Genomic DNA, 144,179 nt, shown 5'->3' with positions numbered 1-144,179 from the left:
ACAATTTACCTACTTCTTTCTGTAGTACTACAGAACACATTTCTCTCCCCTTTTTCCAGATGTACCTGATCAAAGATTCACATATGTATTTATCCATTAGTCCATCATGCTGCTAATTGCTTAGGACCTCGAAAAATGTTAATCTTTCAAATCCTTGTAGTGTCTTATAAAAATCATACCTCATACTGCGTCTACTAAGGGGCTAGTATCAATCTGTTATATTATTAATGCATTGTTTCATTTCAGTAAAGAAATCTGCTTTCTACTTTCCCCATATTATGCTTTCTCCCTTCCTAACAATTCAATGCCAGTGACATATCTACATGTAGAAATATTAGCAACACACTTTGCTACCACCTGCAGTACACTGTTTTTGCATTATGACTCTTATCTACTCTTTTTATTTCCTTCATAAAATCTGTTTTTTATTCTTTTTTAAATAACAGAATATAAAACCAAATTTTTTCCTTGCACAGAAGAGTTCTGTCTCCATCTCCAAATCAGATATTTTCTTACTTCTTTCAAGCAATAATCTTTCTTTTCTTGTTATCTCTTCAAATCTTTCTCTATTGTCTCACTACATTGTTCTATTAGCTCCTCATATTCCCTGTTCTAGACTTTTTTCCATACCGTCTAAATTAAAATTAGTTCCTTTTTAAATTCTCTTTGAATCTTAACCACTGTTGTGTCTGTTTAGCATAACCTACCCTCTATTTGCATAGTTATCCCATAATTGATATTTAGTTTCATTAAATAAATAATTTCCCTAGAAACAGACCACTTATTCTTTTATATCCTTTACCTGTTGTTAAGTATTCACCATTTTCACCATAACCTACCCAAAATATCACATGATCTGAGTAACAGGTCAAAATAACTAGTTTAAGATCTGATGTTGTCAATCTTCATTTATTCTTGACAGTTGAGAGCAGTGGGTTCTGGCTGTGCCATTAGGTGAAATGCCTGGATGCGCTTTTGTGACTTTACAGAGCCCTTCAAGTCTTCCTTCATCAATGCTCCATTTGACAGATCTTCCCTGTTCAGCCCTAAAGCAAAGGATACACTAGCCAGGTGTGAAAAGGATGGTAAGACCCTGTCTGCCATGGGCAGTCATTTTTCCATCCCTCAATGATCCTTCTCCAGGAATCAGAGGAGTGGGAAAATGTGGTTCAAGAAGTTCCAGGGACCTTTCTATGACACACATGGCACCGGCACCCCTCGAGGCAGAGGGGGGAGCACAGATGGAAGATGCTGACCTGGATATAGAGGTGGCCCATGAAACCAGGGGTCCAGAGATTCCTTCTCTGGACAGCCCTAACAGCGCTCCTGAAAGGAGGCCTGGTTGCTTACCTCTGAAAGCTGTCGCGGAAGACTTTCTCTGCACCTGTAAGCCTGGTGACTGATAACATCCGATTCTTGGGTGCAGAAAGTCACTGCAAGAGGCTAAGGTATCCCCTTTTATTGGCTTGAGTCAAAGGATAGGACTTTTCCTCCTGGAAGACCCATGTTAAAGCATGGTGTGGTAAATGAAATGAAAATCAATGTTTTGATCTGACATTTTTAGCAGTCGACAAAGTGACAAATCAACCAAAGTGATTAGAATCAAATATACATGCACACGCACACACACACACACACACACACACACACACACACACACAAACACACACACACACAAACACACACACACACATATATATATATATATATATATATATATATATATATATATATATATATATATATACATAAAACAATAAGAAAAGTAATGGAGTTCACGGTACCGTCAGATCACTGTTGCAGTAGCCATAATAGAATAGATGTAGAGTCCACCCTTTCGAAAAGGCCTCAGAGGTGGACAGTTCTCTGGTAGAATGAGCCTTGACACCCCAAGGAGAACTTTTGCATTGTAACACAGCCACATAGAAATGATTTGTTTAGACACTGGCTTTCACTTTTTTCTTACCACCATAGGAAAAAAATTTGGATGGATTTTCTAAAATCTCTTTAACTTTATCCAAGTAAAATCTTAACTGTTGGTGGGCATCCAATATGTGGAGAATTACTTCTTCTTTGTTCTTTGCATTAGGATAGAAAGCAGGAAGATGAATAGCCTGGTTGAGTGTAAATTCAGAAGCAACACTGGGCATAAAGGAAGGGTTGTTTGTAAGACTCATCCTGTCTTTAATGAAGAATAAAAAAGGTCCTATAATTCAGAAACCCACCTGGCAGACCATCACAGTCTTCCAAGTTATACATTTCAGAAAAGAACTGCCTGTAGGTTTAAACATAATCAGTCATCTTTTCCAGCACAAAAAGTTAGATCCAGAGGTGGTGCCATGTTTTAAGGGGATTTGGTATGTAATGCCCACTTTCAAAAATTGTTTAATTTGGGATGAAGAAGAAATTGGGGTCCAAAGACAAACAAGCTGAAATAGCCAAAAGGTGCACATTCATAGAAGGGTATACTAGGCATGAATTGCTTTGAACCAGTTGAGTCCTTGCATGGAACTGCATGGAATGGGTCTAGTTCTTCTAGGAGCAGGTTGTTCTTGCTTCCTTTAATACCTGTTACACCGCCTCAGAAAAAAAATACCAAACTTGAGATTGTGAATTTTTGGGTGGTTTAGGGATCCGCTGCCCTGTGAGAGCAAGTTCACAATGTGAGGTAGTGTTTGGTAATTGCCCCTGGCCAGATGCATGAATGTGTCTGTTTTCTAGGTCTTTTGCAAGGTGTCCTAGAATAGAACTGGTTTAGTTATCTATTGGGAGAGGAGGCAAACAGATGTAATTGAGGAGTTACCCATAAGTTGAGAATCATCTAGAAGACTTCTGCATATAGCTTCCACACAGTGAGGGGCTGTCCGGTTTCTGCTCAGAGTGTCTGCTATTGCATTCTGATCTGGTGGAATGCATGTTGCTTGTAGAGCTAGACTGTACTGAATTGCAAATTCTCAGGCAAGCATGGCTAGTCGTCAAAGTAGATAGGATCTCACTCCCCTTGTTTGTTTATATACCACATTACTATGGTGCTGTATGTTATCACTAACAGTGGTCCAGCCATTCACAGTTACTTAAAGGCTTTGAGAGCTTTTCTTAGAGCTTGTTTCTTTGAGATGTATGTGTTTGTGTCTGAAATGAAAGGTGCTGTATGTTATCACTAACAGTGGTCCAGCCATTCACAGTTACTTAAAGGCTTTGAGAGCTTTTCTTAGAGCTTGTTTCTTTGAGATGTATGTGTTTGTGTCTGAAATGAAATTCAGAATGCCCTGGACCTTGACACCTTGAGACACTGACCCCCATGTGAAGTCTGAAACATCTGAATTGACAGATTGAGAAGGAGAAATTGTCAGAAAATGAATCATCATCATCAGCCCTCTTTTTCCCATTTTTCTACACGGGGTTGGGGTATCATGTTAACTGGTCGCCAACTCTCTCAATTCAGTGCCACACTCCTGCCTTCTTCAACACTCATGCCTGACTGTCGCAGATCTTCTTTCACACAATCCATCCACCTCTTTGCTAGACATCTTTGCTTTCTCTTACCTTCTTGCTGTCTGTCCCAAATCTTCCTCACCACATTGTCTTCTGCTTTTCTACACATGTGCCGAAACCACCGTAATCTGTTCTCTTTGATCTTTTCTGCAATTGGAGCTACTTTGGCTTCTGCTCTTATGTCCTCATTTCTTCTTCTGTCCCAGTGTGCATCCTACCACCTTTCTCAGGCCCTTCATTTCCATCACCTCTAGCTTCTTCAACTGTTCTGCCTTTACTGCCCAGGTTTCTGTACCATACAGTAGTACTGGTTGCACCACTGTCTTGTACACCTTACATTTCAGCTTTTTTGGCATTCTTCTGTCCTAGACTACACTTAATACTCTATGCCAGTTGGCTGCAACCCCTCTGATTCTAGCTTTGACCTCTTCATTCAGACTATCCTTCTCCTCAACTACCCCTCCCAGATACTTGAAGCTGTTTACCTGATCTCTATTCTCAGCTTCTGCTGATTTCCCCTCTTGGCTGCCATTACCCACCTTCTTATCTGTGCTTAGTATCATCCCATGTGCCTTCAGATTTGCATTCCATTCTCCTATCCTTTGCTGAAGTTCTAGCTCAGAGTCTGCCTGTACTATCACATTGTCTGCATACACCAGCTTTGTTGATCCATCCCCTCCAACCTGTTTGCTAATGTAGTCCATCACCAGTATGAACAGCAGTGGGCTCAGAGCTGAACCCTGATGTACACCCACTCCCAATGGGAACCCCTCTGTGAGGCTGAACTCTATCCGTACTTGAGTCACTGGGTCCTTGTACATAGCCTGCACTAATTCTACCAATGTTTCTGGGACTTCAAACCACCACAGTACTGCCCAGATCAGCTTTCTTGGGACCTTGCAATATGCTTTCTCCAAGTCTAGGAATGTCCAGTTGGACTCTCTCCTCATCTCTAGCTTCTTATCAAGTATCTGTCTCAATGCAAACATTGGGTCAATTGTGCTACATTCTACTACTCTGCATATCCATTTATCAATCACCCTCTCCAGAACTTTCATGCAGTATGATAGGAATTTGATGCCTCTGTACTGCCCACAGTTGTGGATGACCCTTTGTTCTTGTACACTGGCACAAGTATGCTTCTTCTCTAGTCATCTGGGATACCCCTTTCTGGCCACACTGCTAATAGTACCCTCAGGAACCATTTCTCTCCTATCTCACCCAGCATCTTTATCATATCTGCTGTGACCTCATCTAAGCCTGCTGTTTTCCCAGACTTCATCGTCCTTTGTGCTGTTCTTACTTTTTCTAGGGTGGGCTCCTCTTCTTCTCTCATTGAAGGCTGTTTCTGTGGCAGTACAGCTTTTGTGGGGTTTTCTTCATTCAGAAGCTGCTGGAAATTCTCCTTCCATCTGCCTTTGATGTCCTCTGGACTGGTGAGCGGGTTGTTGCTGGCATCTCTTATGAAAGGTGTCTGACTATCTTCTTTATCTTTCTGTCTTTGCCTTGCAACCTGATATAGTTTCTTTAAAGAAATAAAAACTCCTACACACCACTGAAGGTGCCAATAGAAAAAAGACCAAAAGCAAGCAGAATCTTTGGTACACCACCATGGCAGCCAAGAATAACTTTTAAAAATGAACTGTTAAAACAATTTTATTAATGAAGTAGAATAAAATCAAAAAACATATAAATCCAATTTGATAAGCGCTTTCGGATTTTCAGCCTTCTTCAGATTGCATAATTGGGTTTATGTCATTAAATTTTTTTAAATAATAAATCACCAATCACTTTCTTAATTTCTGTAGACACCCATGCTCTAGAACCAATCATTCAAGGTTCGACTTCTTTCTCAGGGAGCCAATAATGATCTTAGTAAAACTCTGTCCAGTCCAGTTAATAATTAACTGATGGTTGTACGTATTCAGGACCTGCCTCCTGCCTTGACCAATCAGAGAGATCAGGAAAGTCATGCCTCTTCATATACGATAGATAATCTTCCTCTTGAACTTTACTATAGGTTTTAAAAAGAATCATATATTTATATCACTGAAGCATTTTGCTTGTATATTAATTCACATAAACATCCTTATTCTAAGTCCAGTTATTAAGAATAGCTAAGAAAATTTTCAATCCTTGACTCAAAGAACTAATAAAAGTCTTCATGAACCTCTAACTAGTTCAATCTATTTGTATCCAATGGCCGTTGTTATTCAAAGGCTGCTTTCTTTCTTAACCAATCGATTTCACCAATTAACCAGTGGTTATACATATTTAAGACATGCCTTCTTCCTTAACCAATCAGGGAGATCAGAAAAACGAGCCTCTGAGGGTATGGTGGATAATGTACCTCTTGATCTTTAGTATCGGGTTTATAAGGATCACATATTTATGCCACTGAAACATTTCACTTGCATACTATTCCACATAAATATCTTTTTTTCTAAGACCAATTGTTGGATTGATTAGACATTCAATCCATGGTTCGAAAAACTAATAGTAGTCTTAACTAGTTTGATCCATTGATATCCAATGGTCATTTCTGTTGAAAGGCTGCCTTCTTTCATAGCCAATCAATTTCACCTGTAGAGCCAAGCCTCTTATTTACAGCCAATAGTGTTTCTCCTATTCTTTAGTATGGGTTTTAGTGAGACAACATTATTTAGGCCTGGAAAATGGTTCGCTCGTATGTTCACAATCCAGTTAATATTACGTAACTCTGTCCAATTATGAACATCCCCTTCTCTTACTGTTGGAGCTACAGCTTCAATACCCTTGAATCTAAAGTAGTGAGTAGAAATTTTAGCCACATGTGCTGCCAAGGCATTATTCATATTCTTATTGTGTATGTCTCTAAGGTGCCTTAATATTCGATCTTTGAATCTTTGGTCAGTTTTTCTAACGTAAAATGCATTGCATTGGTGACAAGACTCTAAGTAAACAAGATGTTGGGTATTACAGTCCGCATACACATTAAAGTAATATGTCTTGTTAGTGCATGGATGGATAAATGCATTTGCACTATCAATGTGGTCATATGCTTTGCATTTTTGGCACTTAAAAGTGCCTTTCCTGATAGAACATGTGGGCTGAGAAAACCCGTTTTTATTGCAGGAGCCTTTTGATATTCTTCTTGTTCTTAAATATAAATCTAGGAGTCTCTCCTATTATGTTTTTTATTTTATCATCAGTTGTTAGAATGGGCCAAAATCTCTTTACAGTATTGCAAATTTGCTTATTGTCCATACAGTAAGTAAGAGCACATCTTAATTGTGGTTCCCCAGTTTTTAAAGTGGATTTATCTGTGTGTAGTGAATTATTCTGTTGTGAAAAATGTGGACGTCCTTTACCTTTTCTGACTTCCTTAAACTCAGTTCTCATAACTAGGTTGGTCTTTATATCCCCTTTCTTTTAAATTTTCATACAGTTTTGCCTGTTCACTTTTAAAGTCTTCTTTATCTGTACACAATCTTGAAATCCTTATTGTCTGATTCTCAAAAATGTTATTATAAATATTTCCTGGATGCATACTTTGTCTATGTAGATAGTGATTCTTCCAAGTAGATTTTCTATAGACACTGGTACTTATGTCTTTGCTTGGATGTATATGAATCTTAGCATCCAGGAAGTCAATCACTTCCTTGGGATAGTTCGCTTTGAATTCTAGGAAGTCAGTATTCTGGTGAATGCAATTTATGAAGACAGTTAGATGTTCAATATCCCCTTCCCATAAAATAAAAATGTCATCCACAAAACGACCATAGTATACTAGGTGTTTTCTCCATGGACTGACGTCACTTAGAATTTCCATATTTTCCCACTGGGCTAATGCCAAGTTTGAGTAATTATTCGCACATGTGGTGCCCATGGTAACTCCCCATGTTTGCAAATAGAAAATATCACCATATACAAATGCATTATTTTCCAGGAGAAGTTCCAATAAGGAACATACTGGATCAGGACTGACATTATTATGTCTCATAAATTGATCTATGGCTCGTAACCCATACTCATTAGGTATTACTGTAAAAAACATTAAAGTTGGTCAACTGGTAAGTTTTGGTATGTAAGTCACTTAGGAAACTTCATGTATCCTTTAACACAGTGTGTGCCATGGGTAAAATTCTTTTCAATTCATTTTCTATGTATACAGATAGTGGTTCAGTAATTCAAACTCTACCAGCTACAATGGGATGCAATGGAGGGTTGTGGTAATCCTTATGTATTTTGGGCAGACCGCTTATACTAGGAATCATAGGATGAGAGAGTGTAATAAATCACAGATATTCTTAGTTATGCATCCATCCATGAGTAATTTATATAGCAAGTTGCGAAATGCGTTGATTCTCATATCGACTTCTTTTCTATTCAATTTCTTATATGTATGTTCATCTTCAAGCATTCTCTGCATCTTATTTCTATACAAGTCCGCATCCATGACAACTATGCATCCACCCTTGTCAGCTGGTTTAATAACCAATTGATCCATTGACTTTAGTTGTTTTAATGCTTCATTTTCCTTAGGTGTAATATTATAAAAGCATCCTTTGTGATGGATATTGTACCTCCTCACCATTTCCACTTCATCTTCAAATAGTCTAGAGAATAGTTCAACTGCGGGATGGTTAACTGGTGTGAAACTACTAGGTTTCTTATACTGAGTTGTTCTGTGAATGTTATTTCCCCCAAGAATACATTTCAATGATATATTTCTACAGAAAAGCCTAATATCTGTCATAAATTCATTTAAGTCAGATGGTAAAGCAGGAATGAAACTTAGTCCTCATTCCAATAAAAAGATTTGTTCAGGGCTTAGATTAAAATGTGAAATATTTACCACTAAATTAGTGTCTTTGGCATTTATAGTGTCAGTTTTTTGCATTTGCATTCCTGATCCTGTGTTCTCACATTCTTGTGAAAGGTTTGCTTCACAAAAACCGTCAAAGGCCAATTTACCAGGTCATGGACAGTTCCGTCTTTAGGTCTAGTTGCTGTGGTCAGATTATTTTCTATTTTATTTTCATGAATGCTATTGCCAGAGATTGAAGCACTTGTACCAGCTTCAGCTAAATCAACAGTTGAAATGTCTGTTGAGATGGTATCTATTCTAGCTGGCGTTGGTATAAACTGCAAATTTGTAGCTAAATTCAGTTGTTTGTTCATCATAGCATTATCTTGTTCTAAATGCCAGCCATTTGATTCATTCCTAGGGTTCAAGTCTCTATTAGTATGGAACTTACTCCATCCTCTATTGCTAGTTTTATCTCTAGGCCATTCAAAAATATGGCCATTCTTAAAGTCCTGATAATCACGAGCCAATTTTTTTGTCTTTTGCTGCCTTAACTTGTTGTCATATGTGTTTAAATTAACTTGCAACACTTCCAACTTATTTAAATGGGCGTCCTGCAAAGGCATATGTTCCAGTTCAGATTGCTTTGTTGTAATAATAGTAGCTATATTTTCTTCCTCCGGTCGAAAATAGTCTATCAATAGGCTCATGAATTTGTAACTTGTTTCTAAATTTATTGCCTGCCATTTGACAAGCAAATCAGGGTAAACATTTCCATAGCTGGGTAAACATTTCACTCGCATTCCTCGTGGCACTATTTTATGATGGATGCAGGCTTCCAAGTGGAAACGCTGCCATTGCAGTCTTTTGAGTTTATAAGCAGCATTTTCCACTTCATGATAGATATTAAAAAAGTCAGTTTCACCAGTAAGGGTTGCATGCAAATTTGAATCTTCATTACTTAAATTTAGTTGTATTAGTGGATTAATTTGCTAACCTGCCAGGACAGTTATAGTATAGTTCCTCATTTTCTCTTTATTAAACAATTGAGCATAAGCCATGTGCAGTGTAAAAGGAAAGAAAGTCCAAAAAGAAATAAAAACACCTATACTCTGCTGAAGGTGCCAATAGAAAAAAGACCAAAAGCAAGCAGAATCTTCTTTACTTGGCTGCTGTGGCGGTGTACCAAAGATCCATCATAAAATAGTGCCACAAGGTATGCGAGTGAAATTTTTACCCAGCTATGGAAATGTTTACCCTGATTTGCTTGCCAAATGGTAAGTGATAGATTTAGAAACAAGTTACAAATACATGAGACTATTGCTAGACTAATTTCGACCAGAGGAAGAAAATATAGCTACTATTATTACAACGAAGCAAACTGAATTGGAACATATGCCTTTGCAGGATGCCATTTAAATAAGTTGGAACTGTTGCAAGTTAATTTAAATGCATATGACAACAAGTTAAGGCAACAAAAGACAAAAAATTTGGCCCGTGATTATCAGGACTTTAAGAATGGTCATATTTTTGAATGGCCTAGAGATTAAATTAGCAACAGAGGACAGAGTAAGTTCCATACAAATAGAGACTTGAACCCTAGGAATGAATCAACTGGACGGCATTTAGAACAGGATAATGCTATGGTGAACAAACAACTGAACTTAGCTACAAATTTGCACTTTATACCAACGCCAGCTAGAATAGATACCATCTCAACAGACATTTCAACTGTTGATTTTGCTGAAGCTGGTATGAGTGCTTCAATCTCTGGCCATAGCACTCATGAAAATAAAATAGAAAATAATCTGACCACAGCAACTAGCCCTAAAGACGGAGCTGTCCATGCCCCGGTAAATTGGCCATTGCCAGTTTTTGTGAAGCAAACCTTTCACAAGAATGTGAGAACACAGAGTCAGGAACGCAAACACAAAAAACTAGCAATATAAATGCCAAGGACACTAATTTAGTGGTAAATATTTCACATTTTAATCTAAGCCCTGAACAAATCTTTTTATTGGAATGAGCACTAAGTTTCATTCCTGCTTTACCATCTGACTTAAATGAATTTATGACAGATATTAGGCTTTTCTGTAGAAATATATCATTGAAATGTATTCTTGGGGAGATAACATTTGCAGAACAACTCAATATAAAAAACCTAGTAGTTTCACACCAGTTAACCATCCTGCTGTTGAACTATTCTTCAGACTATGTGAGGATGAAGTGGAAAGGGTGAGGAGGTACAATGACCATCACAAAGGATGCTTCTATAATATTACAGCTAAGGAGAAGGAAGCATTAAAACAACTAAAGTCAATGGATCAATTGGTTATTAAACCAACTGACAAGGGTGGATGCATAGTTGTCATGGATGCAGACTGGTATAGAAATAAGATGCAGAGAATGCTTGAAGATGAACATACATATAAGAAATTGAACAGAAAAGAAGTCGATATGAGAATAAATGCCTTTTGCAACTTCCTATATGAATTACTCATGGATGAATGTATAACTAAGGATCTCTATGATTTCTTTGATCTCTCTCATCCTATGATTCCTAGTATAAGCGGTCTTCCTAAAATACATAAGGATTACCACAACCCTCCATTGTGTCCCATTGTAGCTGGTAGAGATTGGATTACTGAACCACTATCTGTATACATAGAAAATTAATTGAAAAGAATTTTACCCATGGCACACACTGTGTTAAAGGATACAGGAAGTTTCCTAAGTGACTTACATACCAAAACTCTCCAGTTGACCAACTTTATTGATGTTATACTTGTGACTATGGACATCACCAGTCTTTTTACAGTAATACCTAATGAGTATGGGTTACGAGCCATAGATCAATTTATGAGATATAATAATGTCAGTTCTGATCCAATATGTTCCTTATTGGAACTTGTCCTGGAAAATAATGTCTTTGCATGTGGTGATATTTTCTATTTGCAAACATGGGGAGTTGCCATGGGCACACAATGTGTGAATAGTTACTCAAACTTGGCATTAGCACAATGGGAAAATATAGAAATTATAAGTGACGTCAATCCATGCAGAAAACACCTAGTATACTATTGTTATTTTGTGGACCACATTTTTATTTTATGGGACGGGGATATTGAACATCTAACCCTCTTCATAAATTACATTAACCAGAGTACTAACTTCCTAGAGTTCAAAGCAAACTATTCCAAGTAAGTGACTGACTTCATGGATGTTAAGTTTCATATACACCCAAAGGCATAAGTACCAATGTCTATAGGAAATCTACTTGGAAGAATCACTATCTACATAGACAAAGTATGGATCCAGGACATATTCATAATAACATTTTGAAAATCAGACAATAAGGATCTCAAGATTGTGTACAGATGAAAAAGACTTTAAAAGTGAACAGGCAAAATTGTATGAAAATTTAAAAGAAAGGGGTATAAAGACTTTAACCTAGTTATGAGAACTGAGTTTAAGGAAGTCAGAAAAGGTAAAGGATGACCACATTTCTCACAGCATGAGTAATTCACTACCCACAGATAAATCCCCTATAAAAACTGGTGAACCACAATTATGATGAGCACTTACTTACTGTATGGACAATAATCAAATTTGCAATATTGTAAAGAGATTTTGGCCCATTCTAACAACTGATGATAAAATAAAAAACAAAATAGGAGAGACTCCTAGATTTATATTTAAAAACAAGAAAAATATCAAAAGGCTCCTATGCAATAAGAATGGGTTTGCTCAGCCCACACGTTCTATCAGGAAAGGCACTTTTAAGTGCCGAAGATGCAAAGCATGTGACCACATTGATAGTGCAAATACATTTTTCCATCCATGCACTAACAAGACATATTACTTTAATGCAGGGGTGTCCAACCTTTTGGCTTGCTGGGGCCACATTGAGTGAACAGAAATGGTCCTGGGGCCGCATATAAAATATATCATATAGTTAACTCTTTTGTTGCTCCGGAAGACCACAGTCGATCTCCTGGCTGTACTGTAGGTGCATTTGAACAATGAATAAATGTAATAAATGCCTAATATTTCCCTTAAAATTCTAATTCTCATTCTAATTCTCTAATCTAACAGTTAACTCTAACATCTTAGTTAATATATATATATATATATATATATATATATATATATATTTTTTTTTTGTTTGTTTTTTTGTTTTTACAAATAAACAGATATTCACTACAGCACTAGCATTTCTCACTGGGAAAACCATTCCAGCAGTCCAACTACGTAAAATGTCAACATCAGCAGTCCTACAATACTATAATCCACAAAAATAAGCCAACACATTTGCAATAAAGTAAATAATTCACATTTCTGACTTAGTAAAACAATTCTGAATAAGCTACAAGAGAGAGTCTCACCCAAACAAATAACTGGTGCCAGAAACAGGGCCTCAAGTTAAATGCCAAAAAATGCATCATCATCCCCTTTGAAGAGAGTGATGTCCCACAAATTATCATATTAATAACAATGTTGTAAGCATGCAATAAGTTGTATGGTACTTGGGCTCCCAGGTTGATAGAAACCTGACTTTTGACCACCACGTTGTCTCCGTTGTAAGGAAAGATTTTTACATGGCCCAATTCATTAGTAAGGGTATCTCATCCAGGGACAAAGAGGTCATAACATCCATGTATTCTTCCTTTACAAGAGCCATTATTGAGTGCAATGCCCCTTTTGACATGTGCCTCAGCAAAACATGCGGCCAAAAGAAAGACTACAACCATTTCTGCCAAAAAAGGTCAAAGTACTAAGTTCACTTAGTTATCTAAACAGACTAAAAAGCTTCTTACTTTCCTCTGTCTCTCACTGGCCCCTATAAATGTCACCATTGACTTGCTTTCCAGGCTAAGAAAGATCCTGCCTTAAGAGACTTCCTCTACCTCAGAAATACTGGTTATACTTAAAATGCTCACTACAAAGACTACAGCCGTCACTGCAACATAAACAAGCCACTTTTTCTGGACAGGTTCTTGACACAAAAACCTTCAACTTCTGTAAAAAGCTCCTCTCATTATCAAACAATGTAGTTCAGCAACATGATGGCTGGATGGATAGCCATAAATGTAGTCCTGGGGTAAGTAGCCTTCATCAAACCAAATGGAAAATCCACATACTAACCTTTCCCAGCTGGATGGCTAAGATCTAATATCGGTTACTCAAGTCTAGTTGCCCAAGAATAGGGGCATGTTTAACTAAGAATTCCATTTGCAAAATTATATTCAGTATACTTATTAAATCTCTCTCTTACACACACACAGACAGACAGACACACACACACACACACACACACACACACACACACACACACACACACACACACACACACACAAACAAGCCCCTACTTGTAAAATAGGCAACCTCAGTAATCACATGACACCCACTCACTGAATGAAATTGTCTGGAAGTCAAAATATCTGAAAAAATAAATCATAATAGAGATGGATTCATCCATGTAATTTCCCACCACCAAAAGGACCATCAATAAATCAACAAACAACTGCTCGGCAAAAAGTAAATCAATAAGAAAACCATAAACTATAATGCTACATACTGGTGTAAACATATAACTTGTGTCAATCCCCAGGTTAATCCATACCAAAAGATTGTTTCAGAGCTTCAGCTATATACAAACAGCTTTATCCTAAAAACTTAACTCATTGATATTTGCCTTGCTGTAATTATAACTGTAAAAAAAAAATGTTTTTAAGTTTATTCTGTACCGCAATGATTCTCACTGTTACGAGATGTAATCTCTGCCATATTAGTACTAGTACTACATCCATAATTTGCTGTCTCTCTCTCTCATGTATTATATTTTGTGTTATTTTTGGAGCTTTTCTCCCCGGGCCTCTGCTGAAAATGGACCTGTGCCCAGTCGGACTTTCCCGGTAAACAAATGTAAAATAAATAAAAATAAACTTCCCTCCAATCTAAAGCCATTTGACATTCAGACATTTTAATTTGTGCAAAAGTTACTCACAGACTGACAGTTTACTGAGCTGTAATGCTGACCTTCGCTTTAGAAAAAAAACAAATTCCCAGACTTTGTCAATAGCTCAAAGTGTAGAGAGGATTATTTATTTATTTTTGGAAAACATCTTTAAAACTGTTAAATTGATTACACACCCAGAAACACAGAAAAGTTATTGTGATTATGTAAACCACAGACTGCTGCAAGAAATCAAAGTCACATTAGCACTCTATGCTTATGTCCGAACAGATGAATCATACCTGTCAATTCCAAAAGAAGTAAAGTAGCTTAATAAGAAGGTTATTTGCAAGGTTGCATGGCAGTTTATATTGGAAATAAGCAGAGATATTAAAAAGGCTCTGTTTTTCATAATTATGCTGAAAAGTCTTCCAAGGTAAATACAACTTCTGATTTAGTATGGAACCATACCTCTCAACCTTACAGCAAGAAATCTGGACAAAGCGAAAAATAAAAGTGGGACACAGGCCCAAAAATAGTTATGCATCATAGACACCATTGAAACAACTGTAGCTGCAAACATTACACATCACTTATAATCTTTCTATCCCATTATTGTCAGTTAAACATTATATGGCTCATTCAGTCCTGCCTTCTTTTGCATCAAAGAAAACTATGCTTTGAAATGACAAATGCATTAAAAATAATACATAAAACACATTGCATCAACATCCTGCAACTTCCTACCTGCAAGCAACCACAGAGCTTTCACTGAAACTAGGGCTGCTTGTTTCCCCAGAATGACAGCTCTCCCTAATTAAGTCTAATGGTATACAATCTACCAGTATCTGGACTACCTGAAATAAATGAAATTATGGCCTGTAAATTGAAAGTACACTTTGTTTAATTAAACTATATTTCTAAGCCCACTTACTATATTTGTTCAGTAATATCCATTTCCAGGTCACTTTACAAGACATTGGCAGTGGTAGACTTGGCATCCTTCAGAACCCCACAGGCCCACACTAATACATTGTCCATTAAATGTAAATATCCATCCACTGTAAATGGCAAGAAGCTATGTCTTAAAAAAAATCTACTTCTGGCATGCGTACCCAAATATTAGGTTTTGAAACAAAGAAACATATTCTCCACAGTCCGTAAGTCTCTGTCTTTAATAATCACCTACTGTTGCAGCACTCCCAACACATAAGCACACACATACACACTAAAATCCCCAACATTTAAAAAATTATATTGTGCCCACTTGATTTGCCAGTATTGATGATCCGCCAAAGCTACGCTTACTGTTGTCCAATCTACCACTGCTTAGAACCCACCAATGAAAAACCAGTACTAGGTGCTTTTTTGTTTGTCTGAAAAAACAATACAACTTTATATGCAACAGTCCCACATAGTCAGTCCACTACTGACCCATTAACCCTAGGTTGCTGTCTCATTCTTACTCCCTGGAACTGCATTACCTTGGATGACTACTTTATTTTCCTAAGCAAAAGACACAAATTGGAAGATAAGGCAAAAATCCAGACATTCTTTGAAAATCCATACAGTTAAGAGGTATGAGTTCATGTTCAATACAACACTCTCCCTGTCAGGAAAGCCGCAATTTAATGAAAGTGCACTCTTAATGTATGATATATTTGTGAGCTAACTTGTTTGTGTTCGGTAGGTAGAATGATCATTGTTAGCCTCTTTGTGCATGCGTCTGTCTCGCTCTCATGCACACATACACACACACACACACACACAAACACACACACTCTTCTACTTTCACGCACACAATTCTGCTTTCATGCATGCACTCACTCACTCCGTACTTACCTATTAACACAGGTAATTGCTGTCCCTTTCAAAGGGAACAGTGGCAAATCCATACATGAGTCCCTCTTCAGTGAGAACACACACACACACACACACACACACACACACACACACACACACACACACACACACACTGATTGTTCAGCGCAAAATAATGGTGTAAACATATTGACCCTTTTTTGGCTCAAAAACAAAACTAGAAGGTGCTTTGGCGCATGTGCACACCGACATTATCGTTACAGGTCATGGGAGCGAAAAACACAAAACAAAAAAAAGTGTTTTGGGGCATGTGTACATCGATGTTGCAGTTAGAGGTTGAGGGCTGCATGGAAGAGCTCTGAGGGCCGCAGGTCGGACACGTCTACTTTAATGTGTATGCGGACTGTAATACCCAACATCTTGTTTACTTAGCGTCTTGTCACCAATGCAATGCATTTTACTTTGGAAAAACTGACCAAAGATTCAAAGATCAAATATTAAGGCATCTTGGAGACATACACAATAAGGATATGAATAATGCCTTGGCAGTGCATGTGGCTAAAACTCCTACTCACTACTTTAGATTCAAGGGTATTGAAGTTGTAGCTCAAACAGTAAGAGAAGGGGATGTTCATAATCGGACAGAGGTACATGAAATTAACTGGATTGTGAACATGCAAGCGAACCGTTTTCCAGGCCTAAATAATATGGTCCCGCTAAAACCCATACTAAAAGAATAGGAGAAACACTATTGGCTGTAAATAAGAGGCTTGGCTCTTCAGGTGAAATTGATTGGCTAAGAAAGAAGGCAGCCTTTGAACAGAAACGACCATTGGATATCAATGGATCAAACTAGTTAAGACTACTATTAGTTTTTGAACCAAGGATTGAATGTCTAATCAATCCAACAATTAGTCTTTTTAAAAAAAAGATATTTATGGGAACTAGTAAACAAGTGAAATGTTTCCATGGCATAAATATGTGAACCTTATAAACCCATACTAATGATCAAGAGGAAAATTATCCACCGTACCCTAAGAGGCTCATTTTTCTGATCTCTTTGATTGGTTAAGGAAGAAGACATGTCTTGAATATGTATAACCATTGGTTAATTGGTGAAATTGGTTAAGAAAGAAGGCAGCCTTTGAATAATGGCCATTGGATACAAATGGATTGAACTAGTTAGAGGTTCATGAAGACTATTATTAGTTCTTTGAGTCAAGGATTGAAACATTTCTTAGCTATTCTTAATAATTGGACTTAGAATAAGGATGTTTATGTGAATTAATATACAAGCAAAATGCTTCCGTGATATAAATGTGCGATTCTTTTTAAAACCTATACTAAAGTTCAAGAGGAACATTATCTACCGTATATGAAGAGGCTTGACTTTCTTGATCTCTTTGATTGGTCAAGGCAGGTCCTAAATATGTACAACCATTGGTTAATTATTGATTGGACTGGACAGAGTTTTACTAAGATCATTATTGGCTCCCTGAGAATGAAGTTGAACCTTGAATGATTGATTTTAGAGCATGGGTGTCTACGGAAATTAAGAATGTGATTGGTGATTTATTATTTTTTTTAAAAAAATTTTAACGAAATAAACCCAATCATACGATCTGAATAAGGCTGAAAAGCCGAAAGTGCTTATCGAATTGGATTTATATCTTTTTGATTTTATTCTACTTCGTTAATAAAATTGTTTTAACAGTTCATTTTTAAAAGTTATTCTTGGCTGCTGTGGTGGTGTACTGAAGATTCTGCTTGCTGCTGCTGATATAGTTTCTTTGTGCCCCTTACTGAGTCAGTTTCCTGAAGATGGTACAGTGCCTCCGATGCCCTATTTTTTGCTATTGTAAATTCTTTCTTAGCTTCTTTATTAGCCAACCAGTAGTCCTTCCTAGCCTGGTCAGTCTTTTCTATCTTCCACGTCTTCCTGCACTCCGTCTTTCTTTTGATGACTTCCTGGACTTCTGCATTCCACCACCAGCTTTCCTTATGTACCTTATTTCCATATCTGGCTCGGCCACATACCTTTTCTGTAGTCCTAACACATGCTGTTTTTAGGCATTGCCATTCTTCTTCAACTCCACCTATTTCCTCCTCTTCTTGGGGTGCTAGAACCCTGAGTAATTCCTTGAACTGTTGTACTTTCTCTCCAGTCAACTTCCAGGTCTTCAGCCTGGTCTCTGTTGACCTTAGAGCCTTCTCTGACCACTGCTTGCAGCTGATTGTGGCAACTAGTGGTTTATGCTGTGGGCCGACTGTTTCACTGAGGATGACTTTGCAATCATGGATTCTACCCCAGTGCCTTTTCCTTACTAGGAGGAAGTCTACCTGAGTTGCATGTTGACTACTCTTGTATGTGATCTTGTGACTCTTTTTGACCCATGTGTTGGTTACTATCAATATATTTGCCAGACAGAAGTCTAGAATGGCTCCTGTTGCCCCACCCATGTGGACCCAGACAGTCCTCATATCCTGTTCTGTCTGTCCCGATATTTGCAGTCAAGTCATGCATTATCAACACCAATTCATGTTGTCCTCCTTTATCTAGTAGGTCCTGCAACTGCTGTCTGAATGCACTCTTGTCCTCACTATCACAACCCTGCTGTGGGACATAGGCTGAGATTATAAATAGTGCCCTATCATTACACTGGAGTCTGACTGCCATGAGTCTGTCATTAATTCTGATAATATCCCTTACTGTCTTCTGAAGCCTCTCTCTCATCATAATTCCTACACCATTTCTAGTTTGTCATTCACCTGATTAGTAGACTCTGGATCTCAAGCCAAGTGGCCTTGTTGCACTGCTCTTCCATCTCGTCTCTTGGATACATACGATGTCCATCCTCCTTCGTATCATCATGTCATCCACTTCCAAGCTGCGGCCTGTCATTGAACCTACGTTAAGCGTATAAATTCTCATTTCATATTTGGCAGGTCAGAAAAGAAAGTCCTAGATTTATTAGGACTTGATTGTCCCACTGATTGAGTACTTTTTGATAAAATTGAGATCAGGAATTGAAAAGTTACAGGATGCAGATGCTGGGCCCAAACAGATTTTTGGAACCATTGAATATTTTCATTATGTGGAATCTGTCAAATGGAACCATGAAAATGGATATGGCCATAAAACCAAGAATCTTCAGAAATTCTCTTGTTGTAGCCATATTCCAATGAGGAAGAGGTAGAAAGTGGTGATGGTAAGAAATCATGGTTCAAGGAAGACTTTTTTTCAAATTTAGCTTGAAACCCAAGGTGGAGAATAGATGCATGGTAAAGTAAATAGATGCAGTGTGTCTTGGGGAGGAAACTGAAATTAGGCAACCATCCAAGTACAGGGTAAATGTGAATGTCTTGAATTCTGCAGAAGGCTATAACTGAGGCAAGACACTTGGGGAAGACTCTTAGGGTGAAGGAAAGACCAAAGTATAACATGTAAACTGAAAGGCAATCCCATGGCAAAGACTCTTTGGAAAAATATGTAGCTATTGTGAATTGAAATGTGTAGGTAAGTATCCTTGAGATCTTGGATGATAGTAGACGAAAAGAGTTTGCAAAATCAGCGTTTTGAATTTTGGAACCAGGAAAATATATTTACTTTTGAATGATCTAAAATAAACCACAGGTATCCTTCTTTTCTGGGAACCAGAAACAGTACTGTGTAAAGACTGTTCCTTTGTTGGAAAGAGAGATCTGACTGCATTACCCCGAAACAATAAATCCAAAATAATTTGAGAGGAAAGTAAAGATAAATCTGATTCTTTGTAGGAATAGGTATCCAGGCTTGAAGAGGAGAGGGTGTGAAATAAAGTTTGTATCCCTGCTGAATTATTTTTAGAACCTAAGAATCTGAGGTTATATGTTTCCAAAGAAGACAGCAGAAGAGATTGCCTATGACTTTGGAAGGAAGGTTGAGGTGGTGGAAGGGTAGAAGAAGAGGCAGAGATAGTCAATGCTTTGTCTTTTTAAACTGAATTCCTGAAATCATTCTGCTTTTTTGTCACACTGCTATTTTCCTCCCAGTACTGTCACACAGAAGGTGTTTGCTATGTATATTAATTGGCTTTTGAAAGAAAGGCCATGGATTAGAAAGATAATTTCTTTGCTGCTTGACAATAGAAGACAAAATCAGTTTCTTCATACTCTGCATCAATTAAACTATTTTTTCTACCTGTTTAAAGACCTCAGTTGAGGAATTTACAATTAATAAATTTTTATCAAGAGAGGCATTCAAATGTTGAACCTTCACATTTTCTGTGAAGTTTTGTGGTCTTTCATGCTTGTTTACATATCTCAGGTCCAGTAACATCAGGACTGGAAACTGTATCAGCAGTATCATAAGCACACTTATTATATGTTCTGTGACTTAGGAAGCATAATTAACTTTATTCAATAAATTTATTTAAGCATCTATAATGGGAAGGCTGGCAAAAGTCTGTTGCATGTTATCAAACATAGATAAATATTTTGGGATATATGCTTGGAAATTGATTGTCCTGAAAGCCAATGTAGATGATGCATATACCTTTTGTCCAAATCTCTCAAAGGCCCTGCTACCTTTATCATTTAAAACAGGTCTGAAAGAAAAGAAGGATTTAGAATTTTTCTTACCATGCAAGGAAATAATAGTAGAGTGTGCAACAGGATTTTTGTAAAGTGATATATGTGAATCTGTCATTCTGTAAAGTCTGTCAGCTTTTTTTTTTTTTTTTTTTGAGGAGGGGATTGAGAATCTGGGTAAACATATGCCACAGTGAGGACCCTAGGACAGGTGAGATAGACACGGCCTTTACGTAGTCTATTCTAAGGAGTTCATAGTATTTTTTTTGTTAATCTAATAACTCCTTCCCTTCCCAATTACAGAAATCTTTCATTTTGAAGATTGTGTCTCCAAATGAGATGTCCTCTTTAGGAGAATATGAGGAAAGAGTGTCCTCAGATTCAGACTTACATACAGGTGAGAAAGATATTTCAGATACATAATCTAAGCTCTCATTTTCAGATTCTGAGAAAGCTTACTCTTCAGTCAAAGATGGAGCACCCTTTTTTCACAGGTGTAATGGAAGAAAAAGCTGATAAGGAAGGATAAAGCGAATTAATGATTTTAAATAAGCACTACACAAAATTAGACCAGTTCTCCTGAGAATCATTTTGAACAGAAAGGCTAGGATGAAGAGGAGATAGGTGCTTAGTTTTCTGTGTACATCTTTTTGGAGTTTTCAGTCATACGGTTTTGGTAAACTCCACTTCCATAAGTTCATAGTTCATAGTTCATAGGTTAGTACTAAGCTAACTGCCCTTGCGAGCCATTTTAAGCAACCATTAGGCCACCCTCCCATAAGTGACACAATGATGTATTTCATCACCAGAACGTGATACATGCCTCCCTTGCCTTTGGACAGTATAAATCATGGATCTAACTTCTTGACAAATTTTGCCCAATGTATGGTCCGAAGAGACATGTGATGGTACTGGGCCATGGATGCCCCTGTTGGGTCATTCGAGAGAGACCAGCAGAGATGGAACAATGGTCTGAGGCCTGTGCAAGTGCCTCAGAGTAGTTTTCAGTCTTAGACTGCAGAGAAGGGGTAGACAACTGGGGGTCATCAGATACTTTTTAGATACTGATACCTTTATTTTTTTTCTTTTTTGGCACAGAGGGAAGATCCACTCATAGTGGATCTGACGCCATGGTCTCATGCCCCAAGTCTCTGAGGTGCTTAATTTCGAGAAAAAAATGAGGGCGTTCAACTTACTCCCCACACATTCAGATGTAAAAGAAGTATACATTTGGTAGGACCTAACCTCATGTTTTCACCTAAACATAAATCACAGCTGGGATGTGTGCCCTTATAGGGAATTTTCCTACCGCAATAACATTTGCCCTTCCTGATAGATATCATTTTTTTTTTTACTTTTTATAAGGAAAAAGGAAGGTTTCCCAATAGGGATACTTTTCTGCCTGAAGCTGTAGGAGAAGCAGTCTGCTGAGACTAGCTTTGCTGTGCTGACAAAAATCTGCATAACATTGTACATGGTAAGAAAGGTCTGGGTTTTGTCATGCCCATACATCCCTCTTATACCAGCACACATTCTTTCTCTAAGGGCAGATGTATGTTGCACAATGAAAAAGCTCTAAGCATTGTACACTTATCAAATATCCAATATCCTTGGCAGGATACTTCCCATATAGTTATGGTTACTGTAACAGTGATCTAATGAAGATCACGTTATTATATTTTTTTAATTATTTTACTTTTACTGCTGCCATTGGTAACTAATGCATTACCTAAGCAATCTGTAATCCTTCTTCTAACACAACTTAATACTTTGAACATACCTTGTACTTAAAATATCTGCTATGTGCAGTTCCTTTAGTGGAATGTATTTCCCTTTCAGATCATGAGTCTGCAAAATAAGCAGCACTCTCTGAAGTCACAGAGGTACATTGTATAAAGACTTTCTGAATATGATTTCCAAAAGTTTGTGGCCTGCTTCTTTATGAATTCTTTATCATAGACATATTCATGGAACGTCTCACATCCATTCACTCTTGTTAAGTGAGCCTTTCTTATCTGTGTATATTTTTGCAGATTTGCAATGCTGTCGGCCAGTAGGCAACTGGCTTATTCCCATGTAGGATAATTGCACTGATATTATTGTGACTGATGTCCACATCCAACACAATTGCCTTATTCATATCACAGTACTTGAACAGTCAAACATCTGTAATAGAAATCCTATAATGCATGCACACCATCCATCTTTTACACTTATGTAGCTGCTTTGACTTTTTTTTTAATCAGACTTCAATCCCACTGAAGTCAGAAAATGACCCATTTGTTGCATATTTGTCCCTATTATTTTATATTTGCTCTTATTTGACAAGGAATATGTGGTCTTTATTTAGCAGCTATATCAATGCTTTCTTAGGGTCTATATCATATGTTCAGAGTTTTCTAACTTTGAACATTAAAATATCAAATTTAAATGATCGAAGTTATAAAACTTCAAACATATGTAAAAAAAAAAAAAAAAAAACCCAAAACTAACAGCTGCTAAACCCCCCACTCTTTAAAATTACCAACTCCGAGACCAAACTACAGTGCAGTAAGGGAAATCTTCCCTTTACCGCACTATAGTGCGGTCTCATAGTTGGTATATTTAAAGATCAGGGGGTGTGGGGGGTACAGGGGGGCTTGCCCCCTGCCTACAATAGTCAGGTAAGTTCCGTTTGTTTTTTTTTTTTTTTTTTATTATTATATGTTCGATGTTTGAAACTTCGAACATTTAAATTCGATTATTTAACGTTCAAAGTTTTCAAACTTCGAACATATAATATAGACCCCTTTCTTATGCTTTTTGTATGACTGCACTCTAATGAATCATCACTTATGTCTACAATACCTGCCAAGCCTTCATTTTCATGTGTAATAGATCTTCAGAATATATGTGATCTTGATTAAATGGTAAGAAAAAGACTAAGAAGTGTGTAATTTCCTGGTAGCATATTCATTTCTAGTTTGTTGCATGTCTAGTATAGGGGTGTAGCAGTGAACATTAGGAAATTTACTTCAGATGTTATAACCGTGAAAAAAGTATTAATTTTTTTTCTTACCTTACTACTGACTGCCGGTTCCTTCCATTGCTCATACTCTCAGTGCCATTACCATGGGGGCACCCTAAAATGTCCCTTCATCAGGCGGTTCCTGTCCTCTTGGATAGTAGGTACCTTACACTCATACAGGAGATAAGAAAAGGAGCTGGAATAATTAGTCATACTGCAGTCCAGATGGCTTTTCAGTAGCTCCATATCCCCTCCCTACATGTGACTCGTTGTCAGAGTGGGTGAGCTATAGGGTAAATCTTTGACACTGGGGCCATACAAAGGGGCACACCTACTCTAACCTCCCACTCCCCAGCCCTTTGTCACATCTCTGAGTTCCAGTCTACAGAGATGTAGGAATGTGCCCCTCCCCCATATAGGCATGTTCTTCTAACCTGCAGGCATCACCAAGTGCCAGAACCACTAATCGACCTCATAACACTAAGCCATATTCAGAGCATTATACCTCTATGCTGCTGGGCTGGCTAGACCATGAATTGTCATTTTTAAATTGACATGTCAACAGTACTTGACCTGATAACTCCACTCAGTGGTCAGAATGTGTTAACAATGTGCACATAACTCCTGTTCAGTGCTAATAGTGCTAATGCTTAAACAAATCATTATACAAAATATTGGACTTTGCATTTGAGTCTAGATTAAATTCTTCTTTTTGCTTATTGATTAATATAATTTATTTTTAAATATATGACTTTTGCTCTTGTCACAGTGCTTCAGAGACTCCAGTGTACCAAGCCTTTTTGGTTCCTCATTTACAATAAGATAGCTTGTTTTCATAATTTTGTTGTTTAATAAATACATAATTATGAACACACTTATTTTTGCATTTACACATTTTTGCAAAATGCCCTTTTTTAGAAAATAATCTCCAGATATTTTACCACAGTGTGATGCATAGCTTTTGCACAGCTTTTGAAGAGTTTTTGCCCATTTCTTCACTATAGTGCAGGAATGGAGTTGGTATATAATTTATGGGATTGAGGGCAGGGCTCACACATGAGGGGTGCAGAGGGCATGATCCCTTTAAAACAGATATTTCATTTGTTTTTAATTTCTTTGATAGGTGGCTTTCAGAATTTATCTTTCTGAAGACCTTCTGGTAAATCTACAGCCACACCTATTGCATGTTGTATGAATTTTAAATGCATGAGTGACCTCTTGACAGTTTTTCTATAATCTTACAGGGTTGAATTGTTAATATCTATCACTTTTGCAACTCGTTCTCACTTTATTTCAATTTGCTTTTTTATTTGACTTCTTTTTCATGTTACTCACATCTATGTGTTCAGTTATGCTTATAACTCTATACTAGTAATTCCATTGTAGTGCATGGAGCTCTGTGATTATACTCCAGTACTGTGAAAAAGTGAACCTGTAAAGTGCTATTAAAGCACAAGACCCAATCATAACAGCACTTGAGGGATGTAACATTTGTTACACCCCCCACCCCAATTGCTGTTATGATTGGGTATTCTGCTAGGGATTTTCCTTGCCTCTCAACAGTCCCTGAGTATATATTTTTTTGGATTACAGCCAGTCAAATATGCCAGCAGTACACTTTCACTCTTCCTATTGTACAGAAATGCATATTGAAGCAAAACCCTCTGTTCCATTAATAGTTTAAATTAATTAAAACAATATTTAACAACTATCCCTTATTTTCTTCCTTTGACTCCATCCTGCATGCATTCTGAAGGAAATAAACTGACTGGTCTTCTGCTGTCTATAGGGTGCACTCAGTAAGTTCTTTTTCAGCTTTCAATGCCAGTCAAAATAAAACTTAGTGCTTATTTTTTCTGTAACCAGTACTACATCAAGCAAATAAAGCTCTAGGCAATACTATATATTATGTGTTGTCAATATGGATGTTAAGATTCATCTTGAGAGTGAATTTCTTGACATCTGTATGTCGAACAGACAATAAGCAAGTTATGATAGGTGACCTGATAATAATCAAATGTGTTCTGTGCATACCCACAATTTTTGGTAAAGTAATGTTTGTTTTTATCAGAAGCCTAAACCTTGTTTCAATATTTCTTATACAGCAAGCTAATCTATCACTTAATAATGGGCCATGCAGCTAAGTGAACTCATATTTGTCTCTGTTCTTCAGCTGAATAATATAAACATATATATTCCATGTGAGACCTTGAGCCTTTTCAAAAACAAGTGGTGGCTAAATGGCAAGTTATCTATACGCTCACACCAGTTGTAGAACTGATTCCTTATAGCTGCTATTTTGTTTCTCTTCCTTTTCAAGAAAGTTAAGAGATAAATAACAAGAACATAGAACACTGTATCTTATTGTCTGGATAAAAAGATCTTAGTTTTAGGCAAACATCAGGGCTGCACATGGACTACAGTACCATCAAGAATTTTACATATATACATGTGTGTGTGTGTGTGTGTGTGTGTGTGTGTGTGTGTGTGTGTGTGTGTGTGTGTGTGTGTGTGTGTGTGTGTGTGTGTGTGTGTGTGTGTATGTGTGTGTGTATTACTACTTGCACACCAAGTTGTGTATATACCACAGACTGAATGCTAACATGTTGGAGCAGCACTACATAGACATTCTGCTGAAACTGTTTCTATGCTAAGCAGCAAACGGGAATGCTGAAACATGAATGGTTATATGAGAGGAACTAAATATATAGTTGCTACATACTGTATGGTGTAGTAAGCAAACTGCATACAGAGTGGCAGATCACAGGCTATATGCATAACTATGTTCTGTCACATAAGGTGTAGTTATACCCATGCTATATAATTATCTTCTGTAACATGTAGTGCAAATCAGTAGTATTAGTGCATACATGACTTCCTACTGATGCTATAGTTTATGGCTATTCAGAACTAGAGCAGAAATCTGATCTGATAGTGATGTAAGGTCCATATGGGTGTATTCTGAGGGAAGACTATAAACACAGCCATGTACAACTATTGAAAGGGAAACTGGGTATTCTGAGAAGGAAGGATGACTACAAATTATACAAACAGTTTAAAAGCATAGCACAATGTCAAATAAATTCTGCTGTAGACAGTTACTAATGATGTTTTACACAATCTGGGAAAGTTAGGCTGCATTATACCTTCAGTGCTTAATGTACACACATCAGGTATATATATTCAGCTTTATATGGTAGCCAAGATGTAGAGACACAGACATGAGAAGCTATGATTAATAAACTACTTATACTCCTCATTGTATAGACTGGTGAATCTTGAGACAGGCTACCTGTTTAACTAAAGTATTCATATAGACAAGTCACATTTTATGGTTATTGACAGCATATTTTGAAAAGTTGTAGCTTCAGACACTGTGTTAGGTATGTGAGTAAGAATAACATTTACTATATGTGTTAAAAGATATGCAGAAACTATAAGCATTTTGTTTATTTATTCCAGTACATTTTGCTTTACTTTTCTCACTACAAATATATATGCCTTGCTTTTGCATGGAAGGGACAGTCAGGTAATGACAGATAGCTGGACAGTATTGAACATGTTGCAGGCTGTGGTGGTGTCCCACTCTGTTCCCACATCTGGTATCCTGGTAGTGTTCGTTCTGCTTGCCACTTGGCTGCATTACCAAACATGCTGTGCCAATTTATAATTCTGTTGCTAAAGGAAGCAGTCTACTGATGCTGTGTCTTATAATTGGGTTTTAATAAGTGAGCATACAAGAAAGCTTGTGTCCATCTCCAATGCACAAATTGCATCTACCGTGGTCTTTCTACTCTCACAAGCAGCAACTTGCTTTCCTGTCTTGAATCTGGCCGTATTTTTGTGTACTATCAAAAGTTATAAAATCTGAATGCAAAACTCTTTCCATTGAACACCATCTCAAACACTTCTAGTCACAAAGGCCATAATGACTTATTACATGTATTACAAACAGGTGCCATGTAAACTAATTTCATTCAGGGGTCACTACCTTAGTAGGAATAAAATAACTACCCGTGTTTATGAATCTCAGTGCCTGTCTAAAACAGTCTCTTACACACTTTTACCTACTGTAAGAAAAGCAAGACATTTCATAACCATATCTTTTATATTAGAGTTAGCACTCAGAATGTGTCAGTTCTGCGAAATAATTTTGAGCTACTTGTTTCACATGCTTAGTAAATATAAAACCAGTGATCCCTCAAATTAATGTTTTTAATTACATGATACTGGGAAAGGAAAGGAAATTTGGGTAATTTTCTTTCTCTTTTTCATAATTTCTGATATTACTTCTCTCCATCTTTATTCTGTCATGTATCAAGAAATCATAAAAGTACTCATATAGTTTTCCTCATCTCTGTTTTAAAAAATTCTGCAGCTTTTGTTAGCAAAAATGTAGGAACACAAATTAAAGTGCAATATGTTTATATCTTTGCAAATTCTTTTCTGTGAATTACATTTAACAAGTTAGATTCATAAGAGCTTTTAGCATGTAAAAACCGAATGAAGCTTTTTTGTATAATTAATTAACCACAGTGTTTACCTGTTAATTCTAAATTCAAGTAATTAATACTGTATTTTGTTGTCTGTAATGTAAGTTTCAAATTATATTCCTTAGAATTTAAATATTCCAAACATATCATAAATTCACCTACCATTCATTTTCTCCCTGACAAATAATAGATGCTAAAACAAAAGTAATCTGGCATTAGGATGCAGTGTTAGTCTAAAAATATATTCCAGCTCATGGGCGTGCCTTCATTGAAGGTTGGGCTTCAGGCTGGCACCTCGGCACCGTAAAAATCTACTGGCAATCATTAGCGGACCGGAGTTCCGCTGTGGCGACCCTTAACTGGGAAAAGACGAAAGAAGAAGAAAGAGTAATGCATATATATATATATATATATATATATATATATATATATATATATATATATATATATACGAGGAAGCAAAAGACAGCAGCATAAATTGGTGGGAGAGGCATCAAGGTGTATCAAGCATTTGGCAATAGCTATAAGAGATGCACAGAGTCAGTGGTGCAACATATAACACACTCACCCTTAGTACAGAAGGTTGTGGGGTTGATATCCATGCTATGCTAAGTGGATGGATTGATGATATTGTAATGCAGTGTAAGGAAATGCTGTACTCTTAAGTGTGTTATCCTTCAGATGAGATGTTAAACAGATGCCCCGTCTGTCTGAGTTGAAGTAGATCAGGTGGATATAAAAGATCCCATAGCACCTATTGAAAAGAGTAGCGGTCCTTTATGTAATACAACAAAACATTATATAAATATTTACAAAATATACATATTTACATGTACTTATCTACATATTCCAACATATCACCATCATTATTATTCTTCCATAACTGACCCCCACTCCTACTTTCGTAACTATAATCTAATATATTGCAAAATATATCAGCAAACATTAATTTCCCATTAAACAAAATTTCATTCAATCTTTCGTTCTAAATAACCAATGTTACATAAAATAAATTCTTATCTACCATTCTCATGTTTTTTCTTCTTGTTTTTATACATGATCATATTCATATTTATATTGCTTATATTATTAATATTCGGAAAACTATTTTTCTACACACAGCTTTTTCTAGAGATTAACAACTCTTTTACATCTCAAAAACATGCTCTGTTATTTCTTCTTCCCACAAAATAAACACACTCTTTCAACTTTCTTTTTCTATGGCGTATTTCCCTTGACCAATAATTTATTTATTACCAGTCTCCATAGGAAATCCTGACACTCTACACTCTTAGTACACCATTTTCCCTTACCTTAATGGCTTTTATCACTTCTTCTGCTAAACCTTTTCATGGATTTATATAATAATATTGTTTCATTACATTATTATTCCATATCCTTCTATTCTTCTCCATATCATCAATTTTCATTTTCCGTGTTAGTATATATTTCTTGATAATTTTTAATGTCTTCATTTATATAATCTTTATCCCTTGTTCTTATCATCTCTCAATTTTTTGTACTTATATTTAAAAATGGTCACTATTTATTTTTCCTTCTCTTCATTTACCCACTTTAATCCTCTATACAAGTTTAAAGAAGAATAAACAATTGAATATATAACCCCAGTCCGCCTTCATCTTCACTCATATACAACACACCTCATTTCATTGGGTTTAATCTTGAACCCTAAATGAAAGAAAACATTAATTGCACAATTTCCTTTTCACGTTTTGTTCTGAAATCATATAAACATTTCACACATATACTATTGTTCCACTTAAAACAGAACTGACCGTTTAAACCTTTTCCTTGAATGCTAATCTATAATTCAACCACATAGGAAATATTTCTTGCATTTCTTTTATCAAACCCTCCCTTTGCCTTATAACTACACCATTCATCCAAATTGCATTCCTAACAAAGATGCTTCATTCATTAAATAGTACACCCCTCCAGTTTTTACAACATCACCCAAACCCTTACTTTTAACTTTATTCAGGGTCATTTCCATTGCCTTTAAATATTCATTCAGACAGACCAGCACTTACTTTCCTTATTCATATTTTATTCTTAGCAACCACAACTTTATCATCTGCATTTGTCAAAACTACTGGAATCACCACTGCCTTTTGAATTATATATCTAGCATATTCATTTTATAAGTTACTTGACTCACTATCACATTCATTACTAATGCAAATAATATCCCACTCATGGGACATCCTTGTCTTATAACACCATCAATGCATATTTCTTTACTTACCCACCCATTTCCTAACACTCTCAGTCTATTATTTTGATATTCCGGCATGCACACTTTTCTAATTATTTTACCAGTTCCATACTCTTCTATAACATCCCACAAAGCATCATGTCGTACTGTCTCGAATAACTTAATAACACCAACTACCATAAGTTTCACTTATTCCTGTTTACTTATAACATCCGCAGTTTCTAAAAAACTACCAGTAATTCATGGCATCTCTTCCCTTTTATACCATATATTCTTTCTTCCATAATGTCCTTCATCCTGCCTTCCATTTTTTCTGTATTATTCTCATAAAAATGGTAAGATGTATTATTTAATGTGATAGCTTTCCAATTTTATTTCATTATTTTCATCTTTCTTCCATATACATTTTAATATCCCACTGCATAACTCTTCATAAACAAACCCTTCTTTCAACCATTTATTCAAAATGTTTGCAAAACACTGTTTGACAAACCCTTAATTTTTTGTACATTGCATACCCTATACCATATGGACCTGGCACTGAATCAGAATTTACTTTCCACAGTATGTCATCAGATTCACTAATAGTAATTTCTTTATTAAATTCTTCCTTAACTCGTTCTTGAAAAATTGTAACTTTCCATTCTCTCTGATATTCTTTCCTTTTACTCTTATACAAATTTCTACACATTGTACTACAATACTCATAATTTACTCTTGTGTTCTTTTTATATCTCTGTTTATGTTTTTCATTTCCGTCATTATACTAATATACTACTTTACTATTTTATCTAAATATGCAGAAACCTCCTCTGTTCTCCCCTGCACAATATCTCTGTTTAAACAATAATGTCTTAATTTTATTCTCAATTTTTAATGTCTTTCCTTTTCCATCTCATAATAGTCTCTTGTGTTCATCTCTAAAGTTTCCAACACATTTCTATACATTTTTTCATACCTCACTTTCTCTTCCTTTCTTACATAATCCTGCCATTGAAAAAAACAGTGTTTGTACTTCTTTTTAAAATTCAATCCACCGGTCAGACTAATTTTTTGTAAAAGCCTTTCTTGGTTACATGATCCCTCCATAACTTAGTGCTTTCCATTCTCCAGATTCATCCCATAACTTCTCATTTATTTAGTTTATTCCACTTCCTATTTTAATATAGTTCCTTCCTTCCATAATTTTCATCCATATTGCTAAGTGATCTAAAAAAACTGTCTCTACTGTATCGATAGTACAGAATATTCAATTTCAGATCCAATTGCCCCTTTTCTATAATTCCATTGACTTTTATTCCACACAGCTACCTTACCACATTTTATTATTTCTTGTATTTTTATACATCTTTCCCTTTCTTTTTATGTTTTCACCTTAAATCACAATTAAAGTCTCCTGCAATAATAATTTTCATGTTAACCACCACATAATCTAATATTTGATAAAACAAATTCTCTCATTCCTTGCCACTTGTACATGAATACAATGCTATAATTCTGTAAATATGTTCTCTCCACCTCACATCCATAACAGTTAATCTTCCCATCAATACCAATGATACATCTAATATCTTATTGTTTTAACACAGTACAGCCACTATAGAACAACATTCACTTCCTAAATATCATATTATTTTTCCATCCCACAATTTTTCTATTTGCAATCTTTCTTCACTTGTCATGAATATTATATCCTCTATAAGAATAATATGTACATCACATTTAGCATATAATTTCAGTATCCCCATCTTCTTACAATATTAATAATACCATTCACATTCACTGAAAGCAGTCTAAAATTATTACTTTTCCTTCTTTTTAAGTTTAAGGGAAGTACTTTGTATGCTGAAATAATGTTTACTAAACTATTAGTAAACTCCCAAAAACACTTAAACATAGTAGTTGTTTATATCCCACCCAGAAATAATCTTCTTATCCTAGAACATATCCTGTACTGGACATCTAAATCCCTCCCTCAGAAAACAATTATAATGGGCGATTTTAACATCGATTGCTACTCCTATATCATTCAACCCTACAAATCATATTAATCTCCATGGCTTCTCCCAAATAATCCCAAACTCCACTAGGGTAGTTGGAACAGCAAAATAAGAGTCAGTCCTTGACTGAATACTTACAAGCTGACCCACTCTGTTGCTACTGTCTGGCTGTCTCCCAGATAGCCTCAGTGACCACCTTCCTACCTTTGTACTCAAGCACCAACTTAATCCAGCAAAACTCATTGCTTACCAACAAATCAGAAGCAAAAGAAACATTAATCCCAAAGAATTCATATCCACACTCAGGCACTGCAAATAGGCCCCTCTTACATATCTCCCTTTAGATGCTGAAGTTAAGTATTTTGATTCCACCTTCCTTAACATCTTAAATAAACTTGCTGCCTACACAACAGTTAGGATTAAATCCAACTATACCCCCTGGTTAACTAAAGAGACAAGAGCTGTAGTCAAAATAAGAGACAAGGTCTGCGAAAAATGGTTTAATAATAAAACTGTAGCTAATCGACAGAAATGTTTGGAACTAAGAAATAAAGCCAAAAAAACTTCTCAGAAGGACAAGAAAGATCCAATTAAAACACCAGACAAAACCACATAAGTTCTGCTCAACTATTAAAAAATCCTACAACCAGGACAAGTCAGTACTCCATCTCCAACACTAACCAAAACTACAGATAACATAGCTACACAATTTAGTAAAATTGTCATTGAATCTATACTTGCCCTTACAAATAACTGCTCTTCACCTCCTCCTACTTACTCAGCACCAGTACACCACTGTCCTGATGAGCTTCACTAACACTGTAAACCATCTTTAAAATGGCGGCAACCTGGTCTCTTCTATCTTTCTGTATCTCTCCAACGCATTCAACACAGTCTCACACAACAAACTCTTAAATATACTATCAGAACTCAGACTTAACCATTATGCACTTGCTTGGTTCCTGGACTCTCCAACTGGGCACCAACAAGCAGTAAAATGGCTAAACAACCTCTCTTCTCTGCAGGTTTTTACTTTGGGCATTCCATAAAGATCTATCCTTGGCCCTCTTCTCTTTACTCTGTTTACTAACAATCTCCGCACTGCCACCCTCCATGTCACTCTGGTCCAGTATGTGGATCATTCAACCTTAATATGGGCTGCCCCAATACTCCCTTAACTCCAACAAATAACATAGCAGTCCTTCACCACAGTTGAATCTTGGCTAACCAATGCACAGATAATACTGAGTCCCAACAAAATACAACTCATCCTGTCTCATCTGACAAGAGCCCCAGACCCCCTCCCTCCATTCAAAATTTGTACATCAAGCAATGCCATCATTTGCTAGTATCCCAAACCAAACTCCTTGGAGTTACAATAGATCATAACATCAGATTTGATATACGCATTGCCCAAACAATAAAAAGTACTCAAAAAACTTGGTAGCCTTTATAGGAGCAAACATTTCTTACTATTAACACAAAGTCCACCATTGAACTCACTTTATCTCAACCCTTCTATATACATCTTCCATTCTTAGTATCCTAAGGAAATCTGACATAAATAAACTAGATAGCTGCTATAATAAAATTGCAAAGTTTGCTACCAAATCTAGTTACAGATCCCATCATTTTATTGCCCTTAAAGAATTCTCCTGGCTAGAATTCCCCAATCTACTGGCTTACAACCAACTTTCCATGGCCCACCAAATACTTAACCAACCTGAAAAAACTCCAGCTCTTCAAAACCTGCTTATTCATTACTCAAATAAGTGGACATTTTGCTCCAGTAACAAAGCACTAATAAACATTACTAAAAGTAGAAATGCTGCTGGTGATTCCCTTTACTCTAGCAGCATAGCCAATATCTGAAACTCCCTACCTCTGAACATGAGCCACCACTAGTACAACAAACTTTAAAAAATTACTGAAATCTCACCTATCATAGGATCATAGGTTCATAGGTAGGTACTAGGCTATTGACCCCAGGGCATATATAAGCCTAGCCAAAAAGGTACCCTGGCTTTTGCCACCTAAGAAAATTATTTTCCTGTGCCCCTGTCGAGCAGAGCCACAGAAGTGATCCCTGGTGTGAATTCCCTATCTCCCATCCAATCATCAAGATTTTTCTTGAAGAGTGCTAATGAGGAGCTTTGTTTGATATAGATAGGTAGTTTGTTCCAGAGTATGGGAAGTCTCTGGGACAGGAATCTATCCCTCCAGCATGTTCTGTTTATTGTGGTGAAAAGGTTTAGGTCCCTAGAGCATGCAGCTTGGAAGGATTGGGATTTCTTTAAGTGAAGCATGTCCAGCAGCTCTGGGTTTGACATAGCTTTGTATTCTATGCAGAGATCGCCTGTGAGTAGGCGATATGTGATGGAGTAAAGCTAGAGTTTTTGAGATGGTCTGAGTAGGGCATCTGATTGAGGCCAGTAATCCTCTTTCTGAGGTATTTCTGCGGCCTTTCTAGTTGTTGTAGATGTCTTGTGAGGTACATACCAAAAGGGGTGTTGTACTCTATAATGGGTCTAATGAGTGATGAGTAGAGGGAAACAATGACCTCTTTTTTTCCTGGATGAGAAACCTTTTGTGATGAGGTGTGCCACATAGAAGGATTTCCTGACTACTGTGGTGATGTGATTATCAAAGGAGAGACTACTCTCCACCTGTGTCCAAGGTCTCTTATCACATTTTTGGTGTTAAGTAGACTACCGCCTATGTGGTAGTTCATGGGTGCAGAGTTTTTACCAAAAGGGATGACAATGCACTTTAGGAATTGAGCTTGAAGCCATGGCTTTGACACCAGGCATCTTTCTCAGTGAGTCTCTTTTGTAGGATGTCCACATCATTAGGAGTTTCGATTATGACTCCTAGTTTGCAGTCATCTGCGAATTTCATCAGCCAAAGACCTTCTGTGTTAGCCTGTACTTCTGAGAAGTAGATACCAAACATGAGAGGACCCAGGACTGAACCCTGTGGTACTCCACTTGTTACTGGTCTGAAATCAAATTTGGAGTCTGCTACTTTCACAGTGTGGGTTCCGTCAGTGAGTCAGTTGGCAACCCATCTTGTGACATAGGGATTTATACCTAGTTTAGTGAGTTTATCTGTAATTCCAGAGTGTGGGTTGGTGCCAAAAGCCTTGGTGAGAGCTAGATAGGCTGTGTGAACCACCTTACCCTCATCTGCAGCTTTGGTGACCGCTTCAAAGAATTCTATTAGGTTTAGGAGACATGATCTGCCTTTTACAAACCTGAACTGGGTGGGGTCCAGAGTTTGGAGATTACCAATGTCATTGTTTATAAGTTCCATGATGATATGTGCCATAGCCTTGCAGACCAGGCTCATCATGCTAATGGGGCAGTAGTTCCTGGGGTCTGTGGTGGCTCCCCCATTGTAGAGTGGGATAACCATCATGGTGCATCATTCAGTGGGCACAAAGCTTGAGGTGAGACTATGACTGAACATGGTAATTAGGTGGGGTGCCAGTTTATTCTGTAGTTCATGTAGAACGCAGCCTGGGATGTTGTCAGGTCCCATGGATGTTGTGTTCTTGGCTTTGGAGAGTGTGTTTTTTACCTGTATAGCCATGATTACAGGAACATTGCATTCTTCCGGTATAGAAATGTGCCCTTTAGGGGGTGAGAGGGAGGTAAAGTTAGCACTGAATCTATCTGCCAGGATGTTGGCAATATCAGTTGGCTCTGTATATTTAGTGCCATTGTGCTGTAACTCAGAGCAGACCTGAGTGTTGCCATTGAGATTCTTGACATGGCTATAAAATGCTTTGTGGTTGTCTTTAGAATCAGTGGTGATTTTGTTTTCGTAACTAGCTTTGGAGGATTTTATGAGGGATCTCAGCTTCTAACTGAGGCTGACCAGGGAGTTCCTCCAATTATGGGATTTTACTTTTTTGCAACAGTTTCTTTCTTCTGTTGTACAGTTTGTTTATGGGAGGGGACCACCAGATTGGCTTCCTTTTTTTGGATAGCATCTTGGTTCTGTTAGGGATTGCACGATCCATGATCCACTCGTGTGTCGTGAAGTTTGCCCCTTCTGTCTTTAAGAAGTGTGAGGTTGGATTTGGAGACATTTTTTACGGTGGTTTCCCTAATGGTGGGTGGGGGCGGGATGTGGATGTCTAGGGTGATTAGCTTGTGGTCGGATCTGACCAATGAGGAATTGACCTCTGGTGTGGAACACCAGTTGCCCATGTTGGTAATGACCAGGTCTAGGATATTGCTGCCCCTGGTGGGGGTATGGATAACTTGATCCAAAGCATTGGACTTTATGAATTCCAGAAAACGTTGAGCAAAAGAGTTGGTACATGAGTAGTTTTCCCATTTAATGGTGGGGTAGTTGAAATCGCCCATTACCAAGGTGTTAGATTGTACCCTAATATTTTCTAGTTTATCAAGAAATGAGGAGTGGGAATCCTCGGGCATGGTGGGGGATCTGTAGCAAGCTAAAATTTTGATTGTGGTTTTGCCCAGAGTTAATTGCACTTGGATAATCTCGGATGCATTATGCTGAGCAACTAGCCTGGAGGTGTGGATATCCTTAATGAATATGGACACACTTCCATCTTTAGTGTTTAGGGTCCAGGTTAGGTGGCCAAAAGGTGTGGTATGAATTATAGCCTGGTAATGCATGGATGCTCTTTGGAGCCTTGAATCAGGTCTCTGTCACTGCACAGATGTCGATGTTCTCCATTTTAAGGAGTGCCTCAAATGAGTGCATTTTGAGGTTTAGACTTCTAGCATTGAGTAGAATTACCCTCAGATTTTGCTTGCTTGTACCTGTTATGGTGGTGAGTTTGTCATTTGAACCTTGCCTAAAAAAAGCACTATAGTGGTGGCAAGAGTCTTAGCCTGTATCTGGAATCCCAAGGGTGACAGATGCAGGCAATCTCTGGCAAAGCATCCTGGTCTGTCGATCGTGTCATCCCAGGCAGACAAATACCAGATCCCCTTAGAATGACACCAGTAGCTTAGCCAATTGTTGAAGTCAATCTGCATGGATCTGCTCATGTACTGACACTGGTTAGCAAATTAGTGTATACAGAACTTCCAATTAACGCTGTAACCTCTTGATTTTGTCTCTATCTAAATCTTTTAACCTTATTACAGTAAATATGATTCTCATCATTCTCATATTTAAGTCTACTGTAAATGTAAAATACACTGATTGTTATGTTTTTTATTCCCTGTGCTTGAACAATTTTTGTATGCAGCAGTACATGTAGCTCTGCTATATATGTACTACGTATCTGTTTTTTTTTTGTTTTGTTTTGGTTTTTTTTTGTTGTTGTTGCTTAAGATCTGTAACTGCACTCTACAGATTTTCAGATTTTTGTCTTTTCTGTATTAAGACATGTAAATCTGTATTTATGTACTACTTATCTGGTTTTTGTATTACGTGGAGCTTTTCTCCCTGTGCCTCCACTGAAAATAGATTATTTGTCCAGTCAGACTTTCCCAGTAAAGAAATGTAAAGTAAAATAAATAAATGAATAAAATGTTACATTTTTGTTTTCTTATTTTTTTCTCCAACTGAATATTTTTTCTGAGTTTATGTACAAGTATTCCTTGATCCTCATAATCAGATTTTTCAGTATTTTCATTAACTGCTACACAGCTAAAACTGCTTTTTGCCATTCTTTTTAGTCTTTGGTGATGTATTTTTAATCGTCTTTTTCTCAATCTTACCCTAGTGCCTATCAAATTACTTTTCCTAACATCCTTTACATTTACACTCACTTTACAAATATCTGACTTAGCACTTTCAATTTCTTCTTCATTTTTCAGCACTCTCAGTGCAGTTACTTTCATCCTCCTGAAATATAACATTTTTATCTAAGTCATCTTTTATTACTTCATCATCGTTTTCATTAACATCTTTTTCCCCTATTTCCTTACTTATCCACAACCCTTTTCCATTTTTGCACATGGGGTCAGAGGGTGTCACTTCACCAGTGCCAATCATCTAGAGCCAAGGTTTGCTCTGCCGGATGCCCATCCCTGATACGGTAGTTCATACTCACCACACTCACACACACACTCACACTTATGGTCAATTTAGAGTGTCCAGTCCACCTACTGCATGCCTTTGGAAGGTAGGGATAAACTGGAGCACCGAAAGGAAACCCACACAAACACAGGGAGGACAAGCAGACTTCACACTGAAGGCATCTAAACCGAGAATCAAACCCGGGAACCTCTTGCTGTGAGGTAACAATGCTATCCACTGTGCCACTGTGCTGCACTTTCAGATATTAGAATACTTTCTTCATCTTCCTGATCTAGATTATATGTGTTTATTCTTTTTGCAATCAAACCCGTTTTTTACATATTCTATATTCCCTTTTACACTTACTTCTTTATCACATGACCTTTTTCTTGCACTGATTCCGTCTTATTTTGTACATTCGTTTATCAGATGACTGAAATCCCCCACAAAAAGTTTTTGGCTTTCCCATATACCTAATAGTTTATCTATTAATATCTACATATATATATATATATATATATATATATATATATATATATATATATTTATATATATATATATATATATATATATATATATATATATATGTAAAACAGTTGGCAAATGCTTTATCACATCTTTTTCATATTTTAAAATATCATCCACTTCCCACCCTCCATTTGGAACACACCTCTCAAGTTTCACAATATCAGAAAATGAATAACACATAAATGAAAATAGTTTTTAAAATGTGTTAACTCCATTTAAACAGTACAAAATCAAACCAACATTTTTTTTTTAAATCCGGTATCTTACCTGGAAAATAGAAACCCATTCCATGGGTAACAGTCATTCTTTTTTTTTCACAAATAAACAAAAGACTTTCCATTAAGTATTTAGTCTCAAATGTTAAGTCAGAAAATGTGTCTTTTCCCCAAATGAATCAAAGATCTAATGGGTTTTGCTTTAAAACCCAAAGCAAACACTAATTTATCCCACACAAAATATTTGTCTATTATTTTTTCTTTCTTATCCAAACAACAAATCATGGTTTTTTTTTCTGTTTAATAAACTTTACAGCACCTTTTGTTCTTCTAACTGCATTAGCATATCATTTTCCAGATTTCATCCCAACTGTCACATTATGTCCACCAATTCACGACTCATTTCCTTTCAGCCAAACGGTGTATTATGAGAACCTTTTTCATCTTCTCTGACCACAAAATCTCAGACTCTTCTCCAGGATCACTTTTGTTCAATAAACTAACCAGTTTCTTGTCAGGCAAACCTCCAAAAGCAATTTCAGTTACAACTTCTTCAAAATTCTGAGGTTTAAAGTCAGCTAGACATTGACTCTTTGTACTATCTACTCACTTTTCAATGGTTTTCTGTCTGACTGACAGAACCACTCTTCTATCACAACAGAACCACTCTCTTCTCCTTTCATTACTGCATAGCTTCTCACCGCTGTCTCCATGCCATGAACAGAAGTAGGAAGTGCATCAGCAAGAACATTCCCCCTACAATGAAAAGAGTAGGGGTCCTTTATTAAAACTCACACATACAGTATATACATACAAGTTCTATATACACTTTTACAGCATATTTACATTATTTACAGTATTTACAATAACATAAATATATTTCTCAAGTTTCTCATACTTCTCATTCCCCCACTCTTTTTTTCCAGAACCTTATCTTTTTCAAAACTTCTGACAATATCCATTTTCCATTGTACTTTATCTCATTAATTCTTTCATTCCATAATTTCAATATTATGCAACATAACTTTATATCCAGTCTATCTATATCATTTTGTTTCACATTTTCATAATGTTCATATTCAATCATGTGCATATGTATATGTTCGGCATTTTTCAATTCTTTCAAGTATTCTTTATCATACATTTCTTTCCACAACTGATATAACCTCTTACATTTTATAAAAACATGTTCAGTTGTCTCTAATTCCTCACAATATGTACAGATTCTATCATTTATTGTTTTGTAAGGCACGTTTGCTTTAACTGGAAATCTTTTTATCAATAATCTCCATAAACAAATCTGTACATTCTACATAGTTTTTATAGTTTTCCATTCTTTTTTTATCTGCTTTAACTTTTTTATCATTTGAATGTTTCCAGAGGTAAAAATAATAACATTTCTCCATTACATTCTCATATCATATCTTCACATTCTTTTCTGTATTACCTAAATCAATTTTCCATAGAAATATTTTCTCTTGATATAACTTTATTTCCATATAACATATATTTTTATTTCTTTTTAAACATTTAAGCTTTTCTGAAACTGATTTACATTTCTGTTCTATAATCCTTATTAACAATGTTCCTTTTTCTTGCATGTGTATTAACACTTTATATACATTTAATGAACACACACACACACACATACATATATATATATGTGTGTATACACACACACACACACACACACACACACACACACACACTCACACTCACACTCACACACACACACACACACACACACACACACACACACAAACTGGGTGCATTAAACTCAATCCTCCTTCTTTATTATTTACATAAAGAATACCTGTCTTGACAGGATTAAGTCTCGATCCCCATATAAATGTAAAAATCACATTAATTAAATCTTTTTCACATACTAATGGAATCATTAATACATGTGCTATTTTACCTAGTATTACAGAATTAACTAAATATGCTTTCTTTTTATATGAAAGCCTAAATATTATCCAAAAAATACAGATACTACATATCTTAACTAACATCTGTTCTCATTGTGTTTCCCTCAGTAATTCAATCCAAACTTAATTCCCAAAATTTCTATTTCTTCTTTGTTAAATTTGATCCTTTTTATTTCTCCAGAAAACCACAGTCCTTTACTTTTTTCTTTAATAATACTCAATCCTAATGTTTTTAATTTTTTAAGTATTTCTATAGCTATACTCATCCATTCTGTATTTTTAAGTGCTAATACTAGATCATCTGCATATGTAAACATTACTGGAATCTGAATTCCCTCTGGTGTGTGACATTTAGCTTTTTTCCAAAACCAACTTTACCTTAGTAACCACTGCATTCATAACTAATGCAACTAGAATGCTACTTGCTGGGCATCATTGCTTGGTACCACCATTTATGTCTATTACTTCATTGAACCATCCATTAATTACTAATCTGACTTTATTCTCTCTGTATACTGATTTTAAAATGTGCATTATTTTCTTACACACATTGTACTCTGTTAAAATCTCCCATACAACTTATTGTTGAATTTAATTGAATGCTTTACTTATATTGCCTACTAATATTTTAAATTATGTTCCCCTATTAGTTGCACCATGTTCTAACTCTCTTATTAACATCAGAAGTTCCTGACTTCCTTTCTCTTTTATTCCAAAAAAGTTTCAGATACTAGCTTAGTTGTTTTGTTTACTATTCTTTTTTCTATTATTTTCATAAAAATCTTGTAATCTACATTATTTAATGCCAATTGTCTCCATTTTTATGTGTGTTCTTTTTCCCTTTTACCATATGAATTTCATAACACCAGTACATATTTTTTATCATTTACCCCCTTTTCAAGTCATTCATTCAACACCTTTAATAATATTCTTTTGCCAGTCTCGCATGTCTTTATACATCAATTGTTCAAGTCCATCTAATCCTGTACCTGATTCTACATTTACTATTTTTAACACATTTTTAAGTTCCATCATTTTGATGTTTTCTTCCATTCCCTTATTATCTTTTTCAGTTAATTTATTTAGATCCCATTTATTTTTCCTTATAGTGCCACTTATAGTAAAGGTATTTAGAATGCGTTTCTTAACTGCTTTCATAATTTCTTTTTGTGTATTCACTATACATCCTTTTTCATTTCTCAACTCTCTTATTGTTCTTATTTCTTCTGTAACCATTTTGTTTAGATAAGGTGCCACTTATTTTCTTCCCTGTAAAAATATCTTTGTTTGAATAAAATTTTTTCAATTTTTCTCTCGATTCATTACATACAGCATTCTCTTTTTCTTTAATATCCTCTACATTACCTATGTTTCCAAATAACTGATTACTAATTTCCTTATATTTGTCATTGTCTAGCAATCTTTTTGTCTTTTGCCATACTAGCTCTTCCTTTCTATATTTTTCTTTTAAACTATTCCACCAACTTTTATTTTTTATTTATTTATTTATAGACATTTGTTAACTGGGTTGGTCCATCTGGGCTTGAGGCCCATTTTCAGTGGAGACCCAAGGAGAAAAACTCCAAAAAAACACAGTTACATGATAAGCAAAATAGCAGTTAAACATTTTAAGCACATACATATATGACATATGGTACAAAGATTATTATCTGTTAATACAGCATGAACAGAAACAAAATAGAGAGCTTAAATGATATGACAAAAATACAATATTTGTACAAAGCAATCATGTATTTGCATGAGAAATGTATGCATCTTAATTGCTAGAAAGCAAATTGGCATAGGCTGACAAGCATGGCGCTCAGGGAAATGAGATGAGTGAGGAAAACGTAGTGATTTAAGGAGAATGAAAGGTGTTTATGCTGTGCAAACTTTATAGCAAACTTATGCAAACTTTATAAAATTCTCTCATATCTATATGGTCTAACTATAGTTGTAATATATTATTTATATACTCATTTAGTTATGATTCATTAATTCTTTTTACTCCTCTACCTATTTTTATCTAGACTATTTTTTATTGAATCTCTAGCCATATAGCTAAGTGATCTGAAAAATTTGTTGTTTTAAACCCTTGATGAATTATACTTAAACTCTCTGATACTATTAAATAATCAATTTCAGGTTTTAAATTACTTATTTTATATATCCAGTGTTTATTTTCTCAAAAATACATATTAATATTTTTAATCATGTCTAAGACAATTTTAATATCAACCCTTTCTTTCCGCCTCTGTCTTAAATCACAATTAAAATCTCCCAGTACTATTATTTTCATATTCATGCTCACATAATCTAGCATTTTTCTGAACATTAGTTCTCTTTGCCTTTGTAAGGTGTATGCAAAAATGCAATCCCTCTATAAACATGTTTTTTAAATCTTATGTCTAATATTACTATTCTTCCATTCATAACTATCATATAATGCAAAATTTCTATGCATCCTCTACATAAGATAACTACGCCTGAACACATAAATCCTTCTCATAATCTATTTGTACTCTTTCTTCTTCTGTTGTTATTCTTATACCTATTAGTGCTATAACATCCATATCTAATTCTTTACACCACTCCAATACACATAGTTTATGCTGAAAATTCTTTATACTATTAACGCTGATGGCCAGGACTCTCACTGTAGGGAAAAGCTTTTGTTATATATTTTTTAACCTTTTCTTTTTTATTTTCTCTTATAGCTACATTTTTAAGCTTGCATTTTCTATATTTCACTTTTTTCCTGTAGAGCTTCTATTGTTTCTTACTCTTACCCATTTTTCTTCTCCATCACTTGAGTTGTTAAATTCTTCTTGTATCTCACTTTTATTTCTTTTTTTTCATTCATACCATTTCTCACAAACATTGTTACACCCTTCACATCTATTTTTTCTTTTTGTATCTCCTTTATGTTATTCAATATGACATTCTCCTTATGTTCATCTAATTCTGTTTCTTGTGTATAGTTTTCAACAACTTTACAGCCCATCCATGAATGTCCTATTCCTTCCCATTTTATGCATTTTGGTTCATATTTCTGTACTTCATGACCAGCTTTGCCACATGTAAAACATTTCCTTTTATCAAAGTTATTAAAAAATGATCATCTTTACCACATACAAAACATGTCTTTGGTTGTCCCCAGTATCTAACCATTCCCTTATTCCCTATTATATTAATTACACCTGGTAAATGCAGAATTTTATCATTACACATTCTCAATATTACACTATATTCCCATTCCCCAATCCATTAGACTCTGTTATCATATATTTTGGTAACATCTATAACATCTCTACACATAGCTTTTAAATATTCTTTTACATCATTTTTTTCAACATTAGTTTGAAGTTGTATTAATATTCTTTTGTCTACCTGTTAAATGCCTGAACAATGTACAAATTTCAAGGGTTCATATCTTTTTCTTTCCATAACACTCAAAGTTTTCCATGTATTGTGTCTCTTTGGAAAAAAAAAGGTCACAAAAAGTATTTTTATTAATACAAATAAAGGCTCACCCAGTGGTGAGATGATGCTGTCCCACATTTCATACCTGTCTAGTTCCTTTTCAGCTGCTTATCCTCACCCGGTACTTTCTTTTTAACTTCTGTCTTCTTCATTTCTCTCCATTCACCTTCCTTTAACTTTTGTGCATATGATTTCTTTTCTCCTTTCTTTGTCTCCTGGTTTTCGTTTTCTTGGATTCTGTCTATTAGTTATCCCCATGACACTACTTTCTTGCTCTTTGGCTCACTTTGATCTATTAATTCCTTCAGATACACATCCTGCAACCCTCCTGGTTGGAGCATTGTAACAACACACTTAGTTGTTGTAATATCAGTCACAAAAAGATCTTGATGAAATATATCTTCAAAATCTGCCGTTTCTGCTTCATCTCACACTTTTTTGCTTTTTATTTAACTCTATCTCATTTCTGATCAGTTTTTCACTATCCTCTTCCTTTAGTTTCATTTCCAACTCACTCTCCATCAAGTTCACTTCCTTAACTGTTTGAATAACAGCTCTATTTTCATTATCAACACCATTAACCTCAGCAACAGCTTCTTCCTCCTCCATGCTTCCCTTTTCTCTGGGCCATCTATATGCCTGGAATAGAAACACAAAGCCAAACGCATTACATTCAAACACATTTCCCTCCACCGAAGAGTATTTTTTTTTATTGATGTATATATATATATATATATATATATATATATATATATATATACATTACATATTATTTACATATTTACATACTTAGATTATTTACATCTATTTACAAATCCAAAATGCCCACATCAGGTGATCGTTTTCCAGCATTACTATTTAAGTGGCAGCAGCTCAATATAGAGCTGAGCCACAATTATATGAGACTCTTGGTTGATTTTCATAATCCAGAAGAAGACTCTTTAAGAATAACTGTGAATAACCTTTTTGGAAATATAAAAAAGAAATATAAAGATGATGACATTGATTTATTAATAGAGAAAACACTGGATAATGTATTGTTGTTTGAGAGATGTTTGCGGGAACAGAAAAAGCACAAGATTATGAGAGACACTAGAGACTTTGCTAATTCTAATGTCTTTACTTGGCCGAGATATAATGCCACCATCAATAACAATGTTAGTAATTTGACTAATAAGGACACGACTAATAATGTTGGTACTACCAATGTTAATGTTTCTGAATATGGTAATGTTCCTAGTGGCTCTAGTCGTACACAGAACATCAATGGTATTGGTTCTTCCAATATATCTAGGCCCACTAGGAGAAATGTATCATATACAGAAATTGTGTTCAATGACAATGTTATTGAAAAAGCTGGCACAGATAGAAGCACACCAGTGTTGGTACAAAATGTTCCTACACTTGAGATAATAGGTACTGCTAGTCAAGTAGACACAGCAGTGAGACGTAAGTCCCCCCCTTCTGAACATACAAATGATACTAATCATACCCCTTTCCCCATAGCACAGAAACAGTTCGTAGGCAGAACCAGGTCTATGAGCAGGGGCAGACAGAAAAGAAAGGGGTCAGGAGGAGGACAACAGGAACCCACGTTAAAGAAAATGTGGGAAAGGACGACTCGTTAGTAATTAATTTATCTAGTAGGACTCTAACTATACATGAAGAAGAGGTGTTGAATAAAGGGCTGAGCTTCATTCCAACAAAAAGAGCTAATTTAGTGGACTCCATCATTGATATCAAGATGTATATTAGGAATATACAACTGAAACTTGATTTTGGAGATACTAATACAGCAAGTAATGGACCAAGATTTCGTCCAAACAGTTTGTATATCCCACAAATACATCCTTTACTAGATGTTTTCTCTAGGATAATGGAACAAGAAGTCTATAATTACTTTAATGATAATCATCATGTTAGATATAAGAATAATTTAACGTTTAAGCAGAGGCAGGCCCTCATAAATCTCAGGGATGATATGACCTTGATTATCAGACCTGCTGATAAAGGAGGACCTATAGTATTAATGGATACAGTGGAATATGATGCATTGATGTACCAACTTCTCGATAACCAGACTTTCTATATGAAAGTAGATATGACCACAGTCATGGAGAAGGTATATAAAGTATATGATATGCTAGATTACTTACTATTGAGTTCTGGCATTACTAAAGAACTCTATGACTATTTAAGGATTACTAATCCACTGATTCCTATTATACAAGGACTCCCCAAAGTCCATAAATCAGTGGTCAGACCACCTATGAGACCAATTGTGGCAGGTCAAGGATGGATGACGGAGCCCTTTTCCATTTTTATTGAGTTTCATTTAAGGTCACTTGTCGCTGCTAATAACAGTATTCTCAGAGATAGTAAACAGTTTTTACTTGACTTATACACATATGTTACACAGTTAGATGATGAAAGCCATTACATACTAGTAACATTAGACGTTGTCAGTTTGTTTACAGTGATTCCAAATGCTGTAGGGATACAATGGTTACAGGAATATCTCAGAGTTCACTCTAAATATACTCCTGATAAAATCAATTTAATTACACTATTTTTAGAGATAGTTTTGACCAATAATTTATTTATGTTTGGAAAAAGTGTACCTTCAGAAGATGGCGTAGCTATGGGCACTTCTTGTGCCAATAGCTACGCCAACTTGGTTATGGCACACTGGGAGTAGAATTTTATTTTCAAGCTTCAAGCATTCCAAAACCATGTAGGTCTATATCGTAGGTTTGTTGATGACCTCTTTTTTATTTGGCTGAGTGATGTCGACACACTTAAAAATTTTATTGATGACATTAATATGTCCACGAACTTTTTGGAATTTACTCCAAATTATTCATTAAAGGAGATATCATTTTTAGATGTTAATATCTTGAGGCTCAACAATGGGTTACTCAATACCTCCATACACAGGAAGTTATGTCATAGAAATACCATTTTGCATAGAGATAGCATGCATCCTAAACATATTTTTGATAATGTTTTGAAAGGTCAAATTATGAGAGCCTCCAGGTTGAATCCATTTGATGAAGGATATAGAGAGGAATTAAATAACCTACGGAGGAAGTTCTTACAGCAGGGTTATAATGAAGAGACATTTTCACAAACTACTAATGTGGTTAATGATCTGAGAAATACAATAGCAAAACCTTATTTTTCAGAACATTTGGGGGAATCTTGTGTAAACTTACCTACAAGCCTGGAACACATTAGAACACCTATGTTCTTTACAAAGGATGCTGTCTATCTTAAACAAATATTGGATAGGCATTGGGGTATTCTCTGCCTAGACAGTAATATAAGCAAGATTGTAGGTCCTAAACCTACTTTGGTATTTAAGAACCAACCCAATCTTAAAAGAATATTGTGTAAACCGAAATGTGTTTTGAATAAAGAACATAAGGGCACATACAACATTAATACAAGACCTTGTGGGAAATGTAACCAATGTATATATATAGATAAGACAACGGATTTTATTCATCCTGTGACGAAACAAGTATACCAGTTTTATACCAACACAAACTGTGATATTAAAAATATTGTATACATGGCTAGATGTATAGCATGCCAATCATTTTATATTGGCAAAACCAATCGCTCCCTAAAAGAACGCATTAGGGAGCATGTTTATCATATTAGGAAAGGTTCCTTGTTCAATGCCTTATCTAAACACACTATGGATTTGGGCATTACACATAAATTTAAGTTTATGGTCATACAGAAAATTAATACCAGTATAAGAGGGGGTGATCTAATCAACTATACATTAGAGAATGAAATGAGATGGATTATCAGATGCAGGGCGGATCAATTCCCAGGCCTGAATGATAAAGTACAGGTGAAACCTTTTTTGAAGAAAAAAAGACTTCGAGTACCAAAGCATTAGTCTTGACTATGTTTGATATAGTCCTATCCTTTAGGCTTTTGGATCCTTTTTATATAGAACTATAGATTATTAGGTTTCTTCCATGTAGGTATACATATTTGCTTTTAAGTCATAGTCATACATATATTAGGTTTCCGTAGGTTTTTAAGATTCACACGTTTAGGTTTTAGGTTTTTTTGTTGTAGGTATATATTAGGCTATGGTTGGTTTTTAGGCTCTAAATTTAGGACACATGTTTTTAAAGTGTTTTAAAGTATTTATGTAATATCATCATTTTGTGTGAATGGACTTAGTTGTTAGTGCGTGACCGCACAGATATGTTAGTCTGCTTTTACCCATGCATACGTATATTTATCTCTGTATGCATAGGTTTCAGACTTAAGATACATGTTTTAAATGCATTTATGTATTATTTAACATTATATTATTTTGTATTGATTGTTATCTATGTGAATGTACATGGACCTAGCTGTTAGTACGTGATTGTACAAGTATTGATATGCCAGTCTGTTTTTGCCTATGCATACGCATGTGTATCCTCGTATGCATGTGTTTTTGTGTACGAACAGATTTATTTTTATGGACGTCTTTTTCTTATGGGTGTCGTCTATAAGATGTTTTATAGGCTATACTACAGCTGTTTATATGTCAGTGAAGTTTTAAGCATACGTTTATTTTAAGTATGTTTATATAAAGTGAGCGTAGCGCTTTAAGCCTCTTTTTAAATAACCAATAGTAATACACCTTTGTTTATTTAAACTATAGCAATGCAGTGAGTGAAAAAAGTCTGAAGAAGCCTAATCTGTGAAAGCGCTTACTTTCAATAAAGTTCTGCATTTTTTTACTGCATTGAGTGAAAGGAATTGATATTACACTTCCTCGTAGAAGTTTGTACAATGAGCAGTGCATTTCGTGGGTATTTCTTGGCACATCCGGAACCAGCATACTTTCTTGGATTTACGACTGTCTTTATTATTTTTACTTGCTGGTTCCAGCTCTCATATTGCTGGTCGTAGTCTTTGGACATTTGCTGCCTTGATGAATTATACTTAAACTCTCTGATACTATTAAATAATCAATTTCAGGTTTTAAATTACTTCTTTTATATATCCAATGTTAATTTTCTCATAAATACATATTAATATTTTTAATCATGTCTATGACAATTTTAACATCAACCCTTTCTTTCCGCCTCTGTCTTAAATCACAATTAAAATCTCCCAGTACTATTATTTTCATATTCATGCTCACATAATCTAGCATTTTTCTGAATGGTAGTTTTCTTTGCCTTCGTAAGGTGTATGCAAAAATGCAATCCCTCTATAAACATGTTTTTTTTAAATCTTATGTCTAATATTACTATTCTTCCATTCATAACTATCATATAATGCAAAATGTCTATGCATCCTCTACATAAGATAACTACGCCTGAACACATGCATCCTTCTCATAATCTATTTGTCCTCTTTCTTCTTCTGTTGTTATTCTTATACCTATTAGTGCTATAACATCCATATCTAATTCTTTACACCACTCCAATACACCTAGTTTATGTTGAAAATTCTTTATACTATTAACGCTGATGGCCAGGACTCTCACTGTAGGGAAAAGCTTTTGTTATATATTTTTTAACCTTTTCTTTTTTATTTTCTCTTATAGCTACATTTTTAAGCTTGCATTTTCTATATTTCACTTTTTTCCTGTAGAGCTTCTATTGCTTCTTACTCTTACCCATTTTCTTCTCCATCACTTGAGTTGTTAAATTCTTCTTGTATCTCACTTTCATTTCCTTTTTCTTCATTCATACCACTTCTCACAAACATTGTTACACCCTTCACATCTATTTTTTCTTTTTGTATCTCTTATATGTTATCCAATATGACATTCTCCTTATGTTCATCTAATTCTGTTTCTTGTGTATAGTTTTCAACAACTTTACATCTCATCCATGAATGTCCTATTCCTTCCCATTTTATGCATTTTGGTTCATATTTCTTTATTTCATGACCAGCTTTGCCACATGTAAAACATTTCCTTTTATCACAGTTATTAAAAAATTATCATCTTTACCACATACAAAACATGTCTTTGGTTGTCCCCAGTATCTAACCATTCCCTTATTCCCTATTATATTAATTACACCTGGTAAATGCACAATTTTATCATTTCATACTCTCAATATTACACTATATTCCCATTCCCCAATCCATTAGACTCTGTTATCATATATTTTGGTAACATCTATAACATCTCTACACATAGCTTTTAAATATTCTTTTACATCATTTTTTTCAACATCAGTTTGAAATTGTATTAATATTCTTTTCTTTGTCTACCTGTTAAATGCCTGAACAATGTACAAATTTCAAGGGTTCATATCTTTTTCTTTCCATAACACTTGAAGTTTTCCATGTATTGTGTCTCTTTGGAAAAAATAGTCACAAAAAGTATTTTTATTAATACAAATAAAGGCTCACCCAGTGGTGAGATGACGCTGTCCCACATTTCATACCTGTCTAGTTCCTTTTCAGCTGCTTATACTCACCCGATACTTTCTTTTAACTTCTGTCTTCTTCATTTCTCTCCATTCACCTTCCTTTAACATTTGCGCATATGATTTCTTTTCTCTTTTCTTTGTCTCCTGGTTTTCGTTTTCTTGGATTCTGTCCATTAGTTATCCCAACAACACTACTTTTTTGCTCTCTGGCTCACTTTGATCTATTAATTCCTTCAGATACACATCCTGCAGCCCTCCTGGTTGGAGCATTGTAACAACACACTTAGTTGTTGTAATATCAGTCACAAAAAGATCTTGATGAAATATATCTTCAAAATCTGCCATTTCTGCTTCATCTCACACTTTTTGCATTTTATTTAACTCTATCTCATTTCTGATCAGTTTTTCACTATCCTCTTCTTTTAGTTTCATTTCTGACTCACTCTCCATCAAGTTCACTTCCTTAACTGTTTGAATAACAGTTTTATTTTCATTATCAACACCATTAACCTCAGCAACGGCTTCTTCCTCCTCCATGCTTCCCTTTTCTCTGGGCCATCTATATGCCTGGAATTGAAACACAAAGCCAAATGCATTACATTCAAATACATTCCCCTCCACTGAAGAGTATTTTTATATATTTATATATATATATATATATATATATATATATACATTACATATTATTTACATATTTACATACTTAGATTATTTACATCTATTTACAAATCCAAAATGCCCACATCAGGTGATCGTTTTCCAGCATTACTATTTAAGTGGCAGCAGCTCAATATAGAGCTGAGCCACAATTATATGAGACTCTTGGTTGATTTTCATAATCCAGAAGAAGACTCTTTAAGAATAACTGTGAATAACCTTTTTGGAAATATAAAAAAGAAATATAAAGATGATGACATTGATTTATTAATAGAGAAAACACTGGATAATGTATTGTTGTTTGAGAGATGTTTGCGGGAACAGAAAAAGCACAAGATTATGAGAGACACTAGAGACTTTGCTAATTCTAATGTCTTTACTTGGCCGAGATATAATGCCACCATCAATAACAATGTTAGTAATTTGACTAATAAGGACACGACTAATAATGTTGGTACTACCAATGTTAATGTTTCTGAATATGGTAATGTTCCTAGTGGCTCTAGTCGTACACAGAACATCAATGGTATTGGTTCTTCCAATATATCTAGGCCCACTAGGAGAAATGTATCATATACAGAAATTGTGTTCAATGACAATGTTATTGAAAAAGCTGGCACAGATAGAAGCACACCAGTGTTGGTACAAAATGTTCCTACACTTGAGATAATAGGTACTGCTAGTCAAGTAGACACAGCAGTGAGACGTAAGTCCCCCCCTTCTGAACATACAAATGATACTAATCATACCCCTTTCCCCATAGCACAGAAACAGTTCGTAGGCAGAACCAGGTCTATGAGCAGGGGCAGACAGAAAAGAAAGGGGTCAGGAGGAGGACAACAGGAACCCACGTTAAAGAAAATGTGGGAAAGGACGACTCGTTAGTAATTAATTTATCTAGTAGGACTCTAACTATACATGAAGAAGAGGTGTTGAATAAAGGCTGAGCTTCATTCCAACAAAAGAGCTAATTTAGTGGACTCCATCATTGATATCAAGATGTATATTAGGAATATACAACTGAAACTTGATTTTGGAGATACTAATACAGCAAGTAATGGACCAAGATTTCGTCCAAACAGTTTGTATATCCCACAAATACATCCTTTACTAGATGTTTTCTCTAGGATAACGGAACAAGAAGTCTATAATTACTTTAATGATAATCATCATGTTAGATATAAGAATAATTTAACGTTTAAGCAGAGGCAGGCCCTCATAAATCTCAGGGATGATATGACCTTGATTATCAGACCTGCTGATAAAGGAGGACCTATAGTATTAATGGATACAGTGGAATATGATGCATTGATGTACCAACTTCTCGATAACCAGACTTTCTATATGAAAGTAGATATGACCACAGTCATGGAGAAGGTATATAAAGTATATGATATGCTAGATTACTTACTATTGAGTTCTGGCATTACTAAAGAACTCTATGACTATTTAAGGATTACTAATCCACTGATTCCTATTATACAAGGACTCCCCAAAGTCCATAAATCAGTGGTCAGACCACCTATGAGACCAATTGTGGCAGGTCAAGGATGGATGACGGAGCCCTTTTCCATTTTTATTGAGTTTCATTTAAGGTCACTTGTCGCTGCTAATAACAGTATTCTCAGAGATAGTAAACAGTTTTTACTTGACTTATACACATATGTTACACAGTTAGATGATGAAAGCCATTACATACTAGTAACATTAGACGTTGTCAGTTTGTTTACAGTGATTCCAAATGCTGTAGGGATACAATGGTTACAGGAATATCTCAGAGTTCACTCTAAATATACTCCTGATAAAATCAATTTAATTACACTATTTTTAGAGATAGTTTTGACCAATAATTTATTTATGTTTGGAAAAAAAGTGTACCTTCAGAAAGATGGCGTAGCTATGGGCACTTCTTGTGCCAATAGCTACGCCAACTTGGTTATGGCACACTGGGAGTAGAATTTTATTTTCAAGCTTCAAGCATTCCAAAACCATGTAGGTCTATATCGTAGGTTTGTTGATGACCTCTTTTTTATTTGGCTGAGTGATGTCGACACACTTAAAAATTTTATTGATGACATTAATATGTCCACGAACTTTTTGGAATTTACTCCAAATTATTCATTAAAGGAGATATCATTTTTAGATGTTAATATCTTGAGGCTCAACAATGGGTTACTCAATACCTCCATACACAGGAAGTTATGTCATAGAAATACCATTTTGCATAGAGATAGCATGCATCCTAAACATATTTTTGATAATGTTTTGAAAGGTCAAATTATGAGAGCCTCCAGGTTGAATCCATTTGATGAAGGATATAGAGAGGAATTAAATAACCTACGGAGGAAGTTCTTACAGCAGGGTTATAATGAAGAGACATTTTCACAAACTACTAATGTGGTCAATGATCTGAGGAATACAATAGCAAAACCTTATTTTTCAGAACATTTGGGGGAATCTTGTGTAAATTTACCTACAAGCCTGGAACACATTAGAACACCCATGTTTTTTACAAAGGATGCTGTCTACCTTAAACAAATATTGGATAGGCATTGGGATATTCTTTGCCTAGACAGTAATATAAGCAAGATTGTAGGTCCTAAACCTACTTTGGTATTTAAGAACCAACCTAATCTTAAGAGAATATTGTGTAAACCGAAATGTGTTTTGAATAAAGAACGCAAGGGTACATACAACATTAATACAAGACCCTGTGGGAAATGTAACCAATGTACATATATAGATGAGACAACGGATTTTATTCATCCTGTGACGAAACAAGTATACCAGTTTTATACCAACACAAACTGTGATAGTAAAAATATTGTGTACATGGCTAGATGTACAGCATGCCAATCATTTTATATTGGCAAAACTAATCGCTCCCTAAAAGAACGCATCAGGGGAGCATGTTTATCATATTAGGAAAGGTTCCTTGTTCAATGCCTTATCTAAACACACTATGGATTTGGGCATTACACATAAATTTAAGTTTATGGTCATACAGAAAATTAATACCAGTATAAGAGGGGGTGATCTAATCAACTATACATTAGAGAATGAAATGAGATGGATTATCAGATGCAGGGCGGATCAATTCTCAGGCCTGAATGATAAAGTACAGGTGAAACCTTTTTTGAAGAAAAAAAGACTTCGAGTACCAAAGCATTAGTCTTGACTATGTTTGATATAGTCCTATCCTTTAGGCTTTTGGATCCTTTTTATATAGAACTATAGATTATTAGGTTTCTTCCATGTAGGTATACATATTTGCTTTTAAGTCATAGTCATACATATATTAGGTTTCCGTAGGTTTTTAAGATTCACACGTTTAGGTTTTAGGTTTTTTTGTTGTAGGTATATATTAGGCTATGGTTGGTTTTTAGGCTCTAAATTTAGGACACATGTTTTTAAAGTGTTTTAAAGTATTTATGTAATATCATCATTTTGTGTGAATGGACTTAGTTGTTAGTGCGTGACCGACAGATATGTTAGTCTGCTTTTACCCAGGCATACGTATATTTATCTCTGTATGCATAGGTTTCAGACTTAAGATACATGTTTTAAATGCATTTATGTATTATTTAACATTATATTATTTTGTATTGATTGTTATCTATGTGAATGTACATGGACCTAGCTGTTAGTGCGTGATTGTACAAGTATTGATATGCCAGTCTGTTTATGTCTATGCATACGCAAGTGTATCCTTGTATGCATGTGTTTTTGTATACGAACAGATTTATTTTTATGGACGTCTTTTTCCTTTTGGATGTCGTCTATAAGATGTTTTATAGGCTATACTACAGCTTTTTATATGTCAGTGAAGTTTTAAGCATACGTTTATTTTAAGTATGTTTATATAAAGTGAGCGTAGCGCTTTAAGCCTCTTTTTAAATAACCAATAGTAATACACCTTTGTTTATTTAAACTATAGCAATGCAGTGAGTGAAAAAAGTCTGAAGAAGCCTAATCGGTGAAAGCGCTTACTTTCAATAAAGTTCTGCATTTTTTACTGCATTAAGTGAAAGGAATTGATTTTACACTTCCTCGTAGAAGTTTGTACAACGAGCAGTGCATTTCGTGGGTATTTCTTGGCACATCCGGAACCAGCATACTTTGTTGGATTTACGACTGTCTTTATTATTTTTACTTGCTGGTTCCAGCTCTCATATTGCTGGTCGTAGTCTTTGGACATTTGCTGCCTTGATGAATTATACTTAAACTCTCTGATACTATTAAATAATCAATTTCAGGTTTTAAATTACTTCTTTTATATATCCAATGTTAATTTTCTCATAAATACATATTAATATTTTTAATCATGTCTAAGACAATTTTAACATCAACCCTTTCTTTCCGCCTCTGTCTTAAATCACAATTAAAATCTCCCAGTACTATTATTTTCATATTCATGCTCACATAATCTAGCATTTTTCTGAATGGTAGTTTTCTTTGCCTTCGTAAGGTGTATGCAAAATGCAATCCCTCTATAAACATGTTTTTTAAATCTTATGTCTAATATTACTATTCTTCCATTCATAACTATCATATAATGCAAAATTTCTATGCATCCTCTACATAAGATAACTACGCCTGAACACATAAATCCTTCTCATAATCTATTTGTACTCTTTCTTCTTCTGTTGTTATTCTTATACCTATTAGTGCTATAACATCCATATCTAATTCTTTACACCACTCCAATACACCTAGTTTATGTTGAAAATTCTTTATACTATTAACGCTGATGGCCAGGACTCTCACTGTAGGGAAAAGCTTTTGTTATATATTTTTTAACCTTTTCTTTTTTATTTTCTCTTATAGCTACATTTTTAAGCTTGCATTTTCTATATTTCACTTTTTTCCTGTAGAGCTTCTATTGCTTCTTACTCTTACCCATTTTCTTCTCCATCACTTGAGTTGTTAAATTCTTCTTGTATCTCACTTTCATTTCCTTTTTCTTCATTCATACCACTTCTCACAAACATTGTTACACCCTTCACATCTATTTTTTTTCTTTTTGTATCTCTTATATGTTATCCAATATGACATTCTGCTTATGTTCATCTAATTCTGTTTCTTGTGTATAGTTTTCAACAACTTTACATCTCATCCATGAATGTCCTATTCCTTCCCATTTTATGCATTTTGGTTCATATTTCTTTATTTCATGACCAGCTTTGCCACATGTAAAACATTTCCTTTTATCACAGTTATTAAAAAATTATCATCTTTACCACATACAAAACATGTCTTTGGTTGTCCCCAGTATCTAACCATTCCCTTATTCCCTATTATATTAATTACACCTGGTAAATGCACAATTTTATCATTTCATACTCTCAATATTACACTATATTCCCATTCCCCAATCCATTAGACTCTGTTATCATATATTTTGGTAACATCTATAACATCTCTACACATAGCTTTTAAATATTCATTGCATTACATTCAAATATATTCCCCTCCACTGAAGAGTATTTATATATATATATATATATATATATATATATATATATATATATATATATATATATATATATATATATATATACATTACATATTATTTACATACTTAGATTATTTACATCTATTTACAAATCTCCATACATTATAAACTTCAGTTTAAGCATCCCCCCAGCTCTTTTATCAACAATCAAAACATTATTTTCTCCAGAATCTTTGTCAAAGTCCATTTTCCATTGTATTTAATTTAATTTAGTCTTTTGTTCCATATAGTCCATGAAGCATACAATATTACTCTGTCCATTTTCTTCACTTCTTCCTGTTTTTGTACACCATAATAACCAAGTTCTAGTATGTTCATATTTATTTGCTCAAATTTTAACAAACTTTCACTCTATTATGTTTACATATTTCTTTCTAAAAATTAACTCTTTCACATTTTGAAAACACATGCTCAGTAGCCTCAAATTTTCCACATTTATTACATATTCTATCTTGCTTTTTCTTGTATAGCATATTTGCCTTAACTGTCAATTTTCTAATAGACAATCGCCATAAAAAAATCATTACATTCTTTAATTATTTTATAGTTATTATATCTCATCATTATGGCTTTTTTCTCATCTATTTCTAAACCATTCCATGGATCAATGCAATAAAATGCTTTCATAATATTTAAATACCATTCCTTTCTATTTTTCTCACATATATTCTTTTTTTTATTTTCCATAACACAATTTTGTTTTGGTACTCTTTCATTCCTTCATTCACAATGGTTTTGCCATTTATTTTAACCTCCATTCCTTCCCACAGTTCTTTGTATTTATAATATAGTATTATTTCTATCAAGTTTTTTTTATTTTACTTCATAATTCCTTTTAATACCTTATATAAAATTAAAGATGCTGCATGTACTATTGAATTTATTAAACCCAAGCCACCTTGTTCTTCTTTCATATATAGAATTACTGCCTTGACTGGAATCAGTATAGAGCCCCATCTAAAAGAAAATATAATCATCATTAGTTCTTTTTCATACTTAACAGGAATCATATGGATGTTACCAACATAAGCATTTTTTTCTGTTACCATATTGTTCAACAAGTGTGCTTTTTTCTGTATGAAAATCTATATGATTTCCAAAAAACAGTCATATCCTTTACTTCTTTGAGTACATCATCCCATTGTTCTTGTCTGTATTTATTCCTTACAAATATTATTCCTAATATATCTATATATTTTTCATAGAACTCAATATCTCCTGTCATACCTTCCAAACCAAATCCTTAATTTTTCTCTTTATTTATACTTAAACCGATTTTTTAAAATTTATACTTAATTTTTCATTTACTTCTTCCATCCATACTTTTTCAAACAATTAATACAATATCATCTGCATAATTCTACATTATTGGCAATTGTACTTCCTTCATCATTTTGTATCCACCACTACTTGACATTTTATTAATTTCCTTCACTATTACATTCATAACTAATGAGAAAATTACGCTATTAGTTGCCAACCCTGTTTTATTCCACATTCTATTTTTATTGTTTTCCCAATCCAGCTATTTACATTTAGTTTCACCAGTGGTGGCTGGTGACTTCAAATCAAAGGGGGGCTGCAGGAGACAGATGAATGGGTAAGGCCAATGGGAAGAGGTGTGACAAACTGGAAAGGGGCAGGGCTATGCTGAACAAAAACTGGGGCTTTAATTAAATACACTGCCCTGGGTGCCAAACCATCATTATGAGAGCTCAATCAAGACAAAATGAAGTGTAGAAGAAAAAACTATTCCAATGCATTGGCTACATGACAGTTTACTTACTATCAGGATGGAAACAAAAAAGTTGTGTTGTATGAAAAAATAAATTACTTTTGAAATACATTACTGGAATGCCAGTCCAAATCAAGTATAAAAAAACAAGCAGCACTCAACTCAAACCACTTCTCCTTGCACTGCAGTTCTAATTATAATTTATATATATATATATATATATTATATTATAAAAGTACCAAGTAACATGTTGAAAGTAGCAATCTCTGTGATACCCCAGTTGCAAAAATGTTTCTTATCCAAAAGAGACCGGCTACCTGACAACAACTATCTAATTGTTTCACAGGGAAAACTTGATCAAAGTAAAAAATGAACAGCAAACAAGAAACAAGGTCAAGATAAATTGCTTAAAGGATTACTGCACAGGTTATGGACCACACACAATAGATTTGCATTCTGTTTAGTTTATTGCTGGTAAAGACTGCAAAGATGACTGCAAGTCTCCAACAAATGTAGTGAGCTTCTGAAATTACTGTAATCCTGTCATTTATTACAAATATTGTCATATGCATTTCAATACCTAAGGCTTATACATTATCTAGTTACGTAAATATTCTCTGCATGGCAACAACTAAAAGGCATTCAATGTTGGTAATCCTTTAACAGTATGTTTATTAAAGCTTACTTGCATCTTACAATCTCAGACAAACTTACCTGGTGGTCATTAAAGCCTTGCCACATAAACACAGAGCAACAGTCAGTGCAACACATGCATTTTCTGAATAATAATAATCATAAATCAACAGTATAAAAATATGACAGAAAGCGAGAACATTTTGCAAACTCAAAGACAGATGAAAAGCTACTGTAGTACTTGTGTCTATCTTGGATGGGGGGGGCTACTCTGCACACATACAATGCATAACTGCTCCCTGCCTTGCTTGGACACATCCAGAGTCACTACATGGGAGAATAGGTTGCAACAAGCATGTCACAATTTGAAATGTCTCTGGCTGATGGTGATGGCCCTGACACATTTGTCACACCTCTCAACCTCAGAGCAAGAAATCTGAACAAAGCCATAAAATAGAAGTGGGACAAAGGCCCCAAAATAAGGACATTTTTTAAATATTGCTCTTATAAACTTAGAAAGATAACAGAATAGTAGGGCTTGCATTAGTATAATTTTCTGAAGGGTATAAAATCTGAAACTCAAATGTCTGTCATTATTTTCTAACTTCAGTCTTTAATGATTTGACACTAATTTGCCTGAAATCACAATTTTATGAAAAATGGACCAAACATGTGATGCAAAAATATAAAATAGCCACACAATACAGTCGAGAACCTGTCAAAGAAGGGACACTTTTTAATATTAGTACTGTTAAGTTGAGCAGCTGACAAATAAAGATAATCTACATGCATTTCTGAAATAAAAGTAATCTATAACTCTGATCATTACAATTATTTCTTAATTGTAAGCCCTTCACATTTTCTTCCAAAATTGCCATTTTGTGGAGCAATTATTAGGGGGGAGCAACATTTTGAGCCAAAGTTGGGGGCAGTTGAGAGGTATGGATATACCTAATTCTATAAAGTGATTTATTTGTGTGTACCTCTCAACCTCTTAATGCAGGAAATCTGGACAAAGCTAAGTATATTGGGGGAATGTACAGACAGTACTAAAATAGCTGTTGTATAAACTGAGACAGTAGATAGAATAACAGGTCTTGCTTTAGCATGCATTTTTCTGAAGGGTATGAAGTCTGAAACTCAATGTATGTCATTATTTAGTGACTTCATTCCTAAATGATTTGCCAGAAAACCACAAATTTTATGAGTAAAAAACTAAAAATAAGAAGCAAAAATCTATTCATTCTGTGAAAATCTGGACTGTTGAGAGTTATAGTTCAGCCAGGGCTGTCATTGAGTTTGCTGCCCTTCCCCCTCACAAAATCATGGTCGAATGGGGCCTTCCCCTGCAGTCATTACAATGTCCCATTGCTTGGCTATTTCAACCCATTTACCATAAACACTGTAATGTGCATACTGCTTTACTTCTGTGATGATTTGGATTTCATTTAAAAGTTTTATTTTACATTTTACAGCACAAACACTAATAGATATCTGCTAAACAAAGCAATGCAGTCTCACAATGAAAATAGACTTAGCATTAAAACTTCTCTGCCATTGAAACTCACATTCATTGAGACAGCACTGAAACCCACATTCAAAGGAAATACATCTGGCCAGTGGCAGATAAAGGTTAACTTTGGGTTGTTTTCAAATCATAGGCCCCTTGTACACAAAACATGCATGTCTTCTTTGATACACCTTCCAGATTGTATTAAATTATATTCCTTCTATAATACAGTACAGTTGTTAGAGGGTGTTTTAAATGGGGTTCATATTACGTTATAGAAAGATAACGTAATTGAATGGCCGAAACATCGAAATGGCCACATTTTGAAACTATTATTGTGGGGGGCTGCACCCCACACCCCTCGCTAAATATATATTCCAACTCCAAGATCACACTACAGCAAGGAAAGGGCAAATATCCCAATCTTCACTGTACTGCGTTCCCACAATGCAAACTTTGAAATGCGTCCGTTTCGATGTTAGTGCTGTTCGATTACGTTATCTTTCGATAACATAATAAGAACCCTTTTAAATGTACTGTTTAGAACATTTTTTCCATTAAACAAAAAAATGCATGCACCAATAATGACAAAACTGCCCAATTCAGAACATTTCCATCATAAAAGTCTACTCAAACTTCTACAATCCACCTATATCAGTAAATATGCACAATCTCTGAAGAAGTAAAAGACATCTAAATAATTCCATATTAAAGAGATCTGTAACTAATGAATAGGTTGCTGCTAGCAAACAACTTTATATTTCATTGTTTCATCTACAAAGTGCCTGTTGCCCTTGAGCAAATAAATTGCCCATGTTACATTAAAAAACAATAAGCTAGTAATATTGCAATAGGGAATGGATAGCAAACTGATAACAGGTTCATAGTTACTAGGGATCTCCACCAAAGAGGACATTTTCAGGACTGCATCATCCACCCCTTTAAAAGTACAACACAGTACAGTATCAGCAATGCATCTACATACTGTGGGAGTTGAACCCACAGCCTTCTGCATCAAAAGCAAGTACACTACCTGTTGTGATATTAAAAATGCATGCTAACTCAGCATAAGCAGCACTAAAGGTCTCTTCCCCTGAAGCTCTTAGCTGCTTGTAAAATTCACTCGACACTCAACTGTATCTCTCAACTTTGCAGCACATGAGCACAAGAAATCTGGAAAAAGCCAAAATGTATTGGGGGGGACAAAAGTTCAAAAACCAGGGACACATTTTAAACATTGCTTGTATAACCTTGGAAAGTTGTTAGAATAAAATGCTGTGCTACTGTCATGCATTTCACTGTCAAGTCTTGAACCCAGGAACCTGTGCACTACAGTCAGAGCAACATACCACTATGCCAAATCGGCTGTTTCATGAAAGACATAAACTTAAAAGGCTATCATTTAGTGAATTCAGATCTCACCATAGCTCTCAATCTCTTAGCACAAAACACTTGGACAAAGCCAATAGTGGGAGAATACAGCCCCCAAACATATCCAGTGAATTCAGTTCTTACCATAGCTGTCAACCTCTTAGCACAAAAAAACTGCACAAAGCCAAAATGGGGGAATACAGCCCCAAAAATAGGAATAAATTTCAAATATTGATCTTATAAACTTAGAAAATTACTAGAATAAAATATTTTGTGTTACCATGAACTTTCTTAAGAATATGAAGTCTGAAATTCAAAAGTCTGAAGATCCAGAAAACCATACATTTTATGAGGAACAGAACAAAACTATGAGGCAAAAATCTGAATGCTTTTCACAAGTGGTGGTGGGTAGGGAATTCAGGTTCTTGCTACCTGTATCCAAGGTTGAGAGTTTGAACCTGGGTTTCTCTCTAGGCACACGTTTAGTTAACAGTGGCATTTTACACACACACACACACACACACACACACACACACACACACACATAAACATACCTGTAAGCATCTCCCCGTTGCATAGCATAACTCCATAAAGCAGCCCATCTGCAGCCATAACTCCATTTCTCTGCAGTTCTTTTCTGTTTCCAGGCTGAGCACATGCATTCTGGAATGCCAAGCACAGACTGCAGACCTTGTAGTCCAATCCCCTCCCAGTCTATGCGGCTGTAACCGCATAGACTTCTAGGGCATCTGTCAGACAGCTGCCTTCTTCTAAATCCAAACTGGTGAACGAGCAGTCTGGATTCGAGTTTCTACTCATGCATGTGTGAGTTTGGGGATTTTTTTTTCTTTTTATGTTGGTTTTCAGCTGGGGGGGGGCTCCAGTCCTGCAGTCCAATAGGACGAGCCACCACTGAGATTCACATAGTTCCTTTCATAAACAGATTTTATTACTTATAATATTTTTAGTTTACATTATATGTCTGCAAAATTCCCCATAATGACTTATATTGAATATTATAATAGGCTTTATAGGTTCATAGGTAGGTACTAGGCTTTCGGCCCAATGGCCTAAGTAAGCCTAGCCAACAAGGTTCCCCCTGGCTTATGCCACCCAAGAAAGTTAATTTCATGTGCCCCTGTCGAGCAGAGCCACAGAAGTGATGCCCAGGGTATATTTCCTATTTCCCATCCACTCATCAAGATTTTTCTTGAAGAGTGCTAATGAGGAACTTTGCTTGACATATATGTGTAGCTTGTTCCAGAGTATAGGAAGTCTCTGGGACAGGAATCTATCCCTCCAACATGCCCTGTTTATTGTGGTGACAAGTTTTAGGTCCCTAGAGCATGTAGCTCAGAGGGATTGGGATTTCTTTAGGTGTAGCATGTCCAACACATCTGGGTTTAACATAGCTTTATTTTATTTATTTTTTATTTTACATTTGTTAACTGGGAGTGTTTGACTGAACCGAAAAGGCTACTGATTCCTTTTCTTGAACCGAAAAGGCCCTTTTTCAGCAGAGGCCTGGGGAGAAAAGCTCCACATAGAAAAATTACAGATCCATTTAGTTATTTAGACATGATCAGTATACACACAAATCACAAAATACATGTTTTTACAGTGGTATGCAGCACATCAGCAGTTGCAGTGGAGAGAGAACAAACAACAAAATATTAATTTAAAAATAAAGGTAATTAATAGATTTGTGGTGTACCGCTGAAATTTGGAACATAGGTAGAATACATACATAGTACACAGGTACAGTACATGCATTGTAGATTACTCAGTGTTTGTGAGTAAGATTGAAAACTATTATTAAGTACTCTAGGTTTATATGTTAGGCAGAGATCTCCTCAGAGTAGGCAATATGCTACAGAGTAAAGCTAGAGTTTTTTGAGATGGAGACGGTCAGTGTAGGGCATCTGTTTGAGGCCAGTAATCCTCTTTGTAAGGTACGTCTGTGGCCTTTCCAGCTGCTGCAGATGTCTTGTGAGGTATATTCTTAAAGAGGCGTTGTACTCTATAATGGGTCTAATGAGTGCCGAGTAGAAGGGAACAATGACCACTTTTTTCCTGGATGAGAACCATTTTGTGATGAGGTGTGCCACATAAAAGGATTTCCTGACTACTCTGGTGTAAAAATTGGAGGAAGATGGGCGATGGCTGCCAGCCTAGTTAAATAGAATTTGATACATAATTATATCAACTGTATATATAAATGTAAAATACAGGCTTGTGTTTTTACACTGTAAAATGTGAACTTCAAGATTGTTGCAACATTGCCATCTGCTGTAAGGAAAATCAAGCCAAGCATTTCAAATGTGTCTTTTGAAGCTGAAAAGATCTTATGAATCTCTTTGATGTTTACAAGTCGGTTCCAGTAGGTCTGGATGAAGGTTTCATGCCCATTGTTTTAAGGTTAACGTTAAGGTCCAGAATTTACATGTGGAAGGTGCTTTATTGCTCTGGTTTCTGCTAGAGTGTATATGTGAAATGCCTTGTATTGTTGTAGTTTCCTGAGCAGGTGTTAGCTTGCTAAATAATGCAGTTTGTGACCTGATAAAACCTAAGTGTCAAAATTATGTAATTTGGGAGAGCCTCAGCAGAGCTGTTGGTTAGTGTTTAAAAACTATTGTTCAGTGAGAGACTGGGAGCATTTTGATCTTGGACATCTAACCCAGCACTGCTTATGCTTTATGTACATAAGTAGGATTATAGCACTGTGTTTTTTCTTAAGATTCGCTAAAGATTAGAAAGTTAAGATTAAGTGTTTTTCTTTGGCATCAGACCTGTCCTACTGTATTATTTTAAGTTTCTGAGTGATCTCTAAACTCTTAGCTATCTCTGTGGTGTAGTAGTATTGTCTTGTGTTTTAATTATTTATTATTAAATATTTTAAAACCTTTACCTGTGGCTGGTTTATGTATAGATAATTTAACCTCTAAAGTACATTGCATATTTACAGATTTTGCTGTCTAATAGTCACTCCAAATTAAGCCTTGACTGTGTATCATACTACCATTGGATTATAATATTGCACAGTATTAATTGGACACCCTTTTAAGGACCTTTTAGTAGCTGATAATATTAGCTGGGTGGTGGCAGGAATTACTACCATATGGTCTAGGTAATAGGGGCACAGCTGGAGAACCTGTGCCAGCCTTTTCCCAGAAGGGTCAGTGTTGTTGTTTAACCTCTTCTCAAAGTGTGTGTGTGTGTGTGTGTGTTGTGTCAGCTACTGGGGCAGGGACACGAAGCACTGGTTGGACAGAGAGGGTACTGGAGGTTTTAGCTTGCCCAACTAGGCTGAGACCTGGACCCTATAGCTGTGCTAGTGGGGAGTCTTATTGGGGACCTGGTGAGCAATGGAGCAACCAGCGCCAGACTAACTGTGATCTCTCTGTACACTTAAGGGAAATTGTACTTTACTGTGTATATTAGTTATTCTTTCCTCTTCTAGGAGACGACCTCCCTGGTGTTAGTGGTGAGGATTGAGGCTCCTTGACTGCTGGGCCAGGGCACGGTCATCACATGTGGCAATGTAATTATCAAAGTAGAGACTACTATCCACCTGGGTTCCAAGGTCTCTTATCACACATTTTGCATTAAGTAGACTGCCATTTATGTAGTAGTTCATGGGTACAGAGTTTTTACCAAAGGGGATGACAATGCACTTTTTGGCATTGAGCTCGAGGCCATGTCTCTGACACCAGGCATCTGTCTCAGTGAGGTCCTTCTGTAGGATGTCCACATCATTTGGGGACTCAACTATAGCTCCTAGTTTGCAGTCATCTGCGAATTTCATTAGCCAGAGGCCTTCTGTGTTAGCCTGTATGCCAGAGTAGTAGATACCAAACAGGAGAGGTCCGAGGACTGAACCCTGTGGTACTCTACTTATCACTGGTTTGAAGTCAGATTTGGTGTCTGCAACTTCTACAGTGTGGGTTCTGTCAGTGAGCCAGTTGGCAACCCATCTTGTGATGTAGGGACTTGTACCTAGTTTAGTGAGTTTAGCTATAATTCCAGAATGGCAGATGGTGTTGAAAGCCTTGGCAAGGTCAAGATAGGCTGTGTGAACCACCTTACCTGCATCTACAGTTTTGGTGACTGCCTCAAAGAAGTCGATTAGGTTCAGAAGGCATGATCTGCCTTTCACAAACCTGAACTTGGTGAGGTCCAAACTTTGGAGGTTACCAATGTCTTTGTTTATGAGTTCTATGATGATACGTTCCATGGCCTTGCAGACCAGACCCGTCAGGCTATTAGGGTGATAGTTCCCAGGATCAGTGGTGGCTCCCCCTTTGTGGAGTGGGATAACAGTTGCTGTGCACCATTCAGTGAGCTCAACGCCTGATGTGAGACTATGACTGAACATGGTGCTTAGGTGGGGTCCAGTTCATTCTGAAGTTCATATAAAACACAGCCTGGGATGTTGTCCGGTCCCATGGATGCTGTGTTTTTGGTTTTAGATAGTGCAGCTTTTACTTGCGTAGATGTGATTACAGGGACTCTGCATTCTTCCTGTATAGTTATGGGCCCTTTAGGAGGTGTGTGGGGGGGGGGGTAAAGATAGCACTGAACCTATCTGCCAGGATGTTGGCAATATCAGTTTGTTCTGTAATCTTTTTGCCATTGTGCTGTAACTCAGAGCAGATCTGGGTGATGCCATTGAGATTTTTGACATAGCTATAGAATGCTTTGTGGTTGCCCTTAGAATAAGTGGAGATTTTGTTTTCGTAGCTGGCTTTGGAGGCTCTTATAAGGGATCTCAGCTTCTTACTGAGGCTGACCAGGGAACTCCTCCACTCATGGGATTTTACTTTCTTTTGCAACAGTTTCTTCCTTCTGTTGTAGAGTTTGTGTATGGCAGGGGACCACCAGATTGGCTTCTTTTCTTGGATGCTAGCATCTTGGTTTTGTTTGGGATAGCACACTCATATAAGTGCTTATAGAGTGCATTTACATAGGATTCAGCAGTCATAACTCTATTGTCCATCTGCATGGGTGTCATGAAGTTCACCTCTTCTGTCTTAAGAAGCATGAAGTTGGCTTTGGAGAAATTTTTTACCATGGTTTCCTTAATGGCTGGTGGGGACAGGATGTGGATATCTAGGGTGATTAGCTTATGGTTGTATCTGACCAATGAGGAGTTGACTTCAGGTGTGGAACACCGGTCACTCATGTTAGTAATGACTAGGTCTAGGATATTGTTGCCCCTGGTGGGGGTGTGGATAAGTTGATCCAGGGCATTGGAATTTGTGAATTCCAGAAAGCGTTGCGTGAAGGAGTTGGTACATGAGTAGTTTTCCCAGTTAATGGTGAGGTAGTTGAAATCACCCATTATTAAGGTGTTTGGTTGAACCCTAATATTTTCCAGTATATGAAGAAAAGAGGAGTAGGAATCCGGGGCCATGGTGGGGGATCTGTAGCAAGCTACAATTTGGATTGCTGTTTTGCCCAGAGTTAGTTGCACTTGGATAACCTTGGATGCATTATGCTGCACAACTAGCCTGGAGGTGCGGATATCCTTAATGAATATGGACACACCTCCACCTTTGGGGTTCTGGTCCAGGTTAGATGGCCGAAAAGTTTGGTATGAGTTATAGCCTGGTAATGCAGGGGTGCTCTCTAGAACCATGAACCAGGTCTCAGTCACTGCACAGATATCGATGTTCTCCATTGTAAGGAGTGCCTCGAGTGAATGCATTTTGAGATTTAGACTTCTAGCATTGAGTGGCATTACCCTCAGTTTTTGCTTGCCTGTTCCTGTTATGGTGGTGAATTTGTCATTTGAACCTTGCCTAAAAAAAGGCACTATAGGGGTGGCAAGATCCTTAGCCTGTATCTGGAATCCCAGGGTCGACAGGTGCAGGACATCTTTGGCAAAGCATCGTGGTCTGTCAACCATGTCATCCCAGGGAGACAGATACTGGATCCCCTTAGAATGACACCAGAAGCTTAGCCAATTGTTGAAGTCAATCATTTTGTTTTTGTAGTGCGGTATCATTCTGGGTGATGGCAGGATGCTACTCAGGGCTAGGGTCACACCTGCCTGGGCTACAAGATCGGAGAGCTCTTCCATGTCTCTTTTCATGTAGTCCAGGGAGTTATGTCTCAGGTAGTTCACACCAACATGGACAATGACAGAGTCATATTTGTACTTGTTGTGGAGTGACTTGAGTGCATGCATTATGTGTTGAATCCTGGCACCCGACAGGCAGCTGACAGTAACCTTCTGCTTGTTTAGCCTGGTGAGTGGGACATCAGTGTGCCTGAATATAGTCACCTATGACTAGTGAGTTGGGTACATTGTTTTGCCTTATGGGCTATGGTTTATTGGCACACTGAGTTTGTGGGCTATGTGTCATTTGGGTTGTGGTGGGGGTGGAAGTTGCTTGCTTTTCTGCTTTAGAGGTCTCTGTTGCTTGAGCAGATTATTATTGTGAGCCATTACAGATGTTTTTTGTGTTTCTATATGTGGATTTTGGTGGTATAGGTTTAGTGGGACTATGTGATGAGTGTGGTGTGGTGGAAGTGTTTACCTTCTCCTCTTGACTGTCATGTTCAATCTTGGTTGGAGAGAGTTTTACCTCCAGTTTGGCTAGATAAGTGCATCTCTCACAGGTTGTGGTGTTGGATGGTAGGAGGAGAGGGTTGCCTGTGTACATGAGGCAATTGCTACATTGCCCCAAGATGCCAAGATTCATCAGATAGACAGTAGAGAACACTGGGAGCTGACCCTTGGACATGCCTGAATAAAAAACTACTTTCTTCTAGACAAGTGATGAAAGTGAGTATAAGAGCTGTTTTTCTCTAAGCAATTGAGGAAAGTAAGTACTTCTATACCCTATAATAACCTTCACTTCTATAGTTTTATTTATGATATCATCAATTATTTCTCTTATTATCCATAACAACTATTGACTTCCTTTTCCTTTTCTTCCGAATACATTTTGGTTATATAGTTTATATCCATTTTTTGTTGCCTTTTTGTTATTATTCTCATAAAAATGTTATAATCTGTATTATTCAATGTTATAGGCCTCCAATTTTTTATCTCCTCTTTATTTCCTTTTTTTAAATATAAATTTTATAACCCCTGTACATATCTCTTTCTCTTTAATTTCAGTTTCTAACCATTCATTCATAACTTCTATAGTTATTTTTGTTCTAAATATTCATTATCTTCGTTATTTAAATTTTCACCTTTATACATTTGTTCTATGTTTTCTTCTCTTTTAACAAATAATTCAAATACATATTCTTTAATTATTTCATATATGCCTTCTTGCTGTCTTATTTGCTTCCCTTCCTTATTTTTTTTAATTATCTTTTTATGTTTTCTTCTTTTGATAGTTTACTGAAATATGGTGCTAGCTCTTCTTTCTTTCTTTCCTTGTAAATAATATTTTTGTTTACATAACAAGTTATTAATTTTAATTTGATTCATTTTATATATTTCTCTTTTTTCATAAAATGAACTTTTCTTCTCTAATAAGTCTCTGAATGTTTCTTGATATAATATCTTATATCACTCTTTTTCTTTTCTTCTTTTCTTCCTTATACATTCTAAAAACACTTTTTTTGATATTTTTCTTTAAAATTAAGCCACCAAACATTCCAATTCTCATAAAACTCTCCCATATTCATATGATTTTTCCATAATGCCATAAGTTCTTTTTGTTTCTTCTAAGTTTAATTTATTTTCAGTAATTCTCTTTATTCGTTTCCTATTCTTATATATTCTTCATTTTTCTGTACTTTAGCACATACAACCACATGATCTGAAAATCTAGCATGCTTAATTCCTTTTTTAAATTGTAAACTTTCAGATATTAATAAATAATCAATTTCTGTCATAATTTAATTTATTTTGTAGGTCCAGTGGTTATTCTCCCATACACTTAACTTTCCAGTTCTCATAATTTCTTTAACCATTTTAACATCACTATCTCTCTTTTTTTTCTTAAATTGCAATTAAAATCACCCACCACTATGTCCATATTTACAGAAACATATTCAAGACTATTTTTAAACATTATTTTTCTCTTTTTTTGTTACATATGCATATAAAGCTATAATTATCTATGCACATTTATTTCCATCTCACATCTATTACCATAATTCATCCTTGTTTCACTATGGTTACATCTAATATTTTAATGCTTTCTTGACATAACATACACATGCCTAAGCATGTTTCTTTCCCCATATTCCAAACTAGCACACCATTCCAAAGTTTTTCAGTTTGTGGTCTTTCTTCCTCTGTTAATAATGTTCTATAACAATAATATGTGCATCTATTGCAGTACACCATTATAATGTACCTATTCTCTTCTTAAGATTTTTCTTACTGTTCACATTTACAGCTAATATTTTCAGTTTTTAAGAACAGATAGTATAATAAAATATTTATCCCTTTCCTTTGTTATTTTCTCTAAGCATTATGTTTTTGAATTGTCTTTTCCTTTCTTTAACTCTTTTCCCTCTTTAATTCTTTTTATTTATTACTGTGTGCCAGTCACTTTCTTCCTCATTTGTCTCCTCTGCCTCTTTTTCCTTGTTACTTTCTTTAACTTCATGTATAACTTATTTATCAGTTACATCTTTTTGTACATTTTCTTGTATAACACATTCTTCTCTTTCTCCTGTATACCTTCATTTTAATTTTAATTTTCTTGCACTTTCGTTTCACATTTTAACCAGTATTGCTTCATTGTTTGTACTTTAAATGACAATTTTTTGCATTATGCCCTATGTTACCACATAAATAACATATTTTATCATATTCATTGATTAAATGATAATTTTTCCACAAAATAACAAGTCTTTAGTTGACTCCTGTATTTCACAAAATCCCTATTACCATGAAAATTAATAATACTGGGTACATGGTAACAGTATCATTTTCCATTTTCAGTATTACTCCACATTACAATCTCACAGTCCATAGTCCTCTTTCATCATATATTTTTATAGTGTCCATTACCTCTTTACATACAGTGGATATAAAAAGTGTACACACCCCTGCTAAAATGCCAAGTTTTTGTAATATAAAAAATGAGATCACAATAAATCATTTCAAAACTTTTCCCACCTTTAATGTAACCTATAAGATAACCTGTGCAATTCAATTGAAAAACAAACAAATCTGTTAGGGGAAAATATAAAAAATAAAAAAAATACAATATGCTGGTTGCATAAGTGTGCACACCCTTAAACTAATACTATGTTGTGTGTGCACACCCTTAAACTAATAATTTGTTGAAGCACCTTTTGATTTAATTACAGCATTCAGTCTTCTTGGGCACACACCTGCCATCAATTAAAGAGACTGTGATTAACCCCAAATAAAGTTCAGCTGTCCTAGTAGGATTTTCCTGACATTTATTCAGTTGCCTGCTATAGCAAAAGCCATGGTTCGCAGGGAGCTTAAAAAGCATCAAAGGGATCTCATTGTTGAAAGGTATCAGTCAGGAGAAGGGTACAAAAAATTTCCACAGCATTGGATATACCATGGAACACAGTGAAGACAGTCATCAAAAAGTGGAGAAAATATGGGACAACAGTGACGTTGCAAAGAACTGGACATCCCTCCAAAATTGATGAAAAGACAAGACAAAAACTGTTCAGGGAAGCTGCCTAGAGCCCTACAGGAACACTGAAGGAGCTGCCGGAATTTCTGGCAAGTTCTGGTTGTGTACTACATGTGACAACAATATCCCGTATTCTCCATATGTCTGGACTATGGGATAGGGTTGCAAGACAGAAGCCTTTTCTTACACAGAAAAACACCCAGGCCCGGCTAAAATTTGCAAAACAATACATTCTCTCTCAAAAGCATGTGGGAAAATGTGTTATGGTCTGATGAGACCAAGGCCACAATTCCAAAAAGTACATTTAGTGCAAAAACAATGCTTCGCATCACCAAAAGAACACCATCCCCACGGTGAAACATGGTGATGACAGTATCATGCTTTGGAGTTGGTTTTCGTCAGCTGGAACTGGGGCTTTAGTCAAGGTGGAGGGAATTATGAACAGTTCCGAATACCAGTCACTTTTGGCCCAAAACCTTCACATGTCTGCTAGAAAGCTGAAGATGAAGAGGGATTTCACCTTTCAACATAACAATAACCCCAAGCATACATCCAAATAAAAAAAAGAATGGCTTCACTAGAAGAAAATTAAAGTTTTGGAATAGCCCAGCCAGAGCCCAGACCTAAATCCAATATAAAATCTGTGGGGTGACCTGAAGAGGGCTGTGCACAAGAGATGCTCTCACAATCTGACAGATTTGGAGCACTTTTGCAAGGAAGAGTGAGCAAATATTGCCAAGCTAAGCTGTGCCATGCTGATACACTCCTACCCAAGAAGACTGAATGCTGTAATTAAATCAAAAGGTGTTTCAACAAAGTATTAGTTTAAGGGTGTGCACACACAACAAAGTATTAGTTTAAGGGTGTGCACATTTACGCAACCAGCGTATTATACATTTTTTATTTTTTATATTTTTTCCCTAACAGATTTGTTTTTTTCAATTGAATTGTACAGGTTATAGGTCACATTAAAGGTGGGAAAAGCTTTGAAATAATTTATTGTGGTCTCATTTTTTTTCTATCGCAAAAACCTGGCATTTTAACAGGGGTGTGTACACTTTTTATACCCACTGTTTAATTAATAAATGCTCTTTCATTTCTTTTGCTTCAACTTCTGTTCAACACTGGATCATTATTCTTTTTTTGTTTGTTTGTGTGTAAAAAACTTGCACCACATATTCTGACCATGGATAAATATTTTTCTTCTGTTCATATGCACCCAAAATATTTTCCATGGCCTGCCCAGTCTCAAATATCAAGTCACAAAATGTCTCTTTATTAATTAAAATAAATGCTGTTACCTATTTTGCTTTGACACCCAGAGGTGTTGTGACAGAGTCCCAAACCTCATACCTATCCAAACTTTCTTCCTTTTTTACTTGTATAGTTCTTTTTTGCTTATTTCTTCTTTGTTCCTTCTTCAACACTTTGTCCATAAGTTTTTGTCCCTGGAACCTTTTCTAGCACAGTATCTTCTTCTCCTTTTTCTTTTCTATTTTTTCCATGATGTCGCTCCTTGAAATTGCTGCTTCACTTTCTAGCTCACTTTGGTTTACTATTTCTTCCCAGTAATCATCCTGCAACCCCCCCCCCCCCCCCACTGGAGGGTCATAATTATGCATTTTCAAAGAATCTCCTCTGAAAGTTTTCCTCTGAATCCATCTCTGTTTCAGCTACAGTCTCCTTTTCCTTCACAATCTCCTCTTTCTCTCCAATGTCAGTGTTTTTTCTGCACCCACATCAGAATAAACTTCTGGTAGTGATTCTACCATTTTGACTACATTATCAACAACTTTCATTCCAGTTTCAGCACAAGCTGAATCAACCATTTTTTTTCTCCCTGTTTCTCCAGGCCACCTCAATACCTGGAACAGGAACAGGAAGTCTGTTGTGTCACACACAAATACCTCCCCCTACTACCAAGCATAGGGGACGTTCCTTGATGCTCTGGCCAAATTTCTCTTAGTAATATAAATACCACCTCAGATATCCCCTGAAAAGATGCCAGTAGCCTAGTGGAACTAACCTGGCCAACAAAGGATAAATAAAAAAAATGTGCAACTGTCCTGTGCTAAAATTCATAGAATGTGTGCTTTGCTGTCCATGACTAGTGCATTAGTTTTGCTTGAAAGGTAAGATTTATGTAAAATATCATGCAGCAATGTAGGACCATGTATCTTAGTGAGGTAGGTGCCACTCTTTGGTGGAGTACAGCATGATAAGATTGTCCAATGTGCATTAAATATGTTTCTTTGGCTCACAGATACATCTAGTGTTTGGGAAGCAGAACTGTAGATGGTTGCAGGACTGTGGCTCACCCTTTACTTGATCAAGATGCTGCATCCAGTAGATCATGGGCACACACTCAGTAATTGGTATGCTGATATTCATGGCATGTGACAGCACATTTTGAGCACCAGACACACCAACTACTTTAATATTAGGTTAATTGGGAATGGTTACTGTATGAATAAAAGCCACTTAGCAAGGGAAAAAATGTTCTTTTTATAGGATTATCCTCTCTGACAGGCAGGAAAAGAAATGATGCAGTCACAAAGCAATTAAATTCAGCAGATAAAAACTCATTAGTACAGTACCACATAAACACAGCTTCATTACTTACATTAATGGTGGCATAAGGCATTTAAAAATACTTAACCCCAGTATGTCAGTATATATATTAACTGAATTGCTTTCATAACCACACATCATTCAATGATTTAAAATGTTTACATTTCATTATGAGAATATGCCAACTTGACAGCTGAGGCATTAAATGAATGAAGCTTGCTAACTAAGGCACAGACTTCTGTCAGCATAACTAAGCCACTTAGTGGGGAAAAGCAAAAAGCCAACACATTGTTTTGCATTCTAAACATCAGACACTTACCAAAGAAATGCAGATCAACAGTTGTAGCTAGCTTTAAGTGCCTGCAGGCATCTAGGAAGTAAGTCATATGTTTTCTCACAATGAATACAGATGTAATAAATAATTATATTATATAGTAATGATGTACTTCACAAACACCACAAACAGTCACTTGGGAAGACAAAAAATAATGCACAATGCATAAGCTTCAGCATGATAACTACTAATCAAAACAATGCAATTAAATAAAAATAAAACAAGAGCTGTATATAACATATCAGTTAAATAAGAGCACAGCTTCATAATAGAAAATTAACTGCCAGCAGGCAGAGCATTCAAAATTCAATACCAGAAAATGGAAAACATGACAAATTAAAATGAGGAAAGACAATAATTTAACATAAATAGCATTGCATAATACTTGACTAGTAATGTCTGTTGCAGTGATCACCACTATTGCAATAGTCCATATTGCTGACAGTTCATCTGCAGAGGGCCCTATATCAAGCCTGACTTCCAGAGCTCAGTGTCCTTTCCTCCTTAGACAGACACGTATTCTAGTCAGGGTTGACATCTATTGTCAGTTTGTAGAGGTCCAGGAATCCTTTCCTCATTCCCTGGCCAATAAAGTTGGACCCCCCCCCCCCAAGGATATCAGGATACATTTTCTGTACAAAAGATGGTATTTGTCTGCACAACTTTAGATATTTCTTGCTTGTTTCACAGAGTATGTACCATTTTTGTGCATCTGTAGCCTGCTATTTATTTTGTCTGCTCTGGAGTCCAAGCAGATAAATACCCTGTTGAGGAAAATTATTTCTAATAACATACTGAGTTTTGCTAGTGGCAGTCAATTCTGCGTAGCATAGAAAGTGTACACACTTGGTAAATTATTTTTGGGCATGCCTGTCCCTACTAAAGAAGACAGATGCACTTGCAGTATACAAATCCCAATCAAAAACTGTCAGTCTGTGCCTTTTCTGTTTAAGATCATAGTGCAATACTGACAGCTGTAGAGTTTGTCAAGGTTTTACAGCAAAAACACTTGAGGAGGGAGTGATATCTGAAAAACTGTTGACTCAAAAGAGACTTTGAGGCCTTGGTTCATAGTGTCATGACATCTTCCAGTTTTTTCTTGACCCTGGATGCTGTCCTTTATGAACTGATTAGAAAAACAATCTAATGAGTAGTCAAACAGGGTCCTGGGAGAAGTAGTAACTGTGTCCAATGTCCCTGTTTGTCTCAAGTATGGAGATAATGGTTAGAGGCTTTCACAAAGCCTGGCCCTAACATTTAAGGGCTTCTAGGCTCCTGGTAAAGTCCCTCTGTACTGCCTGAAGATCAAGGCATGTCCCACTGAGGTCAGAGTACTGTCATGGTGTTTGACCAAGATGTCCTTCCCTGGATGCCTGTGGCCAAAGTGCATTTCATCATCTCAGAAAGGACAGACATGTATCCTCTATTCTAGTCAGGGTTGACATCTAGTATCAGTTTGCTGAGGTCGAGGAATCCCTTCCTCGTTCCCTGGCCAATAAAGGTGGCAGCCCCATTTAAGAGAACTCACAAGCTCAAAAATATGGCCCCTACTTCCAGCTCCCTGCAATATCAATGTCCTCAGCCAATAGCTGGGAATCTCTTCTCAGATTATTCCAATGAATAAATCCATTTTAGAGATAATGTCACCAAAATGAAAGAATTCTTCAGTTTGAAAAGTAAGAAAATATCCGAATGCCAAAAAAAAAATATTATGAGCTTCTCTGTATGGATTTACCAAAGCTAGTTCTCATCTCTCCTGTTTTAGGAGCCTAGAGGATGCCTTTATTTCAAAATCTGCCTCCCTAGATTTCCAACCTCCTGCACTCAAAAAAACTGACAGATTCTGCAGTGTTCCCAATTCACATAAATTGTCTAAATTGTCATATAAGAACCATGTTGAGGGTCATGTTATAATTGGACAGAGACAGAAGTTCCAAGACCTTCTCCTTTACTGACCCTGTTTCAAATTATCATGACAGTTATGTCTTTCAAAGATTTGGAAGGAAAATTTATTCATCTTCTACTTTGGCATTTAGGACTCATATGCTCAAATATCTGTTATAAATCTTTTCCAGTAAGCGGGATTGTAGGAAGCCTTCCCAATTCAGAGGCTAAATCTAATGCATTTGACATGTTAAATTCTGCTTCCCATGTCATAAAGTATTCCATTAAATGTACCTATGCAGTGGCTGCTGTTTCTAGGGCTGCTGCTACAGGAAATGTCAGGGCCAGCCTTAGATGAACTGGCACCTTAGGCAAAAGGGCTAAACACCCTCCCATACACCTATATCACTAGGTGCCCTCCACCATGGCTACCCACACCATCTAGATTACTTTTTTCCCTCTTTTCTCACAGTTTGCATTACTCTTCAGTTTTACTTGCATTTATTCATTCATTCAATACATTTTAAGAAGGCAAGACTGCTATCTGATAAGTGTGTTGCAAACAATTGCATTAAGTCAGGAGTCTGGGAGCCACAAAGCCTCCAAAAGCAGTAGGGGTTCTAGATGCTCTGAGATGCATTCTACAGTTTTTTAACAATCTTTTCATCCAATGATGGCCTGAACAAAACGCATGATTAAGAGAAGAGATTCAGTCTTGCCCTTCAACTATGTTTATTCATGGATCCTGTCAACTTATCCTAACTGACCAAGACTATAGTATAATAACTGTTCTGGAAATAGCAGGGGTCTGGGGGATGCAAGGAACGCAGAAGCCATGGGAGTACTATATTCTCTGAGGTGCATTTTACAGATTTTTAAACAACCTTTTCATATAGTGATGATGTGAACAAAAATCATGATTAAGGGAAGCAATTAAGTCTAGTCTTGCTCTCCTGCTTTGGTTTTCCTTAAATCCTTTCAACAATTCCTAACTACCCAAGACTCACTGTAAAGCCTAAATTAAGCTGGGAGCCAAGGGACCACTATGCTTGAGAAGCCATGGGGTTATAGATGCTCTGAGGTTAATTTTAGAGCTTTATTTCCAACCTTTTGATTCAGCAATGGCCTGAACAAAAATCATACATAAGGAAAAAAATTAAATCCTCCTTTTCTATTTCAAGAAGAAATGGGTCTTATGCAAGACTTAATTCTCAGAGTTAGCCTAATAGCACTACACAATAAACACAGAAGACAAATGTTTGTGATGATACATAAATAATATCTGGAAATAGTACCTACCTCTCTATGCCACTTTAAAAAGGTAGTCACTTTCTGTTAATACCCATCTGATGTTAAATTGGGATTAAAATTAAAAAAACAAATGGCCACAATCATATTTCAAGGCACTACTGTTGTATGCATATAGAGCATGCCTTCTCACTCCTACCCTCAAAAAGATAGCCACCTTCATGTACCCTTTTAATGTCAGAGTTGGACAAACTGAAAAAACAAATAGAACATATTTGCTGTCAGATATAAATAAACAGAATGCTTCGTTATCCTCCACCAAAAGATAACCACCTGTATATGCATCTGATGTTTGATTTTGAGGAAAATGAAAATAAAAATAATTACAGTAATGTTTCCAACTTACTGTTAGACAGTACACTGATCACGTGCAAGCTTACTGACCCTCTGTGCACCCTTGTGATATCTGTGAGGAACATTAAAGATATAATGATTACCCTCTTCACAGCCCAACACAAGACAATGACCTATGAGGGTTTGGAGGAAAGCTAAGAAATAATAGTATCATCCCCAGCCTCCTGCACAAGCCTGAGTGGCAATCTGTGTACACTTATGAGCAGTGCTTGTTTTAGACAAGGTGAGGTTCATGGCAGAGGCCACTGCTGAGCCCGAGTTAAAATCCAGTCTGGGTTTTCTGTGATGAATTTAACCCCCCCCCATTTTTATTTATTTATTTATTTTATTTATTTATTTGAGAAATGACTGTAAACTGTGCAAGTGACAAGAAGGTAGGTTACTTTCATCCAGATACCCCTCACTGAGTAATTATAGCCACACCTATACACAATTCAGATATCACATTGTCATATAAAAATATGTCTGTGCAAGGCATTTCACCTTTTTTCCAAACAGTTTTTGCAAATTAAAATGTTCCACGTTATTCCTCACACATCACACTAGTCATGCAAAGCCAGAATAATAAGCAGACAACAGGCAGCTACACACAACCCCAGCAATTACAGCTACTCTCAGTGGTGTAGCTACAGTTTGTGCTGCCCGGGGCTGTCTTTGAGTTTACCGCTACTCTCCTTCACAAAATCATGGTCAAATAGGGCCCCCTATGCACAGCCCTCCCCCCGCAGCCATTCCAGCGTCCCATTACTTGGCTATTTCTCCCCATTTACCATAAACACTGTAATGTGCATACTGTTTTATGCTTTACTTCTACAATTATTATTTGGATTTAATTTAAAACTTTTATTTTAAATTTTATAGCACAAACGCTGATAGACATCTGCTAAACAAAGCAGCACAGTCTCACAATGAAAACAGACTTAGCATTAAAAGCATCTCTGCCCTTGAAACTCACATTCATTGAAACAGCATTGAAACCCACATTCAAAGAAAATGTATCTAGGCATGGTGGATAAAGTTTACCTTTAGGCTGTTTTCAATTCATAGACCCCTTGCACACATATTTAGGACTATGCAAACATACATGTATTCTTTGATTCACCTTCCTGATTGTATTAAATTATATTCCTTGTATAATACAGTACACTTGTTAAAGCATGTTTGAAATTTATCGTTTTGAACATTTTTTCTAGTAAGCAATGAAACAAAATGTATGAACCAATAATGACAAAACTGCCCAATTTAGAATATTTCCATCATAAAAGTCTGCTCACACTTCTGTCATTACAATCCACCAATACCAGTAAATATGCACAATCTCTGCAGAAGTAAAAGTCATCTAAATAATTCCACATTAAAGAGATTTGTAACTAATGAAGAGGTTGCTGCTAGCAAATAACTTTAAATTTCATTTTTTCATCAACAAATAGTGCCTGTTGCCTTTGAAGAATAAATTGCCTATGTTGCATTACAAAATGGTAGTGTAAACTGGTAATATCTCAATAGGGAATGGATGGCAAACTGATAACAGGTTCATAGTTACTAGGCATCTCCTGCAGAGGAGGACATTCTCAGGACTGCAGCATCCACCCCCCTTTAAAGTACAACATAGTACAGTATCAGCATACTACCCATAGCCTTCTGCATCAAGATCAATAATACTATCTGTTGTGCTACTAAAAATAGTTTCAAATACTTTAGCACAATAGTGATATAATTTGCTAAACAATTGCAGATTGCAAATAGACTTGGCATGAGCAGCACTAAACTCTTCCCCTGAAGCTCTCAGCTCCTTGTAAAATGCATATGACACTCAACTATATCTCTTAACTTTGAAACATGAGAAATCTGGAAAAAGACAAAATTTAAGGTGGGGAATAAAGGCCCAAAACCAGGGACACATTTTAAACATTGCATGTATAATCTTAGAAAGTTGCTAGAATAAAATGTTTTGAGTTACCATGCATTTCCTGAAAGATAGCAACACTAAAACCTAAATGACTGTTTAGTGAATTCAGTTCTTGCTGATTTGCCAGAAAACCACACATTTTAAGAGGAACAGACGAAAAGTATGAGCCAAGCCAAATATTATAGACATTCTGTGGACTCATCTCCTTGAATCACAAGTGGTGGTAGGGGTAGAAACTTCAAGCTCTTGTTTCTTGTACCTAAAGTACAGGGTTTGAGCATGAGTAACTCTAACCACCAGGTATTCCTAACTGGGGCATTTTACACAGAGACACACACACACTCACAATCTAAAGCAGCTACCATCTTACTTACAAATTATGTGAATGTTAGATGCCAAACAAGTAAACACACCCTTAACTTAAAAATTCCGTCAATGTGGATGTTCCACACACAAGTAAAGTAAAGCAGCAGCCATAAAATTCCTCACAGAAGTAAAGTAAAGTAAAGCACTTACAAATTCCATGAAGGTGGATGTTCCACACACAAGTAAAGTAAAACAGCAGCCTTAAAATTCCACACACACAAGTAAAGTAAAGTGACAGCCTTAAAATCACACACACACCCTTAACTTACAAATTCTGTGAACATGAATGGACGCTGTACTGTATTTAAAATTGTGTGCGGGCTGAAAGGAAGAACAGGATGTCTGTGCAACAATGCACAGACATGACGCGACTGCTGTGTGTGACCAGATCATTCTTAAAAACAATTTTTTTTTCAATTAATGTAAATGTGACAGCCCCAAAAGTGTTGCCCAGGGCAGACTTCCCCTCTCCCGCCAGCTACACCACTGTCTACTCTGTCTGTGCATATCAGTTGTCAAGTTAAGTATTTCACCTTACTTCTCACAAATGCACACTAGTTCTGCAAAACCAGTAGTGACTGCTTAAAACTGAGCAAGTGACAAGAGCCTCATTTGCTTTCATCCAGCTAACCCCAATCCCATACTTCTCAGCCTTTTACCTCCAGAATCAGGGACAAATCTAAAATAATCAGAGACACTTTTTAAAATATTAATACTATTAACATGAGAATACAGAATATAAAAACATGAAATAACATGCAGTTTCTGAATCAAAAAAGGTCTATAAGTCTAATTATTGTCATTATTTATTAAGTGCAATCCATCGCCTTTTCTCCCAAAACTACTAGGGATATGAGAGGGACAGAACAAAATTTTGAGCCAAAAATCAAGGACGATTGAAAGGCATGCCAACCCCCCACTCAGCAGTTTTAGCTATGTGGTTGGATGGCCATGCAATAAGTTTCACCTTTGCTAGCTTCTTTCCACACAGACAAGTTAACTTGCCTCATGCTGACACATTAATGTATTCCAAGTTGCTTCACACAAATCACAAAGGGGAATCTTGCTATAAATTTTCCAAAAAAATTTCTAGTTGAACACTTCAAGCACCACGTCATAATAACAGTAATAATAATAATAATAATACTAATAATAAATGTCTATATTAGTTAATCAAATTTTCAAAAGTTCAAGTGTCATATGGTCGACACCATATGATCAAACTTTTAAAAGTTCGAAAATCTAATAAAAAAATAAACTACATAAATAACCTACCTGAACGTTTTAAGCAGGGGGGTCCCCTGCATCCCCCACCCCCACTCTTTAAATATACCAAGCCCAAGATCACACTACAGTGCAGAGATGGGAAACCTTCCCATTCCACACTCTACAGAGATCTCCATTAAAACTTTTAAACTTTCAAAAATTCAATCAAATGGTGTCAACCATATGACAGTTGAACTTTTGAAAGTTTGATCATTCAATATAGACCCTAATAATAATAATACCTCACTGCTAGTTTTGTTTTGCACCATTCCTCTCACTGTTCAGAATTCTGCAGAATGCCCCAACTCTCCATAAGAAAAGTAAGACATTAGTTATTGTTTTTATTTAAAAAAAAAGTGTCATATTGATAACCCTAATTTCAAATGTATCACATCTATCATTTGGATGTTGTAAGGCCTCTGCTCTAGGATGTTGAAATACTCAAGTCTTATCTTACATAGCTTGAATTAAAAGCTGAAGTCAAGTAGGGCACCTACCCCTGGAGTGCCTGTTACTCTGTGGAGCAGGAGCATTTTGCTGTTTTTGCAGAGTGCCACATTTTATTTATTTTTTTAGAGCAAAGAAATGACATATTTTGTTGAAAATAAATAAATTGGAAACAGAACCCCTGCAAGTATGGTAGCTAATGCAGTTACCTAGTTGAAGTACGTGTAAGGCTAGCCATGGGAGCAGTAATGCCTAGAAACACTTGCATGAGACTACAACACTTTCCTGATGATGTAAACGCTCAGTTTTTTAATGTCCCACTTGACAAAGATGATTCCGAAAACTCTTCTGATGAGGTTCTTAAGAATCTGGAAGAAAGTGGAGAGTTGTTGCAAGGAGTCAGTCACACACCCCTCCTTTTGTCCCCTATTCCTAGACATCAAAGGAATTATCCTTTTTCCTCTGGCGCTTTCTTTTGAAATCTATTTAAAATCTGCTCAAAAAAGGCTACTAAACAACAATATAAGACAAAGTGACATGGGGACAAAAAAAAAGAGGAAAGGAGAGGGATCTCAAGGACCCTGCTTCCAAAAAAAGCAATGGCTGTCTGTGCCTCTAAACTCCTATCCTCCATCCCTCACCCCACCCTGATCTACCTTTCCTAATTGCAGAGATTCCATTGCCTTCATCTGTGGAAAGAGATGACTTCATATGCTTAGGTTTTAAAAAGTAATTCACCATGGTTGCAAGCACATTGGTTATCCCCTCCAACTCAAAATGGGACCCTTCTACCTAAAAAGAACCAGATCCATTAGTTCCCTCAAATTCTTTCAGATGTGTTTGTTGAGGGAGTGATAGAGCCAGTCCCTTCATCCTAAGACAAAGCTTTTATTCAAATATGTTTCTTGTCCCCAGGAAATAAGGCACCTCAATACCTTTCAAAGCTTGTCTCTGTCCCAAAATTTAAAATGCTCACCCTGCAAACCATCTTCTCCTTGTTGCTTCCTAAGGCTTTTCTGGTCACTGTAGACCTGAAAATACTTACCTACACATTCTATTCACAAAAACACAGGTGTTTTTTAAGATTCTTTGCCCTGGGATTGTACTTTTTTTACATCTTTACCATTTGTTTTTTTTTCTCTCACCACAATAGTTTTCATAAAGTTCCTTGCCCAAATCATAATCTACTGCAAACTCCAGGGCATCCACATTTATCCCTGTTTGGATGATTGTCTTATTAAGATTATTTCTGCGCAAGACAGTTGCAGCTCAGAGCTTCATTATTCATCTTTTCAGCAGCCTGGGTTTCAAACATAAAAGTTGTGTCTAATCCCTTTCCCACTCTTCTCAGGTTAGTTTTCTCCTGGGATGTCTTTTAGACGCCTCTCTATTGACAGCTTTCCTTCACCCAGAGAAAAATTCAGATTATCATCTCCACTTCTTAACTCTGTTTTATCAAAATAAGCTGTCAGCAAAAGAATTTCATGATTTATGGCCTATCATTTCTAATGGTTCCATTTGCCAGTTTGCATATGAGAAATATTCTGTGATACCTCAAATCCACTTGGGCCCAGCACCTTCATCTTTTAACTTTCCCAGGTCCTGTTATCAATTTCACAATGAATGACCTCTGTCAGTGGATAATTCAAGTGTTTCAAAATCCAGGCCTTCTTCTTTCACCCCCTCCCCACTCTTTCTTAGTAGGTCATGACAGATGCCTCAGACTTTATATGAGGAGAGTGCTGTAGCTCAAGGTGTAAAGGTTCAGGGCATGTGAGAGCATCATTTCAGATTCAAACACATAAATCTTAAAGAAATCATGGTCCTTTTAAAAGCCCTCAAAGCTTTAAATCAGCTGCAGATAATTGGACCCATGTTATTGATAGACAACAGCTATAGTTATATCATGCATAAACTAACAAGAGGAGTAATATCCTAGGCTTTTGCAGACTATCCATGATTGCCTGGGAACTAGCAATTCAGTGCAATGTTATTCTTCAGGCAACATATAGTCTGTCAGAACAGGACATAATAGTGGATGCATTCAAAAGCTCAAGGATATACCCTCAGAAGTAGATGTTACACCCAGAGGTCTTTTAGGAAGTCATCTACTGCAAAGAACTCCCCAAGTAGGTCTGTTTGCCTCCAGTCTCAACAGACAGCTAATATAGTTTTGTTTCAGGACACCTTGTAAAAAGGCTTGGAGAATATATGCATTCTATTTCTCATGGATGGGAATATTCCTTTCTGCTTCCCCTTATTCATCTCATATCTGAAGACCTACTAAAGATCCAAAAGGGCATGGCAAAGATGATTCTGTGTTCACCTTTTGGCCCAGACAGCATTTGGTTTTTCTTTCTTAGGCATCTGGCCAGGGGCAATTACCAAAAAAAAAAATACTCAAAAAGTGGATTTGCTCACACAAGGAAACCTTTCTCTGCCCCAACATACCAGTGTACATCTAACATGTTTTTTTTTTTTTCTGGGGACAAGCAACTGGTACTCCTTACAGCCGATTGCTCCTCCAGACATTTCTGTAGTTACCTCCTACTGTGCCTCTAGGCGTCAAATATTGCTTGTTCATATTTGCATTAATAATTACAAATAAGGTATCAGAATATTTTATCTTGAAGCATACATGATGGCAAACACAATTGTATTGATATTTGACCCCTGTCAATGAGTATTTGTTAGAAATGTAAGGTAATAACTTCTTAAAGGCACAGGCCACACCCACTGGGAGTTAAAGATACACACTCAAAAGAGCTGTATTGGAGGGGATGAGTTTTAAAAGAAACAAGAAAATCTGTTAATAGGAAAAATTATTAAGCCAAATGGAAAATGTTTTATAATTTGTTGCTATAATAAGGAACAACACCCATCCCAAGTGGGGGCTCCTATCCTTCTTCAGTAACAGTGTGAATTGATCATCTCAGACCTTGCTTACACTACAGTTAAGATATACCTTTAGTCCATTTCTGCTTGTTTGCTGCTGGATCTCCTTTTCTTTTTTATTTCAAGTTAGAGTTTTTGAAAGGAGTATTACTTTGCACATCCTTGGAATCTAAACTTTATGTTGTTGCTGTTGCTCATCATATATCTGGATTGCAGGCCTTAATGTCTACTAAACTCTTTTTGATCTTTCATAAAGCTAGGATGAGTCTTCATACCAACATGTCATTTATGCCATAGGTTGTTTCTGAATTTACTTTAAACCAGATTGTTCATCTCCCTGTGTTCTACCCTGACCCCAAAAACAGAAGATGAAGAAGTATGAATACTTTAGACAACCATAGACATTTAAGGTTTTAGCTAGACAAGACTAAAAATTTCAGAAAGTCTAATTAATGTTTTGTTTCTTTTGGTGGCACATAGAATGGTTAGCCAGTATCTAAGCAAACCATTTCTTTCATTTTCATTTTTGTTACACAAACCATGGCAAAGGCACCCTCAGAATGTCAAAGGTCACTCTACCAGAGGTGTAACTACTTCTGAGGCTTTTTGGAAAGGCGTAGACTCTAGATCTATTCTAGTGGCAGCTTTTTGGTCCACAGTGCACACTTTCACTAAGCACTACAAGCTAGAATTAATTTCCAGAGCTAGAGCAGGTTTTGCTAAAGCGTTTCTACATGGACTGCTAGACTCTTGCCCTTCTCCATCTATCCTTTCTTACTGAGCTTTCCCAATCATCCCATATAGTTATGGGTACTGCAACAGTAAGCTAATAAAGAGCATAGAACAGTTGTGTAAGCTGATTTGCCATAACATTAGATGTTTGAATGGATCACTGTTACAGTACTTTCACCCCCTCCATCGCATTTCTTTTCCCTTTCTGCTGTCTCCTTGACTGAAATGATGTACCCCTACCTTTTCATTTGCTGTTATGACATGGCATGACATGACGTGACATATTTTCTTAGAGGTCTTGGCATCAGCTTTGCTTTTTCTGGGCATGAGAGCTATGACTTTTGGTGTATCTGTACATACTTCTTATAACAGCACTTAGACTTATGCTCAGGGCACCAAACACAGTACACAAGGAAGGAGCCCAAAGCTATGCAGACTGGATGGAAATCTGATGTCCTTGGAGGATACATCACATATAGTTATGGCTACTGCAACTGGGATCTATCTGAATTTCTACTGTTATTGCAAGTTAACTTGCACAGCTGTGCTATGTTATGCTGTGAATCTATGTTGATTCCTGTCTGAGAGGTTTCCCATACTCTGCAGCAAACTACCTATCTGTATCAAACAAAGTTCCTCATTAGCACTCTTCAAGAAAAATATTGATGTTTTGATGGGAGATAGGAAATTCACCCCAGGGACCACTTCTGTGGCTCTGCTTGACAGGGGCACAGGAAAATAATTTTATTGGGTGGCAAAAGCCAGGGTACCATTTGGCTAGGTTTATATAGGCCCTAGGGCCAATAGCCTAGTACCTACCCATGAACCTATGAACCTATGTCTGGAAATCACTCTTCTCAACTGTACAGATTTTAGCAGAATGTCCAGAGTTTTGCCAAATACTTTTGGTCCATTTTTCATAAAATTGTGTTTTTCTGGCAAATCCTTGGCAAATGTTTGCAGATTGAGGTCAGAAAACAATGACAGACATTTGAGTTTCAGACTTTATTCCCGTTCAGAAAATTCATGTTAATGCAAAACCTGCTATTCTATTAACTTTTTTAGTTTGTAAGCAATATATGTAAAAATTGTCCCTATTTTTGGTCTTTTGTCCACCCAATATTTGTGGCTTTGTCCAGATTTCTTACTCTAAGAGGTTGAGAGGTATGCTGGAAATCCTCCCATACCAATGCACCAACTGCATCTGATTCCCCAATTCCACAGGTGATCCTTCAATGAGGAATAATATAACTGGTGCCAGTGCAGGGCCAAAACAATGGGTTCTACTTAAGGTTCTTCCAAGTTCCCAGGCTGGAAGGTCTGTTGAAGTCTATCTTACACCTCAAGGTTCTAGAAATCAAGATGCTGACATTGGAAGCCTTCTTTCCACATCTTCTCTCTCAAGCCATTATATTTATCCTAAAATTCAGGGATACCAGCTTTTGTATAACTGTTTACAAGGGCCACAGATTCTTTCTCAGATTTGAGTTGAGGGCCTCCCACTATCACTTTACCTCTTTGCTTTTTGGATTGAGTTCTGCATCCAGAATTTTTGCAAAGTGAGTGGTTCTATTAATTGCTTATTGCAGTATCAAAGTGATTCACATTTAATCCTACCTGGGTGCCTGCCTCATCCAAGCACCATCCAAATATGACACAATGAGGTTATCAGGGCTTTGCAATTTATATAGAATGCTTTAAAAAACTTGGGGTTTTCATTCAAAATCACCAAGTAAAATTTCATCCCATGCAGGAAAGTGGTGCAACTTATGTTCTTAATGGATTCCATCTATCTGAGGGCCTATACCCTCTCCCCCAAGACAAATGTAGAATATCTGTCTCAATACCATCAGCAGGCAAATGTAGAAACAATAGTTACATACATGGAATTTCTTAGGGTACCGGGAATCATGGTTTCCACAATGAAATCATAGTAATACTGCACAAGAGAAAACTCTAGTATCTCCCAAGACATAGATGGAGTCAACATTCATGTTCCTTGAGGACATGATTTCCATGCGCCATATATCTACAAAGAACTATAACAGTGGTCCAACTAAGTCAGGTCAAACCAAGAGGTACCCATAAATGAATAAAATCACCATCAGATATTAGCAATTGATGTTTCAGACTTAGCGGGGGGGGGGGGGCAAGAGACCTCAAAATGCAAGTAAGTTTGAACACAACTTGAAAGAGGAAGCATGTACATGCAAAGGCCATGATCATCTTGACTGTGGATCTCACCAGCTTCAAGAATAACTAGAAGAAAGAAGCTTCACTGTTGACAGCAAATAAAAACTACTGCAGTGTGGTACATCAACAAACATGGCCGGCACTTACTTCCCCCTTGTGCAGGCTGACCGTGACTGGCAGGAAAATAGATTTTCAATCCCAGCTTATCCTTAGGGCAATTTATATCTCATTCCATCTGAACTCAGCAGTGGAACAGCTAAGCAGATTAACTCCACTGTTGACCCCCATGAATAGATTGTACAGAGTGGATATTTTTTACAGCTTGTTCACAATTGGGGTGTCCATGAAGTAGACTCGTTTACCACTCTGAGAAACATTCTAATCAGGAAGTTCTATTCTGGAACACCTTGCAAAGAAACTTAGACAATGGATGCCTTTCCGATTCAATGGACAACTGTCTTTTTTATGCATGCCCACTGAGCCCACTTCTCCCCAGGATGATACAGAAAGTAAGGGATAAGTGGCAGACAATCTTGATAGCACCATTTTAGTACTTGCAGCATACGTTTTATCTCATCATTCAGTTGTCCATGGTGAAACCTCATATACTGCCTTTAACAATGGATCTCTATTCAGGAGAATAGTGCTCTGATACACCCCATCTTAATGAAACTGTAGCTCACTAACTGGATGATTTATCTTGCTTGCCCCTTAGCCACTAAATCTTTGAGAGTGTGCTGACCATCCTTAAACATGGTAGAAAGCCTATCACAAAAAACTCCTACTTAGCCAATTGGAAGGATCAGGATCCCAGCATGGAACCAGTGTCAGCAATTATCCAATACATGAGCTGTTCAGTTCAGGCCTGGCATATGCCATTTCAGCCTGCGTGACTGTAGAGTTTACCTCCTGCATCCCTGCAACCTGGTAAACACTTCCTGAAGGGAGTCTTTTATCCAAAACTACCAAAAAAAAAATAGTGCCCGTTCACAGGATTTGAACTATGCCCTAGAAAAGCTGATACAGCCCTTTCTTTGAGACTTCTGCCTCAACCCCCTTCAATTATCTAATATGGGAACAACTTTACTACTAGCCATCACCTCGTGTAGGTAGACTGAGGAACTACAGGCACTCATGAGCATACACTCTTTTTTACTCTTCCATTAGGACAAGATCAGTCTTAGAACAGATCCCACCTTTGTGTCAAACATTGTGACTGAGTTATACCGCAACCCAACTATCCAGTACCATATTTTTTTCCTTAGCCTTGAAAACAAGTTAGAAAAACATTTTCATTTTTTATATATGCACATACAACCAAGATATTAACTAGATAAAATCAAAAACATTAGAGGGTCAGATCAGTTATGTGTGCCCTTTGCAATCAGGAAAGAGGGAGGGTCAGTTTTCTCAAGCAGACAATCTCCATGAGACTGTCTCACTGTTTTTTGCAGTGTTTCTATCATTGTGGAAAGAAACTGCAAAAGAACATGAGAGAGCCCACAGCACTAGGGGCACAGAAGCTATAATGACCATTCTTTGGGGTGAGTGCACAGACTTTTTTTTGAGGTAGTTATCTGGTTATCAGTATACACCCTTCCAAAAATCTAGAGACTAGACACTGTTTCCAGAATGAGAGTTGAGTTTGCAACTGCCATTCTCCAGGACCTAACCCAACCCTCCCAATCTAAGTTTTAGAAATTGCCCCAGCAGTAGGGACTATTGCAACAGTGATCTATATGAAAAACATCATAACTGTGTAATAACTTACCATAATTGTAGAAGTTTGAATAGATTGCTGTTACAGTATTGATTCTTTCTCATTGTTGCATCTTCTCTTCTTGGGCATCTTGGGTTGCTGTAGGGTGTCCAGTTTCTATGCATTTATCTCTTCCCCCTTTTTAATTCTTCTGGCCTGCAGAGGAATGATAGCCTTGGTAAACCCTATTTCTCCAAACCTTTGATGTAGCGGATGTATATGTGACTCTCTATTTAGAGAAGATCCTTAATACCTTGTATGGTGGTCTAGCAGGATGAATACCATTTAGTCATCCTGGGGAGATAATGCTGTGGTTTGCTGGATATCAGCTTCATACAGAGACTATCTTGCTATCTCTATAAAGTGAATGTCTACTTGGCCTGGGGGAGGATGCTGGGTTCTAGAAGTCAGGCCAGATACATTGCCTTCTTTGGCTGAAGTCCCATTAGAAATTATACCTGCAATAGAGATTCATTGCTACTGGAATGACCAATTCTGACAGTATTTGTCCTTATTACCAGTTCCAGAGGCATCAGGGAAATGTATGTTTTATTCAATTCAATTATGGCTTTGTGCTTTTAAAGTTAATTTTTGCTACTATGTTATTATTTTTATTGTGTCAGATTTTTTTCATCTGGGACATTGCTTGGGCTTTTTTTCTAGTGAGAGAAGGGAAATTGTTGGTGTTTTGGGTATCTGTTTGTTTTAGGCTTAATTTACAGTTGTTTTGTCTGGCTGTGGCATTTAAATGTAGCTTTTAAATTGTGATGCATAGTGGGACCTACTATTTTGTCTGGGTTGCTTCTGCTATATTTCTCTTCTACCCGCTGATACTAGATTAACTAGATCTTCTAACCAGATTTCACCTTGATGTATTACATGCAATGGAATAGACTTCCCATGCATGTCAAGCAGAGTACCTCACTGGCCCTCTTCAAGTGAAATCTTGATGAGTGGATGGGAAATAGAAAATTCACCCGAGGGATCACTCCAGTGACTTTACTCAGCAGAAGCACTGGGAACTAAGGTCAGTTGGCACAATGCCAGGGTAATCATATAGGCTTGTAAAGGCTCCAGGGCCATTAGCCTAGTACACACCAATGAACCTATGAACATGCAGCAGTAGGGCACACTGCACTGTGTAAATGCAATTGGTTTGTTTTAAGATATTTATAGTTCTTATTTAACTTCCTTTACACTCATCTTTGTCTCTTGTCTAGTTTGCGTGCTTGACAAAAGTTGTTACTCATGGTACTTCTTGGCTCAATATGCACTGATCTTTGAGTTGTTGCTCTTGTTTGTTCATTCAAACTCATGTTACCTCCCATCTCAGCTGCATTGTATGCTGCTGCTGTTCTTAGTACATAACTGTTATCTGCAGGTCAGTAGATTCAGTTTGTTGCTGTTGAAATACCGCCTTGCTGTTCCCAAACTATTTTATAGCCATCACCAACTGCTATCAGTATCATTTCCCTTTGAATTTAGCCTAATTGTTTAGAGTAGCTATATTTGACATTGCATTCAAGCATGTGACAGCTGAGTCTGATAAATCCCTGAATCAGTTCTTGGGTAGCACTTGAGCCTACTGAGCGTTTAAAGTGGGTGCTTTATAGCATCCAAGCTAACCTTTACTGAATTATCACTTGTAGAAAATAAACCATATTTACTTATTCATATTTACAAACATTATACATCACATAGATTATTTTGTACCTCCAACATTGTATAAATTTATCAGTTCCTGTCTTCCCTTAAACCTCATTCCTCCTTCAACACATTTTTCTACATGCACTGTGCCCACATTCCACTTTTAATATGTAATTTACTCCTACCCTTTTCTAAAGATCCCAGTTCCAGTTCTTATGTGTCTGTTGCAATATTTTCTACTACAAATATGATTCTTTTAGACTTTCATTTCCAGTTTCTAGTAGTTGCTATTTTTGGCAAGCACAAGAATTAAACATAACAAGGTCTCACAATGTCTGGCAATTCAGATCCTGTAACCCAGCTCAAAAAATCATTTCCTTAGTTGCATGCATTTGCTTGCCCACTATTTCTGACAGAACACTCTGTAGGGAAATTTCAGTCTCCCAACTCATTACACTCCCAAAAATATTTCCTAGTTATTTCTTACCTGAAGAAAAATTCTGTAGTTTGCTTGGGGTATAAAAATGAGTATGCAAATACTTGTAAGCAAAAATACTAAATCTTCTCAACTTTGTTGCATACTTGAGAAGCATACATTCAGTTTCCCATTTCTTCTTTGTGAATTACTCATCCAATCTCTCTCTCCAATCTTTTCTAATGTCCTCTGATTGAATCCTACATGCAATATTTCATATGCCCTACTAATTAACCATTTTTAAAAGCAGCTTCTGCTGTAGATTCCATTAAAAAAACTCTACCAGTGCAGGTCTTTCACTTAGGATTCTCCTATCCCATTTTCTTGCCAAAACTCTGATATAAATCCCTGATTGGTAAGGCAGTCTCTAGCCTGCAGTCCAAATGTCTTCTTGGCCTCGTCCTGTTCTATTACCTATCCCTCTCTGTTTGTTCACAGTACCTTGGTTCCTTTGCTAGTTTCCTCCAGTAAGTTCCAGCCCCCTCCCCTAATTGCAGTTATCTCTATCATAAGAAAATGCTTTATCCTTTTCTGGGATGGTTTCATTCAAAGAATACTTTATGCTAGATTTTGAATATAGTATTCTGTATGACTGTTGTAGTCTCCCTAAGGATCTACATACAAAATTCCACTCTCTCCTCATCTCTTGAATCCCCCCCCCCACTTCATCATCATCTCTTTTCACTTTAAATTGTAGCTTCCTGCTTGTATTATATAAAAGAGTCTTAACTGTGTAGCTCTAAAACATCATTTTAAATCAGGTGATTCCAAACCACCTTGCTCTATTGGAAAAATCAACTTTTTTCATTTGACTCTTCCGTTCCCAGATACAATCTTTCAACTATTTATTAAGTACTATCCATAACTTCACCTCTGGTTTATAACAAATAAGCTTGACCTGTGTATAAAACTAAGTGGGCTAAAAACGTTTCTATTGCTTGCATCTTGCTGTCCATATTCATAGACAAGAAATTCCACTTTCTCAGTTTTTGTATTATCTTTTGTTTAATCTCTTTTCACATAACCTTAGCTGCTATAACAGCATCCTTTTTAACCCATACTCCTAAATACTTCATTGTATCATACCCCCATAAATATGTGTTTTGCTAAACCAATTCATGTGTGTAGGTGCATAGTTTACAGCTATAGCCTTTATTTTGTCTTCATTAATTTTATATCCCAAAAAAATTGAAACTGTTTTAGAATTTTCCACAACACTGAGATGTTGCTTCTCTGGCTTTATCAGGTAAAAATAACATGTTCTGCAGATAAAGACAACTTCTCTTGGATACTATACCAATTATACCCTTGAATTTCTGAGTCCTTTATTTTCTTTGCTAATGGTTTGTAAATATAATACAAATAACAAAGGGGAAAGAGGACACTCCTGCCAGGTTCCTCTGTTCAGGCACACCTTGAGTGGAACCCTCCCACTTTGATTGTTGCTTCCATTCCCACATATAACCTCCTAATTAACCTTATTGTTGTATCAGGGAATGCAAATGCTTCCATGCCCTTAGATGTAAAATCCCTGCTTGCTCTGTCAAATGCATCAAGACCCATAGACAACAGTGATATTTTCTTATACTCTGCTTCCCTCTAGATTATCATTATTCTGTTAATGTTGTCAAATGTTTGCATCCCCTCCACAAAACCACATTGATCCATCTCTATCAATTTTGGCAACACCTGTGCAATTTTTATCTATTATAAACATAAAAACTTGACAATCATAGCTTAAAATTGAAATGGACCTATATGAAGCTAGGTCAGATGGGTCTTTACTGTCTTTATGTATTACAACCACACAACTTTTTCCTGGGATGTTGGAGCTTCCCCTCATTTTAAAATATTGTTAAACAAAACCGTCCAGATCTATATCACTTGTATCCCTTCTAGCTTCCAAACATCCAGTGAATTCCCATCTATTCCTGGAGACTTTCCTGCAGATTGATTATACATCACTGTTTTTATCTCATCTCCTCCTATCTTAATTGTTAATCGTTGAACCTTACCTACTTTTAACTTTGGCATATTTAAGTCTTCCATGAATATTTCCATTTGTGCATTTCCTGATTTCCACATAAAATTACTAATTAGCTCTAATACCCGTAGGTAATTTTTCTTTTTTTTTAAACAAAAAATCTTTATTGAATTATCACTTATGACATAAGCAATCATGCATTTATATAAAGGAAAACAAGCCATACTGAAACATTTTCAGTTGCAAACATTGCACATCACATATAATCTTCTATACATTCATTGTCAATTGAAAATTACATAGCTTATTCAATTCCTACCTTCCCTTAAACCTCATTCCTCCTCCAAAGTATTATGCTTCTTGTATTGTTTCCACAATTCCAATTTTTCTACATAGTTTGCTCCTACACTTCTCTAAAGATCCCAGTTCCAGTTTTTTATCTCTGATACTATTTCTATTACTTTTGTTATGGTTGGTTAAGACTTTGATTTCCATTTTCTAGTAATTGCTTTTTGCAGCAACTAGAATTAAACTCAGCAAGGCTAGATTCTGCATCATAGCTCAAAAAATAAATAAATAAATAATTCTCCTAGTTATACCAATTTGCTCACCCAGTATTTCTGACAGAGTAGTCTACAATAAATTGTTAAAGTCTGCCAATTCATTACACTTCCAAAAGTATGTTCCAAATTACCTCATTTTTCCCATTACACCTCTAATATTTGCAATCTACCAGAGGAAAATTTCTTTAAAGTCTGCTTGGGTTATAAAAATACCCATGCAAACACTTCCAAACAAAAATCCTAAATTTTCTAGACTTTGATGCATATTTGGGAGTCATACATATATCCACCCATTGTCTCTTTGTGAATTGCTTATCTAGTCTCTCTTATTAATCCTTTCTACCCTCTAATTGATTCCTATAGTTATCATGCAATATTTTATATGCCCTACTAATTAACCCTTCTTAAACAGCATCTTCTGTTCTAAATTCTTCTGAAACCTCTACCAGTGCTGGCCTTTTACTTAGGATCTTCCTATACCTTTCTGTTTGGATATACTCTGACATCAATTCTTGATAGGGAAGGCAGTACAAATGTATGGTTCCTCAAGTATGGCAACAACCCTTTCTACTTTCTGTTGCCTAAGTTGTTGTGTTAACAGTTTTTGTGCTGCAGAATTATTATCAAGAAACATTTACCTAACAGAAATCTTTCTAAACTCATGCATATTATCCAGGCACTCCCTAATTCTCTCTTTAGTGTTCTGCAGGCAGTTGTGCCTCCTCTTATTCTGTGAGATTCTCCTTATTCTGAAATACTTTAACCTTTGTCAGCTCCTCTAAATAATTATTTTTATTCCTTAACCATCTCTTTTTTGGGTCCATATCAGTTGATTGAGTTTTCAGAAACTTAAAATTCAAACAATTGAGACTATATGATCGAGTTTTTGAAAACCCAAAGCTTTTGAATGGAGATTGCAGTACAGTGTGGATCAGGAAATGTACCCTTTTCCTCACTGTATTGTAATCTTGGAGTTGTTATATATAATTTGCAGGAGGTGTGGGGGTGTATGGGGGTGCAGCGGGGCTTGCCCCACATGAAAAATATAAAATATGTAGATTTTTTTTTTTTTTTTGGTGTTTGAGTTTTTAGAAACTTGATTACATGGTCTCGGATGTATGAATTTCGAGTTAAACTCAATCATCTGTCTGACATAGGCCCCTCTTTTTCTCTTATTTCTACCCTATTTTTAAAATCCATTCATGAGCTATAACATCTGAAGTTCTTTGTTTCCTCCTTAATAACTCCTGAATCATTTCCATTACCCATTCATTAAATTCCTTTCTTTTTAACAGGTAGGTAGGAAAGCACTAGTCTCTCATTTTTACTTCATTACTTTACATTTTTTGTTTTAGCTATTATTGATGAATGGTCTGAAATAGTTATTGGATGTGTATGAAAGCTATCAGTTAAATGCCTATGTTGATGTGAAATGCAATTTCTGTCTAGTCTGGCTCAGTTATTGTACCTTGGGGAGTAATATGTAAATTCTATTCAAGTTCCTAATTCTGAGTTCACATCTTCCATACCAAATGTTTTCATAAATGACTTCAGAATTTTCCCTTCTAGGTCCCTCAGATACATCCCCACCATTGCAAATCAAATTCCAGTATCATCCTACAAGTAATATTCCCAGCTGAAAGCTGATTATTTCTCCTAAAATTTTATTAAGCTCCATTATAGCAGTTTTAGGTAGAATATAAATACATAAGAACAACAGGCTGAAAATGTTTATTAAGCGCTTTTTGTTTAGCAATAATAACCAAACTTCTTCAGATGCGAAGAAATTTGGTTGTTGTTACTAAACGAAAAGTGCTTAATAAACATTTTTAGCCTGCTGTCCTTAGTCACCATTTTTCATTTCTTTTGGTTAGTTTTTTGGTCTTTATTCTTTAGAATATAAATACATGCCAGCATGATGATCTTCCCTTGCCAGTAACCCCTTACTACCACAAATATAATATTATTTTCCCCTCTTCTATCACTATTTAATTTCCTCTAGCAATTAATATTAGTACTCCTGTTTTCCTTTGTCTCTGATATTCTGCTAAATATCTATACTGAAATACTTTCTTTATCAAATTCACATGTTCAGTTCTTTCTAAATGTGTCTTCAGTAGCATTGCTATTTTCACTCTGCATTTCTTTATATAATGCAATGCTCTTTCCTATTTCTCTATACATGTGAGACCATTACCATTCCATGATAATGTGGAAAGTATTGCCATTATGATAAGAAGTTACTATTCCCACCTATAATTTATGACAGCCTTTTTAAATATTATTGGGTGAAACATGCATCCAATAATATTTGGCAGGTTGAATTTTTACAGTTTCTTGTCATGTCCATTTGAACTTGTCACATTTTAAAAGACGGTTTCTTTCAATGAAAACCCTCAAAAACACTTCCATAACCTTTTAATGTAGTACAAACACACAAAACTATCTAAATCTTTAAATAATGAAGTTTAACCCTGATAATAAGAACAGCTGTCCTAAATAGACAGCTGCAGCCACAGGCATTATATGACCTAAAGATAAGTTTCTCCAAACTAAGATGCTTATTATTGCCTTCTCCTACATACACTAATTCCTTACTTTTCTTGTTTTATCCTTATTCCCCTCTCAGTTATGAAAAGCAAATTGCATGCTTTCAGGTAAACATTAACTGTTAGCCTCGAAGAAACCAGTGTTTGGCATTGTATTGCCATATATTCTGCTTGTCTCTATGGAAATATAACAGAAAAAAATGTAGCCCTCAGGTGAAAACTTCTGAAGACACAATGAACATTTATTGCTTAAGGAAATGTTTTCTTTGCATTCAGTATTCTTTTGTTTACTTGTTTCCATTTAAAACTATTTGATTAAGCCAAGGGTGTTTATCCAGATTTTCAAATGTGCAAAAGTAATACAAAACATATCAGCTCTGCATATATTATGACCTATGTACTTTTACATCCCATCCACCACCTCAGCAATCCAAGATCGCAGTCTGTTGACTTAAACATGCTTTTATACGGCCTTTTTTCCTCTCTGTGCATTGTAATGACATATCTTAATACTAAAAAGAAGAAAGACAGAAAAAAAGTATTTTATTACTTTATTATCTTTATCGTGTACAACATCTGAAAATGATTTTCTATATAACGTGTAATCTATATCATGAAAAGTTTTATAGTAATACTATTAAGAACAGAAACTGCTTTACTTATAGTTACTTCTTCACTTCCTCTTCCCTTCCCCTTAGTGTCCTCCCAAATATTAACATGAAGTGAGTCAAATGTATTGCAGTCCCTAACAAGTTTAACAAATTCAATAAAAGTCCATTTTTCCACTTTTTCTTTTACAGCTATATTTCACAAATACAATTGATGCTTTGTAGTCTCACATGTATTCACTAATTTCCATGTTGCTGGTCTTCTTTATGTTCATCTTTGTCTCCCAATTCCAGATCTAGTTCAATTCCAAGGTACTCCTGATTCTTCTAGCCAACTTTTGTGCTTTTCTCTGTCTCTCAAGTATTTTTCCTTGGATGACTGATAAAAGTTTCACTGGCAAAATTTCTCTATGATCTTTATTGTCAGAAGAATGAGAAGCAGTGTCCCCTTTTTCTTGGTGGCTGACTTTTTGTTGGACAAACTTTTGTATTGCCTCCTTAGCCTGTTCTACATCAAAAATGATTTTGATCCTCTGTGAAAAAATACTCCAAAGACAGCTGAGTGCTGTAGCTTGAATCTAACACCTGTTTTTTGACATTCTCTGACTGGTAGAATAAATTTGGCTACCTTCTGGCTGACACATGATGTACCCTTTCAATTAGCAAATCTTGTTGTGAATACTAATCCAGGTTGCTTATTTGGGCTTTCATAAAATTAATGCAATGTGTTCATTCCAGCTTTTGTGGTACTGCAGGAAATATTAGATTTTCCCATTGTGTTCTGTCCTCTAACTCTACCATTTTTGATACATCTTTTTTGAGCAGTTTCATTCTCAGCCAGCCTTTTCTTCATTTCAACCTCTGATTTTTCTAGTTTTATCAGTTCATCTGAATAAAATGTCTTCCATTTCCTTCCAGGCTTTTATTTGAGTTGATATATTCCTTCATTTTGTGTTTATTTTAATCAGCTCTGAGCACATTTTACTTCTTTTTCCTCTAGATTGCTGGATGCCATATCTTGCACGAAAGCTGGAGCTTGGACTGTTCTTTGTTGAACAGCTGCAGGATTCTTCCCTGTCACTGTGTTTTCTGTTCATCTTTTCTGGTTGATTTTCTTTAAGGCTCTCTAAGTTTTTTCTTTTTTGCTGGCATCTGCTTAGTGTATTTACTAGCAAGTAACTGAATTTACAGAAATTGGAAGAGTATCTGGCTCTTATCTGTCAGTTTCCTTTTTTTTTTCACACTGGGAGAGCTAAAGTTAAACTATTGATCAGTGTGCAGCCATTGTAGAAGTCCACCAAGCTAACCTTTCTTCATGCTTTTGATAGCTACCGAGCATCTATCATTTCAAGTCTGCATTTATAATTATTCACAGTTAATCTGGCTTGTTTGAAGAAATCTAATTCAGTTTTTATCTTGGCCGGATGGGAGTCCTAATCCTCATGGGTCTATATTACAAGATTGAATGTTTAGGTGATCGAACACCTAAACATCAAACTTGTAATATCGAACCTAAAAACGTTGAACGTCGCAGGGAAAGATGTCAGTTGGCCATAAAAATAAAAAAAAATAACTTTACTCCCAAACTAAATTGAGGACTTCACCCCCACACACCCCTAACTAAATATACCAACTCCAAGATTGCTCTACATTAGACAAAATGGCAAAATCCGGTGAATGGCCAAGGGAAATCTTTTCCTGCTTTAAATTGGCCGTTCCCTGTCTTTTGTTTCAATATTACAAGTTTGATGTTTAGTTGTTTGATCACCTAAACATTCGATCTTGTAATATAGACCCAATCCTCACAGTCAGTAATGCTATTATTCAACTAGACAACAGCATAGTGGCCATGGGGTTTTAAGGCTTGATCCATGTACTTTCTTCCTCAACCAAGAATGACTACAAACTGGTTGACTGTCTTCTTCAGAATCCCCAAAACAAAAGATACAAATATCCCAGTATTCAAAATGTGCCTTCTTTTATGCCTTTTTTCAGTCTGCTGTGTCCTTCCAGAGTCTTTGCTCCAGACATCAAATCCATCTCCAAGAAGAACACGTAAAACTGCATGTTTTACTCAAATATCCTTTACACTGTTGCTTTCTTATCATCTGTAACCCTGCCTGTCAACACCAGCTAACAGTAATATGAGTTCAGAGTATGTTCTCTACAATGCAGTGGTATCCCTTCAGAGAATTACAGGCACACATCACTTGTCTGTCTGTAGCCATAGGTGTACATTGCATGCACAGTCAGAAGATAACAAGTACTACACAAAGTTTGTTGTTTAACTAACATTACAAACAAGATTACTCTGCATATTATTTATTTTGAGTGTGGAAAGTGATTCTTTTCGGTGTGGCAAACAACATGATATCATATTTCTTCATATTTATGACTAGTTGGTCTTTTCTGATTGCAAATTCAGTAGCAGATTGGTAATAGATCTGTTTTTGTTAAGTACAGTAATACTGGATGTGTATAGGATAAGACTGACAGAAGGTAATTCCTGTGTGATGTCATTAATAGACAGTGAAAATAGTAAAGTACATAGGTCTGATCTTTGAGCTGTATCACACTGGAATGTAATAGTGTTAGATGATGTAGTTAAAACTGATACCTGTTAGGTTCTAATTTAGGCTTTCTAGTATGGAAAAGAGGAAGGTATAACTGACTGTTTCAAATGCTCAGGTCTTATCTATCAATATCCCATCTGTAAGTAAATCATCATTCATATTATTGCAAATAGTGCCTGCCACTGTATATAACGCAGTCATTAAACTGAGCACATTTTTAAAGCAATGGTGATCATCTGTAAGTAAGCTTTAATTGTGATGAAAGGTCTGCTTGTATGTTAGTTCATCAAAAATCTTGGTTAATGCATAAAGGTTGGCAACAGGCCTAATTTTTGTGATGAGCTGTAAAAAGTTGTCTGAGCAGGGGGATTAATATAGTTATTATTATTATTTTTACTATTATTATTATTGCATGCTCAACTCAAATGGGGACAATTATTGTCAACAGGCATATTATATACAAATGCTAATTGCTTGCATATTAGCTGTGTTAGTAGGAAGACATTTATATAGATATAGGGTGAAGTTAGTGACATTTATCGCCAGTGCTTTTATTATTTTTGCAAGAAGTTTTCTTATCTGTTTGAAAATGATTTCCTTGAAATGGAAAATTGGAAAATGTTAGTGGCTAGGTTTATGTGGGTAAAAGAGGTATAGAAGTTGAAGGATCAGAGTGGGCATGGCTAGCTATTTCATTCTGTATGATAAGTAGAATGGATTTACATTTGGTAAGGAGTAATGGTTTTAGAAGTGAAAGACTACGGAGAGATTGGTCAGTGGCATAGATAGATAGATAGATAGATAGATAGATAGATAGATATATAGATAGATAGATAGATAGATAGATAGATAGATAGATAGATAGATAGATAGACCTTTGACAGTTTTCCAGAGTATTCTTGAAAAGGCTGTTCATGGAAGTTTTTTTTTCTATGAAGCAAAGCTTTAGCAATGCTTGTTAAAACTCTGCATTGACTTCTCATTTCTAAGTGAGATTTGTTTAAGTTATTGTAAATTGGGTCAGTTTAACAGGTCTTCCAAGTCTATTTTCTTTGTCTCCTTTAAAGTTTTCATTTTAGGTGTCATCTGTGGGCATTTTTGTCCTCTAAAGTGCCTGTTGAGTACTGGGAGCAACAAATCCTGTGCAGAAAAAGAAATGGCTAATTAGGTAGGAGCGAATTACACTGGCATTTGTTGTACTGTCAAAAGGGTCTGTGATCTGAATCTATGTGTGCACATTTGCTTTTTTTAGATTTATTAATGGATTGGCCATTTACTGTTTGTGAGGAGTACAAAACGAAAAGAGGAACCTTGTTGGCAGAAATCACGCGAACCAGTCCTGTTAAATCCTTAACGCATTTATTAGAAAAAAACCAACAGAGCGTTTTCGCCACGGAACACCGTGGCTTCTTCAGAGGTTTACAATTCCAAAATAAAACACTCCGTTTAAAACAGGTAAGCCAGGAAGTGACATCTTCCTGTTTCCTGAAAACGGCAGCCTGTTTTTTAAAAACATAAAACATCTTGAAATGTCATATAAAACAGTTTAAAAAGTGCATAAAACGCACCAAGAAGGCACGGGGCTCAGGCACATTACATTTTTACATAACCAATGCAGATGTCATACAGGTGTTTTATGTGCGTTGCCATAAAACTAAGAACCTAAGAACATGGCTAGACAAAACCAGGGGAAAGAAGCAACCCCAAATAAGTATACATAGATCTACAGGACTACTACACAGAAGTCTAATATCCTTAACAGGTGACTAGATAAATAAAATATATGTAGTTACCAATAGGGTCTATGTCAGTCAAGCACAAAACCCTACAGCAAAATAAACATAACAAGATTGATCCCTTAGGACCATAGTAAATACATTTAACCAGGTCACAAGACCTGTATTTACAATCTATGAAAATGACAGGTGACTAACCATGATGGGGGACGATAGTAGGACTTTATCTAAAAAACAAGAACAACAAGATCTATCTGAAGTAACTTTTCAGCTTAAGTACAGGGGCTATATTGCAGTTACTGTTTAGACCAGGATGGCTAAAAGCGTCTAAACGCAACTGCCATTCAAGCTCACGGTTTTCCAAAATTAAAGAGAAAGGTCTGACCTTTATGATCAATGGCCATGAATTGGAAACTATGACCTGGGTTCGAGGCAATATGCTTTGCCAGTGCGTTGTCATCTTTGCTGTTCCTGATTGCATATAAGTGCTCATACATTCTATCTCCAATGTAGAACCCTTGGCAACAGTTGCACATAGTAATAAATAATAGATTTGCTCTCTGGTGAGCAGCAACCTGATCATCATTTTTTTGTCCCTACTTGGAATGTCTCTCAGTGCGAACATTGTTACAGAACTTGCAGAACCCACATCTGGACATACCTCTCCTTTTGTAAAATGTGCCTGATGTGCGTCCCTTTGTAATAGTTCCTTGAGATTTTTAGATCTTTTAAAAGTAAATCTAGGTTCACAGCCAAATTTCCTGCCAATAAAGCATTAGATGAAATAAGGTGCCAGTTCTTTCGGACAATATCCAGAATACCCCTCGAGTTATTACTAAAAGTAGTAATAAAACTCAAGGAGAAGTCACTATCTACCTCTCTCTCCCCATCCCACCCTTTTACGTTTATAATCGGAACGCATTCTTTTGCTCTATATTAGTACTAGAGAGTTGTTGAGGGGGACTTTTTTAAACAGTAAAGGGTGTGTAAAACCATTAATCCTTTTAGAAGTAACTTCCTCTATGAGTTCCAATACCATTTATCTCCTCCTGGTTGGGTTTATGAAGCAGCAAACAACACATAGAAAAAAAAGTCCACCAATGTAGCACATTCTTCCTGCCCTCACCAGCTATACCCCTCGGTCGTGAACATCTCCCTTAGCAAGGAACATTCCTTAGAAAAAAAGTCCAATGTACTGCACATTCTTCCTGCCCCCTCACCAGCTGTCCTTTCACAATAGATCTCTTCTGTTGTATATGGATGGGAGCTGGTGAAGTGCAAGGAACAATGCAGTAAGTGATTTCCTATATACAGTGGACATCCATGTCTGCTGAGTGGTGTCCTTTACTAATTTAACATCGAGGTAATCTATCTCCCTAGTTGAAAATTTAAATGTAAATTTCAGGAACTCAGTAGTGGAATTAATGGTTTCCACAAAGTTGCAGCTTTGCTTTCCGAGCCCCTGAACAACAGAAACATGTCCCAAGAACCGGTATAAAATATAACAGGAACCATGAGGCCAGGGACCCTTTGTAAAATATTGGTTTCCCAATAACCCATGACATAGTTGCCACTCCAGCCCCTTCTGTAAAAGAAGTCACCATCAAAAATAGTTACTGGTTAGAACTATCTCCAGTAATTCAGTGGCCTCCACCCCAGACCCCCCAGCCCCCCCCCCCGCTGTAACATGATCCACTCCTCAGCTTCTCTTGATGCGTATAAGAAGTGTATAAGTCTATGACGTCTATGGTTAGAAAGTTGTCATCGTTGTTATACGGTACGCAGTTAACACTGTCCAGGAACGTCCATGAGTCCTTACATACACTAGGAATCCCTTTGATGTATTTGTCCAAAATATGTGTAATAAGCTTCGAACATGGGTAAATAATAGAGGACCTACTGTCAATCAAGGCCCTCATAGGGGGATCGCTAATACTCTTGTGGATTTTAGGGATTGGATCTTTGAACAACTGATATCAATGTAATTGTATAATTTTATATCAATTTTCCCAACAGGTCCCTAAGTATCCCCTAATCCTCTGAGTACTACCATTAACTTCATTTATTGAAGATTTTATGTAAGCATCATTCTCCAATAGAGAAACCATCTTCTCGTTATATGTTGAGTTATGAAAAATCACTAGCCCACCACCCTTGTCAGGTTTAACACTTAATCTCATCCAACAATGTCATTTGTTCTCTGGTAATGTTAGAATATTTGGACCTAGTTCTGTCATTGATGTTATTCACTAAGAATCTAAAGTCCATTTCACACATGTTCTCAAACAGTTCCAAGGTAGAATGCAATGGGGGATTAAACACACTAGCTAATTTTAAAGAACATGTGTTAGCAGTTATACTTTCTTCAATTAAATTCTCACTAACAGTTAATTGGTTGAACATCAATTTAAGGTTCATTTTCTTACAAAACATTTAAGTTCTATAATTTGTATTACCAAAGGCTAAAAGTTCTACCAGTTGGTCGTCTAAGATGATGTCAGAGAAATTATAGATCTTAAAATCACCATTCTTATTGGTGAGAATGGAAGGGTAGCCTGTTTCTACAATTGGGTCAAGTGTCAATGTGCAACAGTGAGGAGGAGGGTAACTCAATTCTATTTGGTGTATCAGCCACCAAAATTGTATTTAGTTCCTTCTTAAAAATTATTGTTGTTACTCCCTGTGTTCTGGTTATTGTGTCCATTATTGATATTAGGACCATTATCAAATTTGTCATGTCCCCCTTTATCCTTGGTGAACCCCTTAATTCTATTACTCCTCCTGGGTCCTGGGTTAACATGATTTTCAGTGGTATCTTCTTCAATTATATCATCTAACCTATTCTCGTCTTCACCTGCTTGTGTTGTGAGATTATCACTATTACTACTTGAACGGGTATTTCTAGTTCCCTTTAAATTGGGATAGGCAAATTTTTTTGTATAAGCTTCCCTGTCCCTAATCAATTTCTTGTTCTTGTTTCCTTTCAATTTTATCAACAAAGTATCAATACTGGACAAAATGCGTCCATAGTCAAAACGGTATCTATTAAAGTCTAGATCAAGTTTAATCTCTTTGTCCAAGTCATTAATTTCTTTCATTAGAAAGTCAATATGCAACGAGTAATACTTGACAATCAAGTCCAAAAGTTCACCACAATGTTTTTGAAACAATGTCTCTAAGTCCACTAAAAAATCCTGGTCTGATATTAAACCGGATGGCATGAAGTTATTCTTTTGGTACTAAGTTTTCATTAATGCACTGTTTGAAATATGCGACTCAACTGCAATTTTTCAATTTAAGCAGTTTGGAGTCAAATGTTTTGAGTTTGTCTGCTAGGCATATATTATCATTAATTGCAACAGTACCTGTAGGCATACCTTGTTGGCCAAACGAAAAGTTAGTAGTGTCCGTTAGCCAGCCACCTAGGTCTGGAAACCCAGAATTAATCGGTTTTCAGTGTTAGCCTGTCCTGCTAAAACTGTCCGTGAGTTAAAGTTAAAATTGGCGTGATCATTAGAGACCGCTACTGCATAAGAGGCTGGGCATCCCGCATCTTCTTCGTTACCGGAACCAAGGCCAGAAAGTGAAAAATTACCTCCTGGCTGTTGTTTACACCGACAACATCAGTAATCATTAAATTCCGGCGTTCGGCTGTGCTGCTGGAATCCAATCATTGGGGCTTCCTTGGCTCTGTCCGACATCCTTTCTCCACCAGCAGGTGCTTGCATGACATCCATCCTCGAGTTCATCTGGTCGAGCTGGGCGATAGTCCTGCTACCAGAACAGTTAAATCCATGTCCACAACGTCACTGCCACTAGCCATAAGCCCGGTTTGCTGAAAACTGCCACACCAACAGGAATAAACCCGGTTTGCTAAAACTGCCACACCAACAGGAATCCTCCCAGAACAGACCACAGTAAAAATAAAAACCAAACCAAGCAAAAGCGAAAGAGGAACCTTGTTGGCAGAAATCGAACCAGTCCTGTTAAATCCTTAACGCATTTATTAGAAAAAAAACACCAACAGGTTGCCACGAAACACACGTGGCTTTCTTCGAAGGTTTACAATTCCAAAATAAAACACTCCGTTTAAAACAGGTAAGCCAGGAAGTGACATCTTCCTGTTTCGGCTAACGGCAGCCTGTTTTTAAAAACATAAAACATCTTGAAATGTCATATAAAACAGTTTAAAAGTGCATAAAAGCAGCCAAGAAGTACGGGGCTCAGGCACATTACATTTTTACATAACCAATGCAGATGTCATACAGGTGTTTTATGTGCGTTGCCATAAAACTAAGAACCTAAGAACATGGCTAGACAAAACCAGGGGAAAGAAGCAACCCCAAATAAGTATACATAGATCTACAGGACTACTACACAGAAGTCTAATATCCTGTTAAGATGTCACTTCCTGGCTTACCTGTTTTAAACGGAGTGTTTTATTTTGGAATTGTAAACCTCTGAAGAACTGTTGGTTTTCTAATAAGGGATTTAACAGGACTGGTTCGCGTGATTTCTGCCAACAAGGTTCCTCTTTTCGTTTTGTGCTTGGTTTGGTTTTTTATTTTTTTACTGTTTGTGAGGAGTATTTGATTGCTTTGAATGACCATACCATTAGCACAGACAGTAGTCACGAAGGTCATTGGATAATACTGTGATTTTTGAAACCTCTATGAGAGGTATTAGTGATTGTAGAGCTCACATGGTATAATGATATATTACGTTGACTGTAGTTTACAGGGCCCTGGTTTCAAGACTTGGCAGGGTTTATTATTTTTGAAACAGCTGATTTGGCTTAGTGGTATGTTGCTCTGACTATAGTAAGATCAAGTGGATGCTGGGCGAGGGGTTTGGACAGCTTGTGTTTTATACTTTCTGTTCCAGGCTCAAAGAGCAAGGTTCCTCTTCGGTTGTTTGAAAACCGAGAGAGAGAGAGAGAGAGAGAGAGAGAGAGGGAGAGAGAGAGAGTTATATTAATACTGAAATTGTCAAGTACACTTTTGTTGTAAGGAATGCCTCCAGGAAATTGCATCTTATTATATTTTTAAGTAATGATATATATCTGCGCAAGGAAGAATGTCAGCATACCATACATTTATTTTTTTATGCTTGCCTAATAGGAGTTGCACTGAAAGACAGTTTGGGACATCATCATCACAAATGACATTAGGTTGTGATATTTGTTGAATGTCTAGCCTTGTATTCTTTTTATGTGAAGTTCCACTCAATCACATGTTTGGATACCTTGTCCTGTTATCTAGCAGCAATGAGTAATGTTGCTGTATGTAACAAGAGGGACTAAAATTGACTTTAATTTACTGTAATGGAGAGCAAAGCACATGGGGCTGTTGTAGAAGTATTCAAAGTTCTAGGGCTGTCCACGTATTACTAATGTTGTTAATGTTAACTTGTCTCTGATTACCATCTCAAGGTACTATATCACCAAGTCCATCTGGCAACATAGTAACTTTATGTCGACATTTCAATGCCAATGGTAAAATAGATTATAAAATGTAAGTAACATATGTTCCTTACCTTGCACAGTCTGTCATTTTAGTGGGGTCAGGTATCCATGCCATTGGAAATTTTAAAGAAAATCAACTTGCTATGCATCATGTCCATGAAGGTCCTGTTTCCAGGAATGCAATTTACTTAGTATCCCTGTCTCCTGCATTACAGATTGTGGCTTTGTCACCACTCTTAAGTTATTGTAGCATGGAAGTAATATTTTTTTATTTACATTTGATTCATTAAAATTCAAATTACTTTAATAATTAATAAGAGAATAATACAGCAGACAAGAGCTGGAGCATTTCTCCCCGGGCCTCCGCTGAAAACAGGCTCTGTGGAACCTAGTCGGACTTTCCCGGTCAACAAATGATAAATAAAAAAAAAAAAAAAAAAAATAAAAAAACAAGAACAAACCCAGCAGCATAGTCTAGGCTGAGAAACTAGAAGAGCAGCAAATTAAGTCAGTGACGTTTCCTTCCAGTTGTAGCACCACAAATGCACATGGAAAACACAAAATGTACAGTCTGAACTGAAAAACATCTCAGTTGCTAAACATGTCACTCTTATAGAGAACCACTGACATCAACAGCATGAGATCTCATATCCTTATCACCCATAATGTTAAATCTTGTTGAAAGGCCATCAGTTTTGCAACTGTTGACCTCAACACAACCTGTTCAAATGTAACTAGTAGTTAGACTAAAGTAATAGTCAAATAGTGAAACCTCCACCAATCCATCATATCCATCCTAAATCACTTATCTATCTGCATGGTAAAAAATAAACAGAAAGTAATAGTACTCCCCTATCTTCTTTATAGCCTGATTTCAAATTTCACATACACTGTTTTATCTACACGTTTCTTGAAGCACTATTTTGTCTTTACTTAGATGACTTGCTTATCTTTGCAAAGTCTTTTTCAAAGTGTCAGGAACCTCTCATTTGGGTAAGAGATCACCTTCATACATTGGGTTTCAAGGAGAGCATTCAAAAGTCTTGTCTGCCTCCTTCTAATGAGATTGCATTCCTCCAGTGTCTTCTAGATACTTTACTTCAAAAAGCTTTTCATCCACAGGAGAGATAAATCTATTTGTATTTCTATTCCTGAGTTTTTCCACTCAGCCCAAGACTTCAGCAAGGGAGTTACTCAGAATACTAGGATTCATGGCATGTATGATTGTTATGATTCCTTTAGCCAGATTCTACATGAGGAAGATTCAGTGGTATCAAAAATTTGTATGACCTCAACACTGCTGATGTTTCATATTCCAGTTTTGGGATTTGTAAAAAGGCAACTGCTTTGCAGGACAGGCCTGCTTTATCTGAATTCAAGTCTCCCATTCTCTCTTCCAGCTCCACTACAGTCCATAACAAAAGATGCCTCAGACATTGCTTGGGGTGCAGTGTCTTTGGGTGTAAAAGCACTGGGTCTTTGGAACAAAAAAGACAGACCAAAACATAAAAGAGATGCTTATAGGTGTAAATACGCTTAACTTTCTCAATCATCTGTGGTCCCTAGGACCATTGCAGTGATTACAGACAACAACACCATGGTATGGTACATAAACAAATGGGGGAAGTCCCCTATGCAAAGATTAGTCAAGCTAGCCTGGGATATAGATATTCAACAGAGTTTCACATTACAGGTATCGTCTTTTCCACCAGAGCAAAAGATTGTGGCAGACAAGCTGAGCAGGACCAGGACAGACCCTCATAAATGAAAACTGAATTGGGGGGGGGGACTTCCAGGATTTGATCCAGCTATGGGAAACACCTCAGATAAATCTATTTGCCTTCATTACACAATGAACAACTAGCAACGTTCTGCTCCAGGACTCCTTGCAAGTAGATTGGAAAACAGATGCATTCTTATTTTCTTGGCCTGGAATGTTCCTATATGCCTTTCAACCTTTTCCCATACCTCTCAACTTTCCAGACACAGAATGCCCAGATTTGTGCCTCATATTACTGGTCTGTTCCTCATAAAATTTGTGGTTTTTCTGGATTTTTGTGGCAAATCACGGAGAACTGAATTCAATAAATAAGGACATTCACTTCAGAAAATGCATGATAACACAATACCTTGTATTCTAACAACTTTCTAAGTTTATGAAAGCGATATTTAAATTTGTCCATATTTTTGGATCTTTGTCCCCCCATTATTTTTGGCTTTGTCCAGATTTTTTCTGCTAAAAGATTGAGAGGTATGCCCTTTCCACTGATATCCAGGGTCATTCTGAAGATTCAGAAGGACCCTCCAAAGATCATTGTGGTGACTCCCTTCTGGCCTTGGCAACAGTGGTTCTCTCTCTTTTTTTTTTTTTTTTTTTTTTACAAATGGTTAAAGGTAATTACCACAAACTTCAGTACAGACTGATCTACTCATACAAGACAGGGGTTGTTTGATGCACCCTAACTGAAAAAAGTCAGCTAACTGCCTGGATGAAAGAGTTTGAATAATTTTAATGGCTCCTATTTTTGACAATATACAACAGGTATTAAAGGAAGCAACAAACTTGCTTCTAGGAAATTATATATTGGCAAATGGAAAAGTTGACTCTTCTTTAGTATCTTGATTTTGTTTTGGAAAAATTAATTCTTGATTCATTTGTTCTAGATTATCAGGCTGGTTTCAGGTTCTTAACATGGAAGACAGTTCTGCTGATTGCTCTGATTTCTGCGAAGACTGCCTGATTTGTAAGCTGTTATGGTGGATCAACCTTATCTCATTTTTTCAGAAAGATAGTGTTTCCTTGAGACCTAATCCTTCATTCATGCGAAAAGTGATGTCCAAGTTTACTTTAAGCCAAGCTTTCTATCTACCTGCTTTCTCTCCATAACCTAAAATTGAGAGATATAAAACCTTCAGAAATTCTGATCAGTTATTCATCTCTAATGATGGTAGGAAAAAAGGACAGCCTGTGTAAAAGCACGCTGTTTCCAAATAGTTGTTCCATTCTATCTCCTTTTGTTATTTCCACCATAAGAAGTCATGTCTAGGCAGGGTCAGGCATATTTTACTAGAGTCTTAGTTTCATCAGTGGCTTTTTGGATAGCTGCTGACTCTCTAAGTATTCTAGAGGCAACAACTTGGTCTTCAGTACATACTTTTACAAAGCACTACAGAGTAGATTACATTTCCAATTCTATTTCAAGGTCTAGAGTAGGCTTTGCTAGAACCACTCTCCGTGGGAACTTGGACCTTAATCCTTTCTCCTCTGAAATCTTGTAAGCTATGGCATTCTACCCATTTAACTAAAGCTACTGTAGCAGTGATTGAATGATGAACTCAGTACAGTAGTGTAAGTAATCTGATCAAAATAGTAGATGTTTGAATGATCACTACTGCAATAGCCACTCCCTCCCTACTTATTTTTTGTATGATTTTAGTTTGCCAGGGCAAAGACATTGTCTATTTATCTAGCATTGACACTTCGTAGGGCTCTAGCCTCCCTCTTTTAGTAGGCATGATGGCTGTGAAGGGTTTAGCACCCAAATTGCTGATTTTCTCCAGCTCTGCTCAAGATCTCAATGGTCTGGGCACATGGAAGGTGACCTTAAACTTTGAAAGCTGACCAGCTAGTTAATCCTATATGTGATATAACCCATATAGCTAAAACTGTCACAGCAATGATCATTCAAACATCTACTGTTACAAGTGTACTTGAGCAACTGTACTTTCTGTGATGAATTTTAAGCCCTAGTACACATTTACACAAAGGTGACCTACACTAATGAATCCATTGCTAAGAAAATACATTTTTACCCACTGGGCAGTTTGCTTCTTTATTTTTAAAACAACTGTTACTAAACTTCAAAATGAACTTCTGGAGAATGAGTAACATCCATTGACTTACTCAATTTCCAAAAATATGATTTCACTGCAATAAAATGCTGTTGTTAATAGTTCCCTGCTACCAAGGAAATACAGGAAGTGCACCTTAGGGAAAGGTATGTTCTCTCGTAAATAGACAGAATGATTTGCTCTGCTCCCCCCTCTTATTTTTTAATATAAGGACACTAACTGTCTGGCTTGGCTGGCTAGCTAGTAAAAGCTCATATTCACAAATAACAGCATCAATGCATTAGAACTTTACCAAAACATAAACCAATAATACTTCTTTAAATGTTTTCCTCACCCGTGGCACTTGTTAATCTGACAAGAAGTGCCACCAATAACAAAAGAGTTATTCTTCAGAATGAGAAACCTGAACCCCTTTTGTTTCTGCAATCAGAATATCAATTTTCTGTCTGTGATTTCTCTCTGCTTTGAAATGAAGGAAGTCTCAAATTGCCTTTTTATTCGACAGGCTGACAGGAATCACATGATCTTCAGACAGGAGAACAGAAAATCTAGAAGTCAAGCATGTAGCAGCACCTTCAGCATTATAAATTACTCTCAATTTATTGCAGTATATTTTTTATCCATTACTGAATCTTACCAGCCAAGCACTCTGGATTGTGTAGAATGTTACACATTACATAGCTGAGAGTCATTTTTCCACTGTTCCACATTGAACAGTGGTGGCTATGATTTGTGTTTTTTGATTGGCTCATATACTGCAATTACAGCCATTTGGCATTGCAGTATATGAACTAATCTGATAACTTCTAATGCAAAGCAAGCCAATGAGGACACACACAGAAGTCATTCAATCATGTGCTGATAAAGTTTTTACACCACTGCAATACTTTCAAGCAGGGTATTGCAGGGAGCTCAGCTTTACTACATAATTAGGAACAGGTAAATAACCATCTTGAAGACAGATGCGTGAGCCAAAGTGACCAGCTGGACCTCTCAGGAGGTGCTGCCATAGCCAGTGTGTATGCAGCATACTACACAGACCTGACCTGAAACAAAAGAACTGTAAACTTAGTCCCATATTTCAAAAGGACTGTCTGTGATTTGCTTTCTGAAGAGCACTTTTGGGCCAGCTGTGGTACTGCTGCTGGGAGCAAACGATTGCTGGATAATCGTGGAGGCTTGATTGGGTTGATCCATTGGGCTTTTTATATTCAAGATCCTGCCTGGCTTTTCTACAGTATAAGGGGCTGTGGGCTTGTGGTGCTGCAGTGATAAGTGACTTAATGACTGGCACCTTCATAGCAAGACAATTACAAACTGGTGAACAAGAAAGGCAAACTATTTAATGTTAACACTTGCTGAAAATGCCTGAAATAGTTGAATATTTTATTTTCTGATGTTCTTCTATAATTTTGTTCCACATTGATAGGGTCTGTCATACAGTCAGTGCTAAGTTAGTTAACGTTAAGACTTTGTTTATATATCCGTGATAAATAATCCTGAATCATATCAATTCATCAAATTCATCAAATTCATAACTCTCAACCAAATAGGAACAAATCTCACCAGAGACTGGGACAAATCCACAAATAATCATTGACACTTTTAAAATATTAGTACTGTTAACTTGTGACATTGACTGAATAAGAGAATGTGAATTAATATACATTTTATGACGTAAAAGAAGTCTATAAGTCTAATTACTGTTATCATTTATTAAATGTAGCTCAGCACTTTTTCTCCAAAAGACACCAGTTTTAGGAAGGATTAAGATGGACACATAAGTTCATAGGTAGGAACTAGGCTATTCACCCTAAGGCCTATATAAGCCTAGCCAAAAAGGTGCCCTGGCTTTTGCCAGCCAAGAAAATTATTTACCTGTGCCCCTGTTGAGCAGAGCCACAGAAGTGATCCCTGGGGTGAATTTCCTATTTCCAATCCAATCATCAAGATTTTTCTTGAAGAGTGCTAATGTGGAGCATTGTTTGATATAAATAGGTAGTTTGTTCCAGAGTATGGGAAGTCTCTGGGACAGGAATCTATCCCTCCAACATGTTCTGTTTATTGTGGTGACAAGGTTTAGGTCCCTAGAGCATGTAGCTCAGAGGGATTGGGATTTCTTTAAGTGAAGCATGTCCAACAGCATTGGGTTTGACATAGCTTTGTATGTTAAGCAGAGATTGCCTCTGAGTAGGCGATATGCGATGGAGTAAAGCTGGAGTTTTTTGAGACAGTCTGCATAGGGCATCTGTTTGAGGCCAGTAATCCTCTTTGTGAGGTACTTCTGCGGCCTTTCCAGTTGTTGTAAATGTCTTGTGAGATACATACCAAAAGGGGCATTGTACTCTATCATGGGTCTAATGAGTGATGAGTAGAGGGGAAGAATGACATATTTTTTCCTGGATGAGAAACCTTTTGTGATGAGGTGTGCCACGCAGAAGGATTTCATGACTACTGTGGCGATGTGATTATCAAAAGAGAGACTACTGTCCTCCTGTGTCCCAAGATCTTTTATACGCTTTCAGTGTTAAGTAGACTACCACTTATGTGGTAGTTCATGGGTACAGAGTTTTTACTAAAAGGGATGACAATGCACTTTTTGGCATTGAGCTTGAGGCCATGGCTTTGACACCAGGCATCTGTCCAGTTGAGGCCCTTTTGTACGATGTCCACATTGTTAGGAGTTTTGATTATGGCTCCTAGTTTGCAGTCATCTGCAAACTTCATTAGACAAAGACCTTCTGTGTTAGCCTGTACTTTAAAAAAGTAGATACCAGACAGGAGAGGATCCAGGACTGAACCCTGTGGTACTCCACTTGTCACTGGTCTGAAGTCAGATTTGGAGTCTGCTACTTTCACAGTGTGGGTTCTGTCAGTGAGCCAGTTGGCAACCCATCTTGTGACATAGGGATTTATGCCTAGTTTAGTGAGTTTATCTATAATTCCAGAGTGGGGGATGGTGTTGAAAGCCTTGGCGAGATCTAGATAGGTCTTGTGAACCACCTTATCTTCATCTACGGCTTTGGTGACTGCTTCAAAGAAGTCTATCAGGTTTAGGAGACATGATCTGCCTTTTACAAACCTGAACTAGGTGGGGTCCAGAGTTTGGAGATTACCAATATCTTTGTTTATAAGTTCCATGATGATATGTTCCATGGCCTTGCCCACCAGGCTCGTCAGGCTAATGGGGTGGCAGTTCCCGGGGTCCATGGTGGATCCCCCTTTGTGGAGTGGAATAACTGTTACTGTTCGCCATTCACTGGGCACAAAGCCTGAGGTGAGGCTATGATTGAACTTGGTACTTAAGTGAGGTGCCAGTTCATTCTGTAGTTCATGAAGAATGCAGCCTGGGATGTTGTCTGGTCCCATGGATGCTGTGTTCTTGGCTTTGAAGAGTGTGGTTTTTACCTGTGCAGCCATGATTACAGGAACTTTGCATTCTTCTGGTATAGAGGTGGGCCCTTTCTGGGGGTGAGAGGGGGTAAAGTTAGCAGTGAACCTATCTGCCAGGGTGTTGGCAATATCAGTTGGTTCTCTATATTTGGTGCCATTGTGCTGTAACACAGAGCAGATCTGATTGTTGCCATTGAGATTCTAGACATAGCTATAGAATGCTTTGTGGTTGTCTTTAGAAACAGTGGTGATTTTGTTTTTGTAACTAGCTTTGGAGGATTTTATGAGGGGATCTCAGCTTTTTACTCAGGCTGACCAGGGAGTTTCTCCAGTCACGGGATTTTACTCTTTTTTTTTGCAGCAGTTTCTTTCTTCTGTTGTAGAGTTTGTTTATGGCAGGGGACCACCAGATTGGCATCCTTTTTTTGGAGGATAGCATCTTGGTTCTGTTAGGAATAGCATGATCCATGCACTCGTGTAAGTGCTTATAAAGTGCATTTGTGTAGGATTCAGCAGTCGTACCTCTATTGTCCATCTGCATGGGTGTCGTGAAGTTTGCTACTTCTGTCTTAAGAAGCATGAAGTTGGCTTTGGAGAAATGTTTTACAGTGGTTTCCTTAATGGCGGGTGGGGTTGGGATTTGGATGTCTACGGTAATTAGCTTGTGGTCGTATCTGACCAACAAGAAATTGACCTCTGGTGTGGAACACCGGTCGCCCATGTTGGTAATGACCAGGTCTAGGGTATTGCTGCCCCTGGTGGGGGTGTGGATTAGTTGATCCAATGTGTTGGAATTTATGAATTCCAGAAAACGTTGAGCAAAAGAGTTGGGACATGAGTAGTTTTCCCAGTTAATGGTGGGGTAGTTGAAATTCGCCCATTATTAGGGTGTTAGGTTGTACCCTAATATTTTCCAGTGTATCAAGAAATGAGGAGTGGGAATCCTGGGGCATGGTGGGGGATCTGTAGCAAGCTGCAATTTGGATTGTGGTCTTGCCCAGAGTTAGTTGCACTTGGATAATCTCGGATGCTTTATGCTGAGCAACTAGCCTGGAGGTGTGGATATCCTTAATGAATATGGACACGCCTCTGCCTTTAGTGTTTCGGTCCAGGTTAGGTGGCCGAAAGTTGTGGTATGAATTATAGCCTGGTAATGCAGGGGTGCTCTCTGGAGCCTTGAACCAGGTCTCTGTCACTGCACAGATTTCAATGTTTTCCAATTTAAGGAGTGCCTCGAGTGCATTATTTTGAGGTTTAGACTTCTAGCATTGAGTAGCATTACCCTCAGATTTTGCTTGCTTGTACCTGTTATGGTGGAGAATTTGTCATTTGAGCCTTGCCTAAAAGAAGCAGTATAGGGGTGGCAAGAGCCTTAGCCAATATCCGGAATCCCAAGGGTGACAGGTGCAGGCCATCTCTGGCAAAGCATCATGGTCTGTCGATCAATCCCAGGGAGACAGATACTGGATCCCTTTAGAATGACACCAGAAGCTTAGCCAATTGCTGAAGTCAATCATTTTGTCCTTGTACTGTGGTATCATTCTGGGTGATGGCAGGATGCTACTCAGGACGAGGGTCATACCTGCCTGGGCTACAAGATCGGAGAGTTCCTCCATGTCTCTTTTCATGTAGTCCAGGGAGGTACATCTCAGGTCATTCACACCAACATGGACAATGACAGAGTCATATTTGTACTTGTTGTGGAGTGGCCTGAGTGCATGCGTTATACGGCATATTCAGCTGACACAGAGGGTGAAATTTGAGTCAAAATTAGAGACAGTTGAGATAAATTATGATCAAAATGACTTTATAAAGTAACGCATTTTAACAATCCTGTGAGTTTCCTAGTTGAAGTTGTTGGTAAGCTGTTAGTAAGTGTTTCAAAGTTTGGAGTTGGAAGGTTGAGAGCTAGAGTTGCTTTCTTCTCTTAATTAGGAAGAGGTAAGTGGCTGAATTTGCACATTTTATAGCTCCTACTACCAAGATAGGAGTAGGGTTCATCTGTGGCCAACTTAGTAAGTCATTTAATATTTACATATCTATTGACATTAGATTGCTGGGAAAATCCAACTGGGTTGGTGGTCTCCCGATCAGTCATTTGTGCATCTGAGCACTTTACAGGTTTAGCTGATAAAGGAGAGGGTGTGGAAAGGGTGGAAAAACAGGTTCATGTTTTTTTTTCAATAATTGAATAATGTAATTTAGCAATTTTCTACTAAGTAGAAATATTCCTGTGTAGAGAATGCAACGTATGAATTGTTTCTGTGGATATGATTTATTTATTTATTTTACTTATTACCAGAAAAGTCAGACAGACAGGGTAGTCTGACTGATTGTGAATTGCCTGCTTATTGTAGTAGAACAGAAGTGATTTTTTGCTGATTTCTTCTCAGCAAATGTAAGTTGATGAATGACTACTGTGGACTGTAGTTTTAACTTTGAGTTAGATGCAGTTTCTTTAAGATGAGTAATCAGCTGTGCCATTTTGGAGTGTCATACTTATGGTGTAGCAAATTGTATTTATTTAACATTTGTTTACTGGGAAAGTCCAACTTGGAATGTAGCTAATTTTTAGCAGAGACCCAGGGAGAAATGCTCCAGACACATGTCTTTGTGATGTGGGAGGAAACTGGAGCACCCGGAGGAAACCCACACAAATGCAGGGAGGACATGCAGACTCTACACAGAAGACACCCCAACCAAGAATCGAACTGGAGAACCTCTTACTGGGAGGCAACAACACCACCACTGCACCATTCTTAATGTATGTTGATAAAAATATGTTCTAGTAACATTTGTATAGAATTACAGTGCAGTCAGTAATTGTATTGCAGTTTTGGTGATGCCCAAGTAGAGAGGTTTGTACTTATTCAGAGAGTGTAAATTGATGTAAAGCCTGTGAAGTGTTCAATTCTGGCAGAAAGCCTACTTAAACCGGGCCCCACATAAATGGCACATTTTTTCACAGTGGAAAAATAAGGAGTTTGTCACACATTTCTAGGGTCTGTGTTACACACATGCCCCTTAAGAGGTTGAGACATATGAACTGAAAACTGAGGAAATGGAAACCAGAGTAAAGAAAAATAAAGAATGCCCACAACTAAGTCCACAGTAATCTTACCAATCACTATATTCCATTGAATCAAACCATAGTCAAAACATCTCTGCCAATTATTCACTGGCTTTCCATCATTTTCAGCATCATTCCAGGTATGCAGAGACCTAATGGTACACTTTCTTTACCTCACACTTTGAAAATTGGAGATTAATTCAGTTTTGGTAGTTACTGCTGGGGATGCACTTGTCTTGTATCCAAGCTTTGGTAACCAGCCTCTGTGTCGGCTGAATATGATGCATTATTTACAGTTCAGTGAGACTTCTCCCATACTCTAGTCTTTCCCTGGCATCTAAGGTTGTAATCCCAGTTGGCAAAAGTCATTTAAAATATGCTGAGTAGAACAGTCTAAATTTGGCCTCCCCAATTGCTTTATAGCTGGTAAAAAGAGAGCCCTTTTCTGTCCATCTACATATAATAGTCATTTTGCAAGTACAGTAAATGCTCAGTTAGCTGGAATTGAAGCAACTGGCACTCTCAAGCAACTGGCAAAAAAAAAAAATGAAATAAATACAATGCAGTATAAACAATTCAATTCAATTTTCACTTGTTGCACTTTCTGTTTTCCCCCCAGCCAGGCTTTTAATTACTGTATTTCAATATTAAAATCAAATCAATACAGTGTTTATGGTATGGTATTGTATAGTATAGGGTACAGTATGTCAGGCCTATTTTTAATAGTAACTCAAGCAACCAAAAACTATAGTTATCCAGCATCTACCAATCCCCATGGGTGCCGGTTAACAGAAAGTTTGCTGTATATTCATTTGTCTCCCATCCATCAACCCTTTGGTTTCCAAATGGTTGAAAGAAGCCTTTATTTTAGGCCATATGAATTAATTCTAGCTACTATTGGTCTTGGCTGTCTCTGTCCTGTAGGGGATGCCTGCCCAAACCTCTATAAAATGTTTAAATCAATATAATACTTTCTGACAACCCTGACCACTGAATTAACTGTTGCTTGATGAAAGAAGCCAATTCTAACTGTCCATTCTCTACAGCACTTCTATTATCTGAAATCTTTTTCTTTATACTCTCTTCAAGATCCACTTGGCAACAATTAGTTTTAACTTTGCTTCCATGGTAACTATTATTTCCTTTAAATGCTTATTTTCCTTCCTTAATTCTGAAATCACATCTGAATATCCATTCAGTGCATTTTCCACTTCTGGTTACTTTACTGGACAACTGGCATTGGTGTTATCAAATTTAGAGTTTACTAGCTGAAACTGTGACATGATCGTATACTCTAAGCCATTTGGAGATCCAGCAGCATTAGAACTTAGCTCCGTAACACCTGGCCTTGAAACCCCAGTGAGTGATGGTATAACAGAACCTGTACATAAGCTGTGTGAAAGTTTAATGGCTCTATTTCCCTTGCATCAGAAGCTCTGTGCATTATTTTTTTGTATCATTTTCATAAATGCAGTAAGATATCTAGTGCTCTGACAGACTAATTACGAATCTCTACTTTTATTTAACAATTTTAAGTGACAAGAAAGAAGAGAAAACCAGAGAACCTACTTCAGGTTAAACAGTCAGCCAGAAGTCAGCACTTTTTATTTATTCCTGTTACCACTTCATAGAACATGAAATTGTCACCAAACTCCAAATTTTACATTTACTGTAACTTTAGTAAATGGAAGTAGCCTTAAGGGGATACATAGAATGCATGTCGCATCATATTGCGTCTGACTTCCATCAGGTGCAGTAAATATTTAATCCTGTGAATACCACTTTAGCATCTGCTTCAGTTGTTACTTCGCCATCATCACCATTTCTGTAACTAAATATTACAGGTTGTCAGAAAATGACATTGGCCTTCTGGCTGTACAAAGGAAACTGAAGATATTGTTTCTACCATAAGCTATAAATTATACCACATCCTCAAGCAATTTGCAGACATTTTTCTCATTTTCATATTTTAATGAAAGTCTTGATTTCACCATAACAGGTTATATGCATATTTCAGTCTTGTCAGACTGCTACACCACTAATTCTTTTCACTTAAATAATGAATTCACTGCAGTCACTGCCATCTGTCTCATATTGTCTGATATTTTATTACAAAAGAGGAAGGCATGGCTCCAGAAGTTCAGTGGATCAGTCTGAGTGGAACTGCAATGTGTAACACTTCAACATGTTACAGTGAAATAATGATATAAGGATTTCACCTAGATATTTAGACTCTTTTTGCATTCCTGCCTGCTGGCTGTCGGCCCTCCTCAAATCAGTGTTGGCTCCATTTATTACTTATCAGTGACAATGTGGCCATTGACTTATGAAAATACAAACTGCAGCAAGTATAGAGGTTGTTTTGTCCTGGTCAATTGCAGACCATCAGCCATCTATTTGCCTTACTGGCTTACCTAGCATTCCTAGGCATCCCAACTGACAGCTCAATAGTCTTTTAGCTCATTTAGTTGCTTGAGCCTCCATTGCTTTGCCAATCTCCTGCTTAGAGAGAGACTACAGTGAAGCTGTCACTTATGCTGACAGATGGGAATTACACACACACACACACACACACACACACACACACACACACACACACACACACACACACACACACACACGCACACACACACGATAGCTAAATAGATATAGATGTAGATGTAGATGTAGATGTAGATATAGATGTAGATATAGATGTAGATATAGATATAGATGAAGATATAGATATAGATGAAGATATAGATGTAGATGGAGATGGAGATATATACAGATATATTCATGCGTATGTACATGTATGTGGACCGAACCCCATACTCTAGTGGCTGAAATGGAGCACCCACTTCATTGTGAGGACCCTTGTATGTCCTCCCCTACTACATCCATGCTTCAACCCACATTTCTTAACCATGGATCCCATCACTAGCTCTTTATATTAAGCCCACCTCCTCATTGCTGCTGCTGCATTGTTGGCAGCAGCAAGCTACAATTTATTGGTTGCACATAAAACCAGTGTCCAAAACCACCAATTCATGCTCATGAGAGATGCAAACATTTTGAGCGTGGGTACTTCTCTGAAAGTTGCTGAGTTAGATAGTGGTAACCAGAATACTAATTGGCGACCAGAATGCTAAACAAAATAAAATGTGTTTTATCTGAAATGGTCTAAATACTATCAGTAAAAAATGCACAGAAAACTGAAGATATTAATCAGAAAAATAAAATGAAAACTTAAGTACTGACATTTTAAAGAAATATGCAAACTTTCCATTGAGCTAGACTGCTTGCCAGTAGAATGCCATATTAAAAGATCCCAAGATGCAAAATGTATACCCCATGCACCTAGTAAAATAGCAATAGCAATAAGGTACACAAAAGGGCAGATCTTAAAAGAAAAGGAAGCTTGGGTTTGTGAAACTATCAGAAATGAAGACTGCGTTAAGAGAATGATCACCATGATGAAAAAATTAGAAACTCAGAAAGTGTATAGTTCTGCAAGATTTGAACAATGGTCACAAGAGAACATTATCTCCCAAGGAAATTGTGCATACTCTGACTAATGCAACATAATTTAAGCCCTGAGTGCTAACCAAGGCTTTTGGAAGCAAAAGTTAGACAAGGAAAATAAAAAGCATTGTGCAGTCAGTACAATTCTGGGGAAATATGGTTTTCCTTAGACTATAGTTCAGCAGTTTGTTAGCAACTGAAGGATTTCAAAGAGCAATTGCCTGGGTTGCTGAAGTGCTGGATGGTGTAATCTGTTTTATTGAAGATTTGCTTTTCTGCATTTACATCAAGTAGAAACATGCATATTGATCAAGCTGCTATATGTATTAAGGCATTATAATCTGAAGATGAGAAAGTACAAATAGTTTGTGCAACCAATCTGATCTAAATGGGTTACATATTTAAAGTCAACTAATGATAAAGTCAGAGTTGCAATGTAGATGCCAGACAAGAAGATACAACGCTGTTATGATTAACACAGTTTATACCAGATCATCAGGTACAACATTCCTGTTTAGAACATGTTGTACAATGCTAATGGTCACTAGAACATGATAGGAGTTACGAAGCATTAAAGCAGATTATTAATGAACCATCATCATTGAAGTATTTTGATTTTACAAAGCCAGCTGACTTGCTAATTGGTGCTAGGCATTTTGAAAGTGCACATGCAATGATGCAACAGAACAAATCAGTTGCATACAGTTCAATAATATTTAATGGTACACTGAGCACATATTCTCAGACTGAGAAGAAGTGTTAGCCATTCTGTATGGCTGAGAAAATATCCACGAGGATATATAGAATAAGGAAGTATTACTGAGGCTGAAGTTAAGGTCAGAAATTCTTTGCACAAAGTACTTCTAAGACTGAAACGAATATTGCTTAATCAACATTAGCATGACTTAAGTGCAGTACAAGCTGGAAAAGCATGTTTATTTAGCAGATTTACTTAATACAGCCTACCTGAATGAATTAACAGACTAATTGCTGAGTGGAAATCTAGGAATATCATGGGTTATACTTGCAACTACCGATGCTGGAGGAAAAAGGAAAAGAATTAAGAAATCTAAGCTGGAAGAAAGATAATTTATTTACCTCGAAGAGTTTACTATGAAAGGTTGACCTAAGTAATTGGCGGCAGTACACATTGACATTTAAGTGTATTACAGGGATAAACACAAAATACTTTGCTGCATGCGTTAAACTTCAAGAAATAAATATATAATGTTGCTACATGCTCTTTCAAAATTGTAAGAATAAAGTTTTTAATATTTTTATTATTAAAACATTATTCTTACAATTTTGGCAAAGCATGTTGTGGCACTTTTATATTTATTACTACAAAGATAAATCCAGTTGTATTCAACAAATGCTGTCCAGCTTGGAATATCAGTGCGATACAAGATTTATGTGTCTCACTTGCAAATTGTAAAGCATATAAAGAAAGTATGCCTTGTAATATGTTGTTCTGGTGTGTCAGAAAAAAAAAATTAAAAATAAATGCAGAATGGTCTGAATGGTGAAGGATATACTCTATATCATGATCAGAATCCTTGAGAATAGATTATGGTTTTTGAGATACATACCATGCCATGGACTGTAGTCGTTACAGAACTATTCCTATTAAAAAAGGATAATTACTAATATGTGTAAACTGTTATTCAGAATAAGTTGAATTGGTTAAGCTGAAAGATACCAGTTACTGATATATTGAAATGTATATTTTTGAGACATGAGCCACCAGACACACTGTTTTCTGATAATGGATCAAACTTGTAAGCCAAGAATTTAAGAGACTGGTGAAAACATGTTGGTTCAAGCATTTTACAGTCCAGAATGTACACAAAATAAAGACCAAATGAAAAGAATGAGTCAGTTAAAAATGTCATGAATCCTGTGAAGGGAGAACTAAGGCTCTAAAACATGCCACTACAATGTAATGCATTATGACCTACACAAATGTTGATGAGTAAGAGATTAGACTCCCAGGTTTTAGGTCTTAGATTTTAGGTCTTTTATTGTTATTACAATGTAGCCATCATCATAGCCACAGTCAGGTGTGCAAAGAGAGGAAGGTGCCCTGACACTTTGAAAGCTGGCTGGTGGTCATATCCTGGGCATCTTATAAACTAAATAACTTAAGCTATTGTAATTGTAATTTGTTATAACATCTAGTGTTACAGTAAATTTACTTACACATCTGTACTGTATATATTGAATATGAGAGGTCCTTGCACAGAATCCTGAGGGACCCCATTGGTTACCTTCATTTTCTCTGAGGAAGTGTCCACCTCCCTCTCTGTATGGGATCTGTCCCTCAGACAATTTACCATCCACTTAGGGATCAATCTGGAGTGAACCTATCTTGTTAGCTATGTTTGCATATGTTATGGTATCAAATGCCTTTGTTGAGGTCAAGTTATAATGTATTAACAGCAAGACACGGTCCAGAGCTGGTGGTACCTTCTCAAAAATGTTGCTAGATTCATTAGACAGGATCTACCCTTAACAAAGCCAAATTGCTGTGGGTCAAGTCTTACAAGATTTTTAATATCATAGTTTATCACATCAGTTATGACCTATTCCATTGCCATGCAGCTGAGGCTCATCAGGCTGATGGGCCTGTAATTTCTACAGCCTGTGGTGGGGTCACTCTGGGGAAGTGGTATCACAGTCGTTGTGTTCCATACCTCAGGGATAAAGCCAGTAGATAAACTCCTCTGACCGAATCATTGTAAGAGTGGGTCCACCCACATATATTTAGTGCTGTTCAGCAAGCAGTCTGGTATGTTATCAGGTCCTATAGAGGATTTATATTTTGTTTAGCAAGCATTCTTTAGTGATAATAGGGGTTTGAGATCCTCAAGGATATGTAGAATTTATGTAGATGTCCCTTGGGTGAAATTTGCACCGAATTTGCTAATATATTTGTGATACCCACTGAGTCTGACTAGGAAGTGTCATTATGAATATGATCAGAGCAGTGTTGGGTGTTAATAATTTTCTTATGCGAGTAAAGAAGGATTTTTAATTACCTTTAGGTTTTGATACCAGCTGAAGTTCATGGAGTGTCTTTATTTTTCTGCTGGCATTTTTCAGTATCTTAATAAGTTTTTGATGTTGACCTTGATTTGTGTGTCTTTAGCTTTGCTGTATATATTAAGAACTTTTTCCTTTTATTGTATTGTTTATTTATGCATGTGGACCACCAGGCTGGTTAGCTCTTACACTTCCATTTGGTTTATTTCTGAGAGGGACACTCAGAGTAATGAGGTATAACTCATTTGCATAACTAGTAGCTGTGACAACATATTGCAGCTCCCTGGTCTTTGGTGTGGAATTTTTGTTACTATATTGGGAGTTGCAGTTATACTTTAACTTCATTAAAGAACTGTAGCAGTTTTCAAATACTGTGATTAGTGGGATATTTGCAATTTTTATTTTAGGGATTTATATGGAGAAGGCTACCAGTTTGTAGAAAGGTCATACCACTGGGAAAGTGCATATAGATGCTATATTTGTAAGGAATAGGTCAGGAATATTGTGTCTTTTGGTGAGCTGAGTATTTGATCCACAAAATTCTTGTTTACAAAATCAAGGAATTTTTTGGCATAGCCCACATTTGAGGTCTAGGTTTGAGGTTCAAGGGTTATTGGATACAGTGTGTGATCATATGGTGTTTGTAGGGTCTATATTATTACATCAAAGAATCGGATCATCGAATGGCATTTTATCGGAAATGCCATTCATCAAACCTCCCATTTGTGGGGGCTGTGTCCCCTACATCTCCCGCTAATTAAATATACCAACTCCAAAATCACACCACAGTGGGTAAAGGGAACTTTCCAAATCACCAGTAATGTGATCTCAGTCAGAACGGTTCAACGAATGGCATGTTCAATAAAATGCCATCCAAAATGTTGTTCAATGATCTGATTCTTCAATGAAATAATAGGGACCTGTGTTTGTATACTAAAATGCAGCATATGTGGTATACAATTCATTGTGTGCCAACACCTGTACTGGATATGAACATGAGTCTCACAATAAATTCCTGTTTATTACGAATGTTCAATTCTTGGATCATTAAGCAGATTCACTATACAATCTTGAAATACTGAAATGTCGAATTTCAGTATTTTGAGACTGAATAGTCAAAAACCCACATACCCGAACACCCAAAACCACAAATAGCATAATTATGACCATACACACACACACACACACACACACACACACACACACACACACACACACACACACACACACACACCAGAATATAAACACACACACATACACCTACCTAACTACACTAAAAGAAACAAAACAACACACACAAACACAACATAACACACAAACACGCCTACCCTACCTATAAGCAGGGGGTCAAGCACCCCCCCACAACCCCTACTTATATATTCTAACTCAGAGGTCACACTAAACACACAAACACACAAAAAACACCACTACACACACTCACACACACTAAAATCCCTACCCAATGCCTTTACACAAACACCACTTACCACCACGATACCAGATTTGACATTTCCGCATTCGACATAGTGCAGTTTTGCGTAACCGCACTTTCAACTATTCAGTCTTGACGTACTGAAATTCAACATTTCAGTACGTCGAGATTGTCTAGTGTATCCCAGTAAGCACATTAATGACACATTAAATATAATAGCTTTGTCTGATATGGTCTTGCTACTGAAAACATAGAAGCATTCTACTATCACTCTTGCTGATGAATGGACATATGGTCTGAGAACTAAGTGCATATTTGTTAATAAATTGCAATAGCAAACTTCTTCATCAACCATATCAAAGAAAGTCTACATCAAAGACACTTGAGTGTGTCACATTTGTCATAGTGTGATGCACTACTTGGCTCATCAAAGTATGCAGATATTTTTTTCTTTTATGATGAACAATGGAATATTATTCACTTGTAACTGCAACCACAACATGTGGTAACAGCAGTTCCTTATATTTATTTTGTTTTTTCTTATTTGTTGTAAAACGTAAAGCATATTAACATAAAAAAAATCATCTAAACTTCCAAAATGAAAGGTCAGCAAAGGTTAGAAGTCACAGGTGGAGAGCAGCAACATAAGCATCCTCATTTTGTTTTACTATAATATTACATTTTTTTTAACAATTTGGATGCTTGGGGACTAGCTTCATATAAATCAATGGACCAATGTCATGGTTGTTTATTACCAGTTGTATAAAATGCCGTTTGTTGTATTTCTTATCAGTATTATTATAATTATTGGTTGCATCTCAGTTGAGTGCCGGGTCTGTGTACAGGAGTTGATTTTCCACATATTATTCCTACACCAAATAATCTCCTTTTTCTATATAATATAATATAATTAATATGTCAAATTTCTACTGATACTGAGGAGCAATGATTGGTCAGCTAACAAAATAACTTGTTTTAAATTCTTGCCCTAAGATATGTAGAAAATGTTATTTTCAGAAAGATTCTTTCATAACCTTTTAAAAGACATTAATTATTATTCTGTAAGCTAAGTCACAACATGCCTTTTTGGTGTGATATGTATCAGATATAAACACATTATTCAGAAATCATGGAATTGCAGACAAGTTAAAAAAAAACTTTGCACACTCGTACTTTTAGTGTGTCTGAGTGTGTGTGTGTGTGTGTGTGTGTGTGTGTGTGTGTGTGTGTGTGTGTGTGTGTGTGTGTGTGTCCTCGCTGAGTAGGTACTTGCAGATGGTGTATAGACAGTTGCTTCCAAGACAGTTGACTCTGAAGATTATGGTTTCCATTCTGTTTGACTTTTTCTTTTCCAGTTTTAGCACTGTCATAAGATACAGGATGTGCATATAAAAATGAAACGTGCAATTACTACATCCATTTTGATACCATTTTTGCTACTGCAGATTTATCTGTCCAAACTATGACTTCTTTAATAAGCATATTATCTTTTTGTATATTAAATGAGTTAAGATACCACAAATAACATCATTCAAATTGTGCACTTTAATACCTTTTATTTAAAATAATGAAATAGATATTGCCTGATGTCTGAATTAGCTAGCTTTACAGTCTATGACACAAGTAATCAGTCACATTTTCATTTCTTTACTTTTTTATTTCTATTTAAAAATATTTTAACTACTATCTTTGTATTTTGCAGGTGGCCCTGCAGTTAGCTTCTGGTGCCTTTTTGCTCAGTCCACAATTCTGCAAAGCAATTAATATTTCAATGGATAAACTTAAATGGACTTCTCCATTTATCAGCCAACGGGCAAGTGTTAGCCCTACCACTCATGGAGCTTCATCAGGGTACTCAAGTATTAAAAGGACTCAGAAACAAGCAGATTTAAAGAGCCCAGGAACCAATAAAGCATACCTCTCTCCAGATTACACCTACCAAGAAGAAGTTGATGGAAAGGATTTAGGGACTTTTGATGCAGACAGACTGACTACTGAAGCCAGAGCTACAGGCCGCCCACGTCATTTTTCAAGTAGTTTATTAGAAAGTCAGTCAAAAAGCCAGGGATCAGAAAATGAACTACTGCCTCCAGAACTCACCATTCGCCGTTACTCTTCACCAGAAAATACACAGTTGCTGACATCTCCTGTGCCAGATACAGATAGTGGCAGGGGTTCAGAAATTGACAGTACTGATACCGTATCTGTAATGCAATGTGATGAAATGCTGAAATACGTGGAACCAGAAGGAATGATTTGGGCAACTGCAATTGCCCTGGCTTGGCTGGAGCACAGTTCTGCATCTTATTTTATTGAATGGGAACTGGTTGCTGCCAAGGCTAGTATGTGGCTTAGCTTGCAGGAGATACCTGAAAATCGTAACCTTGCCACCATTAAGGCAGCAGCCAGACAGCTGTTTGTGTCACTTAGACACTGGGATGAAAATCTTCAGTTAAACATGTTGTGCTATAACCCCAACAGTGTATAAACAATAAGCGTATATTCTGAGCTATTGATAATTGGCTGGATATATACTAATAAAGGGTAGCAACTTAATTATGTTGAAACCTGTTGAATAGATAAGGAGAGTAGAGACAGGATTTTTGACAGAAATTATCCCAGGGCTATTCTGCAGACTGTGTGCTTTTGTTTACATATGTCTTAAATGACTGTTGGACATAGATCATTGAGGTATGCTTTAATCACTGGATAGTGTACATTTCCTTTATAGATGCATACAACATACTTTGCATCATGATTATTACATGGGCATGTGATAATTCCAGTTAGTGGAAAATTACACAGTTCATCTTAGATGGAACACAATATTAAAATCATGTTCACCTGTTTTACTTTGAAGAAGTATAATTGTGAACTGACTGCCTAAGTTATAATCCCTAAAGGCCTAATGACTGTCAGGAGGCCATGTTTGTTGTTTTTGCATAAACAGATGTAAATCTAATGTATGTTTCACAGATACAATTATTATGCAACTTAAAACTTATCTACTTATAATTTAATGGTGCAGAACAACCCAGTTACATCTCAGCATGTAGTTTCTATTGATACTATACATTCTGTAGAAACTTAAGAATCGATAGCATACACCTTATTCTGTCCTTTACATGGTTATGCACATACAAGCAACAGAATATACTTCAGACGTTTTAAACAGGTATGTACATGATATACTTAAATAAAAAAAAATCCTTATCATATGCAGTGACCTATGCAAATATCCAAATGACAGATGCTGTGTGTTAACCTCATGCACTTTAACCTGTATATTATACTTAATATTATGCCTAATATCTGGAAGAATGCCACTGTAAAACCCCTCCATAGGAAACTTAGTCTCTCCAATTCATCAGACTTTCAGCCTTTTTCTATTCTCCCTTCCTTAGGAAAGAGTCTGTAAAAATTGGTTTATTTGCAGCTCAGTCAGTACATCAACCAATACCACTTCCCCTTTCAAAAGTAGCATGGCTTTTGATCTGGTCGCAGTACATCCACAATTATCTGGACACTCAGTGACGACATTCTTCTTGAATGGACAAAATCCTAATTATTTGAGCAGTTTTTATTGAGCACCACAGCTTTTGATCTTGTTGGTCACTCAGTTCTCCTAGACCATCTCCTGAAATAGGCATTAGTGATGATACTCCCCTTGTTGAAAAAAATACCTCTCTAATCACTATTTTTCAGTTAATTTCAATTCATCAACCTCTACATCAATCCCTCTGCAGAAAGGGGCTTCCTAAGGATTGATTATGGCACCTATTTTCTTTTCTATCTACATTAACATACTCTCATTTGACTTACCCCATCTTCCTCTCCTGCTTTATGCTGAGGATACAGTCCTATTCTGCTCTGAACATTCTGTCTCTTCTCTTAAACTTGACCTTCAGGCTAATTTTTATGCCCTTATTCAATGGGTCATTCATAAACAATTACTACTAAACTGCACTAAAACAAAAACAATGCTTTTTGGCATTACATGAAAGCTGACTTCTATCTCCAGGCATGTAAAAGCCCTTATCATCTTAATAACACTACTGAAAATACCACTTCATTCAAATACCTAGGAGTTTGATTGGACCCCTTCATAAATTTCCATCTCCACCTGGACTACACACAGAAAAAGTTCATCTCTGTCATTCTGGGCTAATAGGATCTTCATTTTTCTATCCAGACAGTTAGATGTGCCAGAATCAAATTTCTTTTCAGATTTTTGTGCTGTGTAAATGTTTACTTAATTCTCTACCCCTCTAGCTATAAATGCAGTGCAGGGTGTTAAGTCTGTGAAGTCTTATTCAGCTGCATGTCACGGATAAGATTTCATTTCCTGGCTTGCCATATATTCACTTTACTTTACCAACAGAAAGACCCCCCAAGTTGTGACGTAAAAGTAGTTAGGAAACCTAGTGGATTCCATATGGATTTAAAAGTCAATTACATACTTTTATTTGCTCATTCATTCATTCATTCATTTATTAACTTTATTAACTGAGCATCATGGACCCTGAGTCAAAAGGCCAAGGATAAATGCAATATATAGCATGTGGGTGGGAAGTGCGAGGAAACCAGAGTACACACACGCACACACACACACACACACACACACACACACACACACACACACACACAGTAGTATGAATCCTGTGAAAAGAGAACTAAGGCTCTGAAACATGCCACTGCAATGTAAAGGATTATGACCTACACAAATCTTGATGAGTAGGAGGTTAGACTCCCAGATTTTAGGTTTCTTATTAGTATTATGACAGCTACATTGTAAAACCATTGTAATAACAAGACAGTGGTCTGGGATTAGGATTTAAGTCTAGATCCTATAACTGTGAAGCAAAGATTTTAACCACTTACTCCACACCTTGGAATTGTGAAGGAATGTGTTACCCACTTATCAGTGACTCAGCAAGTTGCACATTTACCTGTGCTACCAGGAAGGTCAGAAATCTGTAGGTTCCATTTCCATACCAGATGATTACATTCCTGTTCATCGGTGTATACTAGACATATAGTCTAAATGACCACTGAGAAATCTAGATAGCATAAGCCCAGTATAATTAACAGTACTGGTTGCCCTGATCAAGGGGAGACATATTAATTATTCCAAGGATGAATTTATGAACTCCTATTTAATGACTGAGACTGGTCTTAAAGGTAGGTAAAGGGTTGCTTTGTTTGACGTGTAGAGAAAGTCCTTTCCATAAGTAGGTGATGCTACAGGTTAGAAATCTGTCATCCTATTTAAGTGCATATGAAGGTTAAAGTCCTTGATGTGAGTATCTGTGATGTGGCTAGTGTTTCATAGAAGAAGGAGATCAGCCAGAGGAGACTATTTCAAGGCATGGAAGACTAGACACATGTTGCCATGAAAAGGCCCATATGAGATAAAATGTAATGATAAGGCTTTTAATCTGTCATTGTAATTTAAGGAGTTTAGTCTAGTCATTTTCTTCATTAAGAATCTTTGGGGTATTTGTTCTTGGGCAATATTTTTAAAAAGGTGCATGCATAAGAGGGGGGTGGATTCTATGATAGGTCTGATGATAGATGTATAGAATATGATTTCTTTGTTCCTACTGGAAATACTTTTGCAAATTACTTGTGCTAGGTAGAACAATGTCCTAGCTACAAATGAAACATAATGGTAAAAGGACAGTTTGGTATCAGTGAAGATACCCAACTGTCTGATAATCATGTAAATTTTAAGAAGGGTGCCCTTACTATGGCATGAACTAGGGAAATGTTGCTTCCTAAATGAGAACACACTACAGTTTGTTTATTAAGCTTGAGCCAGTGGTCAGGGCACCATGTGCTAGCTTGATAAAGTCCTTTAAGGAATATGCGAGTACCTGTAGGGAAGTATATGATAACACCCAGTTAAGTGCCATTTGATCAGCAATAACCCTTTGATTTCTGTCTTGACATCAGAAAAGTAAATGTTGAAAAGGAGGTGTTGAGGTTAGTGCACAAAGAACACTGCAATTAAACTTTTTTGAGTGTATGATGTTTCTCCAGCCCTCACAATATAAGTTCTGTCAGTGAACCAGTAAGATATCCAGTGCATGATGCAGATATAGATCAGTGTTGGGTTGGTTAATCATTGTCAGTTACACTTACATAGAGTTTAATGTTTAAAGATTTTGCCAGATTCATATAGGCAGTATGGACAAATTAGCCTATTGTTCTTAACTTGTGTGACCCTAATGAGGTTATCAGTTGGACTGAGTAGACAGGATCTGATTTTAGCAAAGTCATATTGATTTGGATCCCTGTGTCGTCATTTATAATTCAACACAAAACATTCTATGAACTTAGAGATGATGTCAGTGAAATTTAAGGGGTATGCAGTTATTAGGGTCTGTGGTGGGCCACATTTACATAAAGGTAACATTATGGCAGCCCTTCGAGTGTTTGGTACAGTAAAGATGTAAGGTTGGATGAATTGAGAATAGGCTGAGAAAAGATATTTTTGACACTTACTAGGAGGTAGCCCTGTATGTTGCCCAGACCCATGAAAGCAGTATTCTTAATGTTTGATAGTGTAGACATGACTTGACCAAGAGATAATTTATGTTTGGTAGTGTAGACATGACTTGACCAAGAGATAATTTGAAGGGAGGTATAGTTTGATGTGCAATTTGGGTACTGAGTGATGGATACATGGGGTGAAACTGGAGGTGTATTTGTTATCTAAGATGCTGGTGAAGACATCAGTATCAGAATAATTGGTACGATTCCATGCTAGCTTTAAGCTTTACTCAGTTACATTTCTTCATATAGTTAAAGAAGACTTTGTTTTGCCTTTGGTGGAGATGGTATTTTTGATTTCAAAGGTATCTTTAGACTTTTCAGTGGTGTGATTGAGGATCGTGTTAATTTGTTTTAGATCACTTTTGTAGCAATGGTATGAGGATTTGTTATATAAGGTAAGTGATCATTTCCTCTTTTGTGCAATTTGCTTATGCAAAACTTTCACCATAAGTGTTTATTCCTTCATTTCTCTTATATTTGTGATGTATAAGAATAGATTCCTCAATGCAGGGTGCATATTACTATATAGAACTTTTAAAGGTTCGAACATCATATGGTCAACACCATATGATCGAACTTTTAAAAGTTTGAACATTTCAACAGAGATCTCTGTACAGTGCAGAATGGGAAGATTTCCCTTTTCTGCACTTTAGTGTGCTCTCGGAGTTGGTATATTTAAAGAGCGGGGGTGGGAGTGGGGATGTGGGGGGGTGCAGGAGGGCTTGCACCCCTTCTTAAAATGATCAGGTAGGTTTTTTTTCTGTTTATTTTTTTTTTAGCTTTTTGAACTTCTAAAAGTTCAATCATATGGCTTTGACCATATGACGTTCGAAGTTTTAAAAGTTTGATAACGTAATATACACCCCTCTATGCATTGGCTAAGTGAAGGTAAAAACTTGAGATTTATGCCGCAGTTTTTCAAGGTTTTTGAAGGAGAGGTACTTTTATCTTTATTTAGGTTACCAGAAAAAAATGGGGTTGGAGTAATACTGAAAGGTGTTAAGTTTCATGGTAGGAGTGGTATTAGTTCTAAGAGAAGAACAGCCTGGGGGTCAGACTTTACCAGGGTAGAGGCAGTACATGGAGGGGAGCAGGCATGAACAATATTAGTAAGAGTGAGATCAAAAAGATTTATATCTCTAATAGGGAGATGGACAGTTTGGTCTGTGGACCGAATATTTACAAAATCTAAGAAATACTTCACATTCATGTTATTGGTTATATAACTTCACCACTTAATAAATGGGTAGTTGAAGTCACTTAAAAAATGCATTTGGTTCATTGAGTTCGGTTAGACAGATATCCTTTCCGAGTGATTTAGATATTTCTTGTGATCGTCAGGAAATTTGGAAGAGAACTATAATTCTTGATTTTGTGTATGATGACCAAAACCTTCAGAAGTTCTATGCTGCCAGCATGCTAGATCTAGTGCAAAAATGGGGCTGCAGATAAATATGAAGATGTCTCTGCAGTTCCCAGTGGGTCTGAATGATGGCTAGGCACTAAAGCCAGGTATACTGAAAGTCCTGTCAATACACCAAAATCGTGTTTCAGTAACTATGCAGATATATATATATTTGAGGGTCAAGGAGGCCTGAAGCTCAGGCATTTTTTTTAATTTAAATTCCTCATGATATGCAGTAAAATCTTGTTGTGGGTTGAATTGGAATTTTCTATACTGGTATGTCTAGGAGATGGAATTTCATTAAAAGTAGTCTTGGAGATGCAAACATTTTATCCAGCATGTAAAAGACATGATAAGAGTGGTACTAACTACCCATGGCAAAGCTGATTTGCCTATAAACCATCACCTGCCATACTGACATACATTGGATCTTCATAGAATGTCATCAATTGGTTAGATAAATGTTAAAACAAATTATGCCCTTGTACTGTGACTAATTATTCTGACCTCATAGTGGTCCATCATTGCAGTGAAGAACTGTTGAGGGGTGACATACTTCTGAGGTACTATTCTTAGGATAAGATGCTAACCTGAAGTCCTATTTGCCTAAGTTGTTGAAACCTTATGTAAATATTAAAACTTGGCTTGCAGTTATCAAACCAGGATGGGTATTCCAATAAAATCTTTTTATTTAATTTATTTTTATAGGTAGGTGAAATGGGCCTGTAGGGCCCTTTCTTAGGCATGACTTGATTACAATAAATTGAAATCAATGCATACATAAAAATTGTGGCATTAGGTTAACCTTATAAGAAACAAATTTACAATTAATATCTTAATTCCATTAGGTAATCAGGGTATAGGTGCAAACAATACATGGATACCATCTCAAACAGCAACTGATCTGGATAAGTAACATTATGCACTGTAGGACAGATGTGTTAACAAACTTTTCTAGTACATGTAAAAAAGGCCTCAAGAAACAAAGAGATATATAAGCTATTTTTGTTAACTGATGTTAAATGGTATGCTTTTTAACTCCTTTGCAATTGAATTCCATACATGAGGTCCTTGAACTGAGAATGTCCTCTAAGACTGCAGAAGTAAGTGAAATATCATTGTCACTTACTTTTCATAGATAAATACTAAGCAATTAGTCTGCAGACTATAACATGCCTAGCTATTACCAGACAGTGACAAAAGGTGAGAATTAAACCATCTACCTTGTATCTGTGAGGTAAATACTTTAACCATTATGGCAGCCCAGCAGTTTGCATAGTAGATCAAAGTGTTCTTGGGTTTAACTTTACCTTCACATTTCTGTAAAGATCTGCACTTGTCAGAGTTAATTTGTATCTTGCATTATTGCTCAGATGAGTAATTTGGCTCTAAATTTGATTGAAAGCAAGCAAATCTCAGCTTGGGTGCTACAGTTATGTTGCTTTCTATGGGCACCAGTGGCAAAATGACACGTTTCATTTTAGGCTATCCAATGAAATGTTTTTCTCTTTCTGATATAAGTGGTGGGGCAAATTCCATTGCATGAATCCGACTCCTTTGACTAATGCCTGTCTAGCCTGTCCAGGTAATGAGCTTGTGAATCTGTAGCAGGTTGTAAACAGTGTGTGAATTTTCAATGTATCTTTGCTGATATTACATAAATCAGTAAGGGTTTTGTCTGAACTTATTCTAATATTCTTACAGAGCTGTGCTGTTTCTTTATATCTTCCATCTTGATCTGTGATATACAGTTGGCTTTTTTTTTGCCATGAAGTTCCTTTGCATCATATAACAGGATGGCTTTGGTTTCTGTAGTCTGACTCTGAGGTTCTTAAATATGTGAGGTGATTTATGGTCAGAGTAGAGGTAACTTAAACATAATAAATGTATTATGGCATCAGTGAAAACTGTGTTTCTACTGAAAGTAATTAGTCTGAAAAGAGAATAAAAACACAGGACCCAGGGGTGAGCTATATCTTTTGTTACTGGACATTGGAACAACTGAGAACATTAATAAAAGTACATACAAAACAGGGTACAGACTAAACAACATAAAAGCATAAATTAATATTATGCCATCACTAGTTAATGCAAAAGTAAACTAAAATATTTATAAAACCCTTCCCTATAAACACAAAACTGTCAACCATTTTGTGATAGTACCCAAAAAAAATCAACCATCTTGCATGATGGCTCTGTGATGAGCATTTGAACAGCTAGATGTAATGCAAACTAAATGCTTTAAGAGATTGCTCTATTTTATTATGGCATATTCCCTTCAATATCCTATAACACCATACAAAATAGTTTAATAGTCCAGCTTAGAATGTAAACCTCCATAAAATGTCAGTAATGATATACCAATAAATATTGCATTTTTCCTCTTCTCCATATTCAGTAAAATTATGCAATTTTTTGTTTTTCACTTTATATCTGTTGTTAAATGGAAGTCATCTGTGGATGACATTTCAAAAAGTGTCTTTATGCCAGCTCTTCCCTAGACCGTGCATCTGTATTTTTACACCATTGACAAATTATTCTTTACTATTACACCACCTATTTATGCAGTGTTTACCAATACTTTCTGATAAATACCTGCATTATATGCTGTATGTACTTTCTAAGGCCCATGCTTGTAGCAAACAACCTTCCATAAACGTTGGAAAATATCTTTCTTCCATCTCACTCGAGTTTCTTTCCATAATCCCACAATTCTGCCTCTACCTGTATAACTTCCCTACCACCAAATCTCTCATTCACCTCACCTACCTGCAATAAACACATCTTCAGAAAGAATAACATAAAATGGACTGTAGGATTTGTCTTCTTATTTCCCCTTTACTTTGTAACATGCAATTTATTTCTTATAGTGGACTCTTGTCATTTTATCCAAGGTATCTTAAGGAAAGGACTAAGATTCTGGAGCTTGTTTTCCACCATCAATAAATACTGCACATAACTTTCCACACTTAGTATAATTGTTTTCAGGAATCCCACTTTCTTTAAAAATTACCCTTACGTATCTCTCTCATCTTTTAGAATTCCTTATTTTCATTAATATCCCTGCTAGTTCAACCAGGAATCTTGCCTATTACACAACAGTAATACCAAAATCCTTATTTCATCCCTCAAAAATCCCAACCTCACTGTCACTGTACACAGTTGTGCTGATACCATCTCATGACTTACTTGCATTTTGTTTTCCTTAGCCATTCCCCTTTTCCTTAATCAAAGCAGTTATTCCATTTCTCATATTTTTAATCAAGCACCCATCATCTGCTTATTCTGAAATAGTAAGTCCTTTACATTTTGTGTCAATTCTACTAAAACTTTGGACTAACCACATGGACGTGTGTCAGATATTTTTTTTTAATATCCAAAACTAAATCCTATATGTCTTACAAGTCAGATAAATATGAAACCAGCATAATCAGTTTACCAAGCAGTTCTGGAGATGTCCTATAAATTTACATCTTACTGTATGATCCAAACTTTTTTTACCTAACACCCCTTCAATTGTCTTCTGTAAACTTTTATTAATCCATTTAACATCTATATTTAAAAATATTGGGAATCCTTTCCTTAATTTGTGTTCCACCCACTTCTAGAGCATATATACCTTTGCCTTTGTTAGCTTTACTTCTGCTGCACTCCTATCATATATATGATTTCAAGAAAACAATATAACTCACCCTATCTCTTAGCTATTTGGAATATTAAAGGGGGTGCCATTGTTACCCTCTGTAGATGGCTCCTTCATTAGCTTTAGAAGGAATACAATTTTGATATGATGCTTCGTATTCTGTTTCTTGTCCTACATATCAATTGGTTTCCCAAAGCTATCCCATTAACAAAAGACAGTGTCTATTTTTGTCCTGGATATATTATACAAAAAGACAATAGTACTTTCCCTTCAGCCATTTTTAACTTAATCTCCTTAAAATCTACCAACAACTGTCTTGCAAAATATTTTATTTCAACTATTTTACAAAATATTTCCTTTATTTAGCCTAAGACCAAGAAAGGGATTTCTCTTCCTGCAGAACCATGCACCACTTATGCTTGATAATCATTATACTTTAATGGCCAGATTTAATAAAACCTATTTATCACATTTTTTGTGCTTTCCAGTCACTCAGAAAGATTACACAAAGTGTACATGCAGTCTACACTTTGTGGTAACCTTTATGAATCACTGTCAGTATTTAAAGCTACAAGAATATCAGTAGGAAAACTAAAATTAGGGGGAAGAAGGTGTGAGTTATGTCTGTGTGGTGTTCACTCAGAACGGTGTACAGTGAGTGTAGGCGTTATTGAATCCCAGGGAATATCTTTTTCATTTCAGATGACCTTCTTCTTTTCTTAGCCCTGTTTTCTTCCTCACCTCTGTTTCATTAATCTGTATAATACATAGCAGGGACTTCATGCCAGGTTTACACTTCTCCCACCCTGGCTTTACCTTGGTAAATCTAAACAGCTTGCATTGTTTCCTTTGTGTTCATTTCATTATCAACCACTAAACAGACAGACTGTCTTACATGGCCCATGTGTCGTGTGCTCTACCCAAGTTTTCTTCAGTACTTCCCTTAGCAATGTGGCCTGTATTCCAAGACCTGACTTTTCTGATTTAGCCAAGTTGTCTCTAGCATAATGACAGAATGGTATGAAAATCAAAAAGTTTCATAGATGGCATCTATAACTTCCAGCAAATCATTGTGCATTATAAAATAATTCCTAGAATACCCCAGTCCACAGCACAAAACTTAACTAGGTTCCTGTTAGCCAGTCTGTAAGTATCCTTCATAGTAATGGCATAGCATTTTGTTTTGTTTTTTACTTGCATTTCCTTCCTTTACAGATCTACTCTGTGTGCCTTTTTCCAAAATGAGTCAATTAAAATTTCCTACCCATATAACTAGTTCCTTCTAATCAGTTCATATCAGGTGCCCTCCAACATCTGTGCCCTCTCTGTAAACTCCTGATGGTAAAAACATTTAAAATCACCAACTTTTCTCTCTCCATTACTAGTCACACAGAGAAAGCTTCTCCTAATTTAGTGTGCAAAGTCACAAACACACACACACACACACACACATATATATATATATATATATATATATATATATATATATATATATATATATATATATATATATATATATATATATATATATATATATATATATACACACATATATAGCTTGAAATTCAGTTATTTTATCACAGATTATTTAAATGTTGAGGTTAATAAGTTTTAGTGAATAGATGTACTGAAAGTTAGTGCGAGGATGGACTATGGAGAGTAGGAGCAGTTGTTGATGGACCAGGGTTGAGATGTATCTCCACTAAGCAGAAGTTTAAATAATGATAGGTTTAGCAGTTTCCTTGATGTAAGAGTGTGTTTGGAGAGCTGTGTTAGGATGAGAGAGTGAGTTTTTGAAGAACACCTTAAATAAAACATTTTGAATGAGTATAATGGATTAGTGCTACAGATTGTTGAAGTAATTGTGGATTTATTTTTTGGATAGAACATTCTGCATATATGTATGTTGTAGTTATGATAATTTATGTTGCAGTATCTGGAGTTTTAAGTGTATTTACTATGTTATTACATTACACAGAGTAATTAATGGTATACTTAGGAGGATTATAGTTACAAGGGTGGAAGTCATAGTCACTGGGTATGCTTGAGACATGACTGAGATGAGAACATGGAGGAGTGATTAGTATTAGGAACATAATTTCTATTGGTAGTATCCAGGATTCAGAGAGCGGTGATATTTTTCTTTGTGTGGTTTGGAGATGAATGAGGTGACATTTGATTGGATAATTGTGATTGTTGAGCTAAATATATGTGTAGTGTGGGTGGGTGAGATTTGGGATCAGGGAAGGATAGCAGCCTACCAAATGGAGAGATTGTTAAAAAAGTAATCATTCACTTTTGTAGTGCAAGAAAGTACAGTTGTGTAAGTTGAACTTTTGCTATATGGGTTATATCCTGCTAAGGATATAACAGCCATCCAGCTTCCAAATCTTCAGGGAACGTTCCACATGCCAGAACTGTCAAGCACCTTGAGCAGAGATGACCAAAAGACAAGTTTGAGTGCGAAGCCATTCAATGCTTTCCTGCCAGCAGAAGGAGGAGTATAAACCCTGAAAAGGCTATGCTAGTAGCAAAAGAAAACATTAATGTCCACACTCTGGCACAAAAGGCACACAAAAAAAAAACAACGGTAATGTAGGAAGTGAGAAGCTACTGCAGCGGTGGTCATTTGAACATCGTCTGTTATGGTAAGTTCACCTTACACAACTGTACTGTGTTCATCATTCTGATTACTGCTGCAGTAGCCTTAGCTATATGGGTAGATTACCATAGCTAACTACATTTGTGAGGTAGAAGTAGAAGAGTTCCAGAACCCCTGGTGAATGGTCCTAGCAAAGCTTGCTATGAAACTAGAGAAAGAATCAAGCTTGTAGTGTTTTATGAAAGTATGTACAGAGGACCACGTAACAACTTCTAGAATATTTCTAGAATCCAACCTTTTCAAAAAGCCATAGATGAAACCAAGGCCCTGGTAGAGACGGCCTTGACAATACCTGGAATAGATTTGTTATGATCCATATAACAAAATGTAATAGCCTTAGACAATCATTTGGAAATAGTCTGTTTTGACACAGGTTGTCCATTCTTACCTTCACAAAAAATAAACAATTGATCTGAAGATCTGAGAAATATAGTTCTGTCAAGATAGTACCCGAATTGTCTGTGGACATCTAAGGTATGGAGTATCCTTTCTCCTTCATTTTTAGATTCAGTAAAGAAAATTGGGAAATGGATAGTTTGGCTTAAAGTAAATTTGGATACCATGTTAGTCTTAACAGAAGGATTAGTTCTCAAAGAAACCCTGTCCCTAAGGAAAATGAAGTAGGGCTGGCTCACCATAAGAGCTTACAACTCAGACACCCTTCTTGCAGAGGTCAGAGCAATCGGTACAACTGTTATCCATGTTAAGAGCCTTAAGTCATCAAGACTAGCTGGTTCAAATGGAACAAGTGTTGATTTCCCTAGCACAAAATAAAAATTTCAAGGAGGGGCCACTGGCTTACTTGGTAGCCTCTTATGCAAAACCCCTTTCAAGAACATACTGACATGAGACTGCCTTGAAAGAGGAGGATCTCTGGGCAGTCTTGCTGAAAAGACTGATACATTAACCTTGATAGTAGAATAAGAACTGCCATAGGATAGTAACTTACAAAAATATTGTAAAACCAGAGAACAACTAGTCCTGAATGGGTGCTGTTTTTTTGACAGCACCAATTAAAAACCCTTTTCCATTTGCTAATATATGATTTTCTAGTAACAGGCTTTCTTGTCTCCATTAGCACCTGCTGCATGCTTTAAGTAAATAGGTGCCTAAAAAAATAAGACCTTATCATTCAGGCTGTCAGTTGAAAATTATTGAAGTTAGAGTGTATCAAACACCCCTGTTCTAGTGTGAGTAGATCCAGTCAGTGAGGAAGCTTGAGGTAATTGCCCTTGGCCATTTCTGAAAGAAGGGAGAACCACAGTTGCCTAAGCCAGAATGGCCACAATGATCTTGGGGGATTCCATATGATTCTTCAGAAGTACACTTGGTATTAGTGTAAAGGGTAGAAAAGTATACAGGAACATTTCTGTTGAAAGAAAAAATGCATCTATCTTCCAGGCCTTCTTGCATAGAGTCCTGGTACCCAATCTTGCCAGTTGATTGTTCAAAGAGGACACAAAATGGTCTAGTTGAGGAACACCCCAGATGGATCAAATGTTGGAAGACCTCCTATCTAGTTTTCATTTGTGAGGCTCTGCCCTGGTTCTGATCGGTTTGTCTGCCACACATTTTTGTTATGATGGAATGTAGAATGCCTGTAAAGTGTGATTGTGCTGTGAAACTATTTCCTAGGCTAACATGGTAAGTCTGCAAAGGTAGTATATCCTGGTTTCCCCTCTTTCCTGTTGATGTACTACATGACTGTGGTATTGTTTGAAACCACTTAAGGAGGTCCCAGGGGCCAAAGATTGTTCAGAAAGTTGAGTGCCTTGATCAGGACAATTAAATCCTAAATATTTATGTTTTTCCATCTGTCCTTTGTGTCCCACACCTTCACCTTCACCTTTATCCCTCCGGAAACTGCTCCCCAAACAAAATCTGAATTGTCTGTGGTGACTGACTGCTTTGGAGCAGGGAGGGAGAAGGGGAGATCTGGATTTAAAGATATCTGTTAGCTCCACCAAAAGTTTTCTGTTCTGAAAACCCCTGCACTGCAATTTGAAAAGTTAAAGAGTGTTGATGCTAGGACCAAAGAGATTTCAGATACCACTATATCTTTCTCACGTGGTGTCTTGCCAAGGGTATCATGAGAATTGTAGATGCCATGAGACACAAAATCCTGCAGTATTCCCTTGCAATGACTGAAGTCTGGAGAGAAAATCTTAGAAACAGATCTAAATTAGGATCTATTTTTTCCTGTGTAAGAAAAAGTCTTTCAAATGAGGTGTCTAGTTGACATCACAGGAACTCAATCCTGTCTAAGGGAATCAGGAAAGACTTTTAACTGTTCTCCTGGAATCCCAGTTTGTGTAAGAAATCTTTTAACAAAGAGAGTGATTACTGACATTTTGAAAAAGGCTCTGCAAATATAAGAAGTTGTCTAAATATGGAAAAACGTGGATACCCTGTAGCCTGCAATGAGCTATAATTGGAGCTATACACTTTGTGAACATTCTTGGTGCAGTGGATAATCCAAAGATTAAGGTAGGAAATTGATAAAGTTACAAGGTAGAGAACTGATAGTGTGATCCTGGCATACAAAACCTTAAGAAAAGTCTGAAGTCTGAATGAATGGGGATGTGATGATAAGCATCTTATAAGTCTAGTGTTAACAGGAAACTTGAGTAAGGAAGAAGAAGTAACAGGTTGCAAAGTTACATCATTTTGAATTAGGGCACTATCACAAACATGTTAAAGAAAAAAAGATCCAGAACTAGTTATCAAGCATTTTCTTTTGCACTAGAACCATCCTTGAATAAAGACTCTTCCCCACTTGGAAAGAGGAACTGTTTCTATCAGTCCTTGGCACAGCATGTGATGAAGAACAGGTGGAAACAAGAATGTGATCTGGAAAATGAGGAATGACCCACTGGAAAGGAGGAATTTCCTCCCACTGCCAACTCTAACCTTGATGAATGATATTCAGAACCCATTTGTTTGAGGCAATCTATTGCCAAAGAGAAAAATGAAGATAAGACTTTGTGGAAGAAAAAGGGGCCAGGGTGGAAGTGGGTCACAAGGTCTCTTGAATGGTCATTCAGACATATTGGACTGTACTTGTTCTGAGAAGTTAGGGGTTTCTTTTTGGTACTCCCTTGCCATTCCTTCTTAAATGCCTACTTACCTAAATTCTTTGCAAACTGTTCTGATTTCTGCCAAAAATGGAAGAGAAAAACGAAAATCCCTTGGACAATTTGGAAAAGGAGACCTGAAAAATCTTAGAGATTCCCTGGATCAGCTTGTCCTTTTCATCACACTTTTTGATCACCTCTGCAGCACAGGGACCAAACACTACATTTCTATGCAAGGGAGATTTTAAAATCTCATTTTTAGCATCTTCTGGATAGTTCTGAAAATCTAGCCATGCAAACCTCCTTAAAACAGTAACAGTGGCCATAGCCTTGGAAAATGTATCAGCAGAGTCATACATGCACTCTGGAAACAAGAGCAGTGACCTGTGAAAAGACAAAACTAAGTTATTAAAAGTAGATGTTTCTTCATAAGAAGAAAATGCTGATAAAATATTTTTCGTAATTTCACAATTTGTCATAACAAACTTTAACATATAAACCTGACAGTTCGAAATTCTGAAAACCAAAGTTGCAGATGTGTACACTTTTCCCCCATACTTACCAATAACTTTCCCATCATAATCAGAAAGAGTAGGATTGGAATTAGCTAAATGCTTAGCAGGGGGATCAACTGAAGTTGTATGTAGCTGCTGGGTTAGGTTTGGAAATAGTGTATACAAATGTAAAAGACTGAGGAATTTTAAACATCCTATCTGCTTTTTTAGGGACAGCTGGCTGACTAACAGGAAACCTGCAGGCAGTAACACACACATCCTCTAAAACTGACAGAACAGGAGGAATGGGTACAGGTTTCGGAAAATCATTCTGTAACAGCTCATAACATTTTCTGAGGGACTGAGAGACCTCAGTGTTCTCCCACTGAAAAGACTGACACATTCTAGCAACAGTCTCAGAGAAAAATAACCCCCTCAAAGGAAGAATCAGAAACTGAGCTCCCCTCCGAATCTCAA

Source organism: Protopterus annectens, chromosome 2.part0 (genome assembly GCF_019279795.1).
Source record: "Protopterus annectens isolate FY-2018-M chromosome 2.part0, PAN1.0, whole genome shotgun sequence".
Taxonomy (NCBI): domain Eukaryota; kingdom Metazoa; phylum Chordata; order Ceratodontiformes; family Protopteridae; genus Protopterus; species Protopterus annectens.
Note: the sequence above shows the minus strand (reverse complement) of the source record.